The 112,346-nt window shown below is 46.9% G+C and overlaps 1 protein-coding gene across 1 annotated transcript; it reads right to left on the bottom strand.

Annotated features, from left to right (window-relative positions):
* Positions 1–2,691: 2,691 nt before the first annotated feature.
* LOC141271953 (uncharacterized) lies at positions 2,692–83,472 on the bottom strand. Its single transcript, XM_073682203.1, has 5 exons — positions 83,392–83,472; positions 5,947–6,070; positions 5,638–5,817; positions 5,428–5,551; positions 2,692–4,093 (listed from the first exon to the last, which is right to left on the bottom strand). Exons 2-5 carry the CDS (start codon positions 6,022–6,024, stop codon positions 2,829–2,831), a joined length of 1,647 nt encoding a protein of 548 aa, XP_073538304.1. The 5' UTR covers positions 6,025–6,070; positions 83,392–83,472; the 3' UTR covers positions 2,692–2,828.
* Positions 83,473–112,346: the final 28,874 nt, after the last annotated feature.

Consider the following 112,346-nt stretch of genomic DNA (forward strand, 5'->3'; position numbering starts at 1 on the left):
GCCTGGAAAAGAGAAGGTTGAGGGGGGACATAATAAATGTGTACAAATATGTTAGGGGACAGTATAGAGACCTTGCCCGGGATTTGTTCAAAAGGAGGGATATTACGGTAACAAGAGGGCACTCACTAAGACTGGAAGAGAAAAGGTTTCAGCACCAGCATAGGAAGGGGTTCTTTACGGTAAGAGCAGTGAGAATATGGAATTCACTGAGTGAGGAGACGGTAATGTCGGATTCACTAAACCAGTTCAAGCGGGGACTGGATGCTTTTCTAGATGCCAGGCAGATTTCTGCATATACTTAAAAATAGAATAAAATAGTAGGTTGATACAGGGATTTATTCTGACTGCTGGTTTCAGAGTCGGGAGGGAATTTTTCCTCAGGTGAAGATTGGCTAAATCATTTGGGGTTTTTGCCCTCCTCTGGATCAACTTTAGCAATTACAGAACTAACAGGTCGAACTTGATGGACGCAAGTCTTTATTCGGCTTTACTAACTATGTAACTATGTAACTATGAAAAGAAGAAACTGCTCTGTGAAGGTGACTACACAGGAAGTGGGAAAATCACCGCCAGGAGCGGTTCTTTAACTTCATTGAGCCAAGAGAAACCAGCACATGGCAGAACAAGCAGGTAGTTAGTAACCACCTACTGATATATGTGTAGCTCCATAGAGGAAAAAAAGGTTGTTGAAGGCTATGTGCACGAATTGTGCTTTTTTTACCAACCAGCCACAAAATTGGTCTACAAAGGGAGCCCCCTTATAAACCATTTGCCAATTATGAAAATACATACATAAATTTCAATTTATTTCAGTACTGAAAGATCATAGACTTTTCCCATTCTGATAAAAATATCAGGGTCAACCTTGGTCACCATCCCTTGTACTTAAACCTGTAATTGTTGGTACCATAATGGGTGATGGGTGTATAACACAGTTCACCACTGTAGTATATGAAGTAAGCTCAGCTCCTGAGCCTGCTATATACAACTAGGGCTCAAATCCACAATATACAGTGAGTACGGAGAGTATTCAGACCCCTTTAAATTTTTCACTCTTTGTTTCATTGCAGCCATTTGGTAAATTCTAAAAAGATCATTTTGTTTTCTCATTAAAATACACTCTGCACCCCACCTTGACTGAAAAAAAACTGAAATGTAGAAATGTTTGCAAATTTATTAAAAAAGAAAAACTAAAATATCACATGGTCATAAGTATTCAGACCCTTTGCTCAGTATTGAGTAGAAGCACCCTTTGAGCTAGTACAACCTTGAGTCTTCTTGGGAATGATGCAACAAGTTTTTCACACCTGGATTTGGGGATCCTCTGCCATTCTTCCTTGCATGCACGTTGGTGGACAGCCGTTTTCAGGTCTCTCCAGAGATGCTCAATTGGGTTTAGGTCAGGGCTCTGGCTGGGCCGGTCAAGAATGATCACAGAGTTGTTCTGAAGCCACTCCTTTGTTATTTTAGCTGTGTGCTTAGAGTCATTGTCTTGTTGGAAGGTGAACCTTCGGCCAAGTCTGAGGTCCAGAGCTCTCTGGAAGAGGTTTTCATCCAGGATATCTCTGTACTTTGTAACATTCATGTTTCCTTCAATTGCAACCAGTCGTCCTGTCCCTGCAGCTGAAAAAACACCCCCATAGCATGATGCTTCCACCACCATGTTTCACTGTTGGGATTGTATTGGGCAGGTGATGAGCAATGCCTGGTTTTCTCCACACATATAGCTTAGAATTATCACCAAAAAGTTCAAAGTTCTATCTTTGTCTCATCATACCAGAGAATCTTATTTCTCATAGTCTGGGAGTCCTTCATATGTTTTTGCGGGTCTTTAAATGTCTTGCACTGAGGAGAGGCTTCTGTCGGGCCACTCTGCCATAAAGGTCCAACTGGTGGATGGCTGCAGTGATAGTTGACTTTGTGGAACTTTCTCCCATCTCCCTACTGCATCTCTGGAGCTTAGCCACAGTGATCTTGGGGTTCATCTTTACCTCTCTCACCAAGGCTCTTCTTCCACAATTGCTCAGTTTGGCTGGATGGCCTGGTCTAGGAAGACTTCTGGTGGTCCCAAACTTCTTCCATTTAAGGATTATGGAGGCCACTGTGCTCTTAGAAACCTTGAGTAATGCAGAAATTCTTTTGTAACCTTGGCCAGATCTGTGCCTTGCAACAATTCTGTCTCGGAGCTCCTTGGGCAGTTCCCTTGAGCTCATGATTCTTATTTGGTCTGACATGCACTGTGAGCTGTGAGGTCTTATACAGACAGGACTTGATTTGGAAAGGCACACACCTATCAGTTTAATTAAATACAACTGGACTCCAATGAAAGAGTAGAACCATCTCAAGGAGGATCATAAGGAAATGGACAGCATGTGACTTAAATATGAGTGTCTGAGCAAAGGATCTGAATACTTATGACCATATGATATTTCAGTTTTTCTTTTTTAATAAATTTGCAAAAATTTCTACATTTCAGTTTTTTTTTCAGTCAAGATGGGGTGCAGAGTGTATTTTAATGAGAAAAAAAATTACAAAATGGCTGCAATGAAACAAAGAGTGAAAAATGTAAAGGTCTGAATACTTTCTGTACCCACTGTATAAAAGGCAAATCTCAACAGCATGATGTACCCAAATGCCCAAAACATTTTTTCACATTTAATTATGAATATGGCTTTGCACATGTGTCAATGGTTGTGGGTCAACAAAACTAGTCCGATTTAAACATTTTCTTTATTCTGAACATAAAAATTACTTCTCCTTGTTAGTTTTCTCTGATGCATATTGAGATTCATTTTAGCATTAGAATTTTTTCCACATTCAACACATCATCATGTCTTTTCCCCTTTGTGACCTCTCTGATGTCTAACAAGATGTGATTTCTGATTAAAACACTTCCCACATTCTGAACATGAATACGGCTTTGCCCCTGTGTGACTTCTCTGATGTGTAACAAGATGTGATTTCTGGTTAAAACATTTCCCACATTCTGCACATAAAAATGGTTTCTCCCCTGTGTGAATTCTTTGATGGGCAACAAGATGTAATTTAGCATTATAACTTTTCCCACATTCATAACATGAATATGGCTTCTCTCCTGTGTGAATTTTCTGATGTCTAATGAGATGTGCTTTGTGGCTAAAATATTTCTCACATTCAGAACATGAATATGGCTTCTCGCCAGTGTGAATTCTTCGATGTATAATAAGATCTGTTCTGTGATTAAAACATTTTCCACATTCAGAACATGAATATGGCTTCTCCCCTGTGTGAATTCTGAGATGTGTAACAAGATATGATTTCCGGTTAAAACATTTCCCACATTCTGAACATAAAAATGGCTTCTCCCCGGTGTGAATTCTCTGATGGGTAGTAAGATCGGATTTTCGATTATAACATTTTTGACATTCAGAACATGAATATGGCTTCTCTCCTGTGTGAATTCTCTGATGTGCTTCAAGACCTGATTTATGGAGAAAACATTTCCCACATTCTGAACATAAAAATGGCTTCTCCCCGGTGTGAATTTTCTGATGGGTAGCAAGATCTGATTTCTGATTATAACATTTCTGACATTCAGAACATTCATACGGTTTCTCTCCTGCATGAATTTTCTGATGCGCTTCAAGATCTGAATTCTGGTTAAAACCTTTCCCACACTCTGAACATGAAAATGGCTTCTGACATGTGTGACGTTTCTCATGTTCAACAAGATGTGATTTCTTTTTAAAACATCTCCCACATTTAATACATAAAAATGGTTTCTCCCCTGTGTGAGTTTTTTGATGGTAAATAAGATTTGGTTTCCGAGTGTAACATTTCCCACATTCTGAACATGAATAGGACTCCTTCCCCTTGTGAGATCTTTGATGTTCAACATTTCTTCTGTTATTTTTATTTTTCTTAACATTCTGTGTTGAATCAGAAGGTAGGAGTTGTTGAAAATCAGAAGATGATCGATCTTTCCTTGGATAGGATGAAGTCATATCTGGAGTAATGACTTGCTCTTTACATGTTTCTTGTGTGAGCCCACGATCATCCAGTTTAAAATTAGAAGACCTCACATGTCCTTTTGAACGATTGATACAGTCACCTGCTAAAAGTAAAATGAAGGTTTTTTTTCACTTTAAAATAATAACCATAGTGTGATATGGATATTTTGTAACATCTCTATATAAAAACGTTCATACAAATTGCAAGGCATATAGCAGAATTTAATTTACCGATTAAAGTTGTCATACACTTTAGAGAACTGTAAGCCTGTACTGACCTCTCCCAATACATGCTTCATTTCAGCCAAAGTGCATGTGTTTTGAATGGGGATGAGGGAGGATGTTACTCTCAAACACTTCTGGCATTACTCAACCTCCCATAAGAACAAAAAATAACAAGAAAATTAAAATTTTATAGGCCCGATTCTTCTTTTTTTTTCCAACATCTTTTCTGGAAAATTTGAGTCGTCCAACCTAAATCTATGGATTTGGCATATATTACTCTAATTTGTATAACATCCTTACAACATTGGTGGTAAAAGTCTTCCTCAGATCAAGGGCCAGTAATCATAATTATCATAATAATGTACCTAACTGTTTTATCGCAAATTTCCTCTTCTGAATTTTTCTCTCTTGATTCATTGAGTTTAGGAGAATAATGCATCTGCAGATTTATATCTGGCCTTCAGAAATGTGAACATGTTGATAGTATTTTCTAGAATATGTTTTTATTTCTCAGTTTCTGGGTTGAATTATTGTACCTGACCTATTCCATTAAAAAAGGGGAAGATATTCATTGCTGATAGGCTGGGGATTGGAAAGAATTTTACTGTTATTTTATTTTTATTGTACTTTACTTCACCTCACTATAGTGGTTAGTGGCTGTTAAATTTTGATAGACAGATTCCTACCTGCCCATTTTTTTTGAATCTTCAAATGATGTAAACATCACAAACCTTAAGAAAATTGTCAACTACTTATACTCCACGCTTGGCCCCGATAGAATAAAAAAACATATTCTCACCTCCCGTGCCAGTGCACTTAAAGTGGTGTCGGAATTTGTGGTCCCAGAGCTCCCGTGCAATTCTTGTGACACGCGAGCCTGGTGCCCAATCAATGCTGGTGTCCCTGTCTCCGCCTTCGGACAAATTGAACATAAATAGGAAGTCACAGATCAACTGCAGCCCGGACTTCCTCTTCATGTTCAATTCGATTCTCTGTAAGCCACTACAATCCAACATTGGACTGGGTTGGAACAATAGTCCTCCAACCAACTTCTGGGGTCAGTACATGAGTAGAGTCAAAACCTAAAGTCAACCCCGTATGAAACCCTTGTATATAAAGTAGTGTGTCAAATATTCTGGAGTTGGTTTGGATATGGGTTGTTTGCAAAAAAAGAGAATATTTAAAAAGAAATGAATTTAGTACTATCTATTACCTGGTGATATGAGGGTCTGGGTAACCTCCATCATGACATCCTTGTACAGATCTTTGTGTCCTTCTAAATACTCCCGCTCCTCCATGGAGAAATAGACGGCAACATCCTGATACCTCATAGGAACCTGACACATACAATGATACTGTCATTACCGAGATCCATAATACATAGCGTTAGTGTATTATGTCCCAGCATTCCCAGAAGTGTCACCTCTCCAGTCAGCAGCTCAATCATCTTGTAAGTGAGTTCCAGGATCTTCTTGTCATTGATGTCCTCAAGTATCAGGGGGTGAATTGGAGGCCTGGTGATGGGGAAGACCCCTGAGCCCAATCCTTCAGATACAGGGGCCTGACAGAGCTCACTAGAAGTCTTCTTCACTACTGTGTAATCCTGGTTATGGAGAGACACATTAATAAATCTTACTACAGAGATTTTCAGAGTCCTCACCTCTTCGATTCTGTCCATCTGTTATTCCTATAGATAAGAATGATGTAATGTGACGTCATCAGTATCTCTCACCTCTCCGGTGAGCTGGGAGAGGATCTCTAGGGTGAGGTGTAATATCTTCTCAGCCATCTTGTCCTTGTCCATATCCATCCTTCAAAGGTCAATCTCCACTGAGATGATCTGATATTGTAAGGCCCTGGATGTGGAAAAGATGAGCCAATGTAACATCATTAAGATCCCATGTGATAATAGCCCCACAAAATGGGATTCGAGCATATGCGCCGAGACCTTTATTAGTGCCGACAGAGTGAATGTGTGTTCTGTTGTGTATAATTTTCAGGCGTGTACACCTAATGGAGATGGACACCCAGACATAGTCTACTACATCTGAGTTTCCACCTCCAGTAGGCATATATGCCCAAAAATGATGCACATCAGAGCGCAGGTTGACTCTGTTGGCACCAATGTAGTATATGGCCCCATTGGTGCATATTCTCGTATCCCGTTTTGTGGGGGGTTCGGACGGAAGTCCCGATGGGACCAATGAACAGGTGCCAATACACAGAGTGAAAGCACCATAAGCATATTCAATGAAGGGAGAAGATCTAGCTGCCGAGGTATATAAAAATAAAACCGTATTTACTTTATTTGTAGTCCATTAAAATGCAAAAAAGGTGTACAAACTTGGCAAAAAGTTTTGTGTGAGACCCTCTGTAAACCTAACGTGTTTTGAACAATTTGAACAATGCAATTTTGATGAACAATTGAGTCTGGTTTGCCTCATGGTTCTCAATTATTATGAGAACCCCACACATGATGATCAGTCTCTTACATATATTTCTACCCTACAAAAACTAAAACAAACAGTCTCAATGGATGGTTTTCAGGAAAATATAGAAAAAGACCCTATAATGGTTCAAGAATTGTCCAAAACTGATATTAAAGCCAACCTTACCAAGTTGGAATATCAAGCTCTTAATCCGCTACAATCTAGATCAGACCTAATTATCAAAATGTCCGATAAGGGTGGATCAGTAGTGGTAAAAAAAAGGCAGTAGATTATGTGTCTTTACAGAAAAAAATGGTTACTGTTTTAATATTTATATTCCCTTACCGAGTGAGCGCATTGGACCATACCAAAAAAAATTAAAATATGTCATCCAGGAAGGTTTTACAATGAGAATTCTGTCCAAAAAAGAAGAGGAATATATATTGGTAACCAACCCTATTATTCCAGTTTTGTGATTAGCTTAAAACACACAAAACAGGTTGTCCTCATCCAAAGCACCCTATAGCATCAGGGATTGGATCTATGATTGAACGCCTAGGTCAATGACTGGATTCAGCCTTACAGCTCTTGGTCCGATGTACACAAGACTATTTTTAGGATACACTTGATTGATTTTACTCACTTATATAGCGCCATTAATTCCACAGCGCTTTACAGACATCATCATCACTGTCCCCATTAGGGCTCACAATCTAAATTCCCTATCAGTATGTCTTTGAAGTGTGGGAGGAAACCCATGCATATACAGGGAGAACATACAAACTCCTTGAGATGTTGTCCTTGGTGGGATTTGAACCCAGGACCTCAGCACTGCAAGGCTGCAGTGAGTCACCACTGATGTGTTAAATTCACTACAAAATATTAAATGATCTAATAAGTGGTCATAGAGGAGCTGTTGTTTCGCTCTATACAAATAATGCCCATAAAATAGCATTATTGGTCATTGATCACTATCTCAGCAAAAACAGTTCATACACATCAGAATTATAGGAATTTATCAAAGTAGTTTTGTTTTTCCTCCCAACACATAATTATTTTCTAATGGGAAATTTGTTTTGCAGAACAGTGACGCCTCAATGAGTACCAAATTTTTCCAATCTGTCGCCAATTTGGTTATGGCGTGATGGGATGAACGATTTATTTTCAATGAGAACAATCCCTTCTGTGGTTCTATCAAATAGTATGGCACATACAAGGACGTTCTCCTCTTCTTATGGAGTGGACATGTGTCTGCCATACCATTTTTCCTATCATACCTGAACACTAACGCTCAAAACCTTGGCTTCACTAATAATTGCCATCAACACACCATAACTTTCCTTGATGTGGAACTTCAGGGTCATCATGACCTACCGATTGCTAGCAGAAACTCTAGGAAGCCCACACCTGGAAACACTATTCTTCATGTACAGTTTTTACTCACCACATACGATCAAAGCAATACTTGTGGGAAAGCGCTAGAGCTAAGAGAAATTGCAGTACTGAACACCATTTTACGCAAGAATCTGAATTAATATGTCATAGATTAAAACATACAGGCTATCCCCACTGGTCTTTACACGAGCATCTCATATCATCAATAGTGTTGAGCGATACCTTCCGATATCAGGAAATATCGTATCGGATTGGATCGGGCCGATACCCAAAAAGTATCGGATATCGCCGATTCCGATACCGGAAACCAATGCAAGTCAATGGGACACAAATATCGGAATGAAAATAAACCCTTTCTTTCCTTGTAGGTTAATTCTACATGAAGGAAAACAACTAAGAATAATGTAGAATGACATGAAAAGCCGGCAATTCATCAGCGGCATTCACCGGTACCCGACAATTTACAACAGAAAGAATAGAGCTTCACACATAGATTAGATAGATAGAAACATGTCAGTCACATATATATGAAGTACAGTGACAGTGTTGCTTACTGTACTTGTCATTTAGTGTAAAGGATTTATTAAAAAAAATATTAGTGTTTTCGTGCACCGTCTCTTTAAAAAAGCCGGCCGGCAATTCAGCATCTGTACCCGACAATTTATAACAGACAGAATAGAGCTTCACACATAGATTAGATAGATAGAAACATGTCAGTCACATATATAAGAAGTACAGTGACAGTGTTGCTTACAGAACTTGTCATTTAGTGTAAAGGATTTATTTAAAAAAATAATAGTGTTTTCATGCACCGTCTCTTTAAGAAAGCCGGCCGGCAATTCAGCATCTGTACCCGACAATTTAGAATAGAAGGAATAGAGAATCACACATAGATTAGATAGATAGAAACATGTCAGTCACATATATATGAAGTACAGTGACAGTGTTGATTACTGTACTTGTCATTTAGTGTTAAAATAAAGGATTTATTTAAAAAAAAATTGGCGTGGGGTTCCCCTTAATTTTAGGCTCTAGCGGAGGTTAAGCAGACAGCTGGGGCAAATGTTTGAAGCCTGGGAAGGGGGTAATACCCACGGAGCTTCCCAGGCTACTAATATCAGCCCCCAGCTGAATACCTAGCCTTTACTAGCTATTAAAATGGGGGACCCCCCCAAAAAAATGACGTGGGGTCCCCCCTAATTTAATAGCTAGCAAAGGCTAGGCAGACAGCTGGGGGCTGATATTAATAGCCCAGGAAGGGAGCCATGAATATTGGCCCCCTCCCAGGCTAGAAACACCAGCCGTCAGCCGCCCCAGAAATGGCGCATCCATAGGATGCGCCAATTCTGGCACTTAGCCTCGCTCTTCCACGCTGCCCTGGTGCGGTGGCAGGGGGTAATAGGGTTGGGGTTGATGTCAGCTTATAATGCCAGCTGACATCAAGCCCAGGTTAGTAATGGAGAGGCGTCTATAAGACACCCCCATTACTAACCCCATAGTCAAAGTTAAAAGAAAACACAAACACCCAGAATAAAGTCCTTTAATTGAAATAAAGACACAATTCTTTATTGTTCTAAATTAAACCATACTTACCATCACGCCCATTCCAGCTGAAGCCAACGATCTCCTGCAATAAAAGAAAAATAATAAAGCAACCTCATCCTTACCTTTCGATGGTTCCCAGGACAGCTCCAGCTCTGCTACATCGAGATGACAGGCTGGACCGCAGCAGAAAGCTGCCATCCAGCCTGTCATCCCGCAGACACTGAGAAGGCAGGCATGCTTGCGCTCCTCAGTGTCTCTCTGTGACGTCATCCAGATGAGCCGAGTTCATGTCCAATGAACTCAGCTCACCTCATGCACGTCACTGACAGCGTGGGAAAATTCTCCTGCACTCAGCGCTTCAGCGTGAGAATTCTCCCACGCTGTCAGTGACATACATGAGGTGAGGTCATGTCCAATGAACTCAGCTCACCTCATGCACGTCACTGACAGCGTGGGAAAATTCTCACGCTGAAGTGCTGAGTGCAGGAGAATTTTCCCACGCTGTCAGTGACGTACATGAAGTGAGCGGAGTTCATTGGACATGACCTCGGCTCATCTGGATGCCGTCACAGCCAGACACTGAGGAGTGGAAGTATGCCTGCGCTTCTCAGTGTCTGCGGGATGACAGGATGGATGGCAGCGTTCTGCTGCGGTCCAGCCTGTCATCTCGATGTAGCAGAGCTGAAGCTGTCGTGGGAGCCATGGAAAGGTAAGGATGAGGTTGCTTTATTATTTTACTTTTATTGCAGGAGATCGTTGGCTTCAGCTGGAATGGGCGTGGTGGTAAGTATGGTTTAATTTAGAACAATAAAGAATTGTGTGTTTATTTCAATTAAAGGACTTTTTTCTGGGTGTTGTGTTTTTTTAAATACTTTACTAGAAATTCATGGTGGTCATGTCTAATATTGGCGTGACCCCATGAATTTTGGGCTTAGGGCCAGCTGATAATGCCAAGCTGGCCTTAACCCCTTTATTACCCAGTGAGCCACCGCACCAGGGCCCTGGATGAGTTGGGTACAGCGCCAGAAGATGGCGCTTCTATGAACGCGCCATTTTCTGGGGCGGCTGCGGACTGCAATTTGCAGCGGGGGTGGCCCAGAAAGCTTGGGTCTCCCTGCGCTGCGGATTCCAGCCCCCAGCTGCCTAGTTGTATCTGGCTGGGCACAAAAATAGGGCGAAGCCCCACGCATTTTTTTTTAAAATTATTTCATGAAATTCATGGAATAATTAAGAAAAAAAGGGCTTCCCTATATTGTTGTGTCCAACCAGGTACAAATAGGCAGCTGGTGGTTGGGGGCAGCCCATTCCTGCCTGCTGTACCTGGCTGGACACAAATATAGTGCGAAGCCCCACGTCAATTTTTTTTTAATTATTTCATGAAATAATTTTTTTAAAAAAGGGCTTCCCTATATTGTTGTGTCCGGCCAGGTACAAATAGGCAGCTGGTGGTTGGGGGCAGCCTGTTCCTGCCTGCTGTACCTGGCTGGACACAAATATAGGGCGAAGCCCCACGTCAATTTTTTTTAAAATAAGTCCTTTATTTTAACACTAAATGACATTTGAGGAGTTAATAAAGATGCAGTCCCTAAATTATTATTTATTTTTTAATTAATTTTTCCCAAAACTTTTGACGTGGGCTTCGCCATATTTTTGTATGCCAGCCAGGTACAGCATCCAGCTTCTATGAACGCGCCATTTTCCGGGGTGGCTGCGCACTGCAATTTTCAGCGGGGGGAGGGGGGGGGGCAGAAAGCTTGGGCCTCCCTGCGCTGCAGATTCCATCCCCCAGCTGCCTAGTTGTACCTGGCTGGACACAAAAATAGGGAGAAGCTTCACGTATTTTTTTTTTTTAAATTATTTCATGAAATTCATGAAATAATTAAGAAAAAAAGGGCTTCCCTATATTGTTGTGTCCAACCAGGTACAAATAGGCAGCTGGTGGTTGGGGGCAGCCCGTTCCTGCCTGCTGTACCTGGCTGGACACAAATATAGTGCGAAGCCCCACGTCAATTTTTTTTAAATCATTTCAGGAAATTCATGAAATAATTTAAAAAAATTGATGTGGGGCTTCGCCCTATATTTGTGTCCAGTCAGGTACAGCAGGCAGGAACGGGCTGCCCCCATCCACCAGCAGCCTATTTGTACCTAGCCGGACACAACAATATAGGGAAGCCCTTTTTTTCTTAATTATTCCATGAATTTCATGAAATAATTAAAAAAAAATTGACGTGGGGCTTCGCACTATATTTGTGTCCAGCCAGGTACAGCAGGCAGGAACGGGCTGCCCCCAACCACCAGCTGCCTATTTGTACCTGGTTGGACACAACAATATAGGGAAGCCCTTTTTTTCTGAATTATTCCATGAATTTCATGAATTTAAAAAAAAAAAAACGTGGAGCTTCGCCCTATTTTTGTGTCCAGCCAGGTACAACTAGGCAGCTGGGGGCTGGAATCTGCAGCGCAGGGAGGCCCAAGCTTTCTGGGCCCCACCCGCTGCAAATTGCAGTCCGCAGCTGCCCCGGAAAATGGCGCGTTCATAGAAGCGCCATCTTCTGGCGCTGTACCCAACTCATCCAGGGCCCTGATGCGGTGGCTCACTGGGTAATAAAGGGGTTAAGGCCAGCTTGGCATTATCAGCTGGCCCTAAGCCCGAAATTCATGGGGTCACGCCAATATTAGACATGACCACCATGAATTTCTAGTAAAGTATTTAAAAAAAACACAAACACCCAGAAAAAAGTCCTTTAATTGAAATAAACACACAATTCTTTATTGTTCTAAATTAAACCATACTTACCATCACGCCCATTCCAGCTGAAGCCAACGATCTCCTGCAATAAAAGAAAAATAATAAAGCAACCTCATCCTTACCTTTCCATGGCTCCCACGACGGCTCCAGCTCTGCTACATCGAGATGACAGGCTGGACCGCAGCAGAACGCTGCCATCCAGCCTGTCATCCCGCAGACACTGAGAAGCGCAGGCATACTTCCACTCCTCAGTGTCTGGCTGTGACGGCATCCAGATGAGCCGACAATGAACTCGGCTCACCTCATGTACGTCACTGACAGCGTGGGAGAATTCTCCTGCACTCAGCGCTTCAGCGTGAGAATTTTCCCACGCTGTCAGTGACGTGCATGAGGTGAGGTCATGTCCCATGAACTCGGCGCACCTCATGCACGTCACTGACAGCGTGGGAGAATTCTCACGCTGAAGCGCTGAGTGCAGGAGAATTTTCCCACGCTGTCAGTGACGTGCATGAGGTGAGCTGAGTTCATTGGACATGACCTCGGCTCATCTGGATGACGTCACAGAAAGACACTGAGGAGCGCAAGCATGCCTGCGCTTCTCAGTGTCCGCGGGATGACAGGCTGGATGGCAGCGTTCTGCTGCGGTCCAGCCTGTCATCTCGATGTAGCAGAGCTGAAGCTGTCCTGGGAACCATGGAAAGGTAAGGATGAGGTTGCTTTATTATTTTACTTTTATTGCAGGAGATCGTTGGCTTCAGCTGGAATGGGTGTGGCGGTAAGTATGGTTTAATTTAGAACAATAAAGAATTGTGTCTTTATTTCAATTAAAGGACTTTTTTCTGGGTGTTTGTGTTTTTTTTAAATACTTTACTAGAAATTCATGGCGGTCATGTCTAATATTGGCGTGACCCCATGAATTTCGGGCTTAGGGCCAGCTGATAATGCCAAGCTGGCCTTAACCCCTTTATTACCCAGTGAGCCACCGCACCAGGGCCCTGGATGAGTTGGGTACAGCGCCAGAAGATGGCGCTTCTATGAACGCGCCATTTTCCGGGGCGGCTGCGGACTGCAATTTGCAGCGGGTGGGACCCAGAAAGCTTGGGTCTCCCTGCGCTGCAGATTCCAGCCCCCAGCTGCCTAGTTGTACCTGGCTGGACACAAAAATAGGGCGAAGCGCCACACATTTTTTTTTTTAATTATTTCATGAAATTCATGGAATAATTAAGAAAAAAAGGGCTTCCCTATATTGTTGTGTCCGGCTAGGTACAAATAGGCAGCTGGTGGTTGGGGGCAGCCCGTTCCTGCCTGCTGTACCTGGCTGGACACAATTATAGGGCGAAGCCCCACATAATTTTTTTTTAATTATTTCATGAATTTCCTGAAATAATTAAAAAAAAATTGACGTGGGGCTTCACACTATATTTGTGTCCAGCCAGGTACAGCAGGCAGGAACGGGCTGCCCCCAACCACCAGCTGCCTATTTGTACCTAGCCGGACACAACAATATAGGGAAGCCCTTTTTTTCTTAATTATTCCATGAATTTCATGAAATAATTAAAAAAAAAAAAACGTGGAGCTTCTCCCTATTTTTGTGTCCAGCCAGGTACAACTAGGCAGCTGGGGGATGGAATCTGCAGCGCAGGGAGGCCCAAGCTTTTTGCCCTCCCCCCCCCCGCTGAAAATTGCAGTCCGCGGCCGCCCCGGAAAATGGCGCGTTCATAGAAGCTGGATGCTGTACCTGGCTGGCATACAAAAATATGGCGAAGCCCACGTCAAAAGTTTTGGGAAAAATTTATTAAAAAATAAATAATAATTTAGGGACTGCATCTTTATTAAGTCCTCAAATGTCATTTAGTGTTAAAATAAAGGATTTATTTAAAAAAAAAATGGCGTGGGATCCCCCATAATTTTAGTCTCTAGCGGAGGTTAAGCAGACGGCTGGGGCAGATGTTTGAAGCCTGGGAAGGGGGTAAAACCCACGGAGCTTCCCAGGCTACTAATATCAGCCCCCAGCTGAATACCTAGCCTTTACTAGCTATTAAAATGGGGGACCCCCCAAAAAAAAATGACGTGGGGTCCCCTCTATTTTAATAGCTAGCAAAGGCTAGGCAGACAGCTGGGGGCTGATATTAATAGCTCAGGAAGGGTGCCATGAATATTGGCCCCCTCCCAGGCTAGAAACACCAGCCGTCAGCCGCCCCAGAAATGGCGCATCCATAGGATGCGCCAATTCTGGCACTTAGCCTCGCTCTTCCACGCTGCCCTGGTGCGGTGGCAGGGGGTAATAGTGGTGGGGTTCATGTCAGCGCCAGCTGCCATGAAGCCCAGGTTAGTAATGATGGCCGTCTATATGACACCCCCATTACTAACCTACAAAGTGTTAAAAAGAAAAAACACACTACACCCAGAAAAAAATAATTTATTTGAAATAAAACACCATTTTATTTAATTCTTAGTTTACTAAAAAAAAATAGTTACCTGTCCACGTTCCTGCGCTGATCTCCCATGCACAGCTGTCACATCTGGAGATGGTGACAGCTGTGCATGGCTGCTGTAAGCTCACGCTGCCGGGAACACGTCCGCTCCCGGCAGCGGGAGCCACTGACTGAGGTCACCGGAGTGCATTCAGGCAGCGCAGCTCCGGAGACCTCCTTTACGGCAGTGCTGTACCGTGGGAATTTCTCACGATACAGCAGTGCCGTAAAGGAGCTAACCGGAGCAGCGCTGCCTGAACTCCGGTGAACCCTTACGGCCCCGTCATTCTAGCGGCGGCAGCGGTTCAGAGCGGTCACATTCTATGTGGCTGCTCTGAACTGGAGATCTTCGTGGGACACTCGTGGACTACTACGGAGGGGTAAGGATAAGGTTGTGGTTTATTATTTTATATTTTATTACAGGAGATCGATGGCTTCGGGGAATTAGGTGTCTTGGTGAGTATAGGTGTAGTTTTTTATTTTTTACTTTATTTTAGGTGGCGATCGGCGGGGACAGGTAATGTATGAACTAATTTCTTTTAGGTAACCACTGGCCACCAATGACATGTATCTAACATTTATTGGGGCACAGTAGGGCAATTTATATAGCAGGATCAGGCTGATGGGAACTACTGCTCCCATCGAGCTGATCCTGCTGGCAGGAGTGGACGGGGGACAGACATAGGCCGATGGGAGTAGTAGTGTCACATCGGCCTATGTCTGCCTGCACGCACACACACCCGCACACACACCCGCACACACACACCCCGCACACACACACACCCCGCGCACACACACACCCCGCACACACACACACACACCCCGCACACACACACACACCCCGCACACACACACACCCCGCACACACTAATCATGACGGGTCGGGAGGTGAGGCTGACCTGTGCGGCCGTGGGAAAGTTGATGTGAGTTCATGCAGTCAAGCATGAACTCACATGAACCCTCTGAGGGCACCGCGGCTAATTCAAATGAACAGCTGATCGGCATCACCTGATACCTCAGCTGTTCATTTGAAATAACCGGCGGGAAAGCGCAGCACAGAACGGGAAAGCCGGCGGTGAAGTCTTTTCACTGCCGGCTTCCCCGCCCGGGTCCTTCGCTCCTTGGTGCTGCGCTCCCCGCCCGGTCCTAATTTACGATCGGGATGGGAGGTGGCGAGGGGAGCGGAGGATCGGGGTGGGAGGCTGCGGGGAAGCAGTATGGGGCTGCGTGATTGTTTAAAAGCCGGCGGCTTTTTACCGCGCGCCGGCTTTTAAACAATCAGGAGAATTCTCCCACGCTGGGATGGCATTCTGATGACAAGCTGGATCGCAGCTGAGCGCTGCCATCCAGCTTGTCATCCTTCAGAGACACTGCAGAGCGCAGGCATTATGGGAACTTCCGATTCCGGTATTCGATATTATAAAAGTATCGGAATTAAGTATCGGAATTCCGATACAGTGAATATCGGCCGATACCCGATATTTCAGTATCGGAATGCTCAACACTAATCATCAATAATAAATCCAGATGGCATTTAATGAGCAAAACAGCAGATATGCAAAAATCCAAATAATGGAGAGGTAACAAGCTGCATGAACCCACCTTAGTTTTACCTTACAACTCATGTTTTAGGGACATTTCCACAATTGTCAATCGAAATCATCACATCCTAAAAGATGATGACACAATGGACACAATCCTCAAAGATGGCATTAGAATAATACCCGGAAAAGCAACAAATTTGGGAATGTTTTTATCAACTAGTTTGTATAACTCACATAGAAACACCAGCCGATCAAACATCTGGCTGTCAGTAAAGGGTTTCTATAGGTGTGGCCATTATACTTGTAAGACGTGTTCACATGCCAAAAAAATGCAATCTTTCTCCAAACATGATATTGCAATCATCAAAACACAATATATCTAATGCAGCCAAACACTTTATTTCGTCCTATAATAGAAACATATCTCATTTCATTGTTTATGCTATTAGACATATCACTTAATATATGCGTGGTGATCAGGAGCAATCTCTCCGAGATAGGGGCCCGTAAATCCCATAGACTTCCCTACAGGACTAAATTTAAGGAAGGAAATGTTGTATCATCATTAATTCTTACTGCACTGTTCTGCAGCCAAATTGGTTCATAGACGAAAGCAGTTGACTTATTTTGTGATGCCGAAAATTAATATGATGCTTAAATTTGCTGATTGGATCTAATTTTCAAGATTCAGAGGCGGTTGTAATTACTTATGACACCTTTCATGCAGGCTTATAGAAAAATTGCGTCTTTATTATTTCATTATCATTATTGCATTGTTAGTAGCAGTACATCATCTATTTAGTCTATTGAGCCTTCCGTATTCTATCATTTTAGGATGACCAATCCAAAAACACCAACTCAGCTCTGATGACATAATCCCAATTACAGTTGCATCACCTACCTTTATAAATGCTCTCTGTGTAAGGTATACAGTTTTAGGATTTATTAGCTTATTGACATGTTTCTATATGCGTTTTCAGATATGCCTCATTCTTGCTTTAACAAAGTGAATAGTTTTTGCTACATATGCGGAGAAGTCACTTTTGCGTTACAAAGGTGAAACTGGAGTATCATGGATAAGAAATGCTTACAACCTGTATTTTGGCTGCAGAATAGGAGATCAGGACAAGAGTTGGGCTCCACACATGCTGCAATAGATGAGCATCACATCTTACCCAGTGGTGTCTTGGGAAGAGGCAATCTATGCCTTTTACAATCCTAATCATCTGGAGAGAGCCAACGGATTACACTACCAACTGCTATCTCTTCATAATGCCCCCCATTAAGAAAGGAGTTTCAAGGAAGAAAAAGTGGACTTTACAGTATCCAAACATTCCATCTGCAATACACCCAAGTACCACCTACAGAAGAACTGCTGGTTCCAAAAGCACCAGAAACTGAAAATAGAATTAGTCTTACTGGTAATTCGGTTTCTAAGACCCTCCATGACAGCACACATGGAGGTTGCCTCCCCATCCTAATTAGGAACAGGAAACACAAGAGGTTAAATAGCCCCTCCCCTATACTATCCCCAGTGTTTTCAAAGGACCACACAAGAAGAAATGCTTCAAATAATATTTTATTAACACTAAGGAATTTTCCTCATAAATAAAGAAAGGGAGGAATTACCCGTGCTGTCGTGTGTTACGGATCCGGGTGGTGGAACCTCTGTGCTTTGATGCAAGGAGGAACCAGAGGGGCGTAACTAAGTGCCTACTCGGACCGACCCAGGTCACACGGCGGCTTAGTTGACTCCGTGAACCAAGGAGGGGCCGGGCAGGTGAACCAGGTGCCACTCTGGGACCGACCTTGTGTGAGAGCAGGTGACTCCCACGGGTCAGATGACAGGAGCTGACCGGTACAGCGGATGAGCACGGCAGGTAGGCTGGCAGGTGATAAGGGTAGACAAGCAGGCAGCTACGGCGGATAGCCAGACAGGTACTCCGAGTAAACGAGCAGTTGGGTATGGAAGGTAACTTGGCAGGTGCTCCAGGTAGGCAGGCTGGCGGGCACGGCAGGTTACTGGCAGGTGCTTCGGGTAGGCAGGCTGGCGGGCATGGCAGGTAACTGGCAGGCAGGACCGTTAGACAGACTGACGGGCAGGACCGTTAGACAGACTGACGGGCAGGACCGTTAGACAGACTGACGGGCAGGACTCTTAGACAAACTGGCGGGCAAGGAACCTGAGGGCTGAGGAGAGTGTTAGCACACAAACAACCTTGCACAGAAACCTCCATTTTGGAGGATGTGCTTAATATAGGGGCAGTCCTCCGGCCATTGGCTGGGGACTCTTTAGGATGGCGCGCAGCCCCTTTAAGAGGGAGGGAACGTGCTCTAAGCACAGTGCCGGGGGAGCTGCACGCAGTGCGCGCCTGAGCAGCAGGAAGACACCAGACCGGGACCGCGGCGGTGAGGGGAACGGCATCTCTGCCCGGCAGGAGGCAGAGACACCGATGCTACAGTACGCCCGCTCTTCTTTAAGCCCATGAGACATTTTTCTAGAGGATGAGGGGCATGAATGTTCTCGCTGGGCTCCCAAGACCTCTTCTCAGGGCCAAACCCCTTCCAATCCACAAGAGAGAAAGTCTTTCCTCTTACCCTCTTGGTGGCCAAAATGTTTTCCACCTCAAAGACGTCCTCAGCGGACACTGGAGCTGGGGTGGTACCTGGATCGTCAGAGAAAGAATTAAGAACAACCGGTTTGAGGAGAGACACATGAAAGGAGTTGGAAATCGGTAAGGAGGCCGGGAGTTTCAGCTTGTAAGCCACCGAATTAATTTGGTTCAGAACCTCGAACGGACCGATGAACCACAGACCCAACTTGTATGATGGTATCTTAAGACGAACATATTTGGAAGAAAGCCAGACCTTGTCTCCCGGATGGAATAGAGGCAGATCCAGACGTCTCTTATCAGCATGCTTCTTCATCCGCTCCGAGGACTGAAGAAGCGCAGATCTAGTGTCTTCCCGAATTGCAGAAAATTCGCTGACGAGAGACTCCGTGGCAGGATTGTCTACTGAAGATTAGACGGGAAACGGAATCCGAGGGTGTTGACCGTAGACCACAAAAAACTGAGTTTTAGCAAAAGACTCGCTCTCATGGTTGATATAGGAAAACTCGGCCCTGGGCAGGAGCTCAACCCAATCGCTATGGTGAGTGTTGACAAAGTGTCGAAGAAAACTAGTGAGGATTTGATTGATGCGTTCCACTTGGCCATTGGACTGAGGATGATAGGCTGAAGAAAAATCCAAGGAGACATCCAGCAGCTTGCACGTGGATCTCCAGAAGCGCGAAGTGAATTGAACTCCGCGATCCAAGACAATGTGGAGGGGTAGGCCGTGAAGACGGAAGATGTGATGGGTGAAGTCCTTAGCCAGCACCAGTGCAGAAGGAAGACCAGGTAGGGGAATGAAGTGGGCCATCTTAGAAAAGTGGTCAGCGACCACCCAAATGACAGTACAACCGGCAGAAACAGGGAGATCCGTGATGAAATCCATTGCAATATGTTGCCACGGAGCGGAAGGCATGGGAAGAGGAAGAAGACAGCCGGCTGGGAGGTGCCTAGGTATCTTGTTACGGGCACAAGAGGAACAAGCCGCGACAAATTCCGCAACATCCTTGTGCAGGGTGGGCCACCAATAATGTCGGGCAATGAGCAGAAATGTCTTCCTATGGACGGCGTGACCAGCCAGTTTGGACGAACGACCCCACAGTAAAACCTTCTTCCAATCCTGAACCGTTACAAAGGTCTTACCGGGAGGTAGATGAGACAGGTGAACCGGAGCAACAGTCATTATTTTGGAGGGGTCAATGATATGTAGAGGCTCCTCCTCCTGGTCGGTAGACAAAAATGAACGGGATAGTGCGTCGGCTTTAATGTTCTTGTCTGTCGGGCAGTAGTGAAGAGTAAAGCAGAATCGAGCGAAGAATAGTGACCATCTAGCCTGACGCGAGTTTAGTCTTTGGGCATTCTGCAAATAAGTGAGGTTTTTATGGTCAGTGTAGATGACCACCGGGTGCAGAGCCCCTTCCAGCAAGTAGCGCCACTCCTCCAGTGCTAAATTTGATGGCCAGCAGCTATCGATCTTCTATGGAGTAGTTGCGCTCGGACGAGAAGAGCTTGAAGAAGAAGCTGCAGGTTACCATTCTCCCGGACGAGGAGTTCTGGGTGAGCACCGCTCCGGCCCCGGAGGAGGAGGCATCAGCCTCCAGGAAGAACAGCTTGTTGAAATCCGGACGGTGTAGCACTGGAGCAGAGGACAAGGCTTGTTTTAGGGAGACAAAGGCTTTCTCCGCCTCGGAAGACCACTCCCTGGGATTTGCTTCTTTACGGGTGAGAGCAGAGATGGGAGCAGCCCGGGAGGAAAAATGAGGAATGAAGAGGCGGTAATAGTTTGCAAAACACAGAAAATCGATGAATCACCTTCAATCCCTCTGGTCGGGGCCACTTTAAGACGGCAGACACCTTCTCGGGATCCATCCGCAGACCGGTCTCAGAAATGATGTAACTAAGAAACAGCAAGGAGGTCTGCTCAAAGAGGCATTTCTTGTATTTAGCATACAGGCGATTCTTCCGAGGCCTCAGCAGAACCTGACGAACATCCCTCCGGTGTGAGGGCAGATCTGGGGAGAACACCAAGATGTCGTCTAGGTACACCACCACGCAGGAATACAGGAGATCTCGGAAGATGTCGTTAACTAGCTCTTGGAAGACAGCTGGAGCATTACAGAGACCGAAGGGCATCACGTGGTATTCGTAGTGACCGTCCCGGGTGTTGAATGCCGTCTTCCACTCGTCTCCCTGGCAAATCTGGACCAGACTGTACACCCCCCGAAGATCTTCTCGCCTTTTAGGCGGTCAATCAACTCCGAGATGAGAGGCAGGGGGTACTTATTTTTGATGGCAATCTGGTTTAGACCCCTATAGTCAATACAAGGACGAAGCGAGCCGTCTTTCTTCTTGACGAAGAAGAATCCTGCTCCAGCCGGAGAGGTGGATTTCCGGATAAATCCCTTAGCAAGATTCTCCTCAATGTACTCAGACATAACACGGGTCTCAGCCAACGACAAGGGGTAAATTCGCCCACGAGGAGGTGAAGCACCAGGTGTTAGATCGATGGGGCAATCATACAGCCTATGAGGTGGTAGTGTCTCAGCCTCCTTTTTGTCAAAGACATCCACATAGGACCAGTAGTGTGCCGGCAGACCAGGTAGGTTAGCTGGCATAGACGGGGGTCGAGCAGGACGAACCGGAACCAGACAAGATTCATGGCATTCCTGACCCCAACGGAGCACTTGACCAGATCTCCAATTCAGGACGGGCTCATGTCTCTGTAACCAGGGCAGACCAAGCAAGAGGGGATGAGAGACAACGGACAGCACATGAAAGAAGATCTTCTCCGAGTGCAGCATTCATACCTGAAGAGTTACAGGCTTAGTGACCAGAAAGAAGGTTTCTGGAAGAAGCTTCCCATCCACTGAGGAAACCGCCAAAGGTTCAGCCAGACATATGGTAGGAATCTGCTCCACAATGGACTGTTGAATGAGATTTCCTGCGGCTCGGGAATCCATAAAGGCAGTCTCGAAGAAGCGGGTCTCACCACTGGTGACAGAAATGGACAGAGTCAAGGACGGAGAGGAAGAACTCTTGCCTAGGATGACCTCACCGAGCGGTCCTAGACACTGGAGTTTCCCAGTCTCTCCGGGCAGGAACGGATCAGATGCTCTATACTGCCACAGTAGAAGCAACTCCCCTCGGCGTGGCGTGTCTCCGGGCGAGACTTGACCATCTAGGCTTGGTCGATTTGCATTGGCTCTGGAGAAGTCAGGTTGTGAGACATGCCTTTAGAAGGTTTGAGTGAGACGCGGAGGTCTTCTCTCTTGGGTCGTCTCCTTAGCACGTTTCAGAAAGCGGATGTCGATTTGGGTAGCTAAAGACACCAGGTCGATTTGGGTAGCTAAAGACACCAGGTCGTCCAGGGTGGGAGGTATGTCTTGGCCGGCTTGCTCATCCTTGATCCGTCCAGAAAGGCCCTCTCAAAAGGTGGACACCAGTGCCTCATTATTCCAGGCCAGTTCAGATGTGAGGGTGTGGAAACACATGGCATACCGTCCCACAGAAAGACTCACTTGATGGAGTCGGAGAAGTGAGGAGGCAGTAGAAGCTCTTCGTCCAGGTTCATCGAACACCTTCTGGAAATCCGCGAGGAAGGCCTGGAGATTGGACACCAGAGGATCCCTTCTCTCCCACAGAGGGTTAAGCCACGCCAACGACTCTCCGGTGTGGTGAGACATGATGAATGCCACCTTGGCCCGGTCGGAGATGAACTGGTGTGCCAGAAGTTCAAAGTGCAGCGTGCACTGATTTATGAAGCCCCGACATAGGACAGGGTCACCATCGAAACGTGGAGGCGCAGGTCCAAAGCTGGGTGCCACTGCGCCACAGGGTAGAGGTGCCACCAGGGTGGGTGCCGCTCGATTAGAGATGGACACAGTCAGAGTAGACAGCGTGTCCAGGTGGGAGTTGACTGTCCACAGATAGGACAGGATAGTCTCCGGTTGGGATCTCTGACGAGAGACCTCCTGGTACAAGTCAGAGAGTGAGGGAGCCTGGGAGCCACCGGATTCCATGGCCTGTGCAAACTGTTACGGATCCGGGTGGTGGAACCTCGGTGCTTTGATGTAAGGAGGGACCACAGGGGCGTAACTAAGTGCCTACTCGGACCGACCCAGATCACACGGCGGCTTAGTCGACTCCGTGAACCAAGGAGGGACCGGGCAGGTGAACCAGGTGCCACTCTGGGACCGACCTTGTGTGAGAGCAGGTGTTTCCCACGGGTCAGATGACAGGAGCTGACCGTTACAGCGGATGAGCACGGCAGGTCGGCTGGCGGGTGATCCGGGTAGACAAGCAGGCAGGTATGGCGGATAGCCAGACAGGTATTCCGGGTAAACGAGCAGGTGGGTATGGCAGGTAACTTGGCAGGTGCTCCAGGTAGGCAGGCTGGCGGGCACGGTGAGGGGAACGGCGTCTCTGCCCGGCAGGAGGCAGAGACGCCGATGCTACATCGTGGAGGGTCTTAGAAACCGAATTACCAGTAAGACTAATTCTATTTTCTCCAATCCCCTCCACGACAGTACACCTGGAGCAATACCAAAGAATGAATTTAGGGTGGGACAACAGCCAAACGCTAGGTCTTTATTTGACATTACATCCAATCTATAATGTTTAGTAAAGGTATGGACAGACGACCATGTAGCTGCTCTGCAAATCTGTTCAATGGATGCGCTAGCCTTTTCAGTCCAGGAGACAGACATAGCTCTGGTGGAATGAGCTTTCAAGCATTCTGGAGGAAGCAAATCTTGATTTTTGCATGCCTCACAAATCACTTTTTTAATCCAATTTCCAGGGTGTTTTTGGAGATTTTCTTCCCTTTGTTGGGGCCCCCATATTGTACAAATAGGTTCTAATCCTTTCTTCAGGTCTCAGTCTGATTTAAGTAGAAGATAATAGTCCTTCTAACATCCAGCGAGTGGAACTCCTCTTCCCTGCTATTTGATGGATTCTGACAAAAGGATGGAAGGATTATAGGATTAGACATATGAAATTCAGATGAGACTTTGGGAAGAAATGAAGGCTCCAACTGAAGGATGATTCTGTCTTCCAGAACTCGAAAGTAAGGCTCTCTGATGGAAAGTGCTTGAATCTCCCCCACTCTCCTAGCTGTAGTCAGTGCTACCAACAATGCTGCTTTCCATGACAGCTTGTCTATTTGAGATTAAGATATTGGCTCCAATCAGTGGAATTGTGGACCTTAAAGATTTCATCTTTAACCTGCTGTATTTTACATATTGGTTGAGATGTTTGAGATTGAGAATTATCCTGTAGGCACCTGATGCCTTTTTTAACAAGAATATTCGAGAATAGTGACCTTCTCCTCGTTCTCTGCCAGGAACTGGTGATATAACTTATGCATTTTGTAAATCCTGAAGACCTGATATTAGGACCTTCTGCAATCTCTAGGAAGACAAGGTTGTTATCTCTACTCTTCTTGGTGGGTAAACAGAGAGTCGATTTTGACTCCTGTTTCCACTATCTCCAGTATCTTACTGTCTGATGATATTAGTCGCCACTGTGGAAGGAAACTTGCAATCCTGTCTCCTAACTTCCTGGCGTCATTGTCTGTCTTGGCTTGAGTTTAGCAAAATATTATTCCCTCTTCCACCTTTGGGGTAAGTCCAGCAACCAGATTTTCCTTTGCCTCTATAGTGAAACGATTGCTGTTGCTGAGATGGAAGAAATTGCCTCTTCCTAAAGTTCTTTGGGACTTTTGGCTCTGGTAAAGATTTCTTCTTGTCCGATGCTTTTTCTAATAGCTCATCCATATATCCATACATATATTCTCCTTTAAATGGGATGGAACAAAGCTTTGATTTTGACACATTATCTCCGCTCCACATTTTCAGCCATAAAGCCCTTCTCGTGGAATTGGATAGTACTGCCAATCATGCTGCAATTCTAACAGACTCTGCTGAGGCATCCGCTAAGAATCCTGTGGCTTTCTGCAGTAGGGGGAAGAGATGCAAGAAGGTCCTCCCTAGGAGTACCTTTCCAAAGATGATCCTCTAATTGCTGTAACCAGAGGAACATGGATCGTGCTACACAAGTCGAGGGAATATTTGTCCTCAGGGAAGACGCAGATGTTTCCCATGTCTTCCTCAACAGGCTGTCCATCTTCCTCTCCATTGGATCCTTCAGTCGGGAAGAGTCTTCAAATGGAAGGGTTGTCTTTTTTGCCACCCTTGCAACCTGAACATCTACTTTCGGAATCTCTGACCATGCTTTAGTCATACTTTTATCTAGCGGGAATCTAATTTCTCCAGCAATATTTAACCTTTTTTCCGGAAACTCCCATTCATCCATGATGAAACTACGGATATTGTCGTGTACAGGGAACACTAGGTTTTTCTTTGACTTTAAGCCCCCAAACATCTCATCCTGGACTGTACAGGTTTTCTTTTCTTCCTCCACCTGCATAGTGTCCCTCACTTGCAATAACAACTCTTCCATATTCTCTGAAGAAAAATAGTACTTTTTGTCCTCTTCACTTTCCTGATTTGCACTCAGGTCACCTTGTTCAAATTCTTCCATAGAAATATTCTCCTCCGAGTCCGAAGTATCCCTGACTGAATACTTCCTCTTTTTTGCCAGGGAAGGACCTTCAGCCCTCGCATGCTGGAAGGACTGTGAGAAGGAAGCTAGTGAGGACTGTATTTCCTGCCGGACCATTCCCCTAACTTCTTCCATAAGGAACGGCTGTTCCTCTTTCACAATATTCTCCATACAGCTCTGGCACAGGGGTTTCTTATGGCCTGAGGTAAGCTTTTTTCCTACAAATGGCACATTTGTGTATTGTAGTATTTTCACCTACTTTCGAAGCAGGATCTTTGTCTCCCTAAAATTAAAAAGGGGAGATTTATTTAAAAACTATTTGGATCCTGCTCAAGAGAGTGGGGAATAACCTATCCCAGAAGTACTTACTGGGGCTGGGTTCACGCCGGGCTCTGCAGATGAAGGCTTTGAGACAACACCATCCATAGAAATAGACATTTTCTGTCCTACCTTATCAGTGTCTTCTCATCTGGGCCTTTTATAGAAGGAACCGAGATCCAGCGCCGACTCCCACCAATCAGGTGGGAGTTTTCCACCATTTTAGGGAAAAAATGCGGCTTTGATTTTGAATTTCCAGCCGCGGCCCCATGCGTTCCACTGTGGAATGCAACCGGAAGTGATATCGCCGGCCGAACACCGCATACTTCCGATGCGTCCTGCATGCGTGCCGGACGCTGCCATGACGGACGGAGGATCAAACCTACAGGCTGGGGAGCTACGGGAGGCCCCCAGCCCACTACCCACTCAGCTTACCAGAAGGCGCAGGAGAGTGAGGAGGTCCCACTTCGGAGGGAACGGGAGCTAACGGGGAGGAAGGTCAAAGGTGCTCGATCCTTGCAGTCCGGCTCAGGTAATCTAATAGGGCACTGCTCGCCGGCCACAGCCACCCTAGGAAACTTCTTCATCCCATAGGGACAGGAAAACATTGGGGATAGTATAGGGGAGGGGCTATTTAACTTTTTGTGTTTCCTCTCCCTAATTAGGATGGTTAGGCTACCTCCAGGTGTGCTGTCGTGGAGGGGATTGGAGAAATTACAGGTTTTACATTTCTCTAGATTGCTATGGATATAAAAAATAGACATTTCCATTCCCTCTAAATCTCCACTCCAAAGAGAAAGTGTCATCTGTCCCCAAACCAAAATTACCTCCCCTGTATACATGAGCACATCCAGCGTTATATTACTGTACATATACACATGGCAGAACTGGGGGAAGGGGCACTATCTCCGGGAATGGAGGGGTTAATGCCCCCTGTATACATGAGCACATCCAGCGTTATATTACTGTACATATACACATGGCAGAACTGGGGGAAGGGGGCACTATCTCCGGGAATGGAGGGGTTAATGTCCCCTGTATACATGAGCACATCCAGCGTTATATTACTGTACATATACACATGGCAGAACTGGGGGAAGGGGGCACTATCTCCGGGAATGGAGGGGTTAATGCCCCCTGTATACATGAGCACATCCAGCGTTATATTACTGTACATATACACATGGCAGAACTGGGGGAAGGGGGTCACTATCTCCAGGAATGGAGGGGTTAATGTCCCCTGTATACATGATCACATCCAGCGTTATATTACTGTACATATACACATGGCAGAACTGGGGGAAGGGGGTCACTATCTCCAGGAATGGAGGGTTTAATGTCCCCTGTATACATGAGCACATCCAGCGTTATATTACTGTACATATACACATGGCAGAACTGGGGGAAGGGGGGCACTATCTCCGGGATTGGAGGGGTTAATGCCCCCTGTGTACATGAGCACATCCAGCGTTATATTACTGTACATATACATATGGCAGAACTGGGGGAAGGGGGGCACTATCTCCGGGAATGGAGGGGTTAATGCCCCCTGTATACATGAGCACATCCAGCGTTATATTACTGTACATATACACATGGCAGAACTGGGGGAAGGGGCCACTATCTCCGGGAATGGAGGGGTTAATGCCCCCTGTATACATGAGCACATCCAGCGTTATATTACTGTACATATACATATGGCAGAACTGGGGGAAGGGGAAACTATCTCCGGGAATGGAGTGGTTAATGCCCCCTGCATACATGAGCACATCCAGCGTTATATTACTGTACATATACACATGGCAGAACTGGGGGAAGGGGGCACTATCTCTGGGAATGGAGGTGTTAATGCCCCCTGTATACATGAGCACATCCAGCGTTATATTACTATACATATACACATGGCAGAACTGGGGGAAGGGGGCACTATCTCCGGGAACGGTAGGGTTAATGTCCCCTGTATACATGAGCACATCCAGTGTTATATTACTGTACATATACACATGGCAGAACTGGGGGGAGGGGGCACTATCTCCGGGAATGGAGGGGTTAATGTCCCCTGTATACATGAGCACATCCAGCGTTATATTACTGTACATATACACATGGCAGAACTGGGGGAAGGGGGGCACTATCTCCGGGATTGGAGGGGTTAATGCCCCCTGTATACATGAGCACATCCAGCGTTATATTACTGTACATATACACATGGCAGAACTGGGGGAAGGGGGGCACTATCTCCGGGATTGGAGGGGTTAATGCCCCCTGTGTACATGAGCACATCCAGCGTTATATTACTGTACATATACATATGGCAGAACTGGGGGAAGGGGGGCACTATCTCCGGGAATGGAGGGGTTAATGCCCCCTGTATACATGAGCACATCCAGCGTTACATTACTGTACATATACACATGGCAGAACTGGGGGAAGGGGCCACTATCTCCGGGAATGGAGGGGTTAATGCCCCCTGTATACATGAGCACATCCAGCGTTATATTACTGTACATATACACATGGCAGAACTGGGGGAAGGGGGGCACTATCTCCGGGAATGGAGGGGTTAATGCCCCCTGTATACATGAGCACATCCAGCGTTATATTACTGTACATATACACATGGCAGAACTGGGGGAAGGGGGTCACTATCTCCAGGAATGGAGGGGTTAATGTCCCCGGTATTCATGATCACATCCAGCGTTATATTACTGTACATATACACATGGCAGAACTGGGGGAAGGGGGTCACTATCTCCAGGAATGGAGGGTTTAATGTCCCCTGTATACATGAGCACATCCAGCGTTATATTACTGTACATATACACATGGCAGAACTGGGGGAAGGGGGGCACTATCTCCGGGATTGGAGGGGTTAATGCCCCCTGTGTACATGAGCACATCCAGCGTTATATTACTGTACATATACATATGGCAGAACTGGGGGAAGGGGGGCACTATCTCCGGGAATGGAGGGGTTAATGCCCCCTGTATACATGAGCACATCCAGCGTTATATTACTGTACATATACACATGGCAGAACTGGGGGAAGGGGCCACTATCTCCGGGAATGGAGGGGTTAATGCCCCCTGTATACATGAGCACATCCAGCGTTATATTACTGTACATATACATATGGCAGAACTGGGAGAAGGGGGGCACTATCTTCGGGAATGGAGGGGTTAATGTCCCCTGTATACATGAGAACATCCAGCGTTATATTACTGTACATATACACATGGCAGAACTGGGGGAGGGGGGCACTATCTCCAGGAATGGAGGGGTTCATGCCTCCTGTATACATGAGCACATCCAGCGTTATATTACTGTACATATACACATGGCAGAACTGGGGGAAGGGGGGCACTATCTCCGGGAATGGAGGGGTTAATGTCCCCTGTATACATGAGAACATCCAGCGTTATATTACTGTACATATACACATGGCAGAACTGGGGGAAGGGGGGCACTATCACCGGGAATGGAGGGGTTAATGCCCCTTGTATACATGAGCACATCCAGCGTTATATTACTGTACATATACACATGGTAGAACTGGGGGAGGGGGGCACTATCCCCGGGAATGGAGGGGTTAATGCCACCTGTATACATGAGCACATCCAGCGTTATATTACTGTACATATACACATGGCAGAACTGAGGGAAGGGGGCACTATCTCCGGGAATGAAGGGGTTAATGTCCTCTGTATACATGAGCACATCCAGCGTTATAATACTGTACATATACACATGGCAGAACTGGGGGGGGGGGGCACTATCTCTGGGAATAGAAGGGTTAATGTCCCCAGTATACATGAGCACATCCAGCGTTATATTACTGTACATATACATATGGCAGAACTGGGGGAAGGGGGGCACTATCTCCGGGAATGGAGGGGTTAATGCCCCCTGTATACATGAGCACATCCAGCGTTATATTACTGTACATATACACATGGCAGAACTGGGGGAAGGGGCCACTATCTCCGGGAATGGAGGGGTTAATGCCCCCTGTATACATGAGCACATCCAGCGTTATATTACTGTACATATACACATGGCAGAACTGGGGGAAGGGGCCACTATCTCCGGGAATGGAGGGGTTAATGCCCTCTGTATACATGAGCACATCCAGCATTATATTACTGTACATATACACATGGCAGAACTGGGGGAAGGGGGCACTATCTCCGGGAATAGAGGGGTCAATGTCCCCTGTATACATGAGCACATCCAGCGTTATATTACTGTACATATACACATGGCAGAACGTGGGCAGGGGGCACTATCTCCGGGAATGGAGGGGTTAATGCCCCCTGTATACATGAGCACATCCAGCGTTATATTACTGTACATATACACATGGCAGAACTGGGGGAAGGGGCCACTATCTCCGGGAATGGAGGGGTTAATGCCCTCTGTATACATGAGCACATCCAGCATTATATTACTGTACATATACACATGGCAGAACTGGGGGAAGGGGGCACTATCTCCGGGAATAGAGGGGTCAATGTCCCCTGTATACATGAGCACATCCAGCGTTATATTACTGTACATATACACATGGCAGAACGGGGGGAGGGGGCACTATCTCCGGGAATGGAGGGGTTAATGCCCCCTGTATACATGAGCACATCCAGCGTTATATTACTGTACATACAGTTATATGAAAAAGTTTGGGCACCCCTATTAATCTTAAGCTTAATGTTTTATAAAAATTGGTGTGTTTGCAACAGCTATTTCAGTTTCATATATGTAATAACTGTTGGACACAGTAATGTTTCTGCCTTGAAATGAGGTTTATTGTACTAACAGAAATTGTGCAATCTGCATTCAAACAAAATTTGACAGGTGCATAAGTATGGGCACCTCACCAGAAAAGTGACATTAATATTTAGTAGATCCTCCTTTTGCAAAAATAACAGCCTCTAGTCGCTTCCTGTAGCTTTTAATGATTTCCTGGATCCTGGATGAAGGTATTTTTGACCATTCCGCTTTACAAAAAATTCCAGTTCAGTTAAGTTTGATGGTCGCCGAGCATGGACAGCCCTCTTCAAATGTTCCCACAGATGTTCAATGATATTCAGGTCTGGGGACTGGGATGGCCATTCCAGAACATTGTAATTGTTCCTCTGCATGAATGCCTGAGTAGATTTGGAGTGGTGTTTTGTGATCATTGTCTTGCTGAAAGATCCATCCCCTGCGTAACTTCAACTTTGTCACTGATTCTTGAACATTATTGTCAAGAATCTGATGATACTGAGTGGAATCCATGCGTCCCTCAACTTTAACAAGATTCCCGGTGCCGGCATTAGCCACACAGCCCCAAAGCATGATGGAACCTCCACCAAATTTTACTGTGGGTAGCAAGTGTTTTTCTTGGAATGCTGTGTATTTTTGCCGCCATGCATATCGCCTTTTTGTATGACCAAACAACTCAATCTTGGTTTCATCAGTCCACAGGACCTTCTTCCAAGAAGAAATTGGCTTCTCCAAATGTGCTTTTGCATATCTCAGCCGACTCTGTTTGTGTCGTGCTTGCAGAAACGGCTTCTTTCGCTTCACTCTCCCATACAGCTTCTCCTTGTGCAAAGTGCGTTGTATAGTTGACCGATGCACAGTGACACCATCTGCAGCAAGTTGATGCTGCAGCTCTCTGGAGGTGGTCTGAGGATTGTCCTTGACTGATCTCACCATTCTTCTTCTCTGCCTTTCTGATGTTTTTATTGGCCTGCCACTTCTGGCCTTAACAAGAACTGTCCCTGTGTTCTTCCATTTCCTTACTATGTTCCTCACAGTGGAAACTGACAGGTTAAATCGCTGAGACAGCTTTTAGTATCCTTCCCCTGAACAACTATGTTGAATAATCTTTGTTTTCAGATCATTGGACAGTTGTTTTGAGGAGCCCATGATGCCACTCTTCAGAGGAGAATCAAACAGGAGAACAACTTGCAAGTGGCCACTTTAAGAAGCTTTTCTCATGATTGCATACACCTGGCTATGAAGTTCAAAGCTCAGTGAGGTTACAAAACCCAAAAAAGTGCTTTAGTAAGTCAGTAAAAAGTAGGTAGGAGTATTTAAAACAAGAAAATGATAAGGGTGCCCATACTTATGCACCTGTCACATTTTGTTTGAATGCAGATTGCACATTTTCTGTTAGTACAATAAACCTCATTTCAAGGCAGAAACATTACTGTGTCCAACAGTTATTACATATATCAAACTGAAATAGCTGTTGCAAAAACACCAATTTTTATAAAACATTAAGCTTAAGATTAATAGGGGTGCCCAAACTTTTTCATATGACTGTATACACATGGCAGAACTGGGGGGAGGGGGGCACTATCTCCGGGAATGGAGGGCTTAATGTCCCCTGTATACATGAGCACATCCAGCGTTATATTACTGTACATAGACACATGGTAGAACTGCGGGAAAGGGAGCACTATCTCCGGGAATGGAGGGGTTAATGCCCCCTGTATACATGAGCACATCCAGCGTTATATTACTATACATATACACATGGCAGAACTGGGGGAAGGGGGCACTATCTCCGGGAACGGTAGGGTTAATGTCCCCTGTATACATGAGCACATCCAGTGTTATATTACTGTACATATACACATGGCAGAACTGGGGGGAGGGGGCACTATCTCCGGGAATGGAGGGGTTAATGTCCCCTGTATACATGAGCACATCCAGCGTTATATTACTGTACATATACACATGGCAGAACTGGGGGAAGGGGGGCACTATCTCCAGGAATGGAGGGGTTAATGTCCCCTGTATACATGAGCACATCCAGTGTTATATTACTGTACATATACACATTGCAGAACTGGGGGAAGGGGGCACTATCTCCAGGAATGGAGGGGTTAATGCCCCCTGTATACATGAGCACATCCAGCGTTATATTACTGTACATATACACATGGCAGAACTGGGGGGAGGGGGGCACTATCTCCGGGAATAGAGGGGTCAATGTCCCCTGTATACATGAGCACATCCAGCGTTATATTACTATACATATACACATGGCAGAACTGGGGGAAGGGGGCACTATCTCCGGGAATGGAGGGGTTAATGTCCCCTGTATACATGAGCACATCCAGCGTTATATTACTGTACATATACACATGGCAGAACTGGGGGAAGGGGGCACTATCTCCGGGAATAGAGGGGTCAATGTCCCCTGTATACATGAGCACATCCAGCGTTATATTACTGTACATATACACATGACAGAACTGGGGGAAGGTGGCACTATCTCCGGGAATGGAGGGGTTAATGCCCCCTGTATACATGAACACATCCAGCGTTATATTACTGTACATATACACATGGCAGAACGGGGGGAGGGGGCACTATCTCCGGGAATGGAGGGGTTAATGCCCCCTGTATACATGAGCACATCCAGCGTTATATTACTGTACATATACACATGACAGAACTGGGGGAGGGGGGCACTATCTCCAGGAATGGAGGGGTTCATGCCTCCTGTATACATGAGCACATCCAGCGTTATATTACTGTACATATACACATGGCAGAACTGGGGGAAGGGGGGCACTATCTCCGGGAATGGAGGGGTTAATGTCCCCTGTATACATGAGAACATCCAGCGTTATATTACTGTACATATACACATGGCAGAACTGGGGGAAGGGGGGCACTATCACCGGGAATGGAGGGGTTAATGCCCCCTGTATACATGAGCACATCCAGCGTTATATTACTGTACATATACACATAGCAGAACTGGGGGAAGGGGGCACTATCTCCAGGAATGGAGGGGTTAATGTCCCCTGTATACATGAGCACATCCAGCGTTATATTACTGTACATATACACATGGCAAAACTGGGGTAAGGGGGGCACATACTCCGGGAATGGAGAGGTTAATGTCCCCTGAGTACATGAGCACATCTAGCGTTATATTACTGTACATATACACATGGCAGAACTGGGGGAGGGGGGCACTATCTCCAGGAATGGAGGGGTTAATGTCCCCTGTATACATGAGCACATCCAGCGTTATATTACTGTACATATACACATGGCAAAACTGGGGTAAGGGGGGCACATACTCCGGGAATGGAGAGGTTAATGTCCCCTGAGTACATGAGCACATCTAGCGTTATATTACTGTACATATACACATGGCAGAACTGGGGGAAGGGGGCACTATCTCCAGGAATGGAGGGGTTAATGTCCCCTGTATACATGAGCACATCCAGCGTTATATTACTGTACATATACACATGGCAGAACTGGGGTAAGGGGGGCACATACTCCGGGAATGGAGAGGTTAATGTCCCCTGAGTACATGAGCACATCTAGCGTTATATTACTGTACATATACACATGGCAGAACTGGGGGAGGGGGGCACTATCTCCGGGAATGGAGGGGTTAATGCCCCCTGTATACATGAGCACATCCAGCGTTATATTACTGTACATATACACATGGCAGAACTGGGGGAGGGGGGCACTATCTCCGGGAATGGAGGGGTTAATGCCCCCTGTATACATGAGCACATCCAGCGTTATATTACTATACATATACACATGGCAGAACTGGGGGAGGGGACACTATCTCCGGGAATGGAGGGGTTAATGCCCCCTGTATACATGAGCACATCCAGCGTTATATTACTGTACATATACACATGGTAGAACTGGGGGAAGGGGGCACTATCCCCGGGAATGGAGGGGTTAATGCCACCTGTATACATGAGCACATCCAGCGTTATATTACTGTACATATACACATGGCAGAACTGAGGGAAGGGGGCACTATCTCCGGGAATGAAGGGGTTAATGTCCTCTGTATACATGAGCACATCCAGCGTTATAATACTGTACATATACACATGGCAGAACTGGGGGGGGGGGGGGGGCACTATCTCTGGGAATAGAAGGGTTAATGTCCCCAGTATACATGAGCACATCCAGCGTTATATTACTGTACATATACACATGGCAGTACTGGGGGAGGGGGGCACTATCTCCGGGAACGGTAGGGTTAATGTCCCCTGTATACATGAGCACATCCAGTGTTATATTACTGTACATATACACATGGCAGAACTGGGGGGAGGGGGCACTATCTCCGGGAATGGAGGGGTTAATGTCCCCTGTATACATGAGCACATCCAGCGTTATATTACTGTACATATACACATGGCAGAACTGGGGGAAGGGGGGCACTATCTCCAGGAATGGAGGGGTTAATGTCCCCTGTATACATGAGCACATCCAGTGTTATATTACTGTACATATACACATTGCAGAACTGGGGGAAGGGGGCACTATCTCCAGGAATGGAGGGGTTAATGCCCCCTGTATACATGAGCACATCCAGCGTTATATTACTGTACATATACACATGGCAGAACTGGGGGGAGGGGGGCACTATCTCCGGGAATAGAGGGGTCAATGTCCCCTGTATACATGAGCACATCCAGCGTTATATTACTATACATATACACATGGCAGAACTGGGGGAAGGGGGCACTATCTCCGGGAATGGAGGGGTTAATGTCCCCTGTATACATGAGCACATCCAGCGTTATATTACTGTACATATACACATGGCAGAACTGGGGGAAGGGGGCACTATCTCCGGGAATAGAGGGGTCAATGTCCCCTGTATACATGAGCACATCCAGCGTTATATTACTGTACATATACACATGACAGAACTGGGGGAAGGTGGCACTATCTCCGGGAATGGAGGGGTTAATGCCCCCTGTATACATGAACACATCCAGCGTTATATTACTGTACATATACACATGGCAGAACGGGGGGAGGGGGCACTATCTCCGGGAATGGAGGGGTTAATGCCCCCTGTATACATGAGCACATCCAGCGTTATATTACTGTACATATACACATGACAGAACTGGGGGAGGGGGGCACTATCTCCAGGAATGGAGGGGTTCATGCCTCCTGTATACATGAGCACATCCAGCGTTATATTACTGTACATATACACATGGCAGAACTGGGGGAAGGGGGGCACTATCTCCGGGAATGGAGGGGTTAATGTCCCCTGTATACATGAGAACATCCAGCGTTATATTACTGTACATATACACATGGCAGAACTGGGGGAAGGGGGGCACTATCACCGGGAATGGAGGGGTTAATGCCCCCTGTATACATGAGCACATCCAGCGTTATATTACTGTACATATACACATAGCAGAACTGGGGGAAGGGGGCACTATCTCCAGGAATGGAGGGGTTAATGTCCCCTGTATACATGAGCACATCCAGCGTTATATTACTGTACATATACACATGGCAAAACTGGGGTAAGGGGGGCACATACTCCGGGAATGGAGAGGTTAATGTCCCCTGAGTACATGAGCACATCTAGCGTTATATTACTGTACATATACACATGGCAGAACTGGGGGAGGGGGGCACTATCTCCAGGAATGGAGGGGTTAATGTCCCCTGTATACATGAGCACATCCAGCGTTATATTACTGTACATATACACATGGCAAAACTGGGGTAAGGGGGGCACATACTCCGGGAATGGAGAGGTTAATGTCCCCTGAGTACATGAGCACATCTAGCGTTATATTACTGTACATATACACATGGCAGAACTGGGGGAAGGGGGCACTATCTCCAGGAATGGAGGGGTTAATGTCCCCTGTATACATGAGCACATCCAGCGTTATATTACTGTACATATACACATGGCAGAACTGGGGTAAGGGGGGCACATACTCCGGGAATGGAGAGGTTAATGTCCCCTGAGTACATGAGCACATCTAGCGTTATATTACTGTACATATACACATGGCAGAACTGGGGGAGGGGGGCACTATCTCCGGGAATGGAGGGGTTAATGCCCCCTGTATACATGAGCACATCCAGCGTTATATTACTGTACATATACACATGGCAGAACTGGGGGAGGGGGGCACTATCTCCGGGAATGGAGGGGTTAATGCCCCCTGTATACATGAGCACATCCAGCGTTATATTACTATACATATACACATGGCAGAACTGGGGGAGGGGACACTATCTCCGGGAATGGAGGGGTTAATGCCCCCTGTATACATGAGCACATCCAGCGTTATATTACTGTACATATACACATGGTAGAACTGGGGGAAGGGGGCACTATCCCCGGGAATGGAGGGGTTAATGCCACCTGTATACATGAGCACATCCAGCGTTATATTACTGTACATATACACATGGCAGAACTGAGGGAAGGGGGCACTATCTCCGGGAATGAAGGGGTTAATGTCCTCTGTATACATGAGCACATCCAGCGTTATAATACTGTACATATACACATGGCAGAACTGGGGGGGGGGGGGGGCACTATCTCTGGGAATAGAAGGGTTAATGTCCCCAGTATACATGAGCACATCCAGCGTTATATTACTGTACATATACACATGGCAGTACTGGGGGAGGGGGGCACTATCTCCGGGAATGGACGGGTTAATGTCCCCTGTATACATGAGCACATCCAGCGTTATATTACTGTACATATAAACATGACAGAACTGGGGGAAGGGGGCACTATCTCCGGGAATGGAGGGGTTAATGTCCCCTGTATACATGAGCACATCCAGCGTTATATTACTGTCCATATACACATGGCAGAACTGGGGAAGGGGGCACTATTTCCAGGAATGGAGGGGTTAATGTCCCCTGTATACATGATCACATCCAGCGTTATATTACTGTACATATACACATGGCAGAACTGGGGGAAGGGAGCACTATCTCCAGTAATGGAGGGGTTAATGCCCCCTGTATACATGAGCACATCCAGCGTTATATTACTGTACATATACACATGGCAGAACTGGGGGAAGGGAGCACTATCTCCAGGAATGGAGGGGTTAATGTCCCCTGTATACATGAGCACATCTAGCGTTATATTACTGTACATATAAACATGGCTGGACTGGGGGGAGGGAGCACTATCTCCGGGAATGGAGGGGTTAATGCCCCCTGTATACATGAGCACATCCAGCGTTATATTACTGTACATATACACATGGCAGAACTGGGGGAAGGGGGGCACTATCTCTGGGATTGGAGGGGTTAATGCCCCCTGTGTACATGAGCACATCCAGCGTTATATTACTGTACATATACACATGGCAGAACTGGGGGAGGGGGGCACTATCTCCGGGAATGGACGGGTTAATGTCCCCTGTATACATGAGCACATCCAGCGTTATATTACTGTACATATAAACATGACAGAACTGGGGGAAGGGGGCACTATCTCCGGGAATGAAGGGGTTAATGTCCCCTGTATACATGAGCACATCCAGCGTTATATTACTGTACATATACACATGGCAGAACTGGGGGAAGGGGGGCACTATCTCCGGGAATGGAGGGGTTAATGCCCCCTGTATACATGAGCACATCCAGCGTTATATTACTGTACATATACACATGGCAGAACTGGGGGAAGGGGCCACTATCTCCGGGAATGGAGGGGTTAATGCCCCCTGTATACATGAGCACATCCAGCGTTATATTACTGTACATATACACATGGCAGAACTGGGGGAAGGGGGCACTATCTCCAGGAATGGAGGGGTTAATGTCCCCTGTATACATGAGCACATCCAGCGTTATATTACTGTACATATACACATGGCAGAACTGGGGGAAGGAGAAACTATCTCCGGGAATGGAGTGGTTAATGCCCCCTGTATACATGAGCACATCCAGCGTTATATTATTGTACATATACACATGACAGAACTGGGGGAAGGGGGCACTATCTCCGGGAATAGAGGGGTTAATGCCCCCTGTATACATGAGCACATCCAGCGTTATATTACTGTACATATACACATGGCAGAACTGGGGGAAGGGGGCACTATCTCCGGGAATAGAGGGGTCAATGTCCCCTGTATACATGAGCACATCCAGCGTTATATTACTGTACATATACACATGGCAGAACGGGGGGAGGGGGCACTATCTCCGGGAATGGAGGGGTTAATGCCCCCTGTATACATGAGCACATCCAGCGTTATATTACTGTACATATACACATAACAGAACTGGGGGAGGGGGGCACTATCTCCAGGAATGGAGGGGTTCATGCCTCCTGTATACATGAGCACATCCAGCGTTATATTACTGTACATATACACATGGCAGAACTGGGGGAAGGGGGGCACTATCTCCGGGAATGGAGGGGTTAATGCCCCCTGTATACATGAGCACATCCAGCGTTATATTACTGTACATATACACATGGCAGAACTGGGGGAAGGGGCCACTATCTCCGGGAATGGAGGGGTTAATGCCCCCTGTATACATGAGCACATCCAGCGTTATATTACTGTACATATACACATGGCAGAACTGGGGGAAGGGGGCACTATCTCCAGGAATGGAGGGGTTAATGTCCCCTGTATACATGAGCACATCCAGCGTTATATTACTGTACATATACACATGGCAGAACTGGGGGAAGGGGAAACTATCTCCGGGAATGGAGTGGTTAATGCCCCCTGTATACATGAGCACATCCAGCGTTATATTACTGTACATATACACATGACAGAACTGGGGGAAGGGGGCACTATCTCCGGGAATAGAGGGGTTAATGCCCCCTGTATACATGAGCACATCCAGCGTTATATTACTGTACATATACACATGGCAGAACTGGGGGAAGGGGGCACTATCTCCGGGAATAGAGGGGTCAATGTCCCCTGTATACATGAGCACATCCAGCGTTATATTACTGTACATATACACATGGCAGAACGGGGGGAGGGGGCACTATCTCCGGGAATGGAGGGGTTAATGCCCCCTGTATACATGAGCACATCCAGCGTTATATTACTGTACATATACACATAACAGAACTGGGGGAGGGGGGCACTATCTCCAGGAATGGAGGGGTTCATGCCTCCTGTATACATGAGCACATCCAGCGTTATATTACTGTACATATACACATGGCAGAACTGGGGGAAGGGGGGCACTATCTCCGGGAATGGAGGGGTTAATGCCCCCTGTATACATGAGCACATCCAGCGTTATATTACTGTACATATACACATGGCAGAACTGGGGGAAGGGGCCACTATCTCCGGGAATGGAGGGGTTAATGCCCCCTGTATACATGAGCACATCCAGCGTTATATTACTGTACATATACACATGGCAGAACTGGGGGAAGGGGGCACTATCTCCAGGAATGGAGGGGTTAATGTCCCCTGTATACATGAGCACATCCAGCGTTATATTACTGTACATATACACATGGCAGAACTGGGGGAAGGGGAAACTATCTCCGGGAATGGAGTGGTTAATGCCCCCTGTATACATGAGCACATCCAGCGTTATATTACTGTACATATACACATGACAGAACTGGGGGAAGGGGGCACTATCTCCGGGAATAGAGGGGTTAATGCCCCCTGTATACATGAGCACATCCAGCGTTATATTACTGTACATATACACATGGCAGAACTGGGGGAAGGGGGCACTATCTCCGGGAATAGAGGGGTCAATGTCCCCTGTATACATGAGCACATCCAGCGTTATATTACTGTACATATACACATGGCAGAACGGGGGGAGGGGGCACTATCTCCGGGAATGTAGGGGTTAATGCCCCCTGTATACATGAGCACATCCAGCGTTATATTACTGTACATATACACATAACAGAACTGGGGGAGGGGGGCACTATCTCCAGGAATGGAGGGGTTCATGCCTCCTGTATACATGAGCACATCCAGCGTTATATTACTGTACATATACACATGGCAGAACTGGGGGGAGGGGGGCACTATCTCCGGGAATGGAGGGGTTAATGCCCCCTGTATACATGAGCACATCCAGCGTTATATTACTGTACATATACACATGGCAGAACTGGGGGAAGGGGGGCACTATCTCCGGGAATGGAGGGGTTAATGTCCCCTGTATACATGAGAACATCCAGCGTTATATTACTGTACATATACACATGGCAGAACTGGGGGAAGGGGGGCACTATCACCGGGAATGGAGGGGTTAATGCCCCCTGTATACATGAGCACATCCAGCGTTATATTACTGTACATATACACATAGCAGAACTGGGGGAAGGGTGCACTATCTCTGGGAATAGAAGGGTTAATGTCCCCAGTATACATGAGCACATCCAGCGTTATATTACTGTACATATACACATGGCAGAACTGGGGGAAGGGGGCACTATCTCCGGGAATGGAGAGGTTAATGTCCCCTGAGTACATGAGCACATCTAGCGTTATATTACTGTACATATACACATGGTAGAACTGGGGGAAGGGGGCACTATCCCCGGGAATGGAGGGGTTAATGCCACCTGTATACATGAGCACATCCAGCGTTATATTACTGTACATATACACATGGCAGAACTGGGGTAAGGGGGGCACTATCTCCGGGAATGGAGAGGTTAATGTCCCCTGAGTACATGAGCACATCCAGCGTTATATTACTGTACATATACACATGGCAGAACTGAGGGAAGGGGGCACTATCTCCGGGAATGAAGGGGTTAATGTCCTCTGTATACATGAGCACATCCAGCGTTATAATACTGTACATATACACATGGCAGAACTGGGGGGGGGGGGGGGCACTATCTCTGGGAATAGAAGGGTTAATGTCCCCAGTATACATGAGCACATCCAGCGTTATATTACTGTACATATACACATGGCAGAACTGGGGGAGGGGGGCACTATCTCCGGGAATGGAGGGGTTAATGTCCCCTGTATACATGAGCACATCCAGCGTTATATTACTGTCCATATACACATGGCAGAACTGGGGAAGGGGGCACTATCTCCAGGAATGGAGGGGTTAATGTCCCCTGTATACATGAGCACATCCAGCATTATATTACTGTACATATACACATGGCAGAACTGGGGGAAGGGAGCACTATCTCCAGGAATGGAGGGGTTAATGCCCCCTGTATACATGAGCTCATCCAGCGTTATATTACTGTACATATACACATGGCAGAACTGGGGGAAGGGAGCACTATCTCCAGGAATGGAGGGGTTAATGTCCCCTGTATACATGAGCACATCTAGCGTTATATTACTGTACAGATACACATGGCAGAACTGGGGGAAGGGGGCACTATCTCCAGGAATGGAGGGGTTAATGTCCCCTGTATACATGAGCACATCCAGCGTTATATTACTGTACATATACGCATGACAGAACTGGGGGAAGGGGGCACTATCTCTGGGAATGGAGGGGTTAATGTCCCCTGTATACATGAGCACATCCAGCGTTATATTACTGTACATATACACATGACAGAACTGGGGGAAGGGGGCACTATCTCTGGGAATGGAGGGGTTAATGTCCCCTGTATACATGAGCACATCCAGCGTTATATTACTGTACATATACACATGGCAGAACTGGGGGAAGGGAGCACTATCTCCAGGAATGGAGGGGTTAATGTCCCCTGTATACATGAGCACATCTAGCGTTATATTACTGTACAGATACACATGGCAGAACTGGGGGAAGGGGGCACTATCTCCAGGAATGGAGGGGTTAATGTCCCCTGTATACATGAGCACATCCAGCGTTATATTACTGTATATATACGCATGACAGAACTGGGGGGCACTATCTCCAGGAATGGAGGGGTTAATGCCCCCTATATACATGATCACATCCAGCGTTATATTACTGTACATATACACATGGCAGAACTGGGGGAAGGGGGGCACTATCTCCGGGAATGGAGGGGTTAATGCCCCCTGTATACATGAGCACATCCAGTGTTATATTACAATACATATACACATGGCAGAACTGGGGGAGGGGGCACTATCTCCGGGAATAGAGGGGTTAATGCCCCCTATATACATGAGCACATCCAGCGTTATATTACTGTACATATACACATGGCAGAACTGGGGGAAGGGGGAACTATCTCCGGGAATGGAGGGGTTAAAGTCCCCAGTATACATGATTACATCCAGCGTTATATTACTGTACATATACACAAGGCAGAACTGGGGGAAGGGGGCATTATCTCCGGGAATGGAGGGGTTAATGCTCCCTGTATACATGAGCACATCCAGCGTTATAATACTGTACATATACACATGGCAGAACTGGGGGGGGGCACTATCTCCAGGAATGGAGGGGTTAATGCCCCCTGTATACATGAGCACATCCAGCGTTATATTACTGTACATATACACATGGCAGAACTGGGGGAAGGGGGCACTATCTCCGGGAATGGAGGGGTTAATGTCCCCTGTATACATGAGCACATCCAGCGTTATATTTCTGTACATATACACATGACTGAACTGGGGGAAGGGGGCAATATCTCTGGGAATAGAAGGGTTAATGTCCCCTGCATACATGATCAAATCCAGCGTTATATTACTGTACATATACACATGGCAGAACTGGGGGAGGGGGGCACTATCCCCGGGAATGGAGGGGTTAATGCCCCCTGTATACATGAGCACATCCAGCGTTATATTACTGTACATATACACATGGCAGAACTGGGGGAGGGGGCACTATCTCCAGGAATGGAGGGGTTAATGTCCCCTGTATACATGAGCACATCCAGCGTTATATTACTGTACATATACACATGGCAGAACTGAGGGAAGGGAGCACTATCTCCAGGAATGGAGGGGTTAATGCCCCCTGTATACATGAGCACATCCAGCATTATATTACTGTACATATACACATGGCAGAACTGGGGGAAGGGGGCACTATCTCCGGGAATGGAGGGGTTAATATCCCCTGTATACATGAGCACATCCAGCGTTATATTACTGTACATATACGCATGGCAGTACTGGGGGAAGGGGGCACTATCTCCGGGAATGGAGGGGTTAATGACCCCTGTATACATGAGCACATCCAGCGTTATATTACTGTACATATACACATGGCAGAACTGGGGGAAGGGGGCACTATCTCCGGGAATGGAGGGGTTAATGTCCCCTGTATACATGAGCACATCCAGCGTTATATTACTGTACATATACACATGGCAGAACTGGGGGAAGGGGGCACTATCTCCAGGAATGGAGGGGTTAATGTCCCCTGTATACATGAGCACATCCAGCATTATATTACTGTACATATACACATGGCAGAACTGGGGGACGGGGGCACTATCTCCAGCAATGGAGGGGTTAATGCCCCTTGTATACATGAGCACATCCAGCGTTATATTAATGTACATATACACATGGCAGAACTGGGGGAAGGGGGCACTATCTCCAGCAATGGAGGGGTTAATGCCCCTTGTATACATGAGCACATCCAGCGTTATATTACTGTACATATACACATGGCAGAACTGGGGGAGGGGGGCACTATCTCCGGGAATGGAGGGGTTAATGCCCCCAGTATACATGAGCACATCCAGCATTATATTACTGTACATATACACATGGCAGAACTGGGGGAAGGGGCACTATCTCCGGGAATGGAGGGGTTAATGTCCCCTGTATACATGAGCACATCCAGCGTTATATTACTGTACATATACACAAGGCAGAACTGGGGGAGGGGACACTATCTCCTGGAATGGAGGGGTTAATTTCCCCTGTATACATGAGAACATCCAGCGTTATATTACTGTACATATACACATGGCAGAACTGGGGGAAGGGGGCACTATCTCCGGGAATGGAGGGGTTAATGCCCCCTGTATACATGAGCACATCCAGCGTTATATTACTGTACATATACACATGGCAGAACTGGGGGAGGGGGGCACTATCTCCGGGAATGGAGGGGTTAATGCCCCCTGTATACATGAGCACATCCAGCGTTATATTACTGTACATATACACATGGCAGAACTGGGAGAAGGGGCACTATCTCCAGGAATGGAGGGGTTAATGTCCCCTGTATACATGAGCACATCCAGCGTTATATTACTGTACATATACACATGGCAGAACTGGGGGAAGGGGGCACTATCTCCGGGAATGGAGGGGTTAATGCCCCCTGTATACATGAGCACATCCAGCGTTATATTACTGTACATATACACATGGCAGAACTGGGGGAAGGGGGCACTATCTCCGGGAATGGAGGGGTTAATGCCCCCTGTATACATGTGCACATCCAGCGTTATATTACTGTACATATACACATGGCAGAACTGGGGAAGGGGGGCACTATCTCCGGGAATGGAGGGGTTAATGCCCCGTGTATACATGAGCACATCCAGCGTTATATTACTGTACATATACACATGGCAGAACTGGGGGGAGGGAGCACAATCTCCGGGAATGGAGGGGTTAATATCCCCTGTATACATTAGCACATACAGCGTTATATTACTGTACATATACATATGGCAGAACTGGGGGAGGGGGGCACTATCTCCGGGAATGGAGGGGTTAATGCCCCCAGTATACATGAGCACACCCAGCGTTATATTACTGTACATATACACATGGCAGAACTGGGGGGAGGGGGCACTATCTCCGGGAATGGAGGGGTTAATGTCCCCTGTATACATGAGCACATCCAGCATTATATTACTGTACATATACACATGGCAGAACTGGGGGAAGGGGGCACTATCTCCAGCAATGGAGGGGTTAATGCCCCTTGTATACATGAGCACATCCAGCGTTATATTAATGTACATATACACATGGCAGAACTGGGGGAAGGGGGCACTATCTCCAGCAATGGAGGGGTTAATGCCCCTTGTATACATGAGCACATCCAGCGTTATATTACTGTACATATACACATGGCAGAACTGGGGGGAGGGGGGCACTATCTCCGGGAATGGAGGGGTTAATGCCCCCAGTATACATGAGCACATCCAGCGTTATATTACTGTACATATACACATGGCAGAACTGGGGGGAGGGGGGCACTATCTCCGGGAATGGAGGGGTTAATGCCCCCAGTATACATGAGCACATCCAGCGTTATATTACTGTACATATACACATGGCAGAACTGGGGGGAGGGGGGCACTATCTCCAGGAATGGAGGGGTTAATGCCCCCTGTATACATGAGCACATCCAGCGTTATATTACTGTACATATACACATGGTAGAACTGGGGGGAGGGGAGCACTATCTCCTGGAATGGAGGGGTTAATGTCCCCTGTATACATGAGCACGTCCAGCGTTATATTACTGTACATATACACATGGCAGAACTGGGGGAAGGGGCACTATCTCCGGGAATGGAGGGGTTAATGTCCCCTGTATACATGAGCACATCCAGCGTTATATTACTGTACATAAACACAAGGCAGAACTGGGGGAGGGGACACTATCTCCTGGAATGGAGGGGTTAATTTCCCCTGTATACATGAGAACATCCAGCGTTATATTACTGTACATATAAACATGGCAGAACTGGGGGAAGGGGGCACTATCTCCGGGAATGGAGGGGTTAATGCCCCCTGTATACATGAGCACATCCAGCGTTATATTACTGTACATATACACATGGCAGAACTGGGGGAAGGGGGCACTATCTCCGGGAATGGAGGGGTTAATGCCCCCTGTATACATGTGCACATCCAGCGTTATATTACTGTACATATACACATGGCAGAACTGGGGAAGGGGGGCACTATCTCCGGGAATGGAGGGGTTAATGCCCCCTGTATACATGAGCACATCCAGCGTTATATTACTGTACATATACACATGGCAGAACTGGGGGGAGGGAGCACAATCTCCGGGAATAGAGGGGTTAATGCCCCCTGTATACGTGAGCACATACAGCGTTATATTACTGTACATATACATATGGCAGAACTGGGGGAGGGGGGCACTATCTCCGGGAATGGAGGGGTTAATGCCCCCAGTATACATGAGCACACCCAGCGTTATATTACTGTACATATACACATGGCAGAACTGGGGGGAGGGGGCACTATCTCCGGGAATGGAGGGGTTAATGTCCCCTGTATACATGAGCACATCCAGCATTATATTACTGTACATATACACATGGCAGAACTGGGGGAAGGGGGCACTATCTCCAGCAATGGAGGGGTTAATGCCCCTTGTATACATGAGCACATCCAGCGTTATATTACTGTACATATACACATGGCAGAACTGGGGGAGGGGGGCACTATCTCCGGGAATGGAGGGGTTAATGCCCCCAGTATAAATGAGCACATCCAGCGTTATATTACTGTACATATACACATGGCAGAACTGGGGGGAGGGGGGCACTATCTCCGGGAATGGAGGGGTTAATGCCCCCAGTATACATGAGCACATCCAGCGTTATATTACTGTACATATACACATGGCAGAACTGGGGGGAGGGGGGCACTATCTCCGGGAATGGAGGGGTTAATGCCCCCAGTATACATGAGCACATCCAGCGTTATATTACTGTACATATACACATGGCAGAACTGGGGGGAGGGGGGCACTATCTCCAGGAATGGAGGGGTTAATGCCCCCTGTATACATGAGCACATCCAGCGTTATATTACTGTACATATACACATGGTAGAACTGGGGGGAGGGGAGCACTATCTCCTGGAATGGAGGGGTTAATGTCCCCTGTATACATGAGCACGTCCAGCGTTATATTACTGTACATATACACATGGCAGAACTGGGGGAAGGGGCACTATCTCCGGGAATGGAGGGGTTAATGTCCCCTGTATACATGAGCACATCCAGCGTTATATTACTGTACATAAACACAAGGCAGAACTGGGGGAGGGGACACTATCTCCTGGAATGGAGGGGTTAATTTCCCCTGTATACATGAGAACATCCAGCGTTATATTACTGTACATATACACATGGCAGAACTGGGGGAAGGGGGCACTATCTCCGGGAATGGAGGGGTTAATGCCCCCTGTATACATGAGCACATCCAGCGTTATATTACTGTACATATACACATGGCAGAACTGGGGGAGGGGGGCACTATCTCCGGGAATGGAGGGGTTAATGCCCCCTGTATACATGAGCACATTCAGCGTTATATTACTGTACATATACACATGGCAGAACTGGGAGAAGGGGCACTATCTCCGGGAATGGAGGGGTTAATGTCCCCTGTATACATGAGCACATCCAGCGTTATATTACTGTACATATACACATGGCAGAACTGGGGGAAGGGGGCACTATCTCCGGGAATGGAGGGGTTAATGCCCCCTGTATACATGAGCACATCCAGCGTTATATTACTGTACATATACACATGGCAGAACTGGGGGAAGGGGGCACTATCTCTGGGAATGGAGGGGTTAATGCCCCCTGTATACATGAGCACATCCAGCGTTATATTACTGTACATATACACATGGCAGAACTGGGGGAGGGGGGCACTATCTCCGGGAAAGGAGGGGTTAATGCCCCCTGTATACATGAGCACATCAAGCGTTATATTACTGTACATATACACATGGTAGAACTGGGGGGAGGGGGCACTATCTCCGGGAATGGAGGGGTTAATGCTCCCTGTATACATGATCACATCCAGCGTTATATTACTGTACATATACACAAGGCAGAACTGGGGGAAGGGGGCATTATCTCCGGGAATGGAGGGGTTAATGCCCCCTGTATACATGAGCACATCCAGCGTTATATTACTGTACATATACACATGGCAGAACTGGGGGGAGGGGGCACTATCTCCGGGAATGGAGGGGTTAATGCCCCCTGTATACATGAGCAAATCCAGCGTTATATTACTGTACATATACACATAGCAGAACTGGGGGAAGGGGGCACTATCTCCGGGAATGGAGGGGTTAATGCCCCCTGTATACATGAGCACATCCAGCGTTATATTACTGTACATATACACATGGCAGAACTGGGGGAAGGGGCACTATCTCCGGGAATGGAGGGGTTAAAGTCCCCTGTATACATGATTACATCCAGCGTTATATTACTGTACATATACACAAGGCAGAACTGGGGGAAGGGGGCATTATCTCCGGGAATGGAGGGTTTAATGCCCCCTGTATACATGAGCACATCCAGCGTTATATTACTGTACATATACACATAGCAGAACTGGGGGAAGGGGGCACTATCTCCGGGAATGGAGGGGTTAATGCCCCCTGTATACATGATCACATCCAGCGTTATATTACTGTACATATACACATGGCAGAACTGGGGGAAGGGGCACTATCTCCGGGAATAGAGGGGTTAATGTCCCCTGTATACATGATCACATCCAGCGTTATATTACTGTACATATACACATGGCAGAACTGGGGGAAGGGGCACTATCTCCGGGAATGGAGGGGTTAATGCCCATTGTATACATGAGCTCATCCAGCGTTATATTACCGTACATATACATATGGCAGAACTGGGGGAGGGGGGCACTATCTCCGGGAATGGAGGGGTTAATGCCCCCTGTATACATGAGCTCATCCAGCGTTATATTACTGTACATATACACATGGCAGAACTGGGAGAAGGTGCACTATCTCCGGGAATGGAGGGGTTAATGTCCCCTGTATACATGAGCACATCCAACGTTATATTACTGTACATATACACATGGCAGAACTGGGGGAAGGGGGCAATATCTCCGGGAATGGAGGGGTTAATGCCCCCTGTATACATGAGCACATCCAGCGTTATATTACTGTACATATACACATGGCAGAACTGGGGGAAGGGGGCACTATCTCTGGGAATGGAGGGGTTAATGCCCCCTGTATACATGAGCACATCCAGCGTTATATTACTGTACATATACACATGGCAGAACTGGGGGAGGGGGGCACTATCTCCGGGAAAGGAGGGGTTAATGCCCCCTGTATACATGAGCACATCCAGCGTTATATTACTGTACATATACACATGGTAGAACTGGGGGGAGGGGGCACTATCTCCGGGAATGGAGGGGTTAATGCTCCCTGTATACATGATCACATCCAGCGTTATATTACTGTACATATACACATGGCAGAACTGGGGGAAGGGGCACTATCTCCGGGAATGGAGGGGTTAATGCCCCCTGTATACATGAGCACATCCAGCATTATATTACTGTACATATACACATGGCAGAACTGGGGGGAGGGGGGAGGGGGCACTATCTCCGGGAATGGAGGGGTTAATGCTCCCTGTATACATGATCACATCCAGCGTTATATTACTGTACATATACACATGGCAGAACTGGGGGAAGGGGGCACTATCTCCTGGAATGGAGGGGTTAATGCCCCCTGTATACATGAGCAAATCCAGCGTTATATTACTGTACATATACACATGGCAGAACTGGGGGAGGGGGCACTATCTCCTGGAATGGAGGGGTTAATGCCCCCTGTATACATGAGCACATCCAGCGTTATATTACTGTACATATACATATGGCAGAACTGGGGGAAGGGGCACTATCTCCGGGAATGGAGGGGTTAAAGTCCCCTGTATACATGATTACATCCAGCGTTATATTACTGTACATATACACAAGGCAGAACTGGGGGAAGGGGGCATTATCTCCGGGAATGGAGGGGTTAATGCCCCCTGTATACATGAGCACATCCAGCGTTATATTACTGTACATATACACATGGCAGAACTGGGGGGAGGGGGCACTATCTCCGGGAATGGAGGGGTTAATGCCCCCTGTATACATGAGCAAATCCAGCGTTATATTACTGTACATATACACATGGCAGAACTGGGGGAAGGGGGCACTATCTCCGGGAATGGAGGGGTTAATGCCCCCTGTATACATGAGCACATCCAGCGTTATATTACTGTACATATACACATGGCAGAACTGGGGGAAGGGGCACTATCTCCGGGAATGGAGGGGTTAAAGTCCCCTGTATACATGATTACATCCAGCGTTATATTACTGTACATATACACAAGGCAGAACTGGGGGAAGGGGGCATTATCTCCGGGAATGGAGGGTTTAATGCCCCCTGTATACATGAGCACATCCAGCGTTATATTACTGTACATATACACATAGCAGAACTGGGGGAAGGGGGCACTATCTCCGGGAATGGAGGGGTTAATGCCCCCTGTATACATGATCACATCCAGCGTTATATTACTGTACATATACACATGGCAGAACTGGGGGAAGGGGCACTATCTCCGGGAATAGAGGGGTTAATGTCCCCTGTATACATGATCACATCCAGCGTTATATTACTGTACATATACACATGGCAGAACTGGGGGAAGGGGCACTATCTCCGGGAATGGAGGGGTTAATGCCCATTGTATACATGAGCTCATCCAGCGTTATATTACCGTACATATACATATGGCAGAACTGGGGGAGGGGGGCACTATCTCCGGGAATGGAGGGGTTAATGCCCCCTGTATACATGAGCTCATCCAGCGTTATATTACTGTACATATACACATGGCAGAACTGGGAGAAGGTGCACTATCTCCGGGAATGGAGGGGTTAATGTCCCCTGTATACATGAGCACATCCAACGTTATATTACTGTACATATACACATGGCAGAACTGGGGGAAGGGGCACTATCTCCGGGAATGGAGGGGTTAAAGTCCCCTGTATACATGATTACATCCAGCGTTATATTACTGTACATATACACAAGGCAGAACTGGGGGAAGGGGGCATTATCTCCGGGAATGGAGGGTTTAATGCCCCCTGTATACATGAGCACATCCAGCGTTATATTACTGTACATATACACATAGCAGAACTGGGGGAAGGGGGCACTATCTCCGGGAATGGAGGGGTTAATGCCCCCTGTATACATGATCACATCCAGCGTTATATTACTGTACATATACACATGGCAGAACTGGGGGAAGGGGCACTATCTCCGGGAATAGAGGGGTTAATGTCCCCTGTATACATGATCACATCCAGCGTTATATTACTGTACATATACACATGGCAGAACTGGGGGAAGGGGCACTATCTCCGGGAATGGAGGGGTTAATGCCCATTGTATACATGAGCTCATCCAGCGTTATATTACCGTACATATACATATGGCAGAACTGGGGGAGGGGGGCACTATCTCCGGGAATGGAGGGGTTAATGCCCCCTGTATACATGAGCTCATCCAGCGTTATATTACTGTACATATACACATGGCAGAACTGGGAGAAGGTGCACTATCTCCGGGAATGGAGGGGTTAATGTCCCCTGTATACATGAGCACATCCAACGTTATATTACTGTACATATACACATGGCAGAACTGGGGGAAGGGGGCAATATCTCCGGGAATGGAGGGGTTAATGCCCCCTGTATACATGAGCACATCCAGCGTTATATTACTGTACATATACACATGGCAGAACTGGGGGAAGGGGGCACTATCTCTGGGAATGGAGGGGTTAATGCCCCCTGTATACATGAGCACATCCAGCGTTATATTACTGTACATATACACATGGCAGAACTGGGGGAGGGGGGCACTATCTCCGGGAAAGGAGGGGTTAATGCCCCCTGTATACATGAGCACATCCAGCGTTATATTACTGTACATATACACATGGTAGAACTGGGGGGAGGGGGCACTATCTCCGGGAATGGAGGGGTTAATGCTCCCTGTATACATGATCACATCCAGCGTTATATTACTGTACATATACACATGGCAGAACTGGGGGAAGGGGGCACTATCTCCGGGAATGGAGGGGTTATTTCCCCCTGCATACATGAGCAAATCCAGCGTTATATTACTGTACATATACACATGGCAGAACTGGGGGAAGGGGCACTATCTCCAGGAATGGAGGGGTTAAAGTCCCCTGTATACATGATTACATCCAGCGTTATATTACTGTACATATACACATAGCAGAACTGGGGGAAGGGGGCATTATCTCCGGGAATGGAGGGGTTAATGCTCCCTGTATACATGATCACATCCAGCGTTATATTACTGTACATATACACATGGCAGAACTGGGGGAAGGGGGCACTATCTCCGGGAATGGAGGGGTTAATGCCCCCTGCATACATGAGCAAATCCAGCGTTATATTACTGTACATATACACATGGCAGAACTGGGGGAGGGGGCACTATCTCCTGGAATGGAGGGGTTAATGCCCCCTGTATACATGAGCACATCCAGCGTTATATTACTGTACATATACACATGGCAGAAGTGGGGGAAGGGGCACTATCTCCGGGAATGGAGGGGTTAAAGTCCCCTGTATACATGATTACATCCAGCGTTATATTACTGTACATATACACAAGGCAGAACTGGGGGAAGGGGGCATTATCTCCGGGAATGGAGGGGTTAATGCCCCCTGTATACATGAGCACATCCAGCGTTATATTACTGTACATATACACATGGCAGAACTGGGGGGAGGGGGCACTATCTCCGGGAATGGAGGGGTTAATGCCCCCTGTATACATGAGCAAATCCAGCGTTATATTACTGTACATATACACATGGCAGAACTGGGGGGAGGGGGGCACTATCTCCAGGAATGGAGGGGTTAATGCTCCCTGTATACATGATCACATCCAGCGTTATATTACTGTACATATACACATGGCAGAACTGGGGGAAGGGAGCACTATCTCCGGGAATGGAGGGGTTAATGTTCCCTGTATACATGATCACATCCAGCGCTATATTACTGTACATATACACATGGCAGAACTGGGGGAGGGGGGCACTATCTCCGGGAATGGAGGGGTTAATGCCCCCTGTATACATGAGCACATCCAGCGTTATATTACTGTACATATACACATGGCAGAACTGGGGGAAGGGGCACTATCTCCGGGAATGGAGGAGTTAATGCCCCCTGTATACATGAGCACATCCAGCGTTATATTACTGTACATATACACATGGCAGAACTGGGGGAAGGGGGCACTATCTCCGGGAATGGAGGGGTTAAAGCCCCCTGTATACATGAGCACATCCAGCGTTATATTACTGTACATATACAGATGGCAGAACTGGGGGAAGGGGGCACTATCTCCGGGAATGGAGGGGTTAATGCCCCCTGTATACATGAGCACATCCAGCGTTATATTACTGTACATATACACATGGCAGAACTGGGGGAGGGGGGCACTATCTCCGGGAAAGGAGGGGTTAATGCCCCCTGTATACATGAGCACATCCAGCGTTATATTACCGTACATATACACATGGCAGAACTGGGGGGAGGGGGGCACTATCTCCGGGAATGGAGGGGTTAATGCTCCCTGTATACATGATCACATCCAGCGTTATATTACTGTACATATACACATGGCAGAACTGGGGGAAGGGGGCACTATCTCCAGGAATGGAGGGGTTAATATCCCCTGTATACATGATCACATCCAGCGTTATATTACTGTACATATACACATGGCAGAACTGGGGGAAGGGGCACTATCTTCGGGAATGGAAGGGTTAATGTCCCCTGTATACATGAGCACATCCAGCGTTATATTACTGTACATATACACATGGCAGAACTGGGGGAAGGGGCACTATCTCCGGGAATGGAAGGGTTAATGTTCCCTGTATACATGAGCACATCCAGCGTTATATTACTGTACATATACACATGGCAGAACTGGGGGAAGGGGGCACTATCTCCGGGAATGGAGGGGTTAATGCCCCCTGTATACATGATCACATCCAGCGTTATATTACTGTACATATACACATGGCAGAACTGGGGGAAGGGGGCACTATCTCCGGGAATGGAGGGGTTAATGCCCCCTGTATACATGAGCACATCCAGCGTTATATTACTGTACATATACACATGGCAGAACTGGGGGAAGGGGGCACTATCTCCGGGAATGGAGGGGTTAATGCCCCCTGTATACATGAGCACACCCAGCGTTATATTACTGTACATATACACATGGCAGAACTGGGGGGAGGGGGGCACTATCTCCGGGAATGGAGGGGTTAATGCCCCCTGTATACATGAGCAAATCCAGCATTATATTACTGTACATATACACATAGCAGAACTGGGGGAAGGGGGCACTATCTCCGGGAATGGAGGGGTTAATGCCCCCTGCATACATGAGCACATCCAGCGTTATATTACTGTACATATACACATGGCAGAACTGGGGGAGGGGGCACTATCTCCTGGAATGGAGGGGTTAATGTCCCCTGTATACATGAGCACATCCAGCGTTATATTACTGTACATATACACATAGCAGAACTGGGGGAAGGGGGCACTATCTCCGGGAATGGAGGGGTTAATGTCCCCTGTATACATGAGCACATCCAGCGTTATATTACTGTACATATACACATGGCAGAACTGGGGGGAGGGAGCACTATCTCCGGGAATGGAGGGGTTAATGCCCCCTGTATACATGAGCACACCCAGCGTTATATTACTGTACATATACACAGGGCAGAACTGGGGGAGGGGGGCACTATCTCCGGGAATGGAGGGGTTAATGCCCCCTGAATACATGAGCACATCCAGCGTTATATTACTGCACATATATACATGGCAGAACTGGGGGAGGGGACACTATCTCCTGGAATGGAGGGGTTAATGTCCCCTGCATACATGAGCACATCCAGCATTATATTACTATACATATACACATGGCAGAACTGGGAGGAGGGGGCACTATCTCCGGGAATGGAGGGGTTAATGCCCCCTGTATACATGAGCAAATCCAGCGTTATATTACTGCACATATACACATGGCAGAACTGGGGGAAGGGGGCACTATCTCCGGGAATGGAGGGGTTAATTCCCCCTGTATACATGAGCACACCCAGAGTTATATTACTGTACATATACACAAGGCAGAACTGGGGGGAGGGGGCACTATCTCCGGGAATGGAGGGGTTAATGCTCCCTGTATACATGATCACATCCAGCGTTATATTACTGTACATATACACATGGCAGAACTGGGGGAAGGGGGCACTATCTCCGGGAATGGAGGGGTTAATGCCCCCTGCATACATGAGCAAATCCAGCGTTATATTACTGTACATATACACATGGCAGAACTGGGGGAGGGGGCACTATCTCCTGGAATGGAGGGGTTAATGTCCCCTGTATACATGAGCACATCCAGCGTTATATTACTGCACAAATACACATGGCAGAACTGGGGGAAGGGGCACTATCTCCGGGAATGGAGGGGTTAATGCTCCCTGTATACATGATCACATCCAGCGTTATATTACTGTACATATACACATGGCAGAACTGGGGGAAGGGGGCAATATCTCCGGGAATGGAGGGGTTAATGCCCCCTGTATACATGAGCACATCCAGCGTTATATTACTGTACATATACACATGGCAGAACTGGGGGAAGGGGGCACTATCTCCGGGAATGGAGGGGTTAATGCCCCCTGTATACATGAGCACATCCAGCGTTATATTACTGTACATATACACATGGCAGAACTGGGGGAGGGGGGCACTATCTCCGGGAAAGGAGGGGTTAATGCCCCCTGTATACATGAGCACATCCAGCGTTATATTACTGTACATATACACATGGTAGAACTGGGGGGAGGGGGCACTATCTCCGGGAATGGAGGGGTTAATGCTCCCTGTATACATGATCACATCCAGCGTTATATTACTGTACATATACAGATGGCAGAACTGGGGGAAGGGGGCACTATCTCCGGGAATGGAGGGGTTAATGCCCCCTGTATACATGAGCACATCCAGCGTTATATTACTGTACATATACACATGGCAGAACTGGGGGAAGGGGCACTATCTCCGGGAAAGGAGGGGTTAATGCCCCCTGTATACATGAGCACATCCAGCGTTATATTACCGTACATATACACATGGCAGAACTGGGGGGAGGGGGGCACTATCTCCGGGAATGGAGGGGTTAATGCTCCCTGTATACATGATCACATCCAGCGTTATATTACTGTACATATACACATGGCAGAACTGGGGGAAGGGGGCACTATCTCCAGGAATGGAGGGGTTAATGCCCCCTGTATACATGAGCACATCCAGCGTTATATTACTGTACATACGCACATAGCAGAACTGGGGGAAGGGGGCGCTATCTCCGGGAATGGAGGGGTTAATGCCCCCTGTATACATGAGCACATCCAGCGTTATATTACTGTACATATACACATGGCAGAACTGGGGGAAGGGGCACTATCTCCGGGAATGGAGGGGTTAATGTCCCCTGTATACATGAGCACATCCAGCGTTATATTACTGTACATATACACATGGCAGAACTGGGGGAGGGGGCACTATCTGCGGGAATGGAGGGGTTAATGCCCCCTGTATACATGAGCAAATCCAGCATTATATTACTGTACATATACACATGGCAGAACTGGGGGAAGGGGGCACTATCTCCGGGAATGGAGGGGTTAATGCCCCCTGTATACATGAGCAAATCCAGCGTTATATTACTGTATATACACATAGCAGAACTGGGGGAAGGGGGCACTATCTCCGGGAATGGAGGGGTTAATGTCCCCTGTATACATGAGCACATCCAGCATTATATTACTGTACATATACACATAGCAGAACTGGGGGAAGGGGGCACTATCTCCGGGAATGGAGGGGTTAATGCCCCCTGTATACATGAGCAAATCCAGCGTTATATTACTGTACATATACACATAGCAGAACTGGGGGAAGGGGGCACTATCTCCGGGAATGGAGGGGTTAATGTCCCCTGTATACATGAGCACATCCAGCGTTATATTACTGTACATATACACATGGCAGAACTGGGGGGAGGAAGCACTATCTCCGGGAATGGAGGGGTTAATGCCCCCTGTATACATGAGCACATCCAGCGTTATATTACTGTACATATACACATGGCAGAACTGGGGGAGGGGACACTATCTCCTGGAATGGAGGGGTTAATATCCCCTGCATACATGAGCACATCCTGCGTTATATTACTGTACATATACACATGGCAGAACTGGGGGGAGGGGGCACTATCTCCGGGAATGGAGGGGTTAATGCCCCCTGTATACATGAGCACATCCAGCGTTATATTACTGTACATATACACATGGCAGAACTGGGGGGAGGGGGGCACTATCTCCGGGAATGAAGGGGTTAATGCCCCCTATATACATGAGCACAGCCAGCGTTATATTACTGTACATATACACATGGCAGAACTGGGGGAAGGGGGCACTATCTCCGGGAATGGAGGGGTTAATGCCCCCTGTATACATGAGCACACCCAGCGTTATATTACTGTACATATACACATGGCAGAACTGGGGGGAGGGGGGCACTATCTCCGGGAATGGAGGGGTTAATGCCCCCTGTATACATGAGCAAATCCAGCATTATATTACTGTACATATACACATGGCAGAACTGGGGGAAGGGGGCACTATCTCCGGGAATGGAGGGGTTAATGCCCCCTGTATACATGAGCACATCCAGCGTTATATTACTGTACATATACACATGGCAGAACTGGGGGAAGGGGGCACTATCTCCGGGAATGGAGGGGTTAATGTCCCCTGTATACATGATCACATCCAGCGTTATATTACTGTACATATACACATGGCAGGACTGGGGGAGGGGGCACTATCTCCGGGAATGGAGGGGTTAATGCCCCCTGTATACATGAGCACATCCAGCGTTATATTACTGTACATATACACATGGCAGAACTGGGGGGAGGGAGCACTATCTCTGGGAATGGAGGGGTTAATGCCCCCTGTATACATGAGCACAACCAGCGTTATATTACTGTACATATACACATGGCAGAACTGGGGGAGGGGGGCACTATCTCCGGGAATGGAGGGGTTAATGCCCCCTGAATACATGAGCACATCCAGCGTTATATTACTGTACATATACACATGGCAGAACTGGGGGAGGGGACACTATCTCCTGGAATGGAGGGGTTAATGTCCCCTGCATACATGAGCACATCCAGCGTTATATTACTGTACATATACACATGGCAGAACTGGGGGAAGGGGGCACTATATCCGGGAATGGAGGGGTTAATGCCCCCTGTATACATGAGCACACCCAGAGTTATATTACTGTACATATACACATGGCAGAACTGGGAGGAGGGGGCACTATCTCCGGGAATGGAGGGGTTAATGCCCCCTGTATACATGAGCAAATCCAGCATTATATTACTGTACATATACACATAGCAGAACTGGGGGAAGGGGGCACTATCTCCGGGAATGGAGGGGTTAATGCCCCCTGTATACATGAGCAAATCCAGCGTTATATTACTGTACATATACACATAGCAGAACTGGGGGAAGGGGGCACTATCTCCGGGAATGGAGGGGTTAATGTCCCCTGTATACATGAGCACATCCAGCGTTATATTACTGTACATATACACATGGCAGAACTGGGGGGAGGGAGCACTATCTCCGGGAATGGAGGGGTTAATGCCCCCTGTATACATGAGCACATCCAGCGTTATATTACTGTACATATACACATGGCAGAACTGGGGGAGGGGACACTATCTCCTGGAATGGAGGGGTTAATGTCCCCTGCATACATGAGCACATCCAGCGTTATATTACTGTACATATACACATGGCAGAACTGGGGGAAGGGGGGCACTATCTCCGGGAATGGAGGGGTTAATGCCCCCTGTATACATGAGCACATCCAGCGTTATATTAATATACATATACACATGGCAGAACTGGGGGAAGGGGGCACTATCTCCGGGAATGGAAGGGTTAATGTCCCCTGTATACATGAGCACATCCTGCGTTATATTATTATACATATACACATGGCAGAACTGGGGGAAGGGGGGCACTATCTCCGGGAATGGAAGGGTTAATGTTCCCTGTATACATGAGCACATCCTGCGTTATATTACTGTACATATACACATGGCAGAACTGGGGGGAGGGGGCACTATCTCCGGGAATGGAGGGGTTAATGCCCCCTGTATACATGAGCACATCCAGCGTTATATTACTGTACATATACACATGGCAGAACTGGGGGGAGGGGGGCACTATCTCCGGGAATGAAGGGGTTAATGCCCCCTATATACATGAGCATACCCAGCGTTATATTACTGTACATATACACATGGCAGAACTGGGGGGAGGGGGGCACTATCTCCGGGAATGGAGGGGTTAATGCCCCCTGTATACATGAGCAAATTCAGCATTATATTACTGTACATATACACATAGCAGAACTGGGGGAAGGGGGCACTATCTCCGGGAATGGAGGGGTTAATGTCCCCTGTATACATGATCACATCCAGCGTTATATTACTGTACATATACACATGGCAGGACTGGGGGAGGGGGGCACTATCTCCGGGAATGGAGGGGTTAATGCCCCCTGTATACATGAGCACATCCAGCGTTATATTACTGTACATATACACATGGCAGAACTGGGGGGAGGGAGCACTATCTCTGGGAATGGAGGGGTTAATGCCCCCTGTATACATGAGCACAACCAGCGTTATATTACTGTACATATACACATGGCAGAACTGGGGGAGGGGGGCACTATCTCCGGGAATGGAGGGGTTAATGCCCCCTGAATACATGAGCACATCCAGCGTTATATTACTGTACATATACACATGGCAGAACTGGGGGAGGGGACACTATATCCGGGAATGGAGGGGTTAATGCCCCCTGTATACATGAGCACACCCAGAGTTATATTACTGTACATATACACATGGCAGAACTGGGAGGAGGGGGCACTATCTCCGGAAATGGAGGGGTTAATGCCCCCTGTATACATGAGCACACCCAGAGTTATATTACTGTACATATACACATGGCAGAACTGGGGGAGGGGGGCACTATCTCCGGGAATGGAGGGGTTAATGTCCCCTGTATACATGATCTCATCCAGCGTTATATTACTGTACATATACACATGGCAGGACTGGGGGGAGGGAGCACTATCTCCGGGAATGGAGGGGTTAATGCCCCCTGTATACATGAGCACACCCAGCGTTATATTACTGTACATATACACATGGCAGAACTGGGGGAAGGGGGCACTATCTCCGGGAATGGAGGGGTTAATGCCCCCTGTATACATGAGCACATCCAGCGTTATATTACTGTACATATACACATGGCAGAACTGGGGGAAGGGGCACTATCTCCGGGAATGGAGGGGTTAATGCCCCCTGTATACATGATCACATCCAGCGTTATATTACTCTACATATACACATGGTAGAACTGGGGGAAGGGGCACTATCTCCGGGAATGGAGGGGTTAATGCCCCCTGTATACATGAGCACATCCAGCGTTATATTACTGTACATAGACACATGGCAGAACTGGGGGTAGGGGCAATATCTCCGGGAATGGAGGGGTTAATTTCCCCTGTATACATGAGCACATCTAGCGTTATATTACTGTACATATACACATGGCAGAACTGGGGGAGGGGGCACTATCTCCGGGAATGGAGGGGTTAATGCCCCCTGTATACATGAGCAAATCCAGCATTATATTACTGTACATATACACATAGCAGAACTGGGGGAAGGGGGCACTATCTCCTGGAATGGAGGGGTTAATGTCCCCTGCATACATGAGCACATCCAGCGTTATATTACTGTACATATACACATGGCAGGACTGGGGGGAGGGAGCACTATCTCCGGGAATGGAGGGGTTAATGCCCCCTGTATACATGAGCACACCCAGCGTTATATTACTGTACATATACATGGCAGAACTGGGGGAAGGGGGCACTATCTCCTGGAATGGAGGGGTTAATGCCCCCTGTATACAAGAGCACACCCAGCGTTATATTACTGTACATATACACATGGCAGAACTGGGGGAGGGTGGCACTATCTGCGGGAATGGAGGGGTTAATGCCCCCTGAATACATGAGCACATCCAGCGTTATATTACTGTACATATACACATGGCAGAACTGGGAGGAGGGGGCACTATCTCCGGGAATGGAGGGGTTAATGCCCCCTGTATATATGAGCAAATCCAGCGTTATATTACTGTACATATACACATGGCAGAACTGGGGGAGGGGGGCACTATCTCCGGGAATGGAGGGGTTAATGCCCCCTGTATACATGAGCACACCCAGAGTTATATTACTGTACATATACACATGGCAGAACTGGGGGAGGGGGGCACTATCTCCGGGAATGGAGGGGTTAATGTCCCCTGTATACATGATCACATCCAGCGTTATATTACTGTACATATACACATGGCAGGACTGGGGGGAGGGAGCACTATCTCCGGGAATGGAGGGGTTAATGCCCCCTGTATACATGAGCACACCCAGCGTTATATTACTGTACATATACACATGGCAGAACTGGGGGAAGGGGGCACTATCTCCGGGAATGGAGGGGTTAATGCCCCCTGTATACATGAGCACATCCAGCGTTATATTACTGTACATATATGACGCGCCCCTGGGCCTGTGTCGCGCTGCGGTGCGCACGCGGGAGCTTACCCGGAGCCGGATCCGTGGAGGGTTGTAGTCTCGTGGCGGTGACCCGGTCCGTGCCCAGGGAGTCAAACTGGACGGCAGTCTACTAGTAGTAAATAGTTGATGACTACGCCACCCGTTGAGTGCAGCCAGGGAGCTGCTGCTGCGGGGCAGACCGCTGAGGCCGATGGTAGGATTATGCAGCGTGATAGTATAACCCACAACGGGAGGGGTATGGTCTCAGGGCAGCCGACGTGGATGATGGGGGTAGCAGGAACCACTCAGAGACGGTACGGTGTAGTTCAGGGTCTTTACTGGTAACAACGATAGACCCTCCCGGAGTACTTGCTAGCGAACGGGGCCTGGTCAGTCCTTGAGCAGATGGGGTCTCCCCTGGCCAGGCGTAGTTGTAGGCCTCCCAAACTGACTGTACTCTTCTGGCTACCTTGCTAGAAGCTGATGTAAGTAGCCCACGTCCCTGAGTGTACCGTGTGGTGCTCACCCGTATGGCCGGTGACTCGGGGCCTTCTAATGGCTTCCGCTCCACGATGGCGGTGCTGGTCCCACGCGTGTGACCGTGCCTTCGGGCTTCTGGGCCAGAGGACCTGAAATCCCCTGCCTGACGGATTCTGCTGCTGGGTAGGAGTTAGTCCCCACAGCCTCGGACTCCGGGTCCGGAAAGAAGTCTTCTTAGTCAGGGCGAGCTCTGCAGCTGCCAGCCCCTGACTCCTTGTAACTCTGCTGTTTCCTATGCTGCTTCTTGTCTCTACTCCACTTGTCTGACTCACCCTGCCTCAGCCCCGGGTTTATACAGGGGAAGTTCTTCCCCTCCCAAGACTGGGCAGGAGGTGTGGCATGCACAGGATCCCTGACCAAAGGACCTCCCACCTGCTCTCAGACATAACATTACATTACTGTGGAAAACCAGACCCCTGGGGTGCCACATTCCCCCCTAGTGAAATTTAGTACTCCGGGACTAAACACATTTAGAAAAACATAACAAGGCAAAAACATTAATAATACAATAAGAAAACATATAAAGATGGTTACGGCGTGTCCGCAACCGGGTGCAGTCTCTGAAGAGAGCAAGGTGTCCATTTCACCAACACAGGGAGACGTAACCAGGTAGGGGTCTGTCCTACCCCGAGTCCTTAACAGTCTCTAGTCCATCCTGGGTTACGCTCCAACTATGTACAAGGATTCCCGGTAAATCCACCAAGGATTCCTAAAAATAACTAGAAACACAAAATTATACACAAGCAACAAGACACAGAAAAACATAAATAAAACAATTTATACACTTTAAATTCTCCAGCGTGCGGGTAACTGGCCTCTAGTGGCCCGAGTGGACCTACGGAGCTGACTGTCTGGCCCTGAACTACAGGGTGTAGGAGCTGTCAAGGGTAAACTGGGCAGCTGTCTACCGGCTCTTTGTCTCACTAGGGGTACGGCAGGCTCACTATAAGCAGAGGGTTGATTCTCCTGTTCTGCTTGTGTGGAGTCTTCTGCCTCCTGGACCGGCTGTTCTTCCAGCTCTACCCGTTGCTCCGTAGGTTCTTGGGATGATGGATGGAGGAAGGTGAGTACGGGTACCACAACTGCACCATTGACTTGAGTCCAAGACTGAGGGAAGTCCCCGAGCACGGTACTAACCATATCTTCCCTTTCTTCCACGGGTCGATGGTCTTCTTGTTCCTCTTCAGGGTTCCTCAGTTGTTCGGGACACTTCTTCAGGTGGTCCCGGGATACAATGGCTGTGGTTTCCCCTCCGTCTTTACTGATGGTACAGACCTTCGGGTTCTCGTGGCTTGAGGGCAGTACGGTGTACGGGTCCTTCTCCCACTGGTCGTCCAACTTGTGGAGCCGTCTCTTCCTCTTCAAGACCTGCTCTCCGGGTACCAGGGGAACAGCGGGAGCATACTGGTTGTAAGTTTTCTCTTGTCTTTCCCTAGCCTGACAGAGACTTCGCTCCACGCTCTCCTGTACTCTCCGGTACTGCTGCTGCCTCTCTGTGTCCCAGTCTGTTTCTGGTGAAGTGTCCTCGGGGGTCAGGACTCCCATTTCCAGGTCAACAGGTAACTTACCAGGTCTTGCCCTCATTAGGTAAGCCGGGGTACAGTTGGTGGAACCTACCGGGATGTGGTTGTATAGGTCCACCAGATCGGGCAACTTTTCAGGCCACAGACTGCGTTCTTCCAGGGGCAACGTTTTTAGAAGATCCATTACCACCTGGTTCATTTTTTCACAAAGTCCATTAGTCTGCGGATGGTAGGGTGTCGTCCTTATCTTCCGGCAGCCATACAGATTGCAGAATTCCTGAAAGACCTCCGCTTCAAAGGCAGGTCCCTGGTCCGTCAGCACTTGGTCCGGGTACCCGTGTGGACGGCAGAAGTGCTGCTGGAAGGCTCTAGCTGCTGTTTGAGCCGTTAAGTCCTTGACGGGGACGACAACCAAGAACCGGGAGTAATGATCCACGATGGTTAACGCGTAGACGTAGCCACTTCTGCTTGGGGTCAGTTTTACATGATCCAAGGCTACCAGTTCCAACGGTTGCCGGGTGACGATGGACTGCAGGGGAGTCTTCTGGCTGGCTCGGTCCTTCCTTCTCAGGTTGCACGGGCCACAATCTCTGCACCACTTCTCGATGGTTCCCCTCATGCCTACCCAGTGGAACCGCTCGCGCAGCAGGAACTCCAGCTTTTTCCACCCAAAGTGTCCAGCTCCGTCGTGGTATGCCTCCATCACCATGGCTGCGTCTCTTCGTGGCACCACTACTTGCCAGAGTAATTCATGCGTCCGGGAGTTAACCATTCTGCGGCACAACTTCCCTTTGTAAAGGAACAGTCGACTCTTCTCTGCCCATAGTTGTTTGGCTTCCTCCGGAGCGTCTGGTTCAAGGCGAGCCTCCGGCCGAGTCAGTATCTCCTTCACCAGTCGGACGGCAGGGTCGCTGTCTTGCGTTTCCGCCCAGTTGTAGTGGGGTAAGGGGTTCAACGTAGCAGCCTGCTTACTCCTTACCCGGTGGGAATACTGAATAGTCCCATGACGGTGGAACGCAGGGAGTTCAACTTCTTCCAGTCCCTCCGGATCTTCTCCTCCGTCCGGCAGGTTGGGCATCCTGGACAGGGCGTCCGCGTTGGTATTGGAGCGTCCTGCCCGGTATTTAATTGTGAACTCGTAGTTGGACAGACGGGCCATCCACCTCTGCTCCAGGGCACCGAGTCTTGCCGTGTCCAGGTGTGTCAGCGGGTTGTTATCCGTGTACACGGTGAACCGGGAAGAAGCGAGGTAATGCTTAAAGCGCTCAGTGATTGCCCATACTACGGCCAGGAACTCTAACTTAAATGAGCTGTAATTCTCGGGGTTCCTTTCGGTGGGTCGCAGTTTTCGGCTGGCGTAGGCGATTACTCGTTCCTTCCCCTGCTGGATCTGGGACAGTACGGCTCCTAGCCCGATGTTACTGGCGTCGGTGTAGAGGATAAAGGGCTGGCTATAATCCGGGTACGCCAGGATTTCGTCCCCCGTGAGGGCCATCTTCAGCTGGCGGAAGGACTCTTCTTCCAGCTCTTCCCATTTGAAGGGCGGCTTCTGGTTCTTGGCCTTCCGGGACTGGCCTATCAGGAGGTCCTGCATAGGTGCTGCCTTTTTGGTGAAACCGGGAATAAACCTTCGGTAGTAGCCTACCAACCCGAGGAACTGCCGCACTTCTTTTACGCTGGAGGGGCTTGGCCATTCCTTAATTGCGGTGATTTTATCAGGGTCGGGAGCCACTCCGTCAGCGCTCACTACGTGTCCCAGGTACTGCACCTTTGGTTTCAGGAGGTGACACTTGGAGGGTTTCACCTTTAGGCCGTAACTCGCCAGAGCCTCGAACACTTCCGCCAGGTGTTTCAGGTGGTCCTCATACGTCTTGGAATATACGATGACATCGTCCAGGTACAACAGGACCGTCTCGAAGTTTCTGTGGCCCAGACAACACTCCATTAAGCGTTGGAAGGTTCCTGGTGCGTTGCAGAGTCCGAACGGCATGCAGGTGAACTCGCTAAGTCCCATCGGGGTGGTGAATGCGGTCTTCTCCCGGTCCGCCTCTGCTACAGGAACCTGCCAGTACCCGCTAGTGAGATCCAAGGTAGAGAAGAAGTTAGCAGATCTTAAAGCAGCCAATGACTCCTCTATCCTTGGTAAGGGGTACGCATCCTTGTGTGTGATACGGTTGATTTTCCGGTAATCTACACACATCCTCATGGTGTTGTCTTTCTTTTTGACTAAAACTAATGGGGCTGCCCAGGGGCTACAACTATCCCGGATTACCCCAGCCTCCTTCATGTCTCTAAGCATCCCCTTGGCGTGTTGGTAATGTGCAGGGGGTACGGGTCGATACCTCTCTTTTATGGGAGGATGATCTCCCGTGGGGATGCGATGTTCTACCCCCTTGACTCGCCCGAAGTCTAACGGGTGTTTACTAAACACTCTCTCATACTCTTGAACCACCCGATAGACTCCTTGTTTCTGATGTGAGGGAGTGGAGTCAGTACCCAGATGTAGTTGCTGACACCAGTCCTCCATGTCTTTCTTAGAGCCGTTACCTTCCTCCGGGTGAGATGGAGGCAAGGGTTCCACAGATTGTATAGAATTTTGATTAGTGATATATAATTTGGCTAGCGTGGCATACCGGGGCAGGTACACTTCCCTCTCCCCGATATTTATTATGCGAACGGGCACCCTCCCATGGCGTACATTGACGACCCCCCGTGCTGTCAAAATGGTGGGCCTACTGTCTGAGTAAACTGTTTCTACCATTGCCTGGTAATCTCTACCTCTCAGACCAATAGCTGCCCGGCACCAAATCATCATTTCACTTTTTGGGGGCATGGCAATAGGAAAAGGGTCACACATTCTTACGCTACCAATCTCACCGCCGGAGAGTTCCACTTGTTGCCGTTGCATCAGTGCCCGGATCTCTTTCTGGAGCACCCGCTGCTCGCCGGAGCTGGCATTCTTGGCAACCTGCTGTAAAAGGAAAATCACCTCTGCAAGACAATTTTCAATTACATTAGTTCCTAGAGTTATTTTTGGGTGACTCTCATGTTTATCAATATCTACAATGATCAGTCCCTGTGCGGCCAGTTCGACTCTACCAATTTTGATGGTCACCTCTTTAAATCCGATCTGTGGCACGGGCTGACCATTGCTGGCGATGATACTCAAGTCGTCGTCGGGGTAGCGGGTAATATCCGAGTCATTCCAGTACTGCTTGAAGAGCACGTACGGGATGGTGGTGACCTGTGACCCGGTGTCCAGTAGGGCACTCATGGGAATGCCATCCAGTACCACAGGCAAGACTGGACGTCCTCCCACATATCTGTCGCGCCAGTTCGATGGGCCTGGTGATCTTTTTCCTGGGGGTTGGCCCTCTACCCCAGGTTGTGCCCGTTTAAAGAACAGTACCTTGCCATATGTCCGGGTTGATTGCAGCGGCGGCAGATGGGTCGTCCGTCCTCACTGTATCGGTCACTGGGTCTTCCTCTGGCCGGTGGGGTCCTCCTTGGTCGACGCCACGGGATGTCCTCCGGTCCGGATGCCAGCTGGATCTTCCCTGGGGTGGAAACCTGTAAAGACTGCACAGTTCGGGTTAGCGCAGCAACGCTCTTAGCTAGCTCTTGGACCTGATGGTGTAGGTCTGGAGCCGGGTCATTGTCCAAAGCCTGCGCATCAGCTCCCACAGGCCCTGCTGACAAGGGCGCCGCCTCCTGGTAGTAAGTGGTAGTGGGGCGTCTGTGGGTCACAACGCCACCTGGTGCCGGTTCTCGGAGCACCCGGATGGCTCTGTCCTTGAACTGTGCAAAGTCCAGATGGGGATCCTGTAAGGCCATTGCCCGCAACTGGGTTCGGTGAGCATTGCAATATAAACCCTCTATAAATTGTTCAGTCAACAGCCTGTCCTCATTTCCCACCCCATCAGGGTCGGTCTGCTTTATGGCCCTCAGGGCCTCTTGTAGGTTTAGTGCATAGTCCCTTATACTCTCATGCGCTCGCTGCTTGCACCCGTAGAATCTAAGCTTAATCTCGGCTGAGGTGCGGGTATCAAAGGTGTCCTTCAGCCGGGTTAGTATCCCTGCGACAGTCTTCCTCCCAGGTGGCCAGGATTTTACTTCCCTTTTGGCTGCCCCTGTTAGTTGGGCCACCAGGATGCTCACTTTTTGCTCTTCTGTGAGGGGGTACACCTGGAAGAGGCTATCCAGCTTTTCTCTAAAGTCATGCAGGGTATGTGACTCCCCTGAGTACTGGGGTAGCCAAGCTGCTCCCGGGATATAGGGCATGGTGAAGGGCATAACTGCAGCAGCGGTAGCGCTGGCGGGGGTTGAGGCAGTGAAGCTCTCCTCCGTATCCGACATCTTCCTCCCCCCTAGTGGACCGTGGCCTACCTTGCGATGATCCTCTTCCGTAGGCCGCGGCTCCGCAGTGGATCGTCAGGGTTGAGGACCTTCCGTCGCGCTCCTGTGACGTCGGCGTCTGCTGGGCTCCTTCCAGGACCTTACGCAACGTCCGGACGTGAGGCGGGGCTTCAGTTCTCGCGCGCTTTCGGAGTCCACGCCCCTCTTCTTCCCGCGCGGCGTCCTCAAGATGGCGTCCAATGGCGGGAAAACTCCACGGATGGCGGGAAGAAGGTCGAAGATGGCGCCGGATGGCGGGAAACCTCCACGGATAGCGGGAATCTTCACCACTGGTAAGTTTGAACAGTCTTTGCTTTTCAGGCACGCAGTACCCGGTGGTTGCGGGCACGATATCCTGCCGACTACGCCAAAGTTGACGCGCCCCTGGGCCTGTGTCGCGCTGCGGTGCGCACGCGGGAGCTTACCCGGAGCCGGATCCGTGGAGGGTTGTAGTCTCGTGGCGGTGACCCGGTCCGTGCCCAGGGAGTCAAACTGGACGGCAGTCTACTAGTAGTAAATAGTTGATGACTACGCCACCCGTTGAGTGCAGCCAGGGAGCTGCTGCTGCGGGGCAGACCGCTGAGGCCGATGGTAGGATTATGCAGCGTGATAGTATAACCCCCAACGGGAGGGGTATGGTCTCAGGGCAGCCGACGTGGATGATGGGGGTAGCAGGAACCACTCAGAGACGGTACGGTGTAGTTCAGGGTCTTTACTGGTAACAACGATAGACCCTCCCGGAGTACTTGCTAGCGAACGGGGCCTGGTCAGTCCTTGAGCAGATGGGGTCTCCCCTGGCCAGGCGTAGGTGTAGGCCTCCCAAACTGACTGTACTCTTCTGGCTACCTTGCTAGAAGCTGATGTAAGTAGCCCACGTCCCTGAGTGTACCGTGTGGTGCTCACCCGTATGGCCGGTGACTCGGGGCCTTCTAATGGCTTCCGCTCCACGATGGCGGTGCTGGTCCCACGCGTGTGACCGTGCCTTCGGGCTTCTGGGCCAGAGGACCTGAAATCCCCTGCCTGACGGATTCTGCTGCTGGGTAGGAGTTAGTCCCCACAGCCTCGGACTCCGGGTCCGGAAAGAAGTCTTCTTAGTCAGGGCGAGCTCTGCAGCTGCCAGCCCCTGACTCCTTGTAACTCTGCTGTTTCCTATGCTGCTTCTTGTCTCTACTCCACTTGTCTGACTCACCCTGCCTCAGCCCCGGGTTTATACAGGGGAAGTTCTTCCCCTCCCAAGACTGGGCAGGAGGTGTGGCATGCACAGGATCCCTGACCAAAGGACCTCCCACCTGCTCTCAGACATAACATTACATTACTGTGGAAAACCAGACCCCTGGGGTGCCACATATACACATGGCAGAACTGGGGGAAGGGGGCACTATCTCCGGGAATGGAGGGGTTAATGCCTCCTGTATACATGAGCACATCCAGCGTTATATTACTGTACATATACACATGGTAGAACTGGGGGAAGGGGCACTATCTCCGGGAATGGAGGGGTTAATGCCCCCTGTATACATGAGCACATCCAGCGTTATATTACTGTACATATACACATGGCAGAACTGGGGGGAGGGGGCACTATCTCCAGGAATGGAGGGGTTAATGTCCCCTGTATACATGAGCACATCCAGCGTTATATTACTGTACATATACACATGGCAGAACTGGGGGAAGGGGCACTATCTCCGGGAATGGAGGGGTTAATTTCCCCTGTATACATGAGCACATCTAGCGTTATATTACTGTACATATACACATGGCAGAACTGGGGGAGGGGGCACTATCTCCGGGAATGGAGGGGTTAATGCCCCCTGTATACATGAGCAGATCCAGCGTTATATTACTGTACATATACACATGGCAGAACTGGGGGAAGGGGGCACTATCTCCGGGAATGGAGGGGTTAATGCCCCCTGTATACATGAGCAAATCCAGCATTATATTACTGTACATATACACATGGCAGAACTGGGGGGAGGGAGCACTATCTCTGGGAATGGAGGGGTTAATGCCCCCTGTATACATGAGCACATCCAGCGTTATATTACTGTACATATACACATGGCAGAACTGGGGGAGGGGACACTATCTCCGGGAATGGAGGGGTTAATGCCCCCTGTATACATGAGCAAATCCAGCATTATATTACTGTACATATACACATAGCAGAACTGGGGGAAGGGGGCACTATCTCCGGGAATGGAGGGGTTAATGCCCCCTGTATACAGGAGCACATCCAGCATTATATTACTATACATATACACATGGCAGAACTGTGGGAGGGAGCACTATCTCTGGGAATGGAGGGGTTAATGCCCCCTGTATACATGAGCACATCCAGCGTTATATTACTGTACATATACACATAGCAGAACTGGGAGGAGGGGACACTATCTCCGGGAATGGAGGGGTTAATGCCCCCTGTATACATGAGCAAATCCAGCGTTATATTACTGTACATATACACATGGCAGAACTGGGGGAGGGGGGCACTATCTCCGGGAATGGAGGGGTTAATGCCCCCTGAATACATGAGCACATCCAGCGTTATATTACTGTACATATACACATGCCAGAACTGGGGGAGGGGGGCACTATCTCCAGGAATGGAGGGGTTAATGCCCCCTGAATACATGAGCACATCCAGCGTTATATTACTGTACATATACACATGGCAGAACTGGGGGAGGGGACACTATCTCCTGGAATGGAGGGGTTAATGTCCCCTGCATACATGAGCACATCCAGCGTTATATTACTGTACATATACACATGGCAGAACTGGGAGGAGGGGACACTATCTCCGGGAATGGAGGTGTTAATGCCCCCTGTATACATGAGCAAATCCAGCGTTATATTACTGTACATATACACATGGCAGAACTGGGGGAAGGGGGCACTATCTCCGGGAATGGAGGGGTTAATGCCCCCTGTATACATGAGCACACCCAGAGTTATATTAATGTACATATACACATGGCAGAACTGGGGGAAGGGGGCACTATCTCCGGGAATGGAGGGGTTAATGCCCCCTGTATACATGAGCACATCCAGCGTTATATTACTGTACATATACACATGGCAGAACTGGGGGAAGGAGGCACTATCTCCGGGAATGGAGGGGTTAATGCCCCCTGTATACATGAGCACATCCAGCGTTATATTACTGTACATATACACATGGCAGAACTGGGGGAGGGGGGCACTATCTCCGGGAATGGAGGGGTTAATGCCCCCTGTATACATGAGCACATCCAGCGTTGTATTACTGTACATATACACATGGCAGAACTGGGGGGAGGGGGGCACTATCTCCGGGAATGGAGGGGTTAATGCCCCCTGTATACATGATCACATCCAGCGTTATATTACTGTACATATACACATGACAGAACTGGGGGAAGGGGGCACTATCTCCGGGAATGGAGGGGTTAATGCCCCCTGTATACATGAGCACATCCAGCGTTATATTACTGTACATATACACATAGCAGAACTGGGGGAAGGGGGCACTATCTCCAGGAATGGAAGGGTTAATGTCCTCTGTATACATGAGCACATCCAGCGTTATATTACTGTACATATACACATGACAGAACTGGGGGAGGGGGCACTATCTCCGGGAATGGAGGGGTTAATGCCCCCTGTATACATGAGCACATCCAGCGTTATATTACTGTACATATACACATGGCAGAACTGGGGGAAGGGGGCACTATCTCCGGGAATGGAGGGGTTAATGTCCCCTGTATACATGAGCACATCCAGCATTATATTACTGTACATATACACATGGCAGAACTGGGGGGAGGGGGCACTATCTCCGGGAATGGAGGGGTTAATGTCCCCTGTATACATGAGCACATCCAGCGTTATATTACTGTACATATACACATGGCAGAACTGGGGGAGGGGGGCACTATCTCCGGGAATGGAGGGGTTAATGTCCCCTGTATACATGAGCACATCCAGCGTTATATTACTGTACATATACACATGGCAGGACTGGGGGAGGGGGGCACTATCTCCGGGAATGGAGGGGTTAATGTCCCCTGTATACATGAGCACATCCAGCGTTATATTACTGTACATATACACATGGCAGAACTGGGGGAGGGGGGCACTATCTCCGGGAATGGAGGGGTTAATGTCCCCTGCATACATGATCACATCCAGCGTTATATTACTGTACATATACACATGGCAGGACTGGGGGAGGGGTGCACTATCTCCAGGAATGGAGGGGTTAATGCCCCCTGTATACATGATCACATCCAGCGTTATATTACTGTACATATACACATGGCAGAACTGGGGGAAGGGGGCACTATCTCCGGGAATGGAGGGGTTAATGTCCCCTGTATACATGAGCACATCCAGCGTTATATTACTGTACATATACACATGGCAGGACTGGGGGAGGGGGGCACTATCTCCGGGAATGGAGGGGTTAATGTCCCCTGTATACATGAGCACATCCAGCGTTATATTACTGTACATATACACATGGCAGAACTGGGGGGAGGGAGCACTATCTCCGGGAATGGAGGGGTTAATGCCCCCTGTATACATGAGCACATCCAGCGTTATATTACTGTAAATATACACATGGCAGAACTGGGGGAGGGGGGCACTATCTCCGGGAATGGAGGGGTTAATGCCCCCTGAATACATGAGCACATCCAGCGTTATATTACTGTACATATACACATGGCAGAACTGGGGGAGGGGACACTATCTCCTGGAATGGAGGGGTTAATGTCCCCTGTATACATGAGCTCATCCAGCGTTATATTACTGTACATATACACATGGCAGAACTGGGAGGAGAGGGCACTATCTCCGGGAATGGAGGGGTTAATGCCCCCTGTATACATGAGCAAATCCAGCGTTATATTACTGTACATATACACATGGCAGAACTGGGGGAAGGGGTCACTATCTCCGGGAATGGAGGGGTTAATGCCCCCTGTATACATGAGCACACCCAGAGTTATATTACTGTACATATAATCATGGCAGAACTGGGGGAGGGGGGCACTATCTCCGGGAATGGAGGGGTTAATGTCCCCTTTATACATGATCACATCCAGCGTTATATTACTGTACATATACACATGGCAGGACTGGGGGAGGGGGGCACTATCTCCGGGAATGGAGGGGTTAATGCCCCCTGTATACATGAGCACACCCAGCGTTATATTACTGTACATATACACATGGCAGAACTGGGGGGAGGGGGCACTGTCTCCGGGAATGGAGGGGTTAATGCCCCCTGTATACATGAGCACATCCAGCGTTATATTACTGTACATATACACATGGCAGAACTGGGGGAAGGGGGCACTATCTCCGGGAATGGAGGGGTTAATGCCCCCTGTATACATGAGCACATCCAGTGTTATATTACTGTACATATACACATGGCAGAACTGGGGGAAGGGGGCACTATCTCCGGGAATGGAGGGGTTAATGCCCCCTGTATACATGAGCACATCCAGCGTTATATTACTGTACATATACACATGGCAGAACTGGGGGAAGGGGGCACTATCTCCGGGAATGGAGGGGTTAATGCCCCCTGTATACATGAGCACATCCAGCGTTATATTACTGTACATATACACATGGCAGAACTGGGGGAGGGGGGCACTATCTCCGGGAATGGAGGGGTTAATGCCCCCTGTATACATGAGCACATCCAGCGTTGTATTACTGTACATATACACATGGCAGAACTGGGGGGAGGGGGGCACTATCTCCGGCAATGGAGGGGTTAATGGCCCCTGTATACATGATCACATCCAGTGTTATATTACTGTACATATACACATGGCAGAACTGGGGGAAGGGGGCACTATCTCCAGGAATGGAGGGGTTAATGTCCCCTGGATACATGAGCACATCCAGCGTTATATTACTGTATATATACACATAGCAGAACTGGGGAAGGGGGCATTATCTCCGGGAATGGAGGGGTTAATGCCCCCTGTATACATGAGCAAATCCAGCGTTATATTACTGTACATATACACATAGCAGAACTGGGGAAAGGGGGCACTATCTCCGGGAATGGAGGGGTTAATGCCCCCTGTATACATGAGCACATCCAGCGTTATATTACTGTACATATACACATTGCAGAACTGGGGGGAGGGGGGCACTATCTCTGGGAATGGAGGGGTTAATGCCCCCTATATACATGATCACATCCAGCGTTATATTACTGTACATATACACATGGCAGAACTGGGGGAAGGGGGCACTATCTCCGGGAATGGAGGGGTTAATGCCCCCTGTATACATGAGCACATCCAGCGTTATATTACTGTACATATACACATGGCAGAACTGGGGGAAGGGGCACTATCTCCAGGAATGGAAGGGTTAATGTCCTCTGTATACATGAGAACATCCAGCGTTATATTACTGTACATATACACATGGCAGAACTGGGTGAAGGGGGCACTATCTCCGGGAATGGAGGGGTTAATGCCCCCTGCATACATGAGCAAATCCAGCGTTATATTACTGTACATATACACATAGCAGAACTGGGGGAAGGGGGCATTATCTCCGGGAATGAAGGGGTTAATGTCCCCTGTATACATGATCACATCCAGCGTTATATTACTGTACATATACACATGGCAGAACTGAGGGAGGGGGCACTATCTCCAGGAATGGAGGGGTTAATGCCCCCTGTATACATGAGCACATCCAGCGTTATATTACTGTACATATACACATGGCAGAACTGGGGGAAGGGGGCACTATCTCCGGGAATGGAGGGGTTAATGCCCCCTGTATACATGAGCACACCCAGCGTTATATTACTGTACATATACACATGGCAGAACTGGGGGGAGGGGGCACTATCTCCGGGACTGGAGTGGTTAATGTCCCCTGTATACATGATCACATCCAGCGTTATATTACTGTACATATACACATGGCAGGACTGGGGGGAGGGAGCACTATCTCCGGGAATGGAGGGGTTAATGCCCCCTGTATACATGCGCACATCCAGCGTTATATTACTGTACATATACACATTGCAGAACTGGGGGGGGGGGGGGGCACTATCTCCGGGAATGGAGGAGTTAATGCCCCCTATATACATGATCACATCCAGCGTTATATTACTGTACATATACACATGGCAGAACTGGGGGGAGGGGGGCACTATCTCCGGGAATGGAGGGGTTAATGTCCCCTGTATACATGAGCACATCCAGCGTTATATTACTGTACATATACACATGGCAGAACTGGGGGAGGTGGGCACTATCTCCAGGAATGGAGGGGTTAATGCCCCCTGTATACATGAGCACATCCAGCGTTATATTACTGTACATATACACATGGCAGAACTGGGGGGAGGGGGGCACTATCGGCGGGAATGGAGGGGTTAATGCCCCCTGTATACATGAGCACATCCAGCGTTATATTACTGTACATATACACATGGCAGAACTGGGGGAGGGGACACTATCTCCTGGAATGGAGGGGTTAATGTCCCCTGTATACATGAGCACATCCAGCGTTATATTACTGTACATATACACATGGCAGAACTGGGGGAGGGGACACTATCTCCTGGAATGGAGGGGTTAATGTCCCCTGCATACATGAGCACATCCAGCGTTATATTACTGTACATATACACATGGCAGAACTGGGGGAAGGGGGCACTATCTCCAGGAATGGAGGGGTTAATGTCCCCTGCATACATGAGCACATCCAGCGTTATATTACTGTACATATACACATGGCAGAACTGGGGGAAGGGGGCACTATCTCCTGGAATGGAGGGGTTAATGTCCCCTGTATACATGAGCACATCCAGCGTTATATTACTGTACATATACACATGGCAGAACTGGGGGAAGGGGGCATTATCTCCGGAAATGGAGGGGTTAATGCCCCCTGTATACATGAGCACATCCAGCGTTATATTACTGTACATATACACATGGCAGAACTGGGAGGAGGGGACACTATCTCCGGGAATGGAGGGGTTAATGCCCCCTGTATACATGAGCAAATCCAGCGTTATATTACTGTACATATACACATGGCAGAACTGGGGGGAGGGGGCACTATCTCCGGGACTGGAGGGGTTAATGTCCCCTGTATACATGATCACATCCAGCGTTATATTACTGTACATATACACATGGCAGGACTGGGGGGAGGGAGCACTATCTCCGGGAATGGAGGGGTTAATGCCCCCTGTATACATGAGCACACCCAGCGTTATATTACTGTACATATACACATGGCAGAACTGGGGGAAGGGGGCACTATCTCCCGGAATGGAGGGGTTAATGCCCCCTGTATACATGAGCACATTCAGCGTTATATTACTGTACATATACACATGGCAGAACTGGGGGAAGGGGGTACTATCTCCGGGAATGGAGGGGTTAATGCCCCCTGTATACATGAGCACATCCAGCGTTGTATTACTGTACATATACACATGGCAGAACTGGGGGGAGGGGGGCACTATCTCCGGGAATGGAGGGGTTAATGCCCCCTGTATACATGATCACATCCAGCGTTATATTACTGTACATATACACATGGCAGAACTGGGAGAAGGGGGCACTATCTCCGGGAATGGAGGGGTCAATGCCCCCTGTATACATGAGCACATCCAGCGCTATATTACTGTACATATACACATGGCAGAACTGGGGGAGGGGGCACTATCTCCAGGAATGGAGGGGTTAATGCCCCCTGTATACATGAGCACATCCAGCGTTATATTACTGTACATATACACATGGCAGAACTGGGGGAAGGGGGCACTATCTCCGGGAATGGAGGGGTCAATGCCCCCTGTATACATGAGCACATCCAGCGCTATATTACTGTACATATACAGATGGCAGAACTGGGGGAGGGGGCACTATCTCCAGGAATGGAGGGGTTAATGCCCCCTGTATACATGAGCACATCCAGCGTTATATTACTGTACATATACACATGGCAGAACTGGGGGAGGGGGCACTATCTCCGGGAATGGAGGGGTTAATGCCCCCTGTATACATGAGCACATCCAGGGTTATATTACTGTACATATACACATGGCAGAACTGGGGGAGGGGGCACTATCTCCGGGAATGGAGGGGTTAATGTCCCCTGTATACATGAGCACATCTAGCATTATATTACTGTACATATACACATAGCAGAACTGGGGGAAGGGGGCACTATCTCCGGGAATGGAGGGGTTAATGCCCCCTGTATACATGCGCACATCCAGCGTTATATTACTGTACATATACACATTGCAGAACTGGGGGGAGGGGGGCACTATCTCCGGGAATGGAGGAGTTAATGCCCCCTATATACATGATCACATCCAGCGTTATATTACTGTACATATACACATGGCAGAACTGGGGGGAGGGGGGCACTATCTCCGGGAATGGAGGCGTTAATGTCCCCTGTATACATGAGCACATCCAGCGTTATATTACTGTACATATACACATGGCAGAACTGGGGGAGGGGGGCACTATCTCCAGGAATGGAGGGGTTAATGCCCCCTGTATACATGAGCACATCCAGCATTATATTACTGTACATATACACATGGCAGAACTGGGGGAGGGGGGCACTATCTCCGGGACTGGAGGGGTTAATGTCCCCTGTATACATGATCACATCCAGCGTTATATTACTGTACATATACACATGGCAGAACTGGGGGAGGGGGCACTATCTCCGGGAATGGAGGGGTTAATGCCCCCTGTATACATGAGCACATCCAGCGTTATATTACTGTACATATACACATGGCAGAACTGGGGGGAGGGGGCACTATCTCCGGGAATGGAGGGGTTAATGCCCCCTGTATACATGAGCACATCCAGCGTTATATTACTGTACATATACACATGGCAGAACTGGGGGAAGGGGGCACTATCTCCGGGAATGGAGGGGTTAATGCCCCCTGTATACATGAGCACATCCAGCGTTGTATTACTGTACATATACACATGGCAGAACTGGGGGAAGGGGGCACTATCTCCGGGAATGGAGGGGTCAATGCTCCCTGTATACATGAGCACATCCAGCGTTATATTACTGTACATATACACATTGCAGAACTGGGGGGGGGGGGGGGGCACTATCTCCGGGAATGGAGGAGTTAATGCCCCCTATATACATGATCACATCCAGCGTTATATTACTGTACATATACTCATGGCAGAACTGGGGGGAGGGGGGCACTATCTCCGGGAATGGAGGGGTTAATGTCCCCTGTATACATGAGCACATCCAGCGTTATATTACTGTACATATACACATGGCAGAACTGGGGGAGGGGGGCACTATCTCCAGGAATGGAGGGGTTAATGCCCCCTGTATACATGAGCACATCCAGCGTTATATTACTGTACATATACACATGGCAGAACTGGGGGGAGGGGGGCACTATCGGCGGGAATGGAGGGGTTAATGCCCCCTGTATACATGAGCACATCCAGCGTTATATTACTGTACATATACACATGGCAGAACTGGGGGAGGGGACACTATCTCCTGGAATGGAGGGGTTAATGTCCCCTGTATACATGAGCACATCCAGCGTTATATTACTGTACATATACACATGGCAGAACTGGGGGAGGGGACACTATCTCCTGGAATGGAGGGGTTAATGTTCCCTGCATACATGAGCACATCCAGCGTTATATTACTGTACATATACACATGGCAGAACTGGGGGAAGGGGGCACTATCTCCAGGAATGGAGGGGTTAATGTCCCCTGCATACATGAGCACATCCAGCGTTATATTACTGTACATATACACATGGCAGAACTGGGGGAAGGGGGCACTATCTCCTGGAATGGAGGGGTTAATGTCCCCTGTATACATGAGCACATCCAGCGTTATATTACTGTACATATACACATGGCAGAACTGGGGGAAGGGGGCATTATCTCCGGAAATGGAGGGGTTAATGCCCCCTGTATACATGAGCACATCCAGCGTTATATTACTGTACATATACACATGGCAGAACTGGGAGGAGGGGACACTATCTCCGGGAATGGAGGGGTTAATGCCCCCTGTATACATGAGCAAATCCAGCGTTATATTACTGTACATATACACATGGCAGAACTGGGGGGAGGGGGCACTATCTCCGGGACTGGAGGGGTTAATGTCCCCTGTATACATGATCACATCCAGCGTTATATTACTGTACATATACACATGGCAGGACTGGGGGGAGGGAGCACTATCTCCGGGAATGGAGGGGTTAATGCCCCCTGTATACATGAGCACACCCAGCGTTATATTACTGTACATATACACATGGCAGAACTGGGGGAAGGGGGCACTATCTCCCGGAATGGAGGGGTTAATGCCCCCTGTATACATGAGCACATTCAGCGTTATATTACTGTACATATACACATGGCAGAACTGGGGGAAGGGGGTACTATCTCCGGGAATGGAGGGGTTAATGCCCCCTGTATACATGAGCACATCCAGCGTTGTATTACTGTACATATACACATGGCAGAACTGGGGGGAGGGGGGCACTATCTCCGGGAATGGAGGGGTTAATGCCCCCTGTATACATGATCACATCCAGCGTTATATTACTGTACATATACACATGGCAGAACTGGGAGAAGGGGGCACTATCTCCGGGAATGGAGGGGTCAATGCCCCCTGTATACATGAGCACATCCAGCGCTATATTACTGTACATATACACATGGCAGAACTGGGGGAGGGGGCACTATCTCCAGGAATGGAGGGGTTAATGCCCCCTGTATACATGAGCACATCCAGCGTTATATTACTGTACATATACACATGGCAGAACTGGGGGAAGGGGGCACTATCTCCGGGAATGGAGGGGTCAATGCCCCCTGTATACATGAGCACATCCAGCGCTATATTACTGTACATATACAGATGGCAGAACTGGGGGAGGGGGCACTATCTCCAGGAATGGAGGGGTTAATGCCCCCTGTATACATGAGCACATCCAGCGTTATATTACTGTACATATACACATGGCAGAACTGGGGGAGGGGGCACTATCTCCGGGAATGGAGGGGTTAATGCCCCCTGTATACATGAGCACATCCAGGGTTATATTACTGTACATATACACATGGCAGAACTGGGGGAGGGGGCACTATCTCCGGGAATGGAGGGGTTAATGTCCCCTGTATACATGAGCACATCTAGCATTATATTACTGTACATATACACATAGCAGAACTGGGGGAAGGGGGCACTATCTCCGGGAATGGAGGGGTTAATGCCCCCTGTATACATGCGCACATCCAGCGTTATATTACTGTACATATACACATTGCAGAACTGGGGGGAGGGGGGCACTATCTCCGGGAATGGAGGAGTTAATGCCCCCTATATACATGATCACATCCAGCGTTATATTACTGTACATATACACATGGCAGAACTGGGGGGAGGGGGGCACTATCTCCGGGAATGGAGGGGTTAATGTCCCCTGTATACATGAGCACATCCAGCGTTATATTACTGTACATATACACATGGCAGAACTGGGGGAGGGGGGCACTATCTCCAGGAATGGAGGGGTTAATGCCCCCTGTATACATGAGCACATCCAGCATTATATTACTGTACATATACACATGGCAGAACTGGGGGAGGGGGGCACTATCTCCGGGACTGGAGGGGTTAATGTCCCCTGTATACATGATCACATCCAGCGTTATATTACTGTACATATACACATGGCAGAACTGGGGGAGGGGGCACTATCTCCGGGAATGGAGGGGTTAATGCCCCCTGTATACATGAGCACATCCAGCGTTATATTACTGTACATATACACATGGCAGAACTGGGGGGAGGGGGCACTATCTCCGGGAATGGAGGGGTTAATGCCCCCTGTATACATGAGCACATCCAGCGTTATATTACTGTACATATACACATGGCAGAACTGGGGGAAGGGGGCACTATCTCCGGGAATGGAGGGGTTAATGCCCCCTGTATACATGAGCACATCCAGCGTTGTATTACTGTACATATACACATGGCAGAACTGGGGGAAGGGGGCACTATCTCCGGGAATGGAGGGGTCAATGCTCCCTGTATACATGAGCACATCCAGCGTTATATTACTGTACATATACACATGGCAGAACTGGGGGGAGGGGGGCACTATCTCCGGGAATGGAGGGGTTAATGCCCCCTGTATACATGATCACATCAAGCGTTATATTACTGTACATATACACATGGCAGAACTGGGAGAAGGGGGCACTATCTCCAGGAATGGAGGGGTCAATGCCCCCTGTATACATGAGCACATCTAGCATTATATTACTGTACATATACACATAGCAGAACTGGGGGAAGGGGGCACTATCTCCGGGAATGGAGGGGTTAATGCCCCCTGTATACATGAGCACATCCAGCATTATATTACTGTACATATACACATGGCAGAACTGGGGGAGGGGGGCACTATCTCCGGGACTGGAGGGGTTAATGCCCCCTGTATACATGAGCACATCCAGCGTTATATTACTGTACATATACACATTGCAGAACTGGGGGGAGGGGGGCACTATCTCCGGGAATGGAGGGGTTAATGCCCCCTATATACATGATCACATCCAGCGTTATATTACTGTACATATACACATGGCAGAACTGGGGGAAGGGGGCACTATCTCCGGGAATGGAGGGGTTAATGCCCCCTGTATACATGAGCACATCCAGCATTATATTACTGTACATATACACATGGCAGAACTGGGGGAGGGGGGCACTATCTCCGGGACTGGAGGGGTTAATGTCCCCTGTATACATGATCACATCCATCGTTATATTACTGTACATATACACATGGCAGAACTGGGGGAGGGGGCACTATCTCCGGGAATGGAGGGGTTAATGCCCCCTGTATACATGAGCACATCCAGCGTTATATTACTGTACATATACACATGGCAGAACTGGGGGGAGGGGGCACTATCTCCGGGAATGGAGGGGTTAATGCCCCCTGTATACATGAGCACATCCAGCGTTGTATTACTGTACATATACACATGGCAGAACTGGGGGAGGGGGCACTATCTCCGGGAATGGAGGGGTTAATGTCCCCTGTATACATGAGCACATCCAGCGTTATATTACTGTACATATACACATGGCAGAACTGGGGGGAGGGGGCACTATCTCCGGGAATGGAGGGGTTAATGTCCCCTGTATACATGAGCACATCCAGCGTTATATTACTGTACATATACACATGGCAGAACTGGGGGGAGGGGGCACTATCTCCGGGAATGGAGGGGTTAATGTCCCCTGTATACATGAGCACATCCAGCGTTATATTACTGTACATATACACATGGCAGAACTGGGGGAAGGGGGCACTATCTCCGGGAATGGAGGGGTTAATGTCCCCTGTATACATGAGCACATCCAGCGTTATATTACTGTACATATATACATGGCAGAACTGGGGGAAGGGGGCACTATCTCCGGGAATGGAGGGGTTAATGCCCCCTGTATACATGAACACATCCAGCGTTATATTACTGTACATATACACATGGCAGAACTGGGGGAGGGGGCACTATCTCCAGGAATGGAGGGGTTAATGCGGCCTATGCCCAGTAATGGGGGAACTCCACATACCTCCACCTGCAGAGCCGCCACCACATATATGGCTGTTCTGTGCGCACAGGACCTGTGATGAGGTCACAGGAGGGGAGGAGTCAGGGGGTCACATGATCAGGGGCCTCAGTGGATGCAGTACTCTGCTGTGCTGGTTGTCATGGTGCTGGATGAGGTGAAGGTTATGTGTGGGGTCAGGGTTCCTTGTGTATGACTTGTAAGGTGTGGAGCAATCGGTGTCGTGTATGGAGCAGAGCCATACCTCCCAACTTTTGAAGAACAAAAAGAGGGACAAATTATGCGGCGTGTGTAGCAGCAAATTATGGCCACACCCCAATTCACGCCCATTTACCATTATCTTTCTCCCCTGGCAGGAGGAGTTGTCAGAGGGGCGCTGGCAGTGAGGGGCATTCAGCAGACTCCATAGACTGCAGGGTGTAGACCTAAATCCAGGACTGTCCGCTGGATCCGGGACAGTTGGGACTAGAGATGAGCGGATGGATTCCCGGGTCTCTGCTCCAGATCAGTGTTACCTGGTGGCTGGACGGGAGGCCGTGAATCTCTTATTTTTCGGGGCAGCGCGATGTCATCTGTGCGTTCTGCTCATCTCTCGTTGTGGATTATTTTTTGTTCCTCATTCACAGTCGGAGCCGCCAGAACTTTCTCACCCTTATGTAGCTTCACTATACGACATCCAGCTCTATTGTGTCTGTAAGGCCGCGTTCACATGTTGCAGAAATGCTGAGTTATTTGTTTTCAGCAGATGTCCACACCAAATTCTATAATAACAATCTTTTCCCCTTATTTGATGCGTTTCTGGTGCAGATGTGATGTCGCGTTTTTAAGGTGCTTTTTATAGTACAGAAAAGCTTTGATTTTGCACTTAATGAAGTATCTGCGTTTTTTTAGGCTCCTCATGAAAGCATCTGAAGATGCTGCTGAACTCTGCGGTAGTGATGAGCGAGCGTGTGTATTGTTAACCCTTTCGGCAAGCATGCTCGGCACTTATGTATGTGCCGCCGCAGCTGCATGTCTCACAGCTGTCTAACAGCCGCGACATATGCAGTCGTGGCGGCTCAAACATGGATGCCGAGCACGCTGAAAATACTTGGCAAACACCCAAGCATGCTCGCCGAAAGGGTTAACAATCCACACTCGCTCATCACTATGCGGCTTTGGTGCATTTTCTCTATACTCTTCTTCTGAAAAAAAAAAACACCTCAAGAAAAAAAACGCCGCTGCATTTTTAAGTGCAGAATCAAAGCTTTTCTGTAGTATTAAAAAGCGTTAAAAACTCTGCTTCGCGTGGCCTGGCTATGGAGGAGTGAAGTCGCAGGGTTGTTTGCTCCCGTCCCTGGCCCGGCTTCAGGGCATGCCTGCCACATGAAATCGAGCCAAAATACTACCAATGCCAGCAAAAAAGAAAAGGAACATAACACAGATCAGTGTGAGTACTCAGCGGGCCCCTCCAACAAACATTACACGCTATCTGAGAAGCACTGCACCCGCTCCTCCTGCACGAGCGGGATTTAAGATGGCGTCGGCTGACCCTGCACAGCGCTTCTCGGCTCCTGCATCGGAGGCTCAGAGCCCCCATGGTAAACGCTCCCCCACATCAAGATCAACAGACCGGGCGATACCTTCGTTGGTGGAGGCTCCCCAGGCGTGGGAGACCACAGGAGGTTTCATCGTCGCAGCTATGGAGTACTCACTCCGGCCCAAGATGGCGGACCCTGGCTTCGCGCCTCCGGGATTTAGGTGCGTGGTGGGGGATAGTTTCGTGCTCCAACCTCCGGATACTTCAGACTCGGCAGTACTTACCCCTGCTGCAGGTCTGGACCTGCAGGGACCCCAGTGGTCCACTGACGGTCAGAGATCCCCTGAGAGAGGCTCCTTCCCTGCATTATTATGCTATCCCTCCCCTGGCTGCTCAGAGGAGAGCCAACAGGACGACTTATCTCAGCATGAGGCAGTGTGGAGAGATCTCAGAGCCCGAATACGAGCTATTCCAACCAGGGAAGACCTGGAGTCCTATATGTCCAGACTGGAGTCCTCCTACAGAGCTGAAACAACTGCCATTAGAGGGGACATGCAAGAGTTAACAGAAAAAGTGTCTGCTGCTGAGTCACATACAGCATCCATGCCCAACAAGTTAAATCTCATGAACAAACTTTGTCCTCCCACTCATACCAACTGGAATACCTAACAGACTTGATAGACGATATTGAGAACAGAGGAAGGCGCAATAATATTAGGATTAGAGGACTTCCAGAGGCAATTGAACACGATAAATTGGATGAGACACTACGCCATTTGTTCAACTCTATTCTGGGTCGGTCTTTAGAGAGTGAGATGGAGCTAGACAGGGCCCATAGATCCCTGGGTCCCAGATCCTCTGACATGTCAAAACCTCGAGATGTGATTTGCCGGGTTCATAAATATAAAATCAGAGAAAGCATCTTAATAAAGGCCAGAAAAATGGATTCTATTCTATACCAAGAACATCCTGTACAACTCATGTCTGATTTATCACGTCACACACTACAGAAGAGGAGGACATTAAGACCTCTATTAGAGGTTTTGAGACAGCAGAACATATTATATTCTTGGGGTTTCCCTTTCCGCCTACAAGTTCGCCACTCTGGGGTTTTACATGTGGTTGCCCTGGAGACGTTGCGGCTTTTGTTACGGGCTTGCGTATCTATATCATCAGAGGATTGGCCAAGTCTCCCGGGAGGCCCCAAGTCGGATCTCAATTCACAATCACAAAAAGTGACAAGAAACAAAGCCAGAGAAGAATCTAGAAGAGAGATCAATAGAAAACACGTTTCCCATCCCCCAGATTGAAACATCTCTCACAAAAAGGACCTGTGGTCAATTCTCTAGCCTTCAGTGCTAGTTAAGCTGGTGAAAGAAATTAGAATGTTATGTTCCTCTAAAATGTTCTCAACGTTGAGTATAGCTGATATTTTGAATACCTCACTTATATGACTGGTTATCAGTGACAAGAATTGATTGTACAATGTCAATAATATTCAGTTCTTGGGAGGTATAGATATAATCCCATAAAGTTATGCGAATTATTGATTTAAGATTTAATATAGTGATAAGCAGATGTTAATTCATAACAATTTTTGGCTACCTTTATATCAAAGTTTTAGTACAAAAAGGTTTGGCCTGACGTCTGGGCTTGGGGGGGACAGCTCCTTGGTAGAAAGCCCATCCTCTCAAGGGGTTTACACACTGCTGGCAGGTGTAAAATATACTTATTCCCCCTCATCAGATTGTTTTTTTTTCAATCTAATTTAGAATTTTATTCGTGTTCACCTTTTGCTTTCTCTTTCCTTCCCTTTTTTCTTTTACATATTTTGTACTTTCTTCACAGTTTTCTTTATATTTCCATTTCTCATCTCACCCCACTCCTTTCCTCACCCTTGGTAATCATGTTATCTATTAAAGAAGGTTCATTGAATGTAAGAGGCTTTAATGTCCCACAGAAACGTTCCCAAATTTTATACTCTATGCACAAACAAAAAGTTCAGGTTCTTATGCTACAAGAGACGCATTTTAAAAATGGGCATTTGCCTGTTCTTGGTGATAGGTACTATTCTCGATGGTTTCACAGCACTAATCCGGATTCACGCTCTAAGGGTGTATCCATAGCCATACACAAATCGTTGGCTTACACTGTCATGGATTCTCTCATTGATGATCAAGGCAGATATGTGTTTTTAAAACTTAAAATAGCAGAATCAATATATACAATAGCAAACTGATACCTCCCTAACAAAGATCAGATCCCCACATGTAGGTCCTTTTTAACATCCCTCTCTGAATTTGCAGAAGGTGTTCTGATTGCAGGTGGAGACTTTAACTTCACATGGAATCCCGCGCTAGACTCATCCTCAGGAAGGGTGTCGTCCCTTTGAGAAAGCTTCGATCATTGAAGCAGGCCATCCACGCCCTCAGATTGACAGACCTTTGGCGAATCTTAAATCCTCAGGGTAAGGATTACACATATTTTTCTCCTGCGCATGATTCATATAGTCGCATTGATTTCTTCCTGTTGAGTCACCACGCTCTTTCTTGGAACGCATCTGCTACAATAGGCGACATGTTGTGGTCTGATCATGCTCCAATTTTCCTATCCCTATCTATTCCTTCCCTTGTCCGACGCTCGTGGCCATGGAAAATGAATGATCACCTTCTCAAGGACAGTATCTGCATGGCAGAATTAAAAGATTCTATTGATTCTTTTATGCAAATTCACAAAACAGATCAGATCTCAACTCCTCTACAATGGGAAACTCTAAAATGTGTCATGAGAGGTGTGTTGATTAAACATGGTTCAAGACTCAAAAAAGAGAGAACCCAGAGGGTGAATGAACTATTGAGACAGATACACGTACTGGAGATATCTCACAAACAGACTTTGTTACCTCATACACTTGCAGAACTAACAAAAAAAAAAACGAATGATCTCAAGATCTTGCTTGAGCAAAAATACCTAAGACACAGGGAGCAAACTAAAAGTTTTTTTTATGAATCGTCGGATAAATGTGGACGGGCACTCTCAAGGTTGCTTCATCCTCGCTCTGTGGCAACATACGTTCCATATATCAAGAAACAAAGTGGGGAAGATGCCCATAACCCTACAGAAATTATCGACATATTTCGCTCATACTATGAGAAGTTATATAATATCAAAGGGCAATATTCTGATCTCTCTCCCTCTGACCTAACCGCCCGAATTAAAGAGTATATACAGGATACTTCTTTACCATCTTTAGATAGCCAGGTTTCTGGAGAACTGGAAAAAGACATCACGGAGGAGGAGGTCAATCTTGCTATTCAATCTACACCATCTGGTAAAAGTCCTGGCCCAGACAGATTTACCCCAGCACTCTATAAGTCCCTTAAAATTCAACTATCCCCTATTATGCATAAAACCTTTAATTCACTAAATGATAAGACATGTTTTGTTCCCCAATCATTGGAAGCTCATATTAGTGTCCTCCCTAAACAGGGTAAAGATCTTACAAATACGGCTAATTATAGACCCATATCATTAATAAACGTGGACATTAAAATACTCTCCAAAATCTTAGCAGAAAGACTGGCCCCATTGTTACCCTCTCTTATAAACACAGATCAAGTAGGATTTATTCAGGGCCGAGAGGCAAGAGATAATACTATTAAGACCATGTTACTAATCTCCAAAGCTAAAAGCAACTCTATACCTATGGGCCTTTTATCTGTTGATGCAGAGAAGGCCTTTGATATGGTTCATTGGGGATTTATGAAGGAAGCGTTAAGCCAAATAGGCATTGGACCACGATTTCTACAGTTGATTTTCTCCTTGTATTCAGGCCCTACTGCCAGAGTTAGGGTTAATGGAACCCTGTCCTCACCCTTTAAGATACAAAATGGGACTAGACAGGGGTGCCCTCTGTCCCCCCTTCTGTACGTGATAGTCATGGAACACCTGGCCAACGCTATAAGGAAAAATAGTAATATTCAAGGGGTTAAAATAGGTATCAAGACTTATAAGACAGCATTATATGCAGATGATCTCCTCCTCTATGTATCTCAACCTCAGACATCTCTTCCTTAATGAAGGAGTTCGACAGATTTGGGTTCCTGAGTAATTTCAAAGTTAATTACTCAAAGTCGGAGGCATTAAACGTGTCATTGCCACAGAGAGGGGTTAAACAGGTAATGGACAGCTTCCCTTTTAAGTGGAAATCGGAGGCGATAAAATACTTGGGAGTACTCATCTCTTCTGACTTTTCAAAACTTTATGCGCTAAATTACCAGTCTCTTTTAGACCGTACATGTAAAGATCTACTAAATTACAGTAAACTGAGAATGTCCTGGTTTGGCAAAATGAATGCCGTAAAAATGGATATACTTCCCCATTTTTTATACATTTTTCAAACTGTTCCTATCTCTCCCCCATGCAGCTTTTTCAGCAAATTACGTACAGCATTAACTAGGTTTGTGTGGGGTAAAGGTAGACCTAGGATAAGTGTGCAGACTTTAAACCACCCTAAAACAGCTGGTGGAGTTGGATTTCCAAATTTTAAAACATACTTTCAAGCTTCTGCTTTGGGTCGCCTTGTGGACTGGCACTATAACTCTTTGACCAAGCAATGGGTCACTATTGAGCAGGAGGGAGTAGTTGTTCCTTTGAAGCACCTTCCTTGGCTCTTCGCCTCAGATGTTTTCTCAATTGGAGGTTTATCAGAACTGACTAGGGGTACAATTAAAATTTGGCATGCAATCATGAAAAAACATTTTTCCTCTAGTACAATCAGCCCTCTTATGCCATTATTCTCCAATCCCTCCTTCCCTCCTGGATATTTGAGGGACTCTTTCTTGGGATGGAGAGCTAGGGAGGATATTCGCCTTCTACAGATATTCGAAAATGGTAAATTTCCGTCATTCAATACAATACAAGATAGGGCTCCGTCTAGAAAACTCCAGTGGTTGGAATATTTACAGTTGCAATCGTTTTTGTCGTTTAGGGGGGCAGCGCCCCTATTCCAGTGTACACCATCTTCCTTTGAGAGACTGTTTTTTCAGGAATCTCCTCCCAACCATGTAATATCCCTGCTTTATAATTGTTTGATAGGGGTAAATATCTCAGGAAAGCTTAATTTTCAACATAAGTGGGAACAGGAATTGGGACAAATCATACCCTCATCAGACTGGGAAAAAGGTTTCTTGTTTACACACAAAATGTCAGTTGCAAGTTATGCGCAGGAGAAAAATTTCAAAATTATGGCAAGGTGGTATCAGTATCCTGTGAAACTTCACTCCATATTTCCGGCAACTTCAGACAGGTGTTGGCGGTGTGGAGTGGAAAAAGGATCTATGCTCCACATTTGGTGGGAATGTAGTAGGATCAAACCTCTGTGGGAAAAAATATTTTCCAATTATAACCTAATCACTGGAAATAGGGTTGAAAATTGCCCTGAGATAGCCCTACTTTCCCATCCTGCCTTCATCGATTAGATCCCAAAAAAAAGATATTTTGAGATTTTGTTTAACACCAGCTCGTACGGTGATTCCACGTTACTGGAAATCACCTCAAACCCCTCAAATTTCAGATTGGTATAATGAAATGGCTAATATCTGCAGAATGGAGGAACTCTCTGCTGATTTCAATGACTGTGCTGATAAATTCATGAGGATCTGGAGTGCTTGGATCCTGTTCCAGAACTCGTCGGAGTTTCACAGGCTATTTGAGTAAAGACTGATGAATAGGCGAATTGGATCTGGATTGGTGCTGGAAATGATTAGTGAAACTAAAAAGGAACCTTAGCTCAGACTCCCCTGCCCCGTTCCCATTCCTTATACCCTTCTCTCCTTTTTTATTTTTTATTTTCTCTTTCTTATTACTTCTTCCCCTGCTCTTCCCCTCCCCCCCTTTTTTTTCTTCTTTCTTCTGTTTTTGTATTGTCGATATTTAATATATGTAATTGGTTTCTATTGTTGGATTGGATAAGAGCAATGTTTATACTGCTGGATAAAAGGTGCTGCAGTCTTATCAGAAAAGTAGTAAATATACGAGTATACATGTGAGTATACGCTGTTTTGACCATCGAGACTGAGCATTGGCTTCTCCTGATGTCCGTTTTGTATGTTTATGTCTTTTTTCATTTCAATAAAAAGAGATTATACTAAAAACTCTGCTTCATATCTGCCCCAAAATCACATCAAATAAGTGGGAAAACGCATTAAAAGAAACGCCGCAAATACACAATAATCAGAGAATATTATTACTGCGCGGTCTGGTGCGAACACCTGCCAAAAAAATGCAGCATTTATGCTACGTGTGAACACGGCCTCAGCATTAGGCTATGTGCCCACGTTGCATTTATGAAGCAGAAAATTTCTGCTGCATAAATGCAAGTCCTCTCCCGGAAAAACGCATGCGGAATTCCGCACGCGTTTATCGCGCATTTTTCGCGCGTTTATCACGCGTTTTCCACATGCGGAATTGCCTTGCGTTTTTTATGCATTGGACAAAGGCAATTCCGCTTGCGGAAACGCAAAATTAAATGACATGCTGCGGATTTTTGAACGCAGCATAAACGCTGCGGAAAAATCCGCAGCATGTGCATAGAAGTTGCGGAAACCCATTGGGGATCATGGGGTGCGGGTTACCAAGCGTTTTACAAGCGTTTCCGCTGCGGAAATTCCGCATCAAAAACGCTTGTAAAACGCTACGTGGGCACACAGCCTTACAGTTTTATTACATTTTTTATGGGTTTAATAAAGAAATAATATAAATTACGCCATTTTTTTTACGCCATTTACCGATCCCCTTAAATAATCTGATCGCTGTGTTCTGCGGGTCGTTACGATTACAGGGACACCAGATATGTCTATGTTATTTGCTGATTTTTTACAAAACTCATTCAAAATGACAATTTTGTTTTCATTATTAAATGTTTTTCTCTATTAGTTTTTAGCAATCTTATAAGGTGAAAACATCTCTTATTCTCCCTGTAAAATAAAATTACATATATAGTACCCAGCAGTGTATTTCTATCCTAGGCAGATCATGCAGTACAGGTCAAGTAGACAGAATTTCTAGCAATGATTTCACTAGAGCTGGTGGCTTAGAAGGATGTGTCTGCAATGTTTTAAGGTTGTGGGTTCAAGACCAGGGACTCCCAGAAAAAAATATATTTTTGTAATTGTTCACAAATTTAGTACTTTATTTAACCACTTCGCACCAGAGCCTGTTTTTGCCTTCATGACCGGACCAATTTTTTCAATTCTGACCACTGTCAATTTATGAGGTAATTACTCTGGAACGCTTCAACGGATCTCCCTGATTCTGAGATTGTTTTTTCGTGACATATTGTACTTCATGTCAGTGGTAAAAAATTTTCTATATCACTTGCATTTATTTGTGAAAAAATCAGAAATTTGGTGAAAATTTTGCAATTTTCAAACTTTGAATTTTCATGCCCTTAAATCAGAGAGATACAGTGCTGGCCAAAAGTATTGGCACCCCTGCAATTCTGTCAGATAATACTCAGTTTCTTCCTGAAAATGATTGCAATCACAAATTCTTTGGTATTATTCTCTTCATTTAATTTGCTTGCAAGGAAAAAACACAAAAGAGAATGAAGCAAAAATCAAATCATTGATCATTTCACACAAAACTCCAAAAAAGGGCCGGACAAAAGTATTGGCACCTTCAGCCTAATACTTGGTTGTACAACCTTTAGCCAAAATAACTGCGAACAACCGCTTCCGGTAACCATCAATGAGTTTCTTACAAAGCTCTGCTGGAATTGTAGACCATTCTTCTTTGGCAAACTGCTCCAGGTCCCTGATATTTGAAGGGTGCCTTCTCCAAACTGCCATTTTGAGATCTCTCCACAGGTGTTCTATGGGATTCAGGTCTGGACTCATTGCTGGCCACCTTAGAAGTCTCCAGTGCTTTCTCTAAAACCATTTTATAGTGCTTTTTGAAGTGTGTTTTGGGTCATTGTCCTGCTGGAAGACCCATGACCTCTGAGGGAGACCCAGCTTTCTCACACTGGGCCCTACATTATGCTGCAAAATTTGTTGGTAGTCTTCAGACTTCATAATGCCATGCACACGGTCAAGCAGTCCAGTGCCAGAGGCAGCAAAGCAACCCCAAAACATCAGGGAATCTCCGCCATGTTTGACTGTAGGGACCGTGTTCTTTTCTTTGAATGCCTCTTTTTTTTTTCCTGTACACTCTATGTTGATGCTTTTTCCCAAAAAGCACTACTTTTGTCTCATCTGACCAGAGAACATTCTTCCAAAACGTTTTAGGCTTTCTCAGGTAAGTTTTGGCAAACTCCAGCCTGGCTTTTTTATGTCTCGGGGTAAGAAGTGGGGTCTTCCTGAGTATCCTACCATACAGTCCCTTTTCATTCAGACGTCGACGGATAGTACGGGTTGACACTGTTGTACCCTCGGACTGCAGGGCAGCTTGAACTTGTTTGGATGTTAGTCGAGGTTCTTTATCCACCATCCGCACAATCTTGCGTTGAAATCTCTCGTCAATTTTTCTTTTCCGTCCACATCTAGGGAGATTAGCCACAGTGCCATGGGCTTTAAACTTCTTGATGACACTGCGCACGGAAGACACAGGAACATTCAGGTCTTTGGAGATGGACTTGTAGCCTTGAGATTGCTCATGCTTCCTCACAATTTGGTTTCTCAAGTCCTCAGACAGTTCTTTGGCCTTCTTTCTTATCTCCATGCTCAATGTGGTACACACAAGGACACAGGACAGAGGTTGAGTCAACTTTAATCCATGTTAACTGGCTGCAAGTGTGATTTAGTTATTGCCAACACCTGTTAGGTGCCACAGGTAAGTTACAGGTGCTGTTAATTACACGAATTAGAGAAGCATCACATGATTTTTCAAAGGGTGCCAATACTTTTGTCCACCCCCTTTTTTAGGTTTGGTGTGGAATTATATCCAATTTGGCTTTAGGACAATTCTTTTTGTGTTTTTTTCATTGAAGACAAATTAAATGAAGATAATAATACCAAAGAATTTGTGATGGCAATCATTTTCAGGAAGAAACTGAGTATTATCTGACAGAATTGCAGGGGTGCCAATACTTTTGGCCAGCACTGTATGTCACACAAAATAGTTAATAAATAACATTTCCCACATGTCTACTTCACATCAGCACAATTTTGGAACCAAAATTTTTTTTTGTTAGGAAGCTATAAGGGTTAAAAGTTGACCAGCGATTTCTAATTTTTACAACAAAATTTACAAAAATATTTTTTTAGGGACCACATCTTATTTGAAGTCACTTTGAGGGGCCTTTATGACAGAAAATACCCAAAAGTGATACCATTCTAAAAACTGCACCCCTCAAGGTGCTCAAAACCACATTCAAGAACTTTATTAACCCTTCAGGTGCTTCACAGGAATTTTTGGAATGTGGAAGAAAACAATGAACATTTAACTTTTTTTCACAAAACTGCTACTTTAACCTCAAATTTTTAATTTTCACAAGGGCAGCCAGAAAAAATGGACTCCAAAATGTGTTGTGCAATTTCTCCTGAGCACGCTGATACCCCATATGTGGTGCAAAACCACTGTTTGGGCGCACGGCATGGCTCGGAAGGTAAGGAGCGCCATTTGACTTTTGGAATGGAAATTTGGCTGGAATCGATAGCGGACGCTATGTTGCATTTGGAGAGCCCCTGGGGTGCCTAAACAGAGGAAACCCCCAACAAGTGACCCCATTTTGGAAACTAGACCCCTCAAGGAACTTATCTAGATGTGTGGTGAGTACCTTGAACCCCCAGGGGCTTCACAGAATTTTATAATGTTGAAGTGTGAAAATAAAAAAAACACATTTTTAACACAAAACTGCTACTTTAGCCTCAAATTTTTAATTTTCACAAGGGCAGCCAGAAAAAATGGACCCCAAAATGTGTTGTGCAATTTCTCCTGAGCACGCTGATACCACATATGTGGTGCAAAGCCACTGTTTGGGTGCACGGCATGGCTCGGAAGGTAAGGAGCGCCATTTGACTTTTGGAATGGAAATTTGACTGGAATCGATAGCGGACGCCATGTTCCATTTGGAGAGCCCCTGAGGTGCCTAAACAGAGGAAACCCCAAACAAGTGACCGAATTTTACAATCTACTCCTCTGTATAAATTAATCTAGTGGTGGGAAAATAAGTAGAAAATGGTCACTAAACCCATAGATGAATTCCCAGAGATGTTTCATTTCCAAAATGGGGTCACTTCAGGGGGGATTCTGCTGTTCTGGCACTTTTCAGAGGTGCTAAGGAACAGAACTAAAGAATCCCCCCTGAAGTGACCCCATTTTGGAAATGACACCCCTCTGGGAATTCATCTATGGGTTTAGTGACCATTTTAACTCAATGGACGATTTCCAGAAACAAGCACGCAATGGAAGGTTTAGATTCTGGAGAACCCCCCACCCCTGGAAATTATGTGAGCTCTACTCGAATGTGTCATTCACTAAATGAACCAAATGTTTGAATGACAAATTGGGATACATTTTTACAGTTTAAAAACGTGGTTCTGTGTGGAAGATTTTAAAGCAGTTAGTGACGCATAAGGCTGGCAATGATGGGCATTGTGGGCAATAGTAGCGGGTATCACGCCTCATTCCTCTCTTAGTACATACATGACATCTTTTCTGGGGGTTCCTTCTTGTTTCCGTTGCTGGAATAAGTGCAATAAAATGTAGCTCAGTGAGTCTTTTAACATCCTCAGATTCTAATGGATGAGCGGGGCTAACACTTTGAAAAACAAGATTTTCAATTACCTTTTCTTGATAATCAAGAAAAGGATCTGAATTTCCTGCTTTTTTGTACAACACAAAAGAATTGTATGTGGCCATCTGAAACAAATAAATAACCAACTTTTTATACCAGGTATAGGACTTTCTTGGTACCTGGTATGGCTGTAGAACCTGGTCTGCAAGGTCCACACCCCCCATGTGTTTGTTGTAGTCAATGACTGACACAGGTTTTTGCTTCGGAGGGGTGGATCCTAGTTCTACAGTGGCCCTGTGGCATCTGTGTGGATCGAGCTGAGGACAAAAATATCCCTCTGATCCCTATATTTCAGGGCAAGCAGCTCTCCGTTGCGTACAGCCCCTGACTGCCCCTTTTGAAACTTTTGGTTGACCAATGGTTGTAGAAACCCCTGACGGTTTTTACGGATGGTCCCACAAGCCCCGATGTTGTGTTCAACCAGACTTTTAAATAGGGGTATGCTGGTGTAATAATTGTCCACATATAGATTGTAGCCTTTTTGAAAAAATGGACTTATCAGCTCCCAAACAATTTTTCCAGATGTCCCCAGATAATTAGGGCATCCTGGTGGGTTTAGTTGGCTATCTTTCCCCTCATATATGTGAAAAGCGGATGTGTATCCGGTTGAACTTTCGCACATTTTATAGATCTTTATTCCAAACCTTGCCCTTTTAGATGGGATAAATTGCTTGAGGTGCAGTCTTCCTTTGAATTTTACAAGGGACTCATCTATAGAAATATTTTGTGTTGGGGTGTAGAGCCTTAAGAATTTTTCTGACAAATTTTCAATGATGGGTCTAATTTTCTATAACCTGTCATGTTCTGGGGCATTTCTGGGCAGGCATTGACTATTGTCGTTAAAATGCCAAAACCGCATGAGCATTTCATAACGGGTCCTAGTAAGAGCGACTGAAAACATAGGGGTGGCTTGAACAGGGTGGTTGGACCAGTAGGATCGATTGCTCGGTTTTTTAACAAGCCCCATGGCAAATGTAAGTCCTAAAATTTTTTTTATTTCCGGGACATTAGTTGGTGTCCATAAATTTGCCCTAGCATAGTAACATCGGGGATTCTGGCTTATGAATTGGGATGCGTATAAATTTGTTTGCACGACAATATGCTCTAGCAAACTGTCTGTAAAAAAAAACAAATAAAAAAAATGAATTGGTCCAAAATCTTCCACCTCCACATTTATACCAGGAATGGCGTTGAAATCAGGGCGGAATGGAGCAGCCGAATCCGAAGCCTCCCATCTGGGAAATGCTAGATCATGTGGCAAAGCCCCTTGTACACTGGCGTGCACCAATTCACTAGCAGGGACAGCGCTTGTACTGGGCAGTGTTCCCTGATTTGGAGACGTTTCTCCAGTAGCGCTATTTGCCCCTATTGCTGTATTGGTTCTTGGGCTTGAGGATGGACCAGAATCACTGCTCATTTCTGAGCTCTCAGTGTCACCGCTAATAAAGCCCTCAAAATCCACATCTCCATCTGAGATTGCACTGTCATCAGTGTCAGAACATAGCAGGGCATACACCTCCTCTGCGGTATAAGTCTGACGGGTCATTTTATTTTTAGATTTTTTGACTGGACTGAACAGACCGCACTGAACGGACCGGACTGAACGGACGGGACCGAACTGGACTGACCGGACTGGACTGACAGATCTAACAGGACTGACTGACTGACAGGACTGACTGACTGACAGGACTGACTGATCTGACAGGACTGACTGACTGACAGGACTGACTGACTGATCTGACAGGACTGACTAACCCTAACCTTACTTTCTTTTTTGATTTTTTTTTTTCACTTTCACAGTGGCAAGGCTGACAGCTCTTGCCACACTGTTTCTCCTCTGCTCTCTCACTGAGATCGGAGGAGAAACAATGTATTTATCAGGCAGATCGCCCGGGAAAGTTTGTTGCTAAAACAAACTTCCCTAGTGATCTCTCTGATTGGCTGGTGTAACGCTGACATCATCGAGACCTGAGCCAATCAGGTCTCCATGATGTCAGAGGTCACAGCACCGGGATCCCCGCTGCTGCTAAGGTATGTGGGGGGTCCCGATCGCCGACCACGGGCTGTCACTATCTTTTAAATGCCGCGATCGCTATGGATCATGGCATCTAGAAGATAGGAACAGGTTAACATCATGGGGACCTGATCCAATCAGGTCCCCATGATGCCACATGTCAGAGCTATCGCTCTGAACCGGTACCGCAGGGCTTGCAGGACCCTGGGGGTCCTGAGCGCTGCGGGACCACCCACCATTTTTAAACGTCGGCGCTGCACAGAGCCCAGGCAGCGCCGACGTTTATGTACAGTGGGCGGTCGGGAACCGGTTAAAGGATCAAAAAAATATTTTTCTTCAGCTTGGTATACAGGCACCATAAAAATACATTGCTATACACAATGTATTTCTATGGCGATGTATACTCTGCTTCTGTGCTTCAAGTTAACTAAATCCTCCTACGTTCACCAGTGAGTGCTGTAGCTCAGTGGTTAGAGCTACAGCGTCTGAACACTGAGATGTAGCTTTGAGTCCCACAGAATATGGGACGGTTGGGCAGTATGGCAGAGCCATGTGTATATGATGCGTACGGAGAAGAGCCGTGTGTATGACACATGGAGCGAGACTGTGTGGGTACGATGTGTGCAGAGTGGAGCCCTGTGTGTACGACGTGCATGAATTGGAGCCGTATTTATTTAATGGAGCTTTATGTGTACAATGCATTCAGAGGTGTGAAGCCACATGTGTATGACATCTATAGAGTAGTGTATAGTGTATGGAGCCTGATGAGTGTATGTGTAATGAGCACCATATACAGGTGTATCTCACTAAATTAGATCATCAAGTTAATTTATTTCGGTTTTTCAATGCAAAAAGTGAAACTCATATATTATATAGAGCCATTACAAACAAAGTGATCTGTTTCAAGTGTTTATAGTAACATAGGCTGAATAAAGACCTAGGTCCATCCAGTTCAACCTTTCTGTTAGGGTCCGTGCCCACGATGCGTTTTTCAAGCGTTTTTGCTGCGGAATTTTTGCAGCAGAAACGCTTGGGAAACGTATGGTAAGCCTTCTGCCATGGTCCCCTATGTAATTCCGCAATTGTAATGCCCATGCTGCGGAAAGTTTTTGATGTGCGGAAAATTCCGCAGCATGTCCATTATTTGTGCGTTTACGCATGCGGAATTGCCATCTGCAATGCATTAGAAAACAAAAAAGAGAACAACCGAACATACAGTCCTTAGATCAAATTGAGGAACAATTGAACAGGTTTTGAGGATTAAGTAAAATACCTTTAATTAAAAAAATGGTACACTATACAAGAAAAGTACGTGCGCAGCACACAAGATTGTATAAAAAAATGCACCCGCGGAACGCGCGTCGAGGCAGCCTCTTCTGACAGACACTGGCCCTCCCTTGTCTCTAGCCACGTGTGACACTTTGGGGTGAGTTACTTTTATCATGTACTTGATATATACTGTAGTAATGGTGCAATTGTGCAGGACTATGGTATATGTGCTCCCCATATATTAAGTGTCACATTCTTTGAGGTATCCCTTTCTGGCAGATATTGGCCCTCATATGTCCCTAGCTATGTGTGATACTTTGGGCTGAGTTACCCCTACTACGTATTTGATACACACTGTAGCAATGGAATCATTGTGCAGGACAATGGTATTTGTGTTCCCTATACACTAAGTTTCACATTATTTCTTACTCTGTTTTATCTTATTATTTATTATTTTTGTCTTTTGGATCTGTTTGTCAGCACCCTACTGTTTTATTGTTTATATAAGGATCTTTTTAACATGAAATTATAATAAACTTTTGTATGCCATTATACTTGTCTTTCTCCTGTCTTATTATACCGTGGGCACATAGCCTTAATATTGAAGATTATGGCTTACAGCCAATGAAAACGCAAAAGTCATTATCTCAGTAAATTAAAATAATTAACAAAAAACACCTGCAAAGGCTTCCTAAGCGTTTAAAAGGGTCCCTTACTCTCTTTCAGTAGGCTCCACAATCATGGGGAAGACTGCTGACTTGACAGATGTCCAGAAGGCAGTCGTTGACACACTCCAAAAAGTCCAAGAGTTCCAATTTTCATTTGGAAATCAAGGTCCCAGAGTCTGGAGGAAGAGTGGAGAGGCACACAATCCAAGCTGCTTGAGGTCTAGTGTGAAGTTTCCACAATCAGTGATGGTTTGGGGAGCCATGTCATCTGCTGGTGTAGGTCCACTGTGTTTTATCAAGACCAAAGTCAGCGCAACCGTCTATCAGGACATTTTAGAGCACTTCATGCTTCCCTCTGCTGACAAGCTTTTTGGAGATGGAAATTTCATTCTCCAGCAGGACTTGGCACCTGTCCACACTGCCAAAAGTACCACTACCTGGTTTAAAAACAACAGAATCACTGGGATTGATTGGCCAGCAAACTCGCTTGACCTTGTATTGTATTGTCAATAATAATGATAACCTATATTTTTATATAGCGCTAACATAGCTAACATATTCCGCAGCGCTTTACATACTGTCCCCATTGGGGCTCACAATCTAAATTCCCTAGCAGTATGTCTTTGGAGTGTGGGAGGAAATCCACACAAACATGGGGAGAACATACAAACTCCTTGCAGATGTTGACCTTGGTGGGATTTGAAACCAGGACCCAAGCGCTGCAAGGCTGCAGTACTAACCACTGAGCCACCGTGCTGCCCAAGAGGAAGATGAGAGACACCAGACCCAACAATGCAGACGAGATGAAGGCTGCTATCAAAGCAACTTGGGCTTCCATAAAACCTCAGCAGTGCCACAGGCTGATCGCCTCCATGCCACGCGGCATTGATGCAGTAATTGATGCAAAAGGAGACCAAGTATTGAGTGCATTTACTGAACATACATTTCAGTAGGCCAACATTTCAGATTTTAATTTTTTGATGATATACTATGCACCTGTAGTTGCCACATATAAATATGTCAAAGTCTGACAGCAAGAAAAGGACGGCCCCTATGAAAAATCAAATATCTCGGACAAATCGCCTAAACTGGGTGAGACACAATATGGATTAAGTAGGGAGATAAGGCCATCAATGCGAACACCATACTCACTGAACAGACAACTGGACAAGCAACTACAAAAGATAAAACAGGATAAGTATACAGGCTCGAACTGGCCCACAGGAGAACAGGAGAATCCTCTGGTGGGCCATCACCCTCTTATATGAGTGTAAGGTGCCTCAGAGAGGTAGTCGTGGGTGAGCTGTAGCCCCTGCTCGCTCTGGCACCCTACAGACAATATGAGTCCTCCCTCTGATGTGTGGCTGTGTATATGGTGCTCTCCACTTACTTCAAACCATCCGATCGCGCCGTTCTCCAGGCATTTCTCTTCAGGGACCAGGGCAGCAATAAATTCAGAGGACACGAGGTTCTTAACCATAACTTGGACTTTACTTGGGGAGGAGGAATATGTACAATATTTACAGGCAGATATAATGGATAAGGCCCGACAGGTTATTATCTCCCTCACAGGCGCTGGCAACATCTTCAGCCCTGGTTCCCTCTTTATGTGAAGCATCTCTGTGACTCTAATCTCTAGCCCAAGAGAATCTTTTTCAATACCAACAGTGTTCCGGATCCTATATCTCTCCCACATCTTAGCCTGGAGTCCTATCTATCTTCCTCTGCTACCTGCAGACTAGAAGTGCCCCGGGTCTCAATACCTCCGTTGAGTTTCTCCGGCCGGCTAACAGGACTCTTGCATAGGGAGACCTTCACACTGGTGATGACACTGTCTGAAGGTACGGAGCTCCCATCTACCCTAGCAGCCACCATATACTCAGGCTGCCCGTAGGGTTCACGTCCTAACTCTACTGACTTGTTCTGGGAAACTCAACACAGATTTCCTAGCGTGCCCACCCTCTGTGGGCTGTCATCACAACCATTAACCCAATTAATGTCTGCAATACTGCTGTACTGCTGGCAGACTCAGCCTAGCATCTGCACCCATGACAGTGGCATCTTGTGGCTGGCTATAAGTACTGCAGCCCACAGGGAATTACATCAGAAACAAGTTCTATAAATACTTGATACTTGATCAGGGCACTAAGTTTCCCCTCTACTCTACTGACTGGACCACTGCAGCTAACCCCTTAGCTTGACCTAACAACAGTTCAGAGAGGTCTAACTCCGGGAACATTCTCTTTTAACTACATCAGTGCCAAAGGAAGGCTACGTCCTTCCCCACTATTACATGAGCAGTACTTGGCACAATTTACTTGAATCACTATGTACAGACAAAGGCAGCATCTTATTCATCTAACAATCTACCCAGTTCATTGTTATATTAATTAGTGATTGAAAGTAATGTCACATTTGCATGTAGCTGAAAAGTGAGGCCCTGGAGTTGGTTACTGGTGGGTCCTTGGCACCCCAGTCTAGCACTGTAAGTATATTTTTCTTAAATCAGACAGACACGGTTAAAAATGGATCACACAGTGCAAAAGAAGCGTCATAGTCAGCAGGAAAGGACAGGACGCAAAATGCAACATAGAAAATGCCAAGATATGAAGCAGAAGATGCAGTAACATAAAACAGAACACTGCAGTACAAGCAAATATCTTTATATATCTATAAGAAAGCAGAAAATAAGAAAAAAAAACATTTTTTCCTCTGATGTGTACAAAAGAGGAGGTGTTAGTATCATTAATTGTATTGTAGTAGAGTAGAATAGGGAAGTAATAGATTATTAGTGATTGCTCTGTATTATGCACACATTATGTACAGTATCTGCAATACAGTATCTGCGGCACACACATATTCACCACCCTGGTGCCTGCACAGTACATGCACATTCAGCTCTTCTGTATATATGCAGTCAGCTGTTACACACACTGTTCTGCCACATATACACACAGCTTTGTTGCATAGACTTAAGTTGGCTACATACACACACACACACACACACATCTGATACATACACAGCTTTTCTACATACACCCAGCTCTGCTACTTACACACTGTGGGGATTCGCTCTGGTAGGCAATGGCATGGACGCACTAAGGAGGCACATGCAGGTTTTCAGGTCAAGCTCAGTGTCTTATTCACACTGTGAAGATAGCGTTTTGGATTTTTCTCAAAAAATCACTCAAAAAGAATATTAGTCCCCATAAATTACAATGTCGCATAAGCAGAAAAGGGATATATATTTTTAAAACCTAACATTTAATGTCAACTTTAAAAGGTATAAAGACACATAAAAAAAAGCCCGAAAAAAAGAAGCCGGCTTAGTGTTACAGGCTGAAATAACAGCCCACAAAGTCAATTCATTAGGTCATCAGAGAGAAATACCATTTACATCACAACCAGTAGTCACCTGCAATCCAAATCTGGAGGTGCTAAGAAGAGCTGCATGAAAACTACAACCCTTACTACAAAAAGATGCCCGATTACAATCCATATTTCCAGACCCCCCACTTCTGTGTTTCAGGCAGCCCCAAATCTAAGAAGCATCATTGTCAGAAGCTCCCTGTCATCTCCACCAGCTACAGGTACTTTTCCTTGCAACCAGAAAAAATGTAAAACCTGTCCGTTTATAACGACCACAGACAAGATAAAGATCCCCAATTCTCATCATGACTATAAGATCCCAGGTACGTTCAGCTGTATCACATCTAATGTAGTGTACTTAATTATATGTACCAAATGTCCACTGGGTGTCTTTATGTAGGGGAGACAGGGCAAAAACTTAGAACAAGGATGAATCATCCTCGCCACACAATAAAAGAAAAAAGAATAGATCTACCTGTAGCCAAGCATTTTTGTTCACCTGATCACAGCATAAAAGACATGAAATTACTGGTATTAAAAGGTAACTTCAAATCTCAAAGAGAAAGAAGAATCTCAGAATATAAACTGATGGTGACTTTTAACACTTTCAGAGCAGGAATGAATGTGTCGCATGGATTTATGTCATTCTACATCAACTAAGGAATGTGCTCCTCAGACTCTGACCTGTGAGGTCATCACAACACTGGACCTAATCACAGGACAATAAAACCTTCACAATCCTTATCTATTAACTGCTAAAATATTTATAGCCAGAACTGTTTATCTCTTCCATAATAACTCTGCTTTTCATCACCTGTCTCACCTATTGCATTTTTTGTGTGTCTTATTGTGTATAAATATGTGACTCTTCAGATTTTGTGGTATACTAGCCTGATGAAGAAACCTGAGTAGTCTCGAAAGCTTGCAATTTGTTACCATCTTTTCAGTTAGATATTAAAAGGTATCAACTACTGAGGACTCTCAAATCTAAATATTTTTACATCACAACCAGTGAGCCATAATGATAAATTGGAAAAAGCCCACCCAATTGCACTCCTCCAAGTTTCATAAGGAGTATGCGATCCATGGTGCTACCTTTCACTTCCACAGGATAAGAGAGATCATAGGGTTCCTTTTAACCATTATACCACCTTCCAACGCATTTCATCCCATGTGGGACTCATCAGAGGTTATGGCAGCCAGGGTGGAGGTCTCTTGCTGCAACAGAGACAGTGTACATAGCCTCCTGTCGGTTCCAGCCTATGTACGTTCCAGTCCATTGTGGCACCATTCCCACTTACATATGCGTGTGTTGCTCCTATGAATACAATTATTTAGGACACAATGAGACAAAACAATTTTGTCAATTTTATTGGGCAAAAGATTTACGACTGTATGAAACATTCTACACTGGACAAAAATTCAAATGCATTTGTAACCACTTTCCTTGCCCACGACAAACGAGAATGAAAGATTTCTCTTTCTCTATTCAGGATCTTTTGTGGAAAAGTCTTCAATAAATGTGGCATTAGGTGAAAGGTATCATCAGTAACAAAAACAAAGTTCAAGTGTTCTGTAGTCATATAATTACTAGAATACAGTTAGTTTGTCCCCATCTGTTCCATAAATATGGAATTTTCAAGGGCTCCACCATCACTATCTCCTTTTCCCACAATCGTATCCAAGATTTCTCCCGTGAATCTCACCTACTCTGGAACTATCTACTCCAACATATCAGACTCTCACCTACCGTGGAAACCTTCAAAAGGAACTAGAAGACCTAGAGTACCTCTTCTGACAAGCCTACAACCTGCAGTAAACCTCGCTCCACTATACCGCTGCACAACCAGCTCTACCCTCACCTACTGTATCCTCACCCATCCCTTGTAGACTAAGCCCTCGTGGGCAGGGTCCTCTCTCCTTCTGTACCAGTCATTGACTTGTATTGTTCATGATTATTGTACTTGTTTTATTGTGTATTCACATGTAAAGCGCCATGGAATAAATGGCGCTATAATAATAAATAATTATAATCCAACATACATACATTTTTACTAAGATCTACCATCAAGAATTTACAATTTGAATTTACCAAAATCATCAAATATTTTGCTAGAGAATTCTTTGTAATTATAATAAGATACAGAATTGTCTGGTGGAACAATTCTGACATGTTTACTGTCCAGATCCTCACCACAATTTTTAAAATTGTATTTTTTCTCAAATTGGGCTGCAACTGTTTTCTTTAAGTTCTCAAACGTTAAAAAAGAAAAAAATCACAAGTTGAAGAAATTGTTTGGCTGTGTGAATACATGCGAACAGCATTTTTATTGCATTATAATAGTATTTTGTTACCCCAAAATGGCTTATTCAAATCTATTGAATTTAGTTTTTAGGACACTTTCAAACGTGAAAAAAATATTTTTCAATTTTAATTAATCTAATTTACCTTACAGCTGTCCTGCTGGAAGAACTTGTATGATGGCATCACAAGTCTTTGGAATTTTGGAACATTAGGATGATGCAGTTGAAATAGTCGTGAAATATTGAAGACAACGACCTGTTGACCAATAAGGGTATGTGCCCACGTAGCGTTTTACAAGAGTATTTGATGCGGAATTTCCGCAGCGGAAACGCTTGTAAAACGCTTGGTAATCTGCACCCCATGGTCCCCAATGAGAATCCGCAAGTTCTATGCCCATGCTGCGGATTTTTCCGCAGCGTTTTTGATGCGCACAAAAATAAGCAGCATGTCAATTAATTTTGCGTTTCCGCATGCGGAATTGCCTTTTCAATGCAATAAAAAACGCAAGGCAATTCTGCATGTCGAAAACGTGCGAAAAACGCGCGATAAACGCTTGCGAAATTCCGCATGCGTTTTTCCGGGAAAGGACATGCGGAAATGAAGATCAAATTTTCCGCTTCATTTCCGCAACGTGGGCACATAGCCTAACATAGTGTTTCTAACAGCTGTTGCTCCTGTGAAATTCATTTCCTCATCCATGTATTTTGTTTATGAAAAAATGGGGTTACTTTTTCCGACAATACAGAAAAAGGTTCCTCAGACATTTGGAGATAATTGTAAAGATTATTCTCTTTAATTTCTTCTACTAAAGCCACTTGTGACTGGGAATCTCTTTGTTGCAGTGAGGACTTCGACCAAATCATCCTTTTGCTTCTTCAATTGTTTTTCTCTCCTCTTCATCCACAAGATATTCCAGAACTTTCTTTCTTAAACTTTGTCTCTCAAAAATACCCATGGCTGTCTACACATACCTGTATCTCAACAATAAGTTTAAAACTCTAATGTTTCACCTGCGTGATGAAGAAAAGGGGTGGATATAAATGATTATCTGATTGTGAAATACAACCTTAAGGCTATGTTCACACATCATGTTTTTTTCAGCGTTATTTTTCTGCAGCAAAACCTAATATCTTGCCAGGAGGTTGTTCGGGATTTTTGTTGCTGTTTTCTTGTTTTTTTGGTGCGTTTTTTCAGCTTTTTTCCACTGTCCTTTTGTCTCTGTTATACATGTACATAAAGTTCAGTAAAAAAAATAAATCTCATTCAGTTTTAGGCACAGAAACTGCTGAAAAAAAAGCTGAAAACTTGACACCTGTGTTTTTGGTACCTTTTTTTCACCACCCATTACTTCCAATGGGCAAAAAAACGCTGAAAAAACTCTGAAAGAAGTGACATACTCTATTTTGCAAAAAAACATGCAAAGCACAAAATTCTGAACAAAAAAAAACATGATGTGTGCATGAGATTTCTGGAATTTCGTAGACTTTGCTGGTACTGCAAAACGCAACTGAAAATTTGCATTAAAAAAATGCATAAAAAAACACTGAAAAAACAATGTTTTTTCAAATTCAATAACCCACCCCTTTAACTTTACTTGAGCATTAGCTTAAAAAATGGAATTTCCCTATTATTTCTTTGTTGGGTTGCAACCATTCTATTTAATTGTCACGCTATAGAGAATTTTTTGTTTCGCCCATTTCCTATTCCAGTCCCCAAAAAAGACACTTTACTCTTGCAATAAGAAATCATGTAATTTATCTGGAAATATAATAGACTGAGAATATTTTGAAATATCATAGATCTGCGATGCTTGCACAGTTAGATAATATGGTTTCATGGAGACGGAAGCGCAAGGTTCGGATTATGGAGGATGTTAGTCTTAGATCAGTTACAAAATAGAGAGCACGTTTAGGGTGATAGAGATGAGGAAGGAGATGTATAGTTGTGCAGAGCAGAGAGCTTTGTGGGTGAGAGTGATGAGTTTATATTGTACTCTGTAGCGGATGGGTAACCAGTGCAAAGTCTGGCAAAAAGGGAAAGCACCAGTGTAGCGTCTGGACAGAGATACTGTCCTGGCTGCTTCATTTAGAGAATGGAGAGAAGAAAGTTTGGTAAGGGGGAGACCAATCAGTAGGGAATTGCATTAGTCCAGACGAGAATTAATAAGAGTGATTGTAAGAGTTTTTGCAGTTTCAAAGGTCAGATTCTGGAGTTGTTTTTTTAATGCAGTTGACATGACTGATCAAATAGAGAGATTAAAATAAGCTTCTGTGTCAAATTCGACCCGAAGTGTCATGACATCGAATGTGCTTCTTGGCAGTTATGGTTGACCCACCCAAGGAAATTGATATATCTTTGTGCCAAACATTGAAAGCCCACCTGTTCTATCTAAACTCCTGTGGACTTCCTGTAGTATCCCATTTCTGTACCTGCTGTATCTACTGTGGTAGATGGGCTCACTCGGCTATGCATTGAAGTATAAACAGAACACTGTCTCTTTAAATTTTCAGTTGGTTTATTTGAGTGGCATAAACCAATGTAAAGTTCATGAAAAGAAAACACAGCCCATGCGGCCTAACGGCAAACAAGATAAGAGAAGAGTCCAGCAAATTCCTTGCACCGGCCGGGGTCCGGCCACTCCTGGTTAGCAAAAACCACACGGTTCAGGGCTAGCAGGAACAAACACGCTCCTCACTTTGGAGCTGGCCTCCAGATACTGAACAACTCTTGAGTCCAAAGGCTGTTTTTTTTATAGCCCTTAAACCACACCCTGGAGAGGAGATAGGGTGGATAGCTTCCCTCCCAGCACTTAGTTATCCACCTGTAAAGCATGCCCTTGTTACCCTCTCTGCACTTAACATGCAGGATAAACCTCCATGTTTTACATGACTGAAGCAAAAAGTCTCAGAGACACGTATCTCCCCTCCAGTATTCTGCCTGTGACCTTGTCACATATTCCCCCCCTCTGCCCAAAGTCGGGGGTTTGGGAACCTTCAGACACCAGGCAGGGAATTCTAGCGAGGACATCAGCATTCCCGTGTAATTTCCCAGGCCTATGCTTCACGTGGAAATTAAAGTCCTGGAGACCTAAAAACCATCTAGTCACCAGGGCATTCTTACCCTTCTTTTCCCTCAACCACCTCAAAGGGGCATGGTCTGACACAAGCTTAAACTTCCGGCCTAATAGGTAATATCTCAGAGTATCTACGGCCCATTTTATGGCTAAACACTCTTTTTCCACTATAGCATAGTTCTTCTACTAGGAAGAGAGCTTCCGGCTCAGATAGAGAATGGGATATTTTTCTCCATTTATCTCTTGAGAGAGCACGGCTCCTAGGCCAACTTCTGAAGAGTCTGTGTGGACCACGACCTCTCTCTCAAAGTCTGGTGCGACCAAGACCAGCTGCTTAAACAGTGCTAGCTTCAACCGTTGGAACGCCGTCTCTGTTTCCTCCGTCCATTTCACCATTGTTAATCTGGTGCCTTTGAGGAGATCCGTAAGTGGCGCGGCCATCATGGCACACTTTGGGATAAACCGCCGGTAATATCCCACCATTCCCAGGAACGCTCTCACTTGCTTTTTGGACAGCGGTTGCGGCCATTTCTGGATTGCCTCCACTTTATTAATTTGTGGCTTTATCTCGCCTCTCCCGACGACATAGCCAAAGTACTTAGCTTCTTCCTTTCCAACGGTGCATTTTTTTGTATTTATTGTAAATCCCGCCTTCCTTAGAGGATCCAGAATCGCATGTACCTTAGGTAGATGACTAGCCCAGTCTGGGCTAAAGATCACAATGTCGTCTAGGTAGGCTGCGGCATACTTCTTATGTAGGGCTAGGATCCGATCCATAGTCCTCTGGAAGGTGGCTGAGGCCCCCTGCAGTCCGAACAGCATCCGATTGTATTGGAAACACCCATCAGGTGTCGAGAAAGCTGTCTTCTCCTTGGCCGTCTGAGACATGGGGATCTGCCAGTAGCCCTTCGTCAGGTCGAGGGTGGTGATATACCTCGCCGGTCCAAGCCTCTTGATGAGTTCATCGACGCGGGGCATCAGGTATGCGTCACACTTGGACACCTCATTCAGCCGGCGGTAGTCGTTACAAAACCTCCACTCCCCGTTGGGTTCTGGCACGAGGACGATGAGACTCAACCATCCACTCTTCGACTCCTCTATCACCCCGAGGTCTAGCATTCTTTTCACCTCGGTTGAGATCACCTCTCGGCGTGCTTCAGGAATCCTATAGGGCTTCAGGTTCACTCGTATATGCGGCTCTGTTAGCACGTCATGCTCTACCACTTGAGTACGCTCCGGCAACTCTGAGAACAGGTCACGATTTTGCTGTAGCAGTTCTCGACATTGTTGCTTCTGGGCCGGCGATAGAGTCTCTGCTATCGTGACCTCTTCCACGTTGCTTCCGGGAGCGGCTCCCAGGCAAGGAGCTTCCACAGGTTCCCGGTCTCACCACGGCTTGAGCAGGTTCACATGGTACACTTGAAGTGTCTTTCTTCGGCCAGGTTGGTGGACTTTATAATTAACTTCACAGATTTTCTCCACCACCTAGTACGGGCCTTGGCATTTGGCCAGGAACTTGCTCTCAACGGTAGGGATTAGGATGGTCCCCAGGCTGGAACTGCCTCGGCCTTGCCGATCGGTTATAGACCCTTGCCTGTGCCCTCCTGCGCCTGGACGAGATGCGCCTTCACGATAGGCATCACTTTCGCCATTCTTTCCTGCATCTGGGCGACATGTTCAATGATGCTCCGGCGTGGCGTAACCTCGGCTTCCCAGGTTTCCTTAGCGATATCCAGGAGCCCTCGCGGATGTCGTCCATACAGTAACTCAAACGGGGAAAAAACAGTGGAGGCTTGCGGAACCTCCCTTATCGAGAAGAGCAGGAACGGCAGCAGGAAGTCCCAGTCACATCCATCCTTCTCTACGACCTTCTTGAGCATCGCTTTTAGGGTTTTATTAAAGCGCTCTACTAGGCTGTCTGTCTGCGAATGGTAAACGGAAGTTCGCAGCTAGGTAATCTGGAGGACGCTACACAGCTCCTTCATTACCTTGCTCATGAACGGGGTCCCTTGATCAGTTAGTATCTCCTTCAGCAGACCGGTCCTGGCAAATATATGGACAAGTTTCCTGGCTATGCACTTACTTGATGAATTCCTTAGCGGTACCGCTTCTGGATACCGGGTTGCATAGTCCATGACCACCAGAACGTATTGGTGGCCCCGGGCTGATTTGACTAAGGGCCCCACTAGGTCCATAGCAATTCTCTCAAAGGGGACCTCTATCACCGGTAGTGGAACTAAGGGACTACGGAAATGGGAGGTGGGCGCGGTTATCTGGCAGGTGAAGCAGGACCTACAATAGTCTAAGATTTCCCGGTAACATCCTGGTCAATAGAACCTCCTCATATTCTCTCCTGGGTTTTCTGAACAGCTAGGTGTCCACTCAATATATGTGAGTGGGCCATGTGCAACACCCTCCGACGGTATGACCCTGGAACCAAGAGCTGTTCCACTACCTCTTCACCTTTTAGTTTAGTTACCCGGTATAATAGTTCCCCCTGAACTGCAAAGTGTGGGTACCTGGTGTCCGCCCCCGTCTCTTGAGCAACACCATTACAAACAGTAACATTGTCCCACGCCCCTTTCAAGGTCAAGTCCTGAACTTGAGCTGACCCAAAGTTCTCTCCGGGCACCTCTAATTCAGGGAGGTCGGCCACCTCGGACACAGTCTCGTCCTCGTCGCCTGCAAAGACACACAGTGGGAACTCATCTACTTCCAATGTCGACCGGGGTATTTCTCTTGGGTCGTGGGTTTTGTCCACGTGACTCAGTCTGTATCCCTTCCTCCACAAGTCCCAGAATAAGGGAAAATCGCGCCCCAATATGACGGGATGTATCAGGTCCCTGACCACCCGACTTCGTGGGATTGGGCACCACAGTCTGTTCTAACTGTCACACTGGCCACTGGGTAATTCTTGGCGTCCCCATCTATGCAGCGGACGCCCACAGTTTTGGTAGGGATCAGCTGGTGGGGAAGGGTGGCACTGATTAGGGTCACCAGACTGCCAGAGTTCAAACACCCTTACTCCATTAATGGACACGGCACACGCCTGCAGCCCCTCGCCGGGTTGACCATCCGCACTGCAAGCTGGATAAGCATAATATGAACACCGTCTGCCTAGGCTGCAGTCCATTGGATCAGGGGACATATGACACCGGGCGGCTACGTGTCCAGGATTGTGACACTGCCAACAAACAATATCCCTCACTGCAGTCTTTGCGGCACCTTCAGGGGAAGTGGGACTCCCCCCAGTTGTGGCTCTGAACCCCTTCCGTGGTGAACCCGCCCGCTTTTGGGTATCCCTGTATGGGGAAGTGACTATACCCGGCTTCCCGAGGGATATCTCAACGACCTGGTACCTCTCTACTAGGCCGACGAGGTCGTCTGCATTCTGGGGATTGCCTTGGGCGACCTAAGTCTGTACCGACTTAGGAAGGGAGTGTATGAACCTATCAATCACCACCCGCTCGACCATCTGGGCAGGAGTGGAGGACTCTGGCTGCAACCATTTCTGAACGAGATGAAGCAGGTCAAACATCTGCAACCGAGGGGGTTTGTCGCCAGCATACGCCCAGTGGTGGACTCGTTGGGCTCTCATTGCCATATTCACTCCCAGGCGTGCCAGGATTTCTGTCTTTAGTTTGGCATATTCTTTGGCATCCTGCAGTGCTAAGTCATAATATGCCTTTTGGGGTTCACCCGACAAATATGGAGCCAGAACCTCTGCCCACTGTTCTGGTGGAAGTCTCTCCCGTTCTGCTACCCATTCAAAAACAGTTAGAAATGCCTCCACATCATCCCCTGGGGTCATCTTTTGCATGGCTCGTCTTACCGTTTTCTGGACGCATGCACCATCACCTGGAGTTGGGGGAGGGGCTGCCGGCTGCTGTCAGTACTGTTGTTGGATCTGTTGCATCAGTAGTTTATTTGTCTCCTGCTGCTG

This window comes from Phyllobates terribilis, unplaced genomic scaffold (assembly GCF_046119375.1).
Source record: "Phyllobates terribilis strain yellow unplaced genomic scaffold, ASM4611937v1 Scaffold_5__5_contigs__length_657084704, whole genome shotgun sequence".
Taxonomy (NCBI): Eukaryota; Metazoa; Chordata; class Amphibia; order Anura; family Dendrobatidae; genus Phyllobates; species Phyllobates terribilis.

Coding starts and splice junctions, on each gene's coding strand:
- LOC141271953 (XM_073682203.1), bottom strand. CDS start 6,024: ATGGATATGGACAAGGACAAGATGGCTGAGAAGATATTACACCTCACC. Junction 5,818..5,946: donor TCTCCCAGCTCACCGGAGAG/GTGAGAGATACT, acceptor CTCCATAACCAG/GATTACACAGTAGTGAAGAA. Junction 5,552..5,637: donor TTGAGCTGCTGACTGGAGAG/GTGACACTTCTG, acceptor TGTATGTGTCAG/GTTCCTATGAGGTATCAGGA.